The sequence below is a fragment of the Natator depressus genome, chromosome 4 (assembly GCF_965152275.1).
Source record: "Natator depressus isolate rNatDep1 chromosome 4, rNatDep2.hap1, whole genome shotgun sequence".
Lineage (NCBI taxonomy): Eukaryota > Metazoa > Chordata > Testudines > Cheloniidae > Natator > Natator depressus.
This window is the reverse complement of record NC_134237.1, coordinates 48,136,309-48,280,487: the sequence shown is the minus strand read 5'-3', so window position 1 is coordinate 48,280,487 and position 144,179 is coordinate 48,136,309.

The window sequence follows — 144,179 nt, the reverse complement described above, 5'->3', positions numbered from 1 at the left end:
TCTCAGCAGTGCCAGATTACGAAAAGCAACAGCAGCACTTCTCAATTATGGCAGCTCCCAAAATGCGCTAGGCACTCTTCAGAGATATAATCCCTGTCTCAAAGAGCTCACAGTAATCACAAATTTCAGGTCATTACCAGTTCAGATTGGATTTGAACTAAACATAAAAAGGGTCATATACCTTTATCATCTCCCATCAACCATCCAAGTCTCTCCTTTAATATATATTGACAAAACCCGTGGATTTTTTTTTATAAACTATAAAATCCTACAAAATGTGTATCAGAAATATTTTCAGTAAAAAGGAGAGATTACATTACAGTGCATGAATTAATTACTTGTTAGAGGACCAAAATATCATTGTCTTGCGACAATACAGCATCTGATTTTTTTCTTCTTCTAAATAAAATTGGTCTCCACACATCTCCTTACCAATGTAGTGCTATAATGGCATTCGTACACACACACACAATGTGATAATTAAGTAATTAGCCACCTTCTCTCTCTTCATTTCATGATCTGCTAGATGTATTAAGTGTGGTTAGCAGATTATTGCATGTCATATGCAGCTGTGCAGGGGGTTCTCACGAATAATGTTGAGTGTGTATTGCTCATGTAACTTGACATGCAGAAGGCCATGCTGTGCTAATTGTAAAGCACAATCAGGAGATAATCGCAAATAGTAAATTTTCTGCTAGTTGTAAGGCAGGCAGGCAGGCAATGTGAATAACCCTTCTTTCTTGAAGTCCCTTCAACCAGTTCAAAGCTCTAATGTTCGAGGGTTTCTCACCGGACATGATAAAAGCGTTTTTAAACAAAAGAAAGCTACAAGTGAAGTATGAATTCCTTTTCTCATGACTGCCCTAGTCAGGACAGTTATGAGAAGACATTCTGGGACTGATTTACCATTGCCTTTTACCTTATGTCATCTACACCCAGGCAAAGTGAGCACAAAATGCGAGGGTGGCTTTGAATGCATGACTCATCTGATATTGTTTTACACCCATTGTGAACAGATTTAAATAACTGCACAGCGTAATAGGGAAATCAGGCTTACAATGCCTAGAATTTGTCAGTGCTTTTCAGTGTTACCATAATAACAAGAACTTTCTATTACTGTAGCTCCCACAGCGTGTAGGTGCTCTCTAAGACACAGTTTCTGTCTACACTGCAACTGGGAGGTGTGAATACATCAAAGCTATCTTGAACAATAGCAGTGCAGCTGTGGAAGCACAGGTGGAGGCCACTCAGGCACGTGTTCAGAAGGTCAACTTATAATGCAGTAACCCTTCCCAATTGCAGGCTCACTAGACATCCTCACTTGTCTGTACGGGTAGGAAGAGTCCAGTGGTCAGAGCACTAGCCTAGGACTTGGGAGACCAAAGTTCATTTCCCTACTCAGCCATCGGCCGTCTGTGTGGCGCTGGGCAAATTGTTTAGCCTTTTTGTACCTCAGTTCCCCATTTTCCTTTCCTCACAAGGGTGTCATGAGGATAAAATCTAAAAAATTGTGAGGCATTCTGAGATTGACTGATGAAAAAGCTAGGTATTATTTCACCTGCACTTAACGTCAATCCCCGCATTTGCATGAATGTGCTGTAAATCTACGATGCTATGAGAAGTATCTAATATTAATAAAATAAAGATACTCTCCAATATATATATGATCTGGGTATATGGTAACATTCCATCAGGAGAACATCACCTAATTACCAAACATTTGAGATTCAGTCTCTCAAATTTCATAGCCAATGAACCACCATTTGTACGTATCGGAGAGAAATAAGGTTACTTGTTTTCATGGTGATCCCCATTTTTTGGCCCTGACTGTACAAGGAAAGATGCAATAGTTTAACTATTTTTGAGTTGATCAAGTTAAACTGGTGCAAACTCCTATGCTGATGCACTTCAAGCAGCATAATCCTTGTTTAAATCAGTTTAACTGAAGTCAGTAAATTACTGACTTTAAACTATTTTAAGCAAGGTTTAAAGCAGTTTTTAAATGAGCCCTGAGAGGGTTTTCACTAACTTAACTAGATCAGTCAGAGCTGAAACTAGGCCTTTTAGCACCCAGGGTGAGCTATCGTATGTGTCTCTTCTACCTTTTTATTTTTGGTAATTTTTTTCTGCCACATTCAGGGGCAGCATGCAACTGTTGATAGTGGGGTGGGTATAATTTAAAAGTTTGGGGGGAGGCATGTGACCATCCCACGGAGGTTTTCAATGTGTGGGGCATGCCCTCCTGGGTCTTGCAGAGGAATGTTCAGGGCGCAGGGTGGTGCATGGCAGGGCTTGCAAAGAGCGCCCTTTCACCTCCTGACTCACCTCAGTGGGCCTTCCAGTCTGTCTCGATTGTAGGGGGTGCAATCAAAAAAAATCGGGGGGAGGGGAGGCACATACTTTTACATATATACACACTATAGGCCAATCAAATTGTGCTTTGATCAATTTTGCACTATAATGTATAATAGAGAGCTTATATATATGATCTGGGTACACAGCTTGTACACAATGGTAGACAGACACTCTCTAACAAAATAAAAGTTTAAAAAGCTAATTCACATATGAACTTTGAGTTTTAATGTACACCATTTTCTAGAAACTGTGGATGAATATGTGAAGTACAGGTGCAGAATATATGCATCTGTTCAGTTGTCTCTGCAATTTTTCACATGGGTAATACAATACATATGTTCTGTCCATGTGTGATGATGTATCTGTGTATATACCAGCATACATACAGAAGCACACAATTACATATGCTTGTTTCTGCTAGTGTCCAATTGTGTTATTTGGACACACACACATAGGTGTACAGACATTTTTCTGTAGAGGTAAGTGGCTGTTTTAAAAACCTGAGCTTTAATAGCTGTTCAGGATATCAGCAGCAGCATTTGTTGACAATGATAAACTAGATCTTGGATAGCTTCCAGTCACTCAAAGAATTAATCAGTCAATATAAAATGAATATTTTTCATTGAAGAGTGCAGCTTTTCGATTTCATTATTTCTGATCTTGATGTTTATACAAGTTATATTTTATGCTTTGAAAGCCTACAGGTCAACATCATCATTAGCCTGATTACTAACTTCTGCACATTTAGTCAGTAACACACATTTTTGAGTCTCTGCTGTTGATATTACATAGGAATGTCACTTGCTGATCTGTCCAGAATTGCATTTCTAATTTTGCTCTGGTGAAATACCATTAATAGCTATTCAGAAATTGTCTGAATACTGATGTTACATATTTGATATCTTCATTGGGCCTAATCCTGAAAAGTGCTGAGTACCTCCTGCAAGTTGCTGAAGGTACCTCAACTCCCACAGATGTTAATGGGAATTGATGGTGATCAGCACTTTGTAGAAGGTCTCAGCAGAGGATATGTCTCCTTGTCTGGAATGGAAATATTTAAGAGTGTGTACAGCAATAAGTAAAACTAAGAGTTTATAATTCATTCAGTTCTGCTTAAGTGAATCTACACAAACAACCAATCTAGAGAAAGAAAGCTCTCCAAAGTAGCATATCCTATTACAAGCAGTTACCAGAACAAATTATTGTTGATCACAAGTGGAAGGTATGGCACTATATATAGCTATTTGTGGAAGAAGTAACCACATATAAATTGTCAGTGCTAAAGGGTGTCGGACCAGAAATAGCAAAAACTGTGTCAAAGACATAGAGAAATGCAAAGTAATCATGCCACAATGTCCATATAGAAGTGTTAATCATACTAACAATAATTTTCATTAAGCAAGTACTTTTACATTTCATTAAAATTACAAAGGCCTGGACCATTATCTTTTCTAGACCGAACCTTCACATTGTCAATACTGCTCTGTAGGACTGAAGAAAACGGGGACATGAAATGTACCTTAAAATAATAATAAAAAAAAAAAATTAAGAGGGGGCCTATGTCCCATTTTCAAAAGGATCTTAGGCACTCTGTTTAGCTTAATGAAAAGTTGGTAATTAATGCCCTGTTCCTGTAAACACCTATGTAGGTGACTACTTTATACAAGTGAACTCAGTGGGGATACACACATGTGCAAGTGGTTACAGAAAGTGAGAGGCCTGATACTGCTCTCAATGAAGTCAATAGCATCTCTCTCAGTAACTTCAGTGGTGCAGGATCCAGACCTTATGTGCTGAGCTCCTCAAGGCTCCAAACTTTGTCTTAAAAGAATGTCATCTGATTACTTTATTTGCAGGTCTTTTAATACTATTCCAATCCATATGGGCAGGCTTGTCTGGGATGGTTGGTGCCAAAGCATTTCTTCTGTTCAAACAGCTGAGCCAGAGTAATGTCAGCAAGACAACTGAACACCCATATATTTTTATTTCAAAACACGACACCTTTGTCTGGATGTTTCCAAAATTACACAACTGAAGAAGCAGAGAGAAACTGATGAAGAATCATTCGTGAGATACAGTGAACAAAATGAGACCATGTAGGTAATAGTTAACTTAATGTGCATATAACAGGATGTGTGTCAATTAGGCAAAGAAAGTGTATTTTGATTCCCAGAAGTTTGCAGTTACATTGGTGTTGATACTGTAAAAGTCTGGCTACAAGAGGTTTTTATTATTAGCAGTTGGAAGAAAGACCGAGTAAGTGATGGATTGCAAGAAAGCACACACTTCATTCACATCATCCATCTAGGTCTGTATTAGCTGCCTAGTAAAGTGTCCTCCTGACATTAAGATTCCTGCTTCTACAAACTACTCCTCTTGTGCAAAGTGCCATCAGATTCTAACACACAAGTTGTCAGAGGCAAGAAGAATCTTGGTTTACATCGCATTTGAAAGGTGCCACTATCACCAGAATAGTGATTCCTAATACTCTGCTGGGCCCCACTGCAGACTGATCCAGTTTGGTCAGCTGAAGTCTAGAGAACTAAAATATTTTTGTGAAGGGATTATCCACCTTTTCTGTAGCAAAAAGCGAACCTGTCCCACATTTAAACAGAATAATGTGGGGGGGGGGGAGAACCTCTGTAAGGAAGTCTTAAGTGGTCTCCGTGTCCTACATCCCCCCAGTCTGAGTTCTTCCTGTTGGAAGGGATGATCTGGGCTATTTTTATTTTTAACACCTTAGTTAAACCCTTATTTTGGATTTTTTAAACTGTGGCCTGAAAATGTATTCCTTCACTCTTCAACAAGAATGTAAAGAGTTGTTTTTTGTTTTTTAAATTTGCAACATCCTACTAAGTCAGGATAATTCTTGAATGAGAAAATAGGAAATACTGTAAAACAAGAACTAGAACCATCTGTCATTTTCAATCTGTGGGTTTTAGAGCATAATACTTCCTTAGCACTTCTGCAAAATAGCACAATCATGGGTTTTTAATGCATGATTCTATATTAAAATATTTTTCATATCTTTTGTTTACATTTTCTCCTTCAACATTTTTCTTATACAAAAAATTGAAAATAATTTTTTTCTTCAACTTAAAAAAAAAAAACACCCAAAAAACCAGGTTACTTCCTATAAAGTTTTTTTCTGCTTTAGTTGTATTGATTAATTTAGGAATATAGGAGAAATACATTTCTCCTAGAATTATTAGCTTGATATAGATACTTTTCCAGAAGAGAAAAGAAAGATGAAAGAGTTAATACATTTAATCATTTCAGAAATTCCATTGTGCCTGATCTTTTAATCCTTACTCACGCCAGCTGCACCATTGATGGCAATGGGATCACGGTAATTGCATGAGTAAGAACTGAATCAGTGAGTCTGCTAGCCTGCATAAGGATTACTCACAGGAGTAAGTTACATGATCATAATAAATTTGTGACATTCTTTCTGTTCACACAGAAGACACTTCTTAATTTTGTATTTGAGTTTGAAACTCCGGTGATCCAATCCTGGAAAATTGGTGCACTGGGGGATTTCCATAATCTTGTCATGCAAAGATTTGCATAACAGATTAGAATGTGGCTCAGTTTTGTTAACTGAGAAGCAATAGTCCACTCCTCTAGTCTAATTCTAAGGAACATGAGCTGGGATGCCATTAGATGGCTTTATATTATGCCTCTGTCAGACTGACATGAATGAGTTATCCTCACAAGTCTGTGTAGTTCTTGTGAATTTAAAGATTAGCTCTCTTTACCTTCACAAAACCTGTTTTACATCTCATTGGAAAGACAGCATCAGTGGCTCCTATTTTATCTTTTAACGTATCATTAGCAAAAAACACGACAGTTCCAAACTGCTAAATGTTGAAGTAGTTCCCCTTTACATGTTTCTCTTAATATAACATCTCCTCCATCCCACTTGCAGCTTCCTTTTAGCAAATGCTTCTTTTTACAGTTTTGTCAATGATTTTTTCCCTCCAAAGCGTGTGTGTGCGGAGGGGGAGGAGAAAAATCCCCACATCATGACATCACAAACAAGAGGTTAACCTGGGAGGAGATAAACCAAGTAAATCTAGCTTTCATTTGATATTTTCCCCCTAAGCTTTTGTTTAATACTAGACAAAATGACAACATTTGCTAACATCACTATAGACAGAAGCAGAGTTTCTCTAACACTACCATACAACACTCTTTGAGGGTAGTTTTGATTTAATTACACACTTTAACACTGTAAATTAACATCTAAATGCTTCCTCTGCTAGTTGCTACCAAAATAGGTGCTCAGTGAATCAATACCACGAATAAACACAACATCCATACTGAACTGATTTTCAGGTCTCTGAAAAGTTTAATCCTTACATCTCCCCCTGTGAATAGGTAAAAAAGAAGGATTCTCCCCCAGTTAAAGATGTAGAAATGAGGCAGAGAGAGTGAAGGCTAGGATCTGAGCAACTGCACTATAAGTGAGGGAGGTTTCCCTCCTAGCACACCTATACAGAGGCCAAGCATGATTATAGTCCTTGATGAATCTTGCGTGGAGGGGTTGTGTAAGGCTAGTGTTGCCAGTGACACTACACTGCCCAAAGGGCACAGGGGAGACAGTACTAATGATCTCTCCTTCTCTGTGCTGGCCTCATGGGGGTGGGGGTGAAGAGAGATAGCACATCCTAACCCTTATGTGCCTCTTGAAGGCATAGTGCCTAAAGAAGCTCCTATTGTGATGATGTCCTTCATTAATGCAATACTGCAGACTGTGTCTTAATGGTATAGTTTAGTTTTAGATGATGTTCCCAAGCCATGAAAGCTGTTGGGCCAAAATATTGAATGGCTGCCTAAATGTACACCCTTAAGCCCATATTGAGGCATTCAAGAGGCTCCAACTGTGTTCATGGGTCCAATCATAGAATATCAGGGTTGGAAGGGACCTCAGGAGGTCATCTAGTCCAACCCCCTGCTCAAAGCAGGGCCGATCCCCAATTAAATCATCCCAGACAGGGCTTTGTCAAGCCTGATCTTAAAAATTTCTAAGGAAGGAGATTCCACCACCTCCCTAGGTAACGGATTCCAGTGTTTCACCACCCTCCTAGTAAAAAAGTTTTTCCTAATATCCAACCTAAATCTCCCCCACTGCAACTTGAGACCATTACTCCTTGTTCTGTCATCTGCTACCACTGAGAACAGTCTAGAGCCATCCTCTTTGGAGCCCTCTTTCAGGTAGTTGAAAGCAGCTATCAAATAACCCCTCATTCTTCTCTTCTGCAGACTAAATATTCCCAATTCCCTCAGCCTCTCCTCATAAGTCATGTGTTCCAGTCCCCTAATCATTTTTGTTGCCCTCCGCTGGACTCTTTTCAATTTTTCCACATCCTTCTTGTAGTGTGGGGCCCAAAACTGGACACAGTACTCCAGATGAGGCCTCACCAATGTCGAATAGAGGGGAACGATCACGTCCCTCGACCTGCTGGCAATGCCCCTACTTATACATCCCAAAATGCCATTGGCCTTCTTGGCAACAAGGGCACACTGTTGACTCATATCCAGCTTCTCGTCCACTGTAACCCCTAGGTCCTTTTCTGCAGAACTGCTGCCGAGCCATTCGGTCCCTAGTCTGTAGCGGTGCATAGGATTCTTCTGTCCTAAGTGCAGGACTCTGCACTTGTCCTTGTTGAACCTCATCAGATTTCTTTTGGCCCAATCCTCCAATTTGTCTAGGTCCCTCTGTATCCTATCACTACCCTCCAGCGTACCTACGACTCACCCCAGTTTAGTGTCATCTGCAAACTTGCTGAGGGTGCAATCCACACCATCCTCCAGATCATTTATGAAGATATTGAACAAAACCGGCCCCAGGACCAACCCTTGGGGCACTTCATTTGATACCAGCTGCCAACTAGACATGGAGCCATTGATCACTACCGTTGAGCCCGACAATCTAGCCAGCTTTCTATCCACCTTATAGTCCATTCATCCAGCCTATACTTCTTTAACTTGCTGGCAAGAATACTGTGGGAGACCGTGTCAAAAGCTTTGCTAAAGTCAAGGAACAACACGTCCACTGCTTTCCCTTCATCCACAGAACCAGTAATCTCATCATAGAAGGCAATTAGATTAGTCAGGCATGACTTGCCCTTGGTGAATCCATGCTGACTGTTCCTGATCACTTTCCTCTCCTCTAAGTGCTTCAGAATTGATTCCTTGAGGAACTGCTCCATGATTTTTCCAGGGACTGAGGTGAGGCTGACTGGCCTGTAGTTCCCAGGATCCTCCTTCTTCCCTTTTTTAAAGATGGGCACTACATTAGCCTTTTTCCAGTCATCTGGGACCTCCCCCGATCGCCATGAGTTTTCAAAGATAATGGCCAATGGCTCTGCAATCACATCCGCCAACTCCTTTAGCACTCTCAGATGCAGCGCATCCGGCCCCATAGACTTGTGCTCATCTAGCTTTTCTAAATAGTTCCGAACCACTTCTTTCTCCACAGAGGGCTGGTCACCTCCTCCCCATGCTGTGCTGCCCAGTGCAGTAGTCTGGGAGCTGACCTTGTTCGTGAAGACAGAGGCAAAAAAAGCATTGAGTACACTTCCTTTTTCCACATCCTCTGTCATTAGATTGCCTCCCTCATTCAGTAAGGGGCCCACACTTTCCTTGACTTTCTTCTTGTTGCTAACATACTTGAAGAAACCCTTCTTGTTACTCTTAACATCTCTTGCTAGCTGCAACTCCAGGTGTGATTTGGCCTTTCTGATTTCACTCCTGCGTGCCCGAGCAATATTTTTTATACTCATCCCTGGTCATTTGTCCAATCTTCCACTTCTTGTAAGCTTCTTTTTTGTGTTTAAGATCAGCAAGTATTTCACTGTTAAGCCAAGATGGTTGCCTGCCATATTTACTATTCTTTCTACACATCAGGATGGTTTGTCCCTGTAACCTCAATAAGGATTCTTTAAAATACAGTCAGCTCTCCTGGACTCCTTTCCCCATCATGTTATTCTCCCAGGGGATCTTGCCCATCAGCTCCCTGAGGGAGTCAAAGTCTGCTTTTCTGAAGTCCAGGGTCTGTATTCTGCTGCTCTCCTTTCTTCCTTTTGTCAGTATCCTGACCTTGACCATCTCATAGTCACTGCCTCCCAGGTTCCCATCCACTTTTGCTTCCCCTACTATTTCTTCCCAGTTTGTGAGCAGCAGGTCAAGAAGAGCTCTGTCCCTAGTTGGTTCCTCCAGTACTTGCACCAGGAAATTGTCCCCTACATTTTCCAAAAACTTCCTGGATTGTCTGTGCACCGCTGTATTGCTCTCCCAGTGGATATCAGGTTGATTGAAGTCTCCCATGAGAACCAGGACCTGCGATCTAGTAACTTCTGTGAGTTGCCGGAAGAAAGCCTTGTCCACCTCATCCCCCTGGTCCGGTGGTCTATAGTAGACTCCCACCACAACATCACCCTTGTTGCTCACGCTTCTAATCCAGAGACACTCAGGTTTTTCTGCAATTTCATACTTGAGCTCTGAGCAGTCATATTGCTCTCTTACATACAGTGCAACTCCCCCACCTTTTCTGCCCTGCCTGTCCTTCCTGAACAGCTTATATCCATCCATGACAGTACTCCAGTCGTCATGTGAGTTATCCCACCAAGTCTCTGTTATTCCAATCACATCATAATTCCTTGACTTTGCCAGGACTTCCAGTTCTCCCTGCTTGTTTCCCAGGCTTCGTGCATTCGTATATAAGCACTTGAGATAACCCGCTGATCACCCCTCTTTCTCAGTATGAGGCAAGAGCCCTCCCCTCTCACGCACTCCTGCTTGTGCTTCCTCCTGGTATCCCACTTCCCCACTTACCTCAGGGCTTTGGTCTCCCTCCCCCGGTGAACCTAGTTTAAAGCCCTCCTCACTAGGTTAGCCAGCCTGCTTGTGAAGATGCTTTTCCCTCTCTTCGTTAGGTGGAGCCCATTTCTGCCTAGCACTCCTCCTTCTTGCAACACCATCCCATGGTCAACGAATCCAAAGTCTTGTCTCAGACACCACCTGCGTAGCCATTTGTTGACTTCCACGATTCAACGGTCTCTACCCAGGCGTTTTCCTTCCATAGGGAGGATGGACAAGAAGACCACTTGCACCTCAAACTCCTTTATCCTTCTTCCCAGAGCCATGTAGTCTACAGTGATCTGCTCAAGGTCATTCTTGGCAGTATCATTGGTGCCCACGTGGAGAAGCAGGAAGGGGTAGCGATCCGAGGGCTTGATGAGTCTCGGCAGTCTCTCCGTCACATCGCAAATCTTAGCTCCTGGCAAGCAGCAGACTTCTCGGTTTTCCCGGTCAGGGCGGCAGATAGATGACTCAGTCCCCCTGAGGAGAGAGTCCCCGACCACCACCACCCGCCTCCTTCTCTTGGGATCGGTGGTCATGGAACCCCCATCCCTAGGACAGTGCATCTCATGCCTTCCAATCGGTGGAGTCTCCTTCTGCTCCCTTCCCTCAGACGTATCATCTGGTCCACTCTCCGCAATCTTCAGAGGTGCTAAGCATCCGTGACTCCACATGAAGTCATAGAGATTTACAAGTGCACAGTGTTACTGAACAAATCTGATCTCATATGTATTTATTACTCTAACTTTAGGCACCTATTTCTGAAGAACCTGGCCACAGTGACTAAGTAGGATGTAGATTTTTAGGAGTTCTGGGCTAACAGACCACTAGAAAAAGCCTCTCAAAAAGCAGGGGTCAGAGGAAGATTATTATTAGGAGCCACATGGATAAACATTTTCACATTTCATTGAACTGTTTACATTTTGTCACAGTTTAATCAAAAGAATGGGTGGGGGGTAAAGATAGGAGACAACAGCTTCCATTCTCTCAAAAAAATGAATGAAATTAAAAAAAAAACACCCCTCCCTCCAATATTAAAGTAAATGAACAAAATATTTATTTAAACATTTCACTGGTAGATATTGTTTATTCATTATTCAGCAGTGCAAAAAAAACCCAAAACAAACATACAAAAAACCCACTTTGCATGCCAAGTTAAAATTGCCTAACCAATAACTGTATTTGCCTGCCAGGCAAAGTTACTGATGAGATCAACCATGAAATATCTGACTTTTTTCCTCTTTATAACAAATAATAAGTCAACTGATTATCAGCATAACTCACTAGGCTGCAGAAACTCATCTGTCTGCACTCAGGATGCATGACAGCAACCAATGAATCTTCCTTATCTAGTGCATACCTTGTGGATCCTGTTTAACAACTATGTTGCATTTTGATGGATGTAATGTTAGGAATTAAACTAAGTGAATTTACCTCTATTTGTAAATTATTTTTAAAAGGGGTTTTGTTCATTTTTACTTTGTCAGAGATGAAAGATGAACCACATTATATACATACCGTACAGCTAAAAATACCTGTACAGCTAATAGGCAGTTTTGGGGCCAGGCATTGACACATTGATAACCATCTTATCCTTGTATCTACACATGGAGTTATTGAGTAATAAATAAATAGCTTTTCCAGAATAACTCCATGTGGTAACACTTATTCAGGAATAAGAGTGCCTTGTTCTGGTTATACTTAATGCACAATGGATTAAGCCAGTGTCTCTCAACCTTTCCAGACTACTGTACCCATTTCAGGAGTCTGATTTGTCTTGTGTACGCCCAAGGTACATGTTAGAGAGCTTATTCCTTCACTCTCCCACTTCCCTGGTCCTTCTCGCACGAACAGAGAGCAACAATACCCGAAGGTGCAAACAATTCGATGTTTATTGGGGTGAACTTCCAGCAAGCTTAAATACAAGTTCCTTTTTCCTTATTTTTGAATCCCAACTTACTTCCTGTTTGCCCCTAATTTATATAGTAATATTCTTAGCTATACCTTAACCAATCATTCTACTGAAATTTAACTAACCAATCCTAACATATTGTAACATGATTAGCTAACCAATTATATCCCACCACCTTAATTAGATTACACCCAGCAAAATTAATTATACAGCAGACAGAAACAATCACAGAACCAGACAGAGATTATACAGACAAACAATAGCAAAGTGGGAACTCTAATGACAAAACAATACAGAAGTGAGGATTTCACATCCCAGCTATTGATAAGTGAGTTCTTGCCAGACAGGATGCTATCAAACTAAGTTTCCTTTTACATTTTCTAGGCACTTCCCTTTCTCTGGAGGTGATAGGAATTATCAGGACAGGATTGTATTCAGGACAGGATTGTATTCCTAACAGCCCAATAGCACCTTCTTTCAATGGGACTAGTTTGGAATGTGAGGATGTGACTGTTCGCTTCCTGGTTTATGGCTGCCTCTGCTGCTTAGCCAAAGGCCTTAGCCTAAGAACAGGGCCTCAAACAGTCACAGTAAGAGAGGGCCCTTACACCAGCAGACAGTGATTTTGATTCTCTCTTTTATACCTCTAGAACTAGCCAAGTGATAAGAATACCCCTAAATTCTTAAAGTACAGGCTTTTGCAGACAGGCCTGAATATCTATATCCTAACAGTACACCTCACTTAAAAACTATTTTCTTTTAAAATCAGAAACTAAAATACTATTACTGAAAAATTGATTACCATATCCTTATAAAATAAATCAATTGGAATATAAATAGTGTACTTAAATTTCAGTGTATAATATACAGAGCAGTATAAACAAGTCATTGTCCATATGAAATTTTAGTTTGTACTGACTTTGCTAGTGCTTTTTATTTAGCCTGTTGTAAAAACTAGACAAATAGTTAGATTAGTTGATATGCCCCCTGGAAGATCTCCGAGTACCCCAGGGGTACATGTACCACTGGTTGAGAACCACTGGACTAAGCTATTAAATGAACTGGAGCAAGACACTCTTATTCCAGAATAAGAGTCCATATGGAGTTATTCTGGAATACCTATTGTGGTTTAAAATTACACCCCCTACCTTAGTCTGAATTAGTGTAGTCAAGCCCTTATACCTTAATGAATAATTAAACAATACAATTTTAATTTATTCAGCATTGAAAAGTAAACCATGACTAGCAACACCACCACAAAAATAGGCATACTATTAGCGGTATTAACTATTTCTCCTTTCCTTATTGAAATAATGAAAATATGTAAATATTCATTTGAAGTCATATGAAAAAAAGTGAGCAGAGTTAGTTCTAACACAATCCTCCCACCTCTCGATGATTACTTTTCTACTAATCCAAGCAAAGATAATTACTTTATGACAAACACTATAAAATTGAGATGTGTAAATTACATTTTTCCTTGAGATTTGAGGCCTTATATTTCTAGCCAAATGCCATAAAATCAGAAACAATTTAGGTTGTTTTCTTTAAAATTTTGTTTCATTATGAACTGAAGTCATAATTAGGATTCTGAATTTATAAATAAAATGCAATATGAATAAGCATTTGGAAATAATATTGTTTAACTATTCTAATCTCCCAGGAAAGCTTTGTTAACTAGTACATTTGAAACTACTTTATATTTGTCTTTTTGGACAGAACTGTTACTTTAGAGACATGGGGCCTGATTCTAATCACATACCAGACTTCATTTATACTACAGCTGCTGAAGTTAACTAAAATTGGTGTAAAAGTAACATAAGATTTGAATCAGTTATATTCAGCTGCTTTAGTGTTATTAAAATGCACTCTCCACTGCCCCTCTCCCAAGACTAGATCAAGCTAAGCACTAGTAGATACTGCAGTGCTCAGCCCATGCTGGCAGGGTTTAGGACACATTTCTTATATATAGGTAACTTTAAAACAGCTGATTTCATTATATTTTGAGAATTTTTTTAAAAAATTCCCAGTTCAAGATTTTTGTATTCTAAGTGTTAGCCTGGTGTCACTTACAAACAAGTTATAAACTAGTAGATCAGGTGTTCAGAAAGGAAATCTAGATATAACTTTAATGGGACTGTCCAGAAAAGTAACAGAAAGAGTTGGTTATAATGCTAGGAAACTCAAATTATTGTACAAATATTTGTTCTTTAGTAGTAATAAAGCAACATGGTAGGTAATTTTATCACTTACACATGTAAATAATGACTGTCAGCATTAAACAGAAAAGTTATCCTTTAACAAAGACACATTTGCTATAAGCAGAGAGTTATATTTACTCCAAAGTAATTTACAGGTTTCTAAACAAAATGAAAGAGTTTAGATATTCTGAACTTTTTTTCCAGTTCATCATCATCACTTTAGAAAATACTTCTAAAGAGTTAACTCTTTCTTGCCCACACTCTGCCAATGCAGAATTTGGGGTAGATTGCAATATTACTAACCCTAACTTAAAAATAAAAATAATAATAATAATAATAAAAAAAAACATGTCAGGCCACCAAAAAAAAAAAAAAAAGAAAGAAAGAAAGAAAAAAGAAATTGGCTTAAAAATAATTTGTAAGTTTCTGTGGTTCTTGTTATTTGTCTTCTGGTAACCTTTAAAGATATATGTTTAAAGATTTTTCCTACATCCATGAGGCCTAGAGTGAAAATTAAATTAAATTAAAATTGAGATTTTCCTATAACTACTTTAGTCCAAGAGCTGGGGCTTTAAGTAAACACACTAAATATCAGGAGACTTGCAATAAAATTGCAAGAAATGGCAAGGCTATTACCATGCCTTGTGAGAAAACCATGTACCAAATAACGTGGGGGGCAACTTATACATTAGCATAAGCACTGTACTGTGCCCAAAATAGCTATACATAGTCACCACTGGGCAGTGACAACTGTTACATTCTTCTTAAAGAAGCAAAGAGTCCTTGTGTTCTACAACCCAACTATTAAATTGATGGTGCTCATTTACAAAATGTAAAGGATGTGTGGAATGTGTTCGAGGATAAATACATTAAAATTGCAAAGCGCTTTGAGAGCTACAGAAGAAAAAAGTGTTACATAGGAGATAGGTATTCTTATTCTTAAATTGTTGTGGTCATTTTCCATTCAAAAGCCATGCTAATGGCCTTCATCTGCTTTGTTAAACCTAAAATCTTGACGTTGATGACAAGTGAATAGAAACTCAAATCTTGTCTTTTCAGAAAATAACTATTCCAAATAAAATAAAGTCAAACTATACTTAGGGCTTATCTACACTTGAAATGCTACTGCAGCACAGCTGCAGCCCTTCAGTGTAGACCTTACCTATGCAGATGGGAAAACCCCTCTTGTTGGCGTAGATAATCACCTCCCCAAGGCACAGTAGCTAGGTTGACAGAAAAATTCTTCCATTGACCTAGCGCTGTCTAGTTGGTGACTTAGGTCAGCTTAACTACATTGCTCAGGGTTATGGATTTTTCATACTCCTGAGCGACCTAGCTAGATCTAAATTTATAATGTAGACCTGTCCTTTGTTGTACTAAGTGTGATTTTGCTAAAAAGTAACTGACAATTTCGGTTTTCAAAATATACTGTTTCCCGTCTGTGTGAACATTATTTTCCTGGTGACATTGCTAGTATTTCTTCTCATTCATAGTCATATTTGCTTTACTATTTCTATTTCTTTCTTTCCTTCCTTTCCCAGTCCACCCACCTGCCTTCTCAGTTGCTCTCAGAGTGACACCCAAGATATTAGCAGAATGCCTAATCCTTTTCTATTTATGAGGGGAGGAGAGAGAATGAAAGCAAGGCTCTGTAACACCCACCCCATAACAGCAGCACAAAAACAATGTTAGCCCACTTTAGGAAGATGCTAACTTAAATGTTAGTGACTTCTTTATTCCTGGAAAAAAATACAACCGAGTGTCATTTTACTTGACAGTTATGGGAATTTATCAATCACAAACCAAATCAAGTAAGTCATTTCATTTTCCCTTCTTTGGTTATGAAATCCGCAGCCAGACAAGAGACAGCAGTAAGCATCTCTGGCCAGGTATACTGACGATCAGTCTCCGCTGTTACTGTAGCTTGACTGGTTGTAATGCTCAGCAGGGAGCATGTGTTCCTACATGCTTTCTGAAATATTAATACACAAAATTGTACTGTGGTTTCTGATAACAGCAAATTGGCTGCTCTGCGGTTTTCTGATTAGAGGTGTATTGGTGATTCCGAGAAGCTAGTGGCGCCTAAATGAGTTAAGCCTAATCAGGTTTTGAAACCCGATAGCATAATTTAAGAGGGCTCAGAGTCACAAAGCTACAGACCTGGTTGACCCCAGCAAATTACAGTGTTTGTTAATGCTCTGTTATAGACATCTTCTAATCAACCAAAAGCAGATATATTAAGTGAAAAATTGACTTGTGGTTCACAAAGATATGCTAGCCTCCTTTCTTATTTTTGACAGATGGTCTACTCAGATGTAAAGGAAGGCATCACAGCTTCTATTTCTTCCAAAGGCTCTTGGGAATGTAAACTTCAAAAACATTCAGCTTCCTACTAAAGAAACATAATTACCATAAAAACTTGATCATTATCTTGCACAATATGTACCTCATGGGAAATCTAAAAACAATTTAAGGAATGGAAGGCAAAGGGAAAATCCCTTTTATATTGAACATAGTGATTATAATCATATAAACTTTAGACTCAGTACAACTGGAATATAAAGAAAGAGTGATTAAAAGAGCACTAAAGTTTATATTGTATTTTCAGAATCGATGTTAAATAAATCAAGAGGTGGCCAACTAATGGTGTTTTATAAATTAATCTTCTTACTAAATGTTTAATAAATTTACTTGGGAATATTCCCTGCATTCCTTTCGAGGAGGATTTTACAGAAATTCAAGAAAGTTTTGAACCAGACTGTTTTAAAGAGTCTAATAACAGAGTCGGGAGAAGGGATTTCCATAGCCAGTGAAACTAAGTTGTTGTAGAAAAATGGACAGAGGTATTTGAGGTTCATGACTCCTCTTCTGTTTATGTTTTAGGGATAGTGCTGCTTCAATTTCCCCTTCTATGATGCAGGTGACATCCCAGTGAAGGACAAGGTCATATGATAAACACTAATCTGACAACACTAAAGTCAGAAAAATTTCCTCTTTTTGGCTTAAATTGTAGAGCGGTGTCAAGTTGGACACTCATCCCTGTTATGGTGCTGTAACACTGCTTAAAAAAAAAAATCATCTTCACTGCTTGTAATCTCCAGGTTCAAAATTCAGTAGGAAAAAAAAAACTTCCTTTAATAATTAGAGAATACTTCCCCAATCTGCTGACATGTCCCTTATCAAACATTATTGGAGTTAAAATGGAGCAGTGGGAAAATAAACGACATGTTTCTCAAATGGCATTGGGAATTAAAATGAGCTCTTTTAAAAAAATTCTGGCAATTGTGTTCATTATGAAGCTAGCAGAAGGAACACGTGATCAGTTAAGACATAAGAGGTATTAAGTAGTTTTACAGCAGGTGAAAATAGCCAGTGAAGCCCCACATGCCAGCCTCATCTCCAGCATAAAGGGAGGTGAGTGGCAGGGCATGATGGAGTTTCAAGTGGGCATAAAAGGTACAGTTTCCAATATGCCTGATCCTTTAGTATAGTTCCTCAGGCTAAATGCTAGCTGAAGTTCCTGTTCCAAACACACTGAAGCTCATTTTACTTGAGGAAACAGCATTTACCCAGAGGTCAACAAGGCTATTATGTGCAGCTCACTTTATAACTGTACAAAACAATATTGCCTCCACAAATACATGTTTACCTCTTCTCAACTATTTCACAGATTTAATGGATGTGCCTAGTGTTAGAAAGAAACTGAAAGTCAGTTAGAGGGTGCTTTTTACCCCTAGCAGCTCCAGTGCTTAATGAAGGGCATGCACAAACTCCCCCAAATGCTAGGGGCCAGATCCGCAAAGGTGACCATCAGCATCCTGCAACCTGAAGGAAACAAAAAAAATAATCACAGGAACAATACTGTAATCCTATGGAGCCTGAGTTAAGCACTTACGTAATAAATGGGAAGAGACAGGTACCATATAACGTGATCCACAAAGCCAACAAGCTAGCCAATAGGCAGTGATGACCAAGGAGGATGTAAAGTAAACCCTGCCTCATCTTAGCTGCCATAAGTTGCCTATCTCTGTTTGCAATCCACAAATGAGGAAAATATAGGTATTCAGATGCTTAAGTAACATGAAGTGTAAAATGAAACCACCACCAACAGCAACCAATGCTGCCCATTTATAACTTCTAGCCTAACGTATAGGGTTCTTACCCAGATGTGGGAGGATCCTCCCTCCCCCTACATCAAGTCACCCCTTTTCATAAAGGGGAGAAACAATTTGAACAGAGATCATCTACTTCTCTTGTGTGTGCTCTAACCATCAGGTTATGCAATATTCTGATGCAAGTCTGCCTCAATGTCACCACTTTAACTATTAATTGGGCCAGAGGAAAAAAATGAAGAATGACAATAAGGGTGGTGAAACACTGGAATGTGTTACCTAGGGAGGTGGTGGAATCTCCTTCCCTAGAAGTTTTTAAGGTCAGGCTTGACAAAGCCCTGGCTGGGGATCGGTCCTGCTTTGAGCAGGGGATTGCACTAGATGACCTCCTGAGGTCTCTTCCAACCCTGATATTCTATGATTCTATGAATAAGGACTGGACCCTTGAACTGGGGGGGTCTCCCACATTCTGGTTAAGTATCCTAGCCACTAGCCTAAAGATTGTAATGGAGGTTCTCCTTTTCCCTGCTCCTCCCAGCTGTTTTGTTTCAGTCCCCACTCATGATTTAGGCAGCCACTTTGTGAGTCATTTCGGGGCTTAGGTTGAAGATACACATCCAGACACCTACAGTGAGACAGCAGTGGGTGTGTCCAGAGGCAAAAATGTAGGAGTTGAATGAGTTTAGGCATCTACAGGGTTAGGTGGCAGCCAGCCAGGAGTGTTCTGAATTTCAGTAGTGCCTAAAAATGGGACCTGCATGCCTAAGCATCTTCATGGATTGAACCCTAACTGCTTTGAAGTGGGATCCATCTCTCTGCAGCAGGGCATGCAACCTCACAGTGGGACTCCAAAGGCAATAAATTCTGCGAACAGGTTATTTTGGTAGGTACACTTTTATATCTCCATTTTTAAAAAAGGAGAATTGAATTAGAGTTGTGAAGTGAGTTGCCAGGGATCACAAATAGAGTTAGGAACTCCTGGATTCTAATTCCAGCTTATAGCCAAACTCCCAGTGCGTTGCTTGGATCTTCAGCTACACCTGTTTGAACACAGGATTTTGCTGCTTAAGGGGGTGGGGTGGGGGGGAGGATTGTAATCTACAAAAATAATCTTTTAAGGAAACTAAGATTTCTGTGGGCTTTTAACAGCTATTTGCTGTACTGAATAAGGATTGGTTTCAGTACTTGGCACAAAGACAATATGGGTGAAATCCTGACCTCATTGAAGTTGTGAGGAAATGATTTCACCCTTCAGTTTTACATATATAAAAAATAAACCAAAAAAAGAAAGCAAATGAGAATGAACATGGTCTAGCTTCCCCTGCACCTCCAAGATCTCAGTAATCCATAATTTATTTTATAGATCCCTCTTACACATAAAAGATAGGGGCTGAATGTCTGCAACCACATTTTCATAGAAATGAATTTAAGTGCTCAGAATCGTGCAAGAAGTAAAAACTGAGCATTGCAAATCAGAAGGTTTCATAATAGTTTATTTCTAAGGAAGGTAGAGAAAATAATTCTATGGAACATCATAGAACGAAATTACTGTTTTCGAATTATCCCAGTTTCCATATTGCTATGGATTTCAATGGGCAGTCCACTTCTGACAGTATAAAAACAGCAGGCAAGTATAATAATGGAAGATGAGATACATGTTGACATAGCAGTCAATGACTAGTTTGTCACTCCTCTAGGATGCAAGTGATGCAAATTATTGACTCTAAATAGTAAGGGCAAAAACTAACTGTTTTTATCTTTTTGCAGCCTTAGCTCAGCAAAATAGTCTGCCAGTAGTTTTAACAATATTTCCCCATACCACTGGTGGTTAAAATTAAAACTGCCTTGGTGGCCATAGCAGCTTAGAATTTAGCATCACTTCGATAGTCACTAAAATATACTGCATTCCCTTCAAATGAAAGATATAACTTTAAATTAAATTAAATATATGTTGTCTATTGTTAATGCTGCAAAAATATATTTAATGTGCTATAAACTGATTTATATAAACAGGTGCTTTTATGTGTTCATGTCTTATAATATGCTTTTTACTCCTGATTCACAACCACAAGAGAGACTAAGTAATACCATTACAGATCTATTCTTGTGTACCAGAATGTGGGCAGCTGTGATGACAAAAAGAAAATTAAACACTACAGAGTTTTCCCAAGAAACAGACAGGACTGTTGGAAAAACAACAACTGTCCTTTGTGATCACAAAGGGGTATCTTTCAGAGGCATACAACAGGATCACACTGTCCATCAGATTAAAAATCAAAACACTGAGTTTGGAAGTGGAATCAAAAGGAAATAATAGCTCTGAGGAGAGCACAGTTAAGTTAACTCAGCAACAAGGAAAGGATAACCAGGTGAGGTAACTGTGAACACCAAAGGTGCCACCTCTTGAATCGACACAATCTGATGCCACTGCTTTCTGAACTGGCTCAGTGGCCACAGCAGAGTTAAAATGCACACAAGCCCAAACAACAGAGCTGTGGTTTTAATGTCTGCTGTAAACATTTTGAACAAGTAAAGAAACACAACCTCTGGTTTACTGAAGCTCTAGTGATATTAAACCAAGGTATGGAGTCCTTGGCAGTAGAAAGTCAAAAAGAGACAGTTATAGCAACAAAATGGTTGCAACTGCTCTTTTAACAGAGGGCTCAGAAAGGGCCAGCACAGTATTCATAGTGATTGAGCTGTATAGGAAGGAGATATAGCCAATGTGGCAGGTAGATGTGATCAACGAGTGTATCCGCCCCTCACCAACAACCTTCACCATTAAGGAACTCCCTGAATAGAGACTAAAGTTTTTCCTCTCAGAACAGAGCTGTTAAAAACACTTTATTTCCTGAAAACAAAACAAGAAATATTCACATTTAAAAAACACAGGTGTAAAATGTCAAACAAAAAAAAAATAACTTTTCTTTGGTTTTCAAAAATTGATTTCCCTGCCCTTTTCCCCAACAGAAACCTGAATTTTTGGACCAAAAAACCCCAAATCCCCCCCCCCAATTCCATTTAATGAAAAAGCTATTTTTCATTAAAAATAATAAGTCCCGATCTCTATGCTGAAGGCAAAGGGTGGGGTGAAAACACTGCCTGATGCCCTGCAGGTTGAACCCCACAGAAAATTCAGTGGGTTCTTCTGGAGCAAAAAGGCACAATTTTAAATGCCCATCAGTACTGGATTTCATCTAGCCCAACACTGGCAATAGCATTAAATAAATTATAAAGTCACTGACTGCAACATATACAGCAAATATTTCCTAAATAGGTTGCAAAAGATAGTATGCTGTGAATCCTAATCCAAACATATAAATAGCTTTAGAAAGGATGATCAAAGTGTATGCTTGTATTGCAAATGACAATACAGATCACTATAAGGTGGCCTCCTCTGATCCCAGAAAAGAGCTGCAATTTAACTGATTGGAACTGAACTCTGAGGTTAGCTTAGTTCTCAGTTGTCTTCCCTAATATCAAACTATATTCAGTATTCACTGTGGAACCAGTGATAATGTTCCTTCAGTACAGAACACCACTTGATCAAGTCTCTGCCTGATCTCTGAATATCTGCATGCAGAGTAATACTGAAGGGGAAAGATACAAATCTAACTTTTTTTTAAAACCACCACCTTTCAACTTGAAGGAGCTGAATATTCTTCACAAAACTACATATACTAGCACTCCTGAAGAAGAAGCCACCATTGTGGTGGAGGGCAGGAGTCAAAAAGCAGACACTATGCTTCCCAATCGTTTGTATGTTGTGTAGGAAACTTTGGCCAAGGAAATTAGGGAAAAACTTTACCTTTACAAAAAAAAAGTGCAATGAGATCTTTAATCTGCATGCAGGATAGAGAAGATTTCATTTAAAGAACCTTGAGTAAAGTATGTGACATTCAATTCATCTACCTCAGAAGTATGAAAGCAACAGTCAGTATTGCTTGGATGGTAACCTGCAGTCGCAAGAAGCCTGGAGATCTGATTCAAATCTCAGTTACACAGGTGCAGTTCCACCAAGTTCAGTGGAGTTACTCCAGACATACTGGTGAGAGAAGAAGATAAGGCCCAAATGTTTGTTTTAAACCTGCTGCTTCATTCGCTAAGGGCTTGATCCCTCTCCCACTAATGTCAAAGACAGAATGCCTATTAACTTCAGTGATATAGGATCCAGCTAAGGCTACTTTGCCCTAGTACACCAAAGATAGTACTGAACGTGAAACTGTTAGAAATTTCACTGAAGCTATAGTTCAGCAGTTATATATATATATACACACATATACATAACAATGCAGTTTTTCTCAAATGTGGCTGCCAGGGCCTTTTCTTGCAGCCACAGCGTCCTGGGCAGCGATGGGAGGCAGAGGCAGGCAAAGCAGCGGCTCCTCCCCTGGCGTTGCCTGCAGGGGTTGCTCCCTATGCATCCGAGAGTGCTAAAGGAATTGGCGGCTGTGATTGCAGAGCCATTGGCCATTATCTTTGAAAACTCATGGCGAACGGGGGAAGTCCCAGATGACTGGAAAAAGGCTAATGTAGTGCCCATCTTTAAAAAAGGGAAGGAGGAGGATCCTGGGAACTACAGGCCAGTCAGCCTCACCTCAGTCCCCAGAAAAATCATGGAGCAGGTCCTCAAAGAATCAATCCTGAAGCACCTACATGAGAGGAAAGTGATCAGGAACAGTCAGCATGGATTCACCAAGGGAAGGTCATGCCTGACTAATCTAATCACCTTCTGTGATGAGATTACTGGTTCTGTGGATGAAGGGAAAGCAGTGGATGTATTGTTTCTTAACTTTAGCAAAGCTTTTGACACGGTCTCCCACAGTATTCTTGTCAGCAAGTTAAAGAAGTATGGGCTGGATGAATGCACTGTAAGGTGGGTAGAAAGTTGGCTAGATTGTCGGGCTCAACGGGTAGTGATCAATGGCTCCATGTCTAGTTGGCAGCCGGCGTCAAGTGGAGTGCCCCAGGGGTCGGTCCTGGGGCCGGTTTTGTTCAATATCTTCATAAATGATCTGGAAGATGGTGTGGATTGCACTCTCAGCAAATTTGCGGATGATACTAAACTAGGAGGAGTGGTAGATACGCTGGAGGGCAGGGATAGGATACAGAGGGACCTAGACAAATTGGAGGATTGGGCCAAAAGAAACCTGAAGAGGTTCAATAAGGATAAGTGCAGGGTCCTGCACTTAGGACGGAAGAACCCAATGCACCGCTACAGACTAGGGACCGAATGGCTAGGCAGCAGTTCTGCGGAAAAGGACCTAGGGGTGACAGTGGACAAGAAGCTGGATATGAGTCAGCAGTGTGCCCTTGTTGCCAAGAAGGCCAATGGCATTTTGGGATGTATAAGTAGGGGCATAGCGAGCAGATCGAGGGACGTGATCGTTCCCCTCTATTCGACATTGGTGAGGCCTCATCTGGAGTACTGTGTCCAGTTTTGGACCCCACACTACAAGAAGGATGTGGATAAATTGGAGAGAGTCCAGCGAAGGGCAACAAAAATGATTAGGGGTCTGGAACACATGACTTATGAGGAGAGGCTGAGGGAACTGGGATTGTTTAGTCTGCAGAAGAGAAGAGTGAGGGGGGATTTGATAGCTGCTTTCAACTACCTGAGAGGTGGTTCCAGAGAGGATGGTTCTAGACTATTCTCAGTGGTAGAAGAGGACAAGACAAGGAGTAATGGTCTCAAGTTGCAGTGGGGGAGGTTTAGGTTGGATATTAGGAAAAACTTTTTCACTAGGAGGGTGGTGAAACACTGGAATGCGTTACCTAGGGAGGTGGTAGAATCTCCTTCCTTAGAAGTTTTTAAGATCAGGCTTGACAAAGCCCTGGCTGGGATCATTTAATTGGGGATTTGTCCTGCTTTGAGCAGAGGGTTGGACTAGATGACTTCCTGAGGTCCCTTCCAACCCTGATATTCTATGATTCACCCCCCTGCCATCACTTCAACACCACTGCCTCCTCCAGACCCCCATTGTCCCTGGCCTTCCTGCCTCCTGACCCACCTCCTCATCCAGGGCTTAATTTGTCCCCCCACCATGCCAGGGCTGAGTAAGACTGCTGTGAAAATTGATATTAACAAATATCACTGGTCATCTTACCACACACACACAAATTAAAAAAAAAATCAAAACTTGCAAAGCACCTTATTTTTGTTTCTATTCGGTTTAGGTCCAGTGAAGAGAGAAAACTGTACATCATTTTTATTACAGAGTCTAAAGAAAAAGAAACCCTACATAAATAAATTACAATGATCTAGACGTGCATATTTGTTTTTCCTAAAGTCAATTAAGTATCTTAGGAAAAATTCTCAGAGCAGCCACCAGCAAGAGTTGGTGTCCGCACTCTGAGGCCACCAAAAATATGTTGAGAACTCCTGACTTAATGGAAATAGATATCTATAGAACATTGCATGATAGGGTTTTTGTCTTTTTTTTTTTTAAATCTGAAAGCCAAGAAATTCTATATTATAGTTTTAAGGGTATGCTTTTAAAAAGCCACAAACACCAGTAAATATGAAAATACAAAGATAAGGTATGCTAGATTAAGGCCTGGATCCAGCAAAGCATCTGCGTAGCCCCACCAGAAGTTACCAATGGAGAAATGAATGGATGTTTAATATGTCAGCATTAAAGTTAAGCACGTTTAAGTGTTTTTCTGTATTGGGACCTAAAACATTCCTTCTGTATTTGTATCCCTGCTCATTCTCCAGCCAAAATCATGAGATTACCACACATAAATATGAATGGTTATGCATTATTATTTTAAAAGTGATCATTGGGTATGCCAGTAATTGGAGGTAAAGAGGTGTGGGTGCGATTCCCAGATTGTGTAGACATATTCATGCTAACTCTCATCAAGCTAGTGTGCTAAAAACAGTAGTGTAGCCAGAGTAGTACAGTTAGCAGAGAACAATGGCACAAGGTAGCTATGCTGAGCATGTCCTTACGGGGGTTGACACAGGTTTGTATTCAGCATGGCTAGCCCAGGCCACCATTTGCCACTACCCATGCTACTCTGGAACTAAAAATCATATCCCCAACACAAACTGTAGACATATCCAACTGGAAAGCATTTAGGCACTGCAATACAAAAATCTTAAAAGCATATAATTACCCGATTTTTGGCTAAGCATCTTGGTAAAAAAAATAATTTCTAAGGCTTGCACAAAATACAAGTTTCATCTGAAATCAATAACTGAAAATGTTTAGATATAAAAAGTCTAATAAATATATTTTAAAAATAATATTTGCAAACCAGTTATTTCCTCCCCCAATAGATCTAGTATTAAATGTTTTGGCCAGACTACAGTATAGCCTCCCCCCTCATTTATTTACATCAGAAACAATATCCATGTAAGGATTGTATTTTAGTAAGTGATCTACAATCAGTTGGGTACAAATAATAAAATATGGACAAACATTTGCATCCACAAATCAGTGAGACACACCACAATTCCACTATCTCTTCCCATAATTGATAGTGTGTGCAAAACTGAAGTGAAAAATTAGAAGGCGGTTGATGCCCAAATTTAAAATTTGGCATGTATTCTGTTAACCATTTAGGAAATCTAAAATTTTGTACAAAAGCTTTGACATTCACCTTTAAATATAGTTAGATTGGCCACTACAAAAACTGAAGGCTGAATCAAACAATTTCCTAAATACATGAGTATTGGATTCGGCCATCTCAGTATGACCGAATGGTTTTGAACATTATTTATGCTATTTACTATAGTATTGAAACATTCATTCAACTTTGTTGTCAGATGTGCTGTGCTGACAGAATCAAACAGGAGCTGAAATCATCAATGGCTGGTTTTAGCTGCTGTTGACCATACGTTACTCTCCCAACAGTCACAAGAACTCTCCTGTTGGTATAGGGGGGCTATAGGAACGGAAAAATACTCCCAGGATACACCAGCAAAATGAGGTGACAAACTCCCTGGTACTAAAACTGGTCTCTTTTTAATGAAAACTTCTCTTTTTAATGAAAATTCAAGAGGGGGGGGGCAGAATGTGTTTTGCTTTATTAAGGCCTAAATAATTTGAAATAAAGTTTATCCTAAAAGAAAAAACTTTTTAAAAAGTGTTTTTAGAGAACACCCTATTTTTGATGAAAAGACTTTTTTTTTATTTTGGACAAGCCCCACTCTACATTCAGCTTTTGAGGGAAGATGTGGAGTGGGGGGGGGATGAAGGGAAAGAGAATGCCTAGTGACTTTTTACCCCCCTTGTAAAAGGGGGTGTCCTGTCTTCAAGCTCTCTACTCCTATCAAAACTTTGTTCCTGCTGGGTCAGTTTATCCCTGGGGTTAATCCCCCTCAAAGGAATCCAAGGGGCTAGTTGCTTTATTTATGCCTTCTTAACAATCCCTATCAAACCTTTGCAGACTGTTCCCTCAAAGTCCATGCAAGCAAAATTGTCCTTTCCCCTAATCTGTCTCACACCAGTAAAAGATTTCCTGACTCTTACCTCAGAGCTTCAGCAATAAAGGGCTCTAAACAAACCATTTTGTGATGGGTTTTTCTGTAACAGTTCCTCTCTGTAGTAGCTCCAGCAGCAGTCTATTAGGAGCACCACTCTTGACCTCTCAGCTAATTAAGTTCCAGCTCTCAGGTGTAGCAGCTGGGGCTAATCAGACAGACAGCTGCAGGCCTCTGAACCCAGAGGGACGGTATCCCTTATGCTTTTACACCCCTTCTTCCCCAATATTTGCAGAGGAAAACCAGGTGGCTTATTGAGGGCTCTACTGGTTCTGCAGTTCCCTTTCCGATCTCTCTGGTATTGTAGAAGCCTGGGCCCTCCCTACTCATGAGCTCTTGTTCATTTGAGCCTTTGTTAACAGGATAAGCCTTTGGTCCCCATGAAGGATAATCTATCCCTTCTCTTTGTGACAATTGTGGATGTAAATTTATAATGTAAATCATGTAAGCCAATGCAAACAGATAACTAAGATTGAAAGGAATATGCAGCTGGGTTCCACTTCTGCAGGACAAGACCAAAGAGACACAGATCCTCCTTACATATACATTTTTAATGTTAAATTAGTCAGCTATGTTTAGGATTCATGACAAAGAAGCATGAGGCAGATTCTGTGCAGCATAGCAGACACAGTCCACAGGGAGCAGGAACAAAGGTGACAGACAGACACTTTGTATATCCATATTCTGATCCAGCTGATGCAGCCCCCCAGCATAAATTAGAGCTTTATCACAGCTGCATCACAGCCCAAAATTTCCATAGCATTGAGCATTACAGAAAACTCCCACCTTCCTCTGCCATTACATGTGCTATGCCAAAACCACCAAGGCTAGTTCTACTTGTTAAAACTACCAATTCTCTGAGTGCTATGATTGCAAATAGGAGCTCCTTGCATCCCCAACTAGCGCTCATTGTACTCATGCTGCTCCATCAGAGCATAAAGAGGAAGAGAGGAAGCCGGGTCAAGCTACTCTTCTAATGAGCGTGGAAGTCCTGAAGCCACTTGCATTCTCCGAGGGCCTGCCTAGCCCCAGTCTGCAGAACTGCAGTCCTGTCCCTGACTTCCAAACATCAGCCTGCAGAAACCCATGTCCTAACTCCCCCCACAACCCAGCAGAATCTTGCCCACCTATTAAACCAAAATATACTGATTCCCCAACTGACTACTCCAGCCTACTACCACAGGGGATATTCTCCTCCCAGTACCAAACACCTATATTTCTGACTCAGAATTGTTCCAAAATGCACTGGACAGGGGACATCCTTGTTCTTGTAGGAGATCAGTTTCAAGGATAGCACGAGGAAGTTTCCACTGTTTGTTGCCCATTAAAACAAAAGAAATCCAATTTTGCACATTTCATAACATTGAAAAGCAATAGAAAAACAAACAAACAAACACTGATTTGTCTTAAGCTATAAAACAAAAAGAAAACATGTCCTACAGGCCTAGCTTCTGTTAGGATGTTTAGTATGAGCTTGCTAAAAACCTTCAAAGAAGCTGAAATTAATCTTGAAAATGCAACTGCAGGATCTAGATTATAAATCTCTGTCCATCTATTAATTGTGTTGCTACTTGTTCACATCTATACATTTTACATTTACCCAACTGGTGCCCAACATACAGGATTTTTAAATAATGTTGTCATTTAACTCCAATAGCTCATATATATGAAGAATCTGACTGGGATGCAAGAACAAGCAATACCGGAGAATAACACTCTACCCTGAGCACTACACCATTTTCCTAAAAAATCAATACATAGAGGGTACAACACCACTAAAGTTTTTGGAGTACTGTTCTGAATAGCTTACCACCTTATTGGAGTACAATACAGTAATAACCAGTAATATGTCAGAGCTGTGTTTTCCCAAACAATTATGCTGGGATTTTATATTAGACTACAGCCTTCTGGATAATCAATGTATATTTATAGGGACTTAATTACAGCAATGAGGTATGTTTTTTCTGCCAGGAGGTAAATTGAAAAGAAAGATATAGTTTCAATTATAGTAGCACAGCCAGCTGAGTGCGGTTATGCAAAGTTTGCCATTAGCAAGCAGTTTACTGCACTGAAACGTGATTTTCAATTAACAAAAATCAAGAGATACACAATACAGCTCAATGGGGTTTAGGAACAAAAGTTCATGAGGAATATCTAGCTTGCTGCCTCAGGTGGTCAACATCTATCTTTTGCTCAGGACTCAGCTGAGACATTGTAGAGCTGAGAAACAGCAGTAATGGTAGCATTGCAGCCTTCAAAATGTCACTGTAGGATCACTTTTGAAGTTTTCTGGGACCAAGTGCTGATCCTCAACATGTTAAAGCTCCCATAGGTTTAAATGGGAATCAAGGCATAGCTTGAGTCTAGTTTTAAGTAATAAGATGTTTAATAAATTGTCCAGCTAGACCAGAAGGACAAGCAACACTGGCTGTGGTTTAAACAGGCAGCAACTTCATCATCAACTATCTGCAGATAAAAGTGTAAAGTGTAGGTGACACCATGATTATTTCAATAATTACAAGGGGACATCCATCAGCCTCCATGTCCCTTTTCCATCCTGGTCCCCAGCCAATCCACTGCTGGGACCTTACCAGCCCTCCCTTCAAATGAGGGTTAAGGTGGGTTATAAAGGAGGAGTTGATTCCTTGCTGTGCTGGTCATAGGAGCCCAGAACACCATTTCTGCTCCTTTCAATCCTTTACCTCCATACACCTCCTTTAAATCCTTTACCAAAGTATTTATCTGATCACTGTATTGCCTCCCTTTGGAGTACCTGCACTGGACATCTTACCCCTTGCTTACAGAGTGCATGGCAACATCATAGCCTAAGTCCTATTCCATGCTCACCCAACCTAAGCCCCCGCGCACACCCAACTGTGTGAAAGTCAAAAAGCCCCACACTGCCTTGGCCAGTCTGGCAGTGAGGGAAGGTTCCTCCCAGCATCCTCCTCCAAGAAAAGAGTGGCTTGCAGAATGCCCACAGGGGACCCTGATCAAGCCTGGTATTTCACCACTTTCAGGGGCAGCTTCCGCTGCCCAGTTTGCACTTATGTACTCTTCCCCCCTCTTTGGGTCACATGTGTGTGGGAGGGGTGAGTCAGCATCCTCATGCTGACCCTCTGCATCTGCAGCAGTGACCGTGCCTGTGTCCTTAAAGAGGAATATCCAGGGGTGAAAGTAAGCTGGTATGGGCCTGTATGGCGTACCGGTAAAGAGTGGCCGCCGGTACTGGCCTGTAAGCAGCCGGTGTTATATTAAAGCCCCTTTTGCGCCCCCCATCGGTGGCCCTGCTGCTACTGCTGCAGTGGCCGGAGCCGTGGGTCCTTTAAATCGCCACTGGAGCCCCAGTGCAGCGCGGGCCAGGCAGCGCGGAGGGGACCCTGACCTCCCAGCCCCGCCTCTTCTGCCCGAGGCCCCGCCACTTCTGGGGGCCCAGAGCCGGCTCCCATAACGGTAAGCGTTGAATGTTACTTTCACCCCTGGGTATACCCCTGTGCCCAGCAATCGAGACAATGCTGCCTCCCCCTTCCTCCCCTTAAGGTGCAGTACAATCATCAGTCACAAAATCACAAGAGAAAAAAGTTAACTCAAACTTCAAATTCCATTGGTCAGGTACAGTAACTGTAATTAAGAACCCATTTTCTTATGTGAATGATCTGACTCCCACTGCTAGGAAAGGGAGTTTTCTTTAAATATGGTAATCCTGTGCCATTAGTTTCAGTTATCTACTTAGGAGTGACTAAAACAAGAGAGAGAAAGAAAATCCCTACATTTTTTAATTTTTAAATTTAGTTTTAGGGCAATCCCCTTCCTGGCATTTCTCTAAACAAGTGCCATGTAGTCCTTTCCCAACCAACCACTAATATTTTATTTCAATTAGGGCTGTCAAAAAAATTAATTGCGATTAAAAAAATTAATCACAATTAATCAGTGTTTTAATCGCACCGTTAAATTTACAAAAAGAAAAGGAGTACTTGTGGCACCTTAGAGACTAACCAATTTATTTGAGCATAAGCTTTCGTGAGCTACAGCTCAGTTCATCGGATGCATACTGTGGAAAGTGTAGAAGATCTTTTTATACACACAAAGCATGAAAAAATACCCCCCCCCACCCCACTCTCCTGCTGGTAATAGCTTATCTAAAGTGACCACTCTCCTTAAAATGTGTATGATAATCAAGGTGGGCCATTTCCAGCACAAATCCAGGGTTTAACAAGAACATCTGAGGAGGGGAGGGGGGTAGGAAAAAACAAGGGGAAATAGGTTACCTTGCATAATGACTTAGCCACTCCCAGTCTCTATTCAAGCCTAAGTTAATTGTATCCAATTTGCAAATGAATTCCAATTCAGCAGTCTCTTGCTGGAGTCTGGTTTTGAAGTTTTTCTGTTGTAATATCGCAACTTTCATGTCTTTAATCGTGTGACCAGAGAGATTGAAGTGTTCTCCGATTGGTTTATGAATAATTCTTGACATCTGATTTGTGTCCATTTATTCTTTTACGTAGAGACTGTCCAGTTTGACCAATGTACAGGCAGAGGGGCATTGCTGGCACATGATGGCATATATCACATTGGTGGATGTGCAGGTGAACGAGCCTCTGATAGTGTGGCTGATGTTATTAGGCCCTGTGATGGTGTCCCCTGAATAGATATGTGGGCACAGTTGGCAACGGGCTTTGTTGCAAGGATAGGTTCCTGGGTTAGTGGTTCTGTTGTGTGGTATGTGGTTGCTGGTGAGTATTCGCTTCAGGTTGGGGGGTTGTCTGTAGGCAAGGACTGGCCTGTCTCCCAAGATTTGTGAGAGTGTTGGGTCATCCTTCAGGATAGGTTGTAGATCCTTAATAATGCGTTGGAGGGGTTTTAGTTGGGGGCTGAAGGTGACGGCTAGTGGCGTTCTGTTATTTTCTTTGTTAGGCCTGTCCTGTAGTAGGTGACTTCTGGGAACTCTTCTGGCTCTATCAATCTGTTTCTTCACTTCCGCAGGTGGGTATTGTAGTTGTAGGAATGCTTGATAGAGATCCTGTAGGTGTTTGTCTCTGTCTGAGGGGTTGGAGCAAATGCGGTTGTATCACAGAGCTTGGCTGTAGATGATGGATCGTGTGGTGTGGTCAGGGTAAAATCTGGAGGCATGTAGGTAGGAATAGTGGTCAGTAGGTTTCCGGTATAGGGTGGTGTTTATGTGACCATCGTTTATTAGCACTGTAGTGTCCAGGAAGTGGATCTCTTGTGTGGACTGGACCAGGCTGAGGTTGATGGTGGGATGGAAATTGTTGAAATCATGGTGTAATTCCTCAAGGGCTTCTTTTCCATGGGTCCAGATGATGAAGATGTCATCAATATAGCGCAAATAGAGCAGGGGCGTTAGGGGACGAGAGCTGAGGAAGCGTTGTTCTAAGTCAGCCATAAAAATGTTGGCATACTGTGGGGCCATGGGGGTACCCATAGCAGTGCCGCTGATTTGAAGGTATACATTGTCCCCAAATGTAAAATAGTTATGGGTAAGGACAAAGTCACAAAGTTCAGCCACCAGGTTAGCCGTGACATTATCGGGGATAGTGTTCTTGATGGCTTGTAGTCCATATTTGTGTGGAATGTTGGTGTAGAGTGCTTCTACATCCATAGTGGCCAGGATAGTGTTATCAGGAAGATCACCGATGGATTGTAGTTTCCTCAGGAAGTCAGTGGTGTCTCGAAGGTAGCTGGGAGTATTGGTAGCGTAGGGCCTGAGGAGGGAGTCTACATAGCCAGACAATCCTGCTGTCAGGGTGCCAATGCCTGAGATGATAGGGCGCACAGGATTTCCAGGTTTATGGATCTTGGGTAGTAGATAGAATATCCCAGGTCGGGGTTCCAGGGGCGTGCCCACGCGGACCTGATCCCGTGCTCTTCCAGGGAGCTTCCCGAGCAAATTCTGTAGTTTCTTTTGGTAACTCTCAGTGGGATCAGAGGGTAATGGCTTGTAGAAAGTGGTGTTGGAGAGCTGCCGAGCAGCCTCTTGTTCATATTCCAACCTATTCATGATGACAACAGCACCTCCTTTGTCAGCCTTTTTGATTATGATGTCAGAGTTGTTTCTGAGGCTGTGGATGGCATTGTGTTCCGCACGGCTGAGGTTATGGGGCAAGTGATGCTGCTTTTCCACAATTTCAGCCCGTGCACGTCGGCGGAAGCACTCTATGTAGAAGTCCAGTCTGCTGTCTCGACCTTCAGGAGGAGTCCACCTAGAATCCTTCTTTTTGTAGTGTTGGTAGGGAGGTCTCTGTGGATTAGTATGTTGTTCAGAGGTATGTTGGAAATATTCCTTGAGTCAGAGACGTCGAAAATAGGATTCTAGGTCACCACAGAACTGTATCATGTTTGTGGGGGTGGAGGGGCAGAAGGAGAGGCCCCGTGATAGGACAGCTGCTTCTGCTGGGCTGAGAGTATAGTTGGATAGGTTAACAGTATTGCTGGGTGGGTTGAGGGAACCATTGCTGTGGCCCCTTGTGGCATGTAGTAGTTTAGAAAGTTTAGTGTCCTTTTTCTTTTGTAGAGAAGCAAAGTGTGTGTTGTAAATGGCTTGTCTAGTTTTAGTAAAGTCCAGCCACGAGGAAGTTTGTGTGGAAGGTTGTTTTTTTATGAGAATATCCATTTTTGAGAGCTCATTCTTTATCTTTCCCTGTTTGCTGTAGAGGATGTTGATCAGGTGGTTCCGCAGTTTCTTTGAGAGCGTGTGGCACAAGCTGTCAGCATAGTCTGTGAGGTATGTAGATTGTAATGGACTTTTTACCTTCAGTCTTTTTGGTACGATGTCCATCTGTTTGCATTTGGAAAGGAAGATGATGTCTGTCTGTATCTGTACAAGTTTTTTCATGCAGTTGATAGATTTCCACTCCATACGGCTAAATGCAGTGCCTTGCATAATGACAGGTTTCAGAGTAACAGCCATGTTAGTCTGTATTCGCAAAAAGAAAAGGAGTACTTGTGGCACCTTAGAGACTAACCAATTTATTTGTTAAATTTAAATGTTACATTTCATTTGGGATTGTTTATTAAACATTTTTGGGTGTTTTTCTACAGTTTCAAATATATTGACTTCAATTACAACACCAAATACAAAGTGCACAGTACTCACTTTATATTATTTTTGATTACAAATATTTGCACTGTAAAAATGATAAACCAAATAGTATTTTTCAGTTCACCTCATACAAGTACTGTAGTGCAATCTCTATTGTGAAAGTGCAACTTACAAATGTAGATCTTTTTTGGTACATAACTGCATGCAAAACTAACAAACAAAAAACAGTTTAAATCTTTAGACCCTACAAATCCACTCAGTCCTACTTCTTGTTCATCCAACCGCTAAGATTAACAAGTTTGTTTACATTTACAGGAGATAATGCTGCCCACTTATTTATGTCATCTGAAAGTGAGAACAGGTGTTCACATGGCCCTCTTGTGGCTAGCATTGCAAGGTATCTAGGTGCCAGATATGCTCAACATTCATATGCCCCTTCATGTTTCGGCCACCATTCCAGAGGACATGCTTCCATGCTGATGACCCTGGGTAAAAAAATAATGCATTCATTAAATTTGTGACTGAATTCCTTAGGGGGAGAATTGTATGCCTCCTGCTCTGTTTTACTCACATTCTGCCATATTGTTCATGTTATAGCAGTTTTGGATGACGACCCAGAACATATTGTTTATTTTAAGAACACTTTCACTGCAGATTTCACAAAACACAAAGAAGGTAACAATGTGAGATTTCTAAGGATAGAATCTGAAGTGCCTTCCAAAATCTGAGAGGGACGAGGAGTGGAGCATGCTTTCTGATGTCTTAAAAGAACAACACTGCAATGCAGAAACTACAGAACTCAAACCACCAAAAAAGTAAATCAATCTTCTGCTGGTGGCTTCTGACTCAGATGAAAATGAACATGCATTGGTCCACATTGTTTTGAATAGTTATTGAGCAGAACCTGTCATCAGCATGGATGCATGTCCTCTGGAACTGTGGTTGAAGCATGAAGAGACATATGAATCTTTAGTGCATCTGGCATGTAAATACCTTGCGACGCCAAACATGACAATGCCATGTGAATGCCTGTTCTCACTTTCAGATGATATTGTAAACAAGAAGCGGGCAGAATTATCTCCTGTAAATGTAAACATCTTACCTGTCTGTGCAATTGGCTGAATAAGAAATAGGACTGAGTGGACTTCTGGCTCTAAAGTTTTACATTATTTTAAATTTTTGAATGCAGGTTTTTTGTACCTAATTCTACATTTGTAAGATCAACTTTCATGATAAAGAGAGAGCACTACAGTACTTGTAATGCGGGAATTGAAAAATATGATTTCTTATGTTTTTTTACAGTGCAAATATTTATATTTATTTTTATTGCAAAGTGAGCACTGTACATTTTGTATTCTGTGTTGTAACTGAAATATATTTGATAATGTAGAAAACATCCAAAAATATTTAAATAAATGGTATTCTATCATTTAATAGCACGGTTAATTTTTTTAATCATGCAATTAATCACAACTAACTTTTTAATCGCTTGACAGCCCTAATTTCAATCACACCTAAGCATCTGATTTGACTTTAATCAGCTGCTTACATGTGAATGGAAGCAGGATTTAGTCCAATATGCTTAAGTCCAGTATATACACTTTTATATACTTTTACAGGGATTTACATCTAATGTTAGTCTATCTACAGTAACTACTTATATCATTACTATTACTATGATGAGAAAGTGTTTAGTTTGCCCTCAAATACCAGAGGTTTCATCCAGCTCAAGTTCCTTGGCAATTTTCACATGGAACATCATTCAAATTTCCAAATAAGTGCATCTGTTATATATTCTTGACACATATAATATCTCAGACTGTACAAATACATAGTTAACTACAATTAGAATTTTTTAAGTGGACATTCCTTCCCTTCTCAGAACAGAAGAATTTTTGTATTATTTGGGCCTGATCCTCCATGATATAAACTAGTATAGCTCAGCAGAACTGAAGTCAGTTGAGAAACTGGAGGCATGTCTGTATACCTCTCTCTCATTTTTTCTTAAGGACAAAAATATACATTGAATGGAGCATCTAAAAATAGGACCTTATGTAGCACTGATGACTCACTCAATGAGTCAACAGTGTGCCCTTGTTGCCAAGAAGGCCAATGGCATTTTGGGATGTATATGTAGGGGCATTGCCAGCAGATCGAGGGACATGATCGTTCCCCTCTATTCGACATAGGTGAGGCCTCACCTGGAGTACTGTGTCCAGTTTTGGACCCCACACTACAAGAAGGATGTGGAAAAATTGAAAAGAGTCCAGCGGAGGGCAACAAAAATGATTAGGGGACTGGAACACATGACTTACGAGGAGAGGCTGAGGGAACTGGGATTGTTTAGGTTGTGGAAGAGAAGAATGAGGGGGGATCTGATAGCTGCTTTCAACTACCTGAAAGGAGGTTCCAAAGAGGATGGATCTAGACTGTTCTCAGTGGTAGCTGATGACAGAACAAGGAGTAATGGTCTCAAGTTACAGTGGAGGATGTTTAGGTTGGATATTAGGAAAAACTTTTTTACTAGGAGGGTGGTGAAACACTGGAATGCGTTACCTAGGGAGGTGGTGGAATCTCCTTCCTTAGATATTTTTAAGGTCAGGCTTGACAAAGCCCTGGCTGGGATGATTTAGTTGGGGATTGGTCCTGCTTTGAGCAGGGGGTTGGACTAGATGAACTCCTGAGGTCCTTTCCAACCCTGATATTCTATGATTCTATGATGATGATCAATATAGTATTAACTAGTACATTGAAATGAGAAGGCTAATAAAACAGATTTAGTCCGAGCAGGGGAAAAATAAATCTCTAATGCAGAGATTTTGTCTTTATGTGAACTAGATTTGCTATTAAGGGGTAAGCCCCAAGCAAGTGGCAGAGCTGGGGGACACAGTTTGAAGATCAGCATACTTTAGGGGAGGTCAGGGGGAAGAGAAAGGGAATCCAAGGATCTGCACCATCCCTGCCACCCACTTTACAAAAAGAGATGCAGCCCTATTGATTTAGCTCTTCCTGCTACCTGCAATATGACTAGCTAGCTCATGGATAGTGACAATCGGGACATGCAATTTCTGTTGTAAACTTGGGCAAGGCCTAAACATATATCAAGAAGAAAAAGAAATCTTCCACATGATGCAATACATATAGTGTAGACATATTGAGGTGAGGCAATCCAAACAAATGAGTGAAATGACAAATTTCACCCAGCAAATATTAGTAATACAATGCAAAAAAGGCTATTGAATTTGAATTGTTTCATTACATATTATATTGACTAAGATGTTAAATAAGAGATGTGGCAATGGCGGACAAACTATTTTAAAATATTTTTAGGAAAATAGTATATTGCTTGAAGTTCTGTTTCCCTCCCTCGTTAGAAAATAATTTTACAAAAACAATGTTGCAAGATAGCTCAATAGAAAAATCTGAAGATCAAGGAATCCGCATGAGTCTAGAAGAATCAGAATCACTTCTGATTATTTCATTTATATATATTAAGATGTCCAGAAGAATAAGCGTGGTGAATAGGTTATGCACAGAAATAAAAAGAAGAAAACACATTTATATGCATGTTACAAATAAATAGGTCTTCAGATAATTAGATTCAAGTGAAAGCAAAAATCATTTGATCTGTTTGGCTAAATTTATATATGCATATATAAAACACTTGTTTCTTACTTATAATATAGACAGTCTAGAATCTGATGAGTTTCAAGGAGGACTATGTGTATTGTCTCCCTTCTCCTCTTTCAAGGTTCCAAATACTTCCTTCATCTCAATAGCAGCATTGGTGTTTCACAAAGGACCCTCAAACTGCTTGCATTGAGTTTGGGCATAATCTTACTCTTATCAAAAATGGACCATATTTATGTACTATTATCTATCCACAACCTAATTTAAGGTACCTAGCATCTCACTTGCTGTTTCTTTCCTGTTTATAAGACTATTGTGCTAGTTATATTGCAGACTCCTTCCTTCTGAGTATTGGAAAGTCACAGGAAACATTTCTCCCACACATTTTCAAAAAATAGTCTGTTTTGGCATGTCACTCTGGATGTAAGAGTCCTTAATGCAGTACAAAGTCTCAATTTTCTGTATGAAGTGAATATTTTACAAGTTAGCATATCTTAATACTTATCTATTAAAAACAACAAAGCTGGATTGTCCTTTCCCTTCTGTCCCCTCCCCCCACCACCATTGAAACTACAGAGATGAAAAACAGAGTTTCATCACTTACGAGAACATTTCATGTAGATTTTCCATTTTACCTGTTCTTGTCTTAAGTATCACCTACCCAAATTTCAGATCAAATTCAAATGTATCCAAACTGTGTGCATTTAACGGACACACATTTAAGTTACACAGCTATGCAAGCAAACATCCCCTCCCCTCCAAATTTGCAATAGCTTATCCAAATAAAATTTTATCTCAGTCTGAATGTGCTGTCTGAAACTTGGCTCAGTATTAATTACAACATTATGAACATATTAGAAAGAGTGTAGGCATAATGTTATACAGATTTTAAATGTGTGCTTTAGGATTAGCTTCTTTTTGATAAGATACTGCTGTAATTTCTCGGTTTAGGATCCTATGTCCTTGAAAAGGAGAGAAAGTTTGGTCCAATGGTTAGGATACTAGTCTGGGACTTGGAAGATCCAGTTTAAATTCCCATAGATGCATTACATAACCTCAGTCATTTGGTCTCTGCTTCAGTTCCCCCATCTGTAAAATAAAGATAATAACACTTCACAGGAGTGTTGTGAGGCACATATAAGACTAGCTGGGTGAATAATGGAAATGCCAGCGCTCTGAAACATCCCCCCCCAAAAAAAAATCATTGAGGGGAAATCATTTTGGATCAATCAAAACTTCAACCTGATTTTCTTTTTATTTTGAGCATTTTAAAGCACTGTAATTTTTTAAAATAAATTAAAGTTAAAATTAAGGAAGTTCCTTAAAGAAAAGTTGAATAAAAATCAAAACATTTCAAACAAAAATGTAAAAGTGAACTATTTTGATTCTTTAAAAAAGTGTTCTCCCATCCTGATTGAGACAGTTTGACAAAACTGACATGAATCAACAAAAACGTTTCGGTGTTGCCAAATCTGCATTTTACACACACATACACACACAGAGAGAGAGCGCACATCAAAAACAAAGGGTGCCCTCGAAAAAAAAAGTAATTTGGTTACAGTATTTTGGATTCTTCTCACAACTGTTTCTTCTCATGTTAGTACATTTTGCATACAATAAAATTCTACTTCTGAAAACAGTTTGTTTCCCAATGCATATTATTTTCCTCAATGCTAAAGCATGAACATGTTTTATCAAAAACTGAATTTTATTGATAATGTATATTTTGTATGAATGCTGCTTTGCTGGAGCAGTTACTCCATTTTGATTAGAGATGGCTTTATAAGGATGTCACTTGTGAATGCATTTGAAGTCCATTTAAAACAGTTTTCTTTGCAATAGCACCACAAGTTCTCAACTTGTTCTCATATTGTTTGAACAGGCAGAATTCTCACATGATTTAAAAAGATTCCTTATCAGTTAGAATCACTTTTGAACCAGTTGCAGAAACCTGGACCACTGCCATGTTGTCGCACCAGAAGCGCACCTTTTTATTAGCCAGCTCCGATTCCCAAATCACCGCTGCAACTAAAATGGGTAAAAATTCCAAGAAGGTCATGTCACGCACAACCCCACTGTGTGTCCAGATGGCGGGCCATTTTTGTGCTCACCATTTGCTTTAATAAAAATCCCCAAAATTGTGCCCTGTGCCCCATGTGCGTGGATTTTTAACCCCCTTTGTAATAACCATTCCTCCCTTCACAATACCCCATTAAAATTGACTCAGAAAACTTTCCTACACCCTCAAGTTTTTCCTTCATCTTTCTAGTGACTCGTATGTAATGGTGTAGACTGGCTATTCCTGCCCTGGGGCAACAACCCTGCAAGCAAAGTTCAGGTGCCCCATAATAGATTGCAGTTCCTGCAGCCTGAGTTTTTTTAGCCCCCAGTGCTCTCTGGAGCAACCCCAATAGCTCTGAAGCTTATCCTGAGGGAGCTGAGATACACCCTCCCTGGTGTCCAGCTCAATGCCCAGGTAGGTCAATGCAGTGGAAGGGCCTTCTGTTTTCTCCTCCACCAGGGGTAGCCCCATTTTTTAGCCAGGGCCTGAAATGTGTCCAACAGGTGAAGACACTCATCTGACCCAGCTTGCCCTGCAAACAAAACATTATCCAAATAATGCACTACTTGGTTTAATCTCGCTGACCACACCACTGCCCAGTGCAACATTGTACTGAATTTCTCAAGAGCTGCACAGGATATTGAACAGCCAATGGGCATAGCCTTGTTGAAATAAAATTGCCCCCCAAAACAGAAATCCAACAGGTCAAAGTCCAACGGGTGCATCAGCAGTAGTCAAAAGCAGACTTGATATCACATTTAGCCATTAGAGCCCCAGGGCCACCCAGCCTAATGATATGAATGGCTTCATCAATGGAGCAATAGCGTATGAAACATAGTGCCGGGTCTATCCCAGCATTAACAGAGCCACCTTGTGGGTATGATAGGTGATGAATTAACCAGTATATCCCTGGGGTCTTCTTGGGGACCAACTTCTGGGGGGGAAATCTAAAATGAGCTATAGGCAATTGATTAAATGGCCCAGCTATCCTGCCCTCCTTTAATTCTTGTGCAATCTTTTTTTTTTTTGAACAATATGTCCCATCCCAGCTACTGACTTAGAATTCATTTGATGTTAAAAAATTTAATCTCCCACAAAAGGGATCTGAAATCCTGTTGTAAACCCCTCCCATAAATATGCCCCATCTGCCCTGTTAAGGGTTCTCCTATGGGATTACCCTAACACATCCAGTCTAATGCTCTTTGGCACTCGCGCCCAATGCACCACCCCCAGCTCATTCCCCTCCCCAGTTTATGCTCTGTGTCTCAGACTCTGTTCCACCCACACCAAACCTATTTTTGATGCTTGCACCACCCCCATTCCTGTTTTCTCCCTGTGATCTTTCCTTTCTGCTCTGGCAAGAATGGGCTGAATGGGTCCCAAAACATGTCTTGCAAACGTGCCTGTATCTACAGGGTTTGCAAAAGCAACCACCATCATTAAATGTCCAGAAAATATTATTACATGCCTGGGGCTCCTCCCAAGCTTGTTGTGGGTATGAACAAACCACTGTCTGTGTCAACTCCTGGTTCCCTTGGTGTCATCCTCTCCAACCACAGTGTGTGATGAGGTATGTCACACCTTATCCCAGTTTGTGTTGCTCCCCTTAATCGAAACTGCTCATCAAAATCAAACCAGGACATGCCCCCAAACATAGTGTGCCCGCCTAATTATATCCTTAACCAAGGCAGGGCTCCTCTCTGAGTAGGCCTGTACTATAACACCCACATAGATTTTCCATGTTCTAAGCACCCTTGGCCTCTTGGGCAGTTCGTTGTTTTGCTTGCTTTGCCCATGTTTACTGTCTGTCAACACCTCCCTGTACAATAGGGATAATATATCCACGTATTCGCCTCTCAGGATTTTATCTTTAGTTGTACTGAGTAGGTGAATTCCCATTGGGTCAACCACCCTGGTATAACCATACTCAGGACGGCATGCAGGGAGTTCTGCAGAGCTCTGCTTCCCCACAGATCCCCCAGGAGTCTCTACTGTGTCCCATGAGGTTACATGCCTTGATGGCCAATGAGTCCCCATGTGCCCAGGGGCTTCATTCCCAACATGGGCTTCGCTACCCTTGCCGTGGGCCTGCCCATGTCCTGCTGCCCAAACTTGAGCCCATGTGCAGACCCCTCACACAGCCCCCTTTTTCCCCGAGCTCACCCTTCTCCATGCCCCTGGAGCCATGCTGCTTCACAATCCTGTTTGCTGGCTTCCTCGCTGCGTGGAACAAAGACTTGCCCCACCTAGGTTTTGTACCTTTATGCACATTCCTGGGGGGTGGGGGTGAATCACTGCTGCAACCGACCACCTTTTTTACAGCAGTTTCTGACATCCTTGCTCCCCCCCTCTGCGCCCACACACAAAGCAGAGCTGCCCTTCCTGGATAAGCCCAGACAAACTCTGTACCACCTTAGCTGTGGTGCAATCATTTTGCCTACTAAAATCCAGGGGGGTTGGATTTCAGGTTCTAATTCAAGCCCATCTCTAATGGTGATTATCAATATAAATGAAGAACATAAGAACAGCCACGCTGGGTCAGACCAAAGATCCATCTAGCCCACTATCCTGCCTTCCAGCAGTGGCCAACACTAGGTGCCCCAGAGGGAATGAACCGAACAGATAATCATCAAGTGACCCATCCCGTCACCCATTCTCAGCTTCTGGAAAACAGAGGCTAGAGACACCATCACTGTCCATCCTGGCTAATAGCCTTTGATGGACTTATCCTCCATGAACTTATTTAGTTTTTTGAACATAGTCTTGGGCTTCACAACATCCTCTGGCAAAGAGTTCCACAAGTTGACTGTGTGGTACGTTAAGAAATACTTCCTTTTGTTTATTTTAAACCTGCTGCCAATTAGTTTCATTTGGTGACCCCTAGAACTTGTGTTATGGAAAGGAGTAAATAACACTTCCTTATTTACTTTCTCCACACCATGATTTTACAGACCTTTATTATATCCCTGTTTGGTCATCTCTTCTAAGCTAAAAAGTCTCAGTCTTATTTCTATCGCTTCATACAGAAGCTGTTCCATACCCCTAATAATTTTTGTTGCCCTTTTCTGAACCTTTTCCAATTCCAATATCTCTTTTTTGAGATGGGGCAAACACATCTGCATGCAGTATTCAAGATGTGTACACACCATGGATTTACATACAGGCAATATGATATTTTCTGTCTTCTTATTTATCCCTATCTTATGACTCCCAGCATTCTGTTAGCATTTTGCTTCTAAGATGTATAAAAATTTTAAAAAAGTGGACACAGTAAATTTTCAGCACTCTAGGCAACACATTTCATGTTTGACTTGTTCTGGTGAAGAAAACAGGCCAGCAGTCAAATTGGCAAAATTGAGATCTAGTGCTATGCCAAATACCTGGAATGATGAGACTGCTCAGTTTTATCCAGGGGTTGAATTAAGTTGAGTTATCTGTGAAGGTCTTGAAGTATGCTAGATGCCCAGGGTATCAATATTAGTAATAAATATTTAAGTTATGACAATTCTCAAAGTCCTCAGTAAAAAATAGCTCACCATTGTAAGAGTTACGGTACAAGCATGGATAAGAGAATGCTTAGCTCAGATGGCATAAACACTAAAAGGGCACAAAAGGGATGAAGGTAAGAATGTATGACTAATATACAAACATGTGACTATGGTGAAGAATTGGCATTGGGATTGTTACTTTTTCTCCATTTTTGAATTGAGGATGAAGATAGGATGAGGAATAGCAGGAATGGATAATTTAATAAAAATAAGGGAGTCAATAAGAGCACAGGAGTAAGAAAAAAGGAAGGAGGAGGAAACAAGAACATCACCTGTCTAATAGCAAACAGCAGCTAGATTTTTGTAAGCCTCATCATTCAGGGGAGATTGAAGAAGGATTGAAAAAGGATTGAAGAAAATCTAGATCTTGTACGAATAATATCAGGGCATGTTTTCCCATCTTATTTGTATTCTTTGGGTGGTAAAGGCTGGGAGTTGGCAGGGTGAAAGTGGAGGTCAACATAATGATAATTCAATAGATCATCCTGTAGGGCGGGCTAAACTGTGAATGGTCTTAAAAGTAAAGACAGTGTGTTTGTGTTTGATACAGAATTCAAAGAGGGGGTTCGTGTAATCTCAGCAGCATTTTTTAATTAACTTGTGTGTTTACTGCAACATCTTTGACTGGTGTAGTCAAAATACAAAGTGATAAGGGACTGTCCAAGAGTTTTAGTTGGAGGAGGAGGAAAATCTGGATATTAAAGATGTTGTGTGGGAAGAAGATACAAAATTACATCATCCTGATTACCTGGGTCTAGAAAGGATCAGATCAAGGATGATGCCAAGGTTATTGGATTGTATGTTTAGGGAGGATGGTGATGATATGCAGAGTGATAGACAAAATGGGGAGAGGAAAGGGCTAACACAACAAGATCAAAAGTTCAGTTTTAGTTATCTATGTTTTATTCAAGATGATCGGACATTTATGATAGATGTAAAAATAAGGTTAAGATCCTTGATAAGATAGAGAGAAAGCTTACCAGCAGACAGGTAGATTTGAGACTCATTGGTATAGAGAAGTCAGTGTAATGCTTTTGGATTTGATCACCTAGATAAATAGTGTAGCAGGAGAAGAAGGTGAAACCAGAGATTTTGCTTTTAGTTGTTCAGAAAAACCTTGCAGCACATAGGACAGAGATATGCAGGGGAAAAAAACAGCTAGAAAGAGGGGTTTAAAACATCATAAAAGTCATCTCTCCAAGTTTGCATAACAAAGATAGTGACAGTATCATAATGTTTTAGCTTGCATAAAACAATAGTTAGTTTTAGAATTAAGGCTTTAGATAAGTAATAAATAATTTATAGGGAAAAATCCAAAATGGCCACTGCCATTGATTCTCTATTATAAAACATCAAAATGTAGGACCCAGACTAAGTTGACCAACAGCAGATAAGAAATGAGGTTGAAGTAGAGTTCAACACATGACTCAACTTCCTCTCCAAAATGCCTGAAGGGTGGAGATAGGAGGAGGACTTCCGCTAATAGCTAGGAGGAGGATCTAGACAGGACTAGGGTCCATGCTGATAAATTCAAATTGATTGGCTGAGCTGGTATAATTAGGCAGGGAGCAGCTATGCTAATTTCTGAGCTTGGCAAAGCAACCAATCAAAGAAGGCCAGACACTGAATACAAGGCTGACAGCTGGCAGGCTGATGTCAGGGGTAAGGGGTGGAACCAAGCAGAAAAGATCATCTAGCAAGGAAAAGAGAAGCAGCTACCTGAAGAAGCAGCAGCAACCAAATCTTCTGAGGCAACTAGAAACTTCTAGAAGGCAGCACCCACAGAAGCCGAAGAAGCAGTCTGAGGTGGCAACTGGAGACAGTAGCGGCAACTGGGAGCCCTACAGTCCTGTCAACCATTTTTTATTACCTTGACATAGGAGAAGGACCCCCAGAGAGGATACAGAGGGATTATAAAAGGAGTGTAAGTTTGATTTTCTGTCTATTTTGACAAGAATGACTGGGTGTGCATGTAAATAAAGCTGGATATCTGTATTTATAGAAGACCCATCCCATCCATCCTGTGACCATTTGGCCACTGCTCACAGGATGGTATTGTTAAATAGTAACTATTTTTCTTGTATTGTAATATTGTAATGCTTTCTTATACCTATGTTTAGAAGTTCTGCTTAACTACAATATTGACATAACATTGTATTAAAGCTCTGTACATGTGTATAAAAGATCTATGTACTTTAAGTATTACATTGTAACTGCAATGTATGCTACACTTCCTATGCTATCTGTGTTTCATTTTATTGTGCTGCTTTAAATGTATTCTTTCTAAAGTATGATGTATTTTCTTGCTTTATTGACTATATTGTAACTGCTTAATTCCTTGTTTTTGAAGAATTACTGCTTGGAGTCAATCCTTTGAGCAGAGGGCTGTATCCTCCCAGGGGTTAGTAGGATTAACCGGCTCTGGGGAGTCCTCTGTGGGTTGGAAACAAACACCCTGGTAAAACCCTGGTAAAACCCTGGCAATTCCTCTTGGGGTGGGCCACCACCTTATTACCCATTTGGGCAGAATAAATTAACAATTTATGGCTATAGGCAGGCCAGTATTAAAGTGTCTGAGGTCCAAATTTGGGATAACAAAGGGTCCAAGGATAAAGCCTTTGGAGAAGTGCACAGAAAGAGTGGAGACAGGATAACAATGGCCCACCAAATAAGACTGATGAAGTTATCAAAAAGGCAGTGGAAAATCATGAGAAGACACCAACAAGGCAGCCAGTAGAGAATAGATGTTCAAAAAGTAGGGAGTGGTCAACAAGATCAAAAGCCATCAAAAGGTTAAGGAGAACAAAGGTGGAGTATAGGCCCTGAGATTTTGCCAGGAAGTGCTCATTGCGGACATTGGTGAGAGCAATTTTATGGAATACCATAGCAGAAGCCAGTTTGGAGAGAGTCAGTGATGAAACTGGAGAAAAGTAACTGAAGACAGGGGTTATAGATGTCACATTTGAGAAGCTTGTAGATGAAGGGAGGAAATGATTGTTTGAGAGCGAGACAGAGCCTAGGATGAGTTTCTTTAAGAAAAGCATACTTGTACTTTGAGGTGAAGGAACCTCATGGAAAAAAAAAAGACTCTGAGGAGAAAAGTGAGGGTGAAGTTTGAGGGAAAGTATAAGAGGGAGGTTAGGTGATAAGACCATTGGGGAAATACACTTGACATCCCTGGGTCCTGTGTTGGTGATATACTGTGGGAAGGTGCAAAATTTGTGAGCTTCACTCCAGCATAGCAAAAAGCAGAGTTGCATATAGGAGTCTTAAACAGGTCCAGTTTGGAGGCAAGAAGGGGTGCTTTAGCCTATATACTGACTAGGGTACCTAACTGTGGAAGAGGGGTTCCACTCTGGTTCTTCCTAGAAAGAGGTCAAGAAAAGTGAATGATATGCTGTTTCTTGAATCAGGGCTCCAAAGCTCCCACACCCAGGAAGTTCAGCTATGGAACTGGTTCCTGGTGGCAGAGGAGGGTTCCTGTTCTGCTTTATGCTAATAGGGACAAGGGTAGGGCTCTTCTCTAGCTGTTGGAAGCAAGTTACTGGAAGTAGGAAGGTTCATATATAAAAAGAGTTCAGCAATTGTTTTTAGAAATGTTACCTATCTTGTTCTTATCTTTAAAGTACATATTGGACAACTTCTCTATCTTTTCATTTCATCATCTGATATATACCCAAATATGTTCATTCCTTATCTAATATTTAATCAGTTATTTATTTTAGCAGTACTTTGTGTTTAAGAATAGGATGATGTTCTTTAAAAGTAACTTTAGACACTAGTATAGATGTAGTTTTATATGTATAGAGAAAGCAGCCATTTTCCTCCTATGCAGATGAAACTAATAACACTGCTGCCATCCTCTGCCTTTCATTCATGTAAGCTCATCTTACACTCCAGCACATCTCTTATTGCTGCTACCCATGCATGTTTGGCAGTCACGGATTATTTTTAACTGTATTTTTTGAAATTTAAAAGCAGAGCAAAAGCTATGGCCAATATCAAATGTAATATAAATTGTCTAGAAAGCTGGTAACATTGAAGAGGGATAGAAGCTGTACAAATGGTTCCTCAAGAGGTAGGTAACATTTTAATATACGGTATGCATACTCATGGCACACATGTATGTGTATCTGACTAAATAAGTGAATGCTGACTAAATTAAAAGTGAAAATGAAATGTATGATCTAATCCAGTAGTTCTCAAGCAGGGGTATATGTACCCTTGAGAGTATGCAGATGTCTAGACCACATACATCAACTCAACTAGACATTTGCTCAGTTTTACAACAGGCTACATAAAAAGGACAAGTGAAGTCAGTACAAATTAAAATTTCATACAGTTACTTGTATATAGAGCAGTATAAACTTTCCATGAAATGTAAGTACAATATTTATTCCAATTGATTTATTGTATAAAATATGGTAAAAATGAGAAAGTAAGCAATTTTCCAGTAATAGTGTGCTGTGACACATTTGTATTTTATGTCTGATTTTGTAAGCAAGTAGTTTTTAAGTGAGGTGAAACTTGGGATACACAAGACAAATAGCAGCCTCCTGAAAGAGGTACAGTAGTCTGGAAAGGTTGACAGTCACTGGTCTAATCCAACACCTGAAGGTGTTTCTCCACATTACTAAGCCACATAATTCGGCCTGTGTGTCATACATGTTCCAGGATATTCTGGAATGGAAGCAGTTACTAATGTTCACTAGCAGTCATACATGAGTAACTTGCACAGGAGCTATCAGCACTATGCACTCCTCTATTCAGTGCTGTTAGTCCCTTATTTGCATGAGAAATAGCTGTGTGCTTGCTCTTTAACACACAAAAATGATGATATGCAATACTTTATTTTAAGAAACATGATTGAGTATATACTAAAATTTTGTATTTCTAGTACATCTTTATAAAAAGTGTAAATTGTAAGAGTCAGTGCAATTTACTGCTTGAAAAGATGCTTTTTTTTTTTTTTTTTTTTGGTGGGAGAAGCATAACTTTCTGTTTGTGCCCTGGTGTTAGTAAAAACAGATAGAAACAGTGATTGCTGATACATAGTTACTCACCTTTCCAGTAGATGGTAGTGCAGATGTGCATAAGAGAATATTGTATTGAGGACTGAAACAAACAATATGTAGACATTTTCAAATACAGATTATGGAGGCGTTTTTAGATGCTTCCGTTTTTAAAAGTCATGCGAATCTGCGGAATCTGGGATAAATGCACAATCTGACCTTTTCATTCTAGATACTAATCCTTAACAAACACCTAATTGTTCTATGTTCATAGAAAACCTCTGATGGATCACAAATAGACATGAAAGACGGGGATGTGCAGAAATCAATAGCAGCTATAATTATGTAGAACTGTAAATCTCAGTAGTGGCACATGATAGTCCCATTGAATTTTGACATCTGTGGCAGTATATTTCTTCAGACTCACTGTGTTACTATATTGGTAGTGAGGGACAAGGAACAAAATTCTTAGTTCCTACAGCTTTCCAATGCAAAATTTTCCCTTGCCGGCTTGTTATGGTTGAGGTGTAAGCTGATTTTAATAGCAGTACTTATTTTCGTGTGATAAGATATTAGAGGAAACCTCTTTATGTTCTCATTAAATGAAGGAAACCTGCATCACACCAGTGGGAAATAATTTTTCCATAGTTTTAATTTATTTCAAATTACTTAGATTTTTTTTTTAAAAAAACCCTATTTTATGTATAATATATAAAAAACTAAAACCGAAAGAAACAATAGTTTTGATACACAGGAACAAATAAAGGAAGTTAAAGAAAACTGATCACAGGACAAGCAAACCAGAATATATAGAAGCTACTTTACCTTATATGTTTTATATAAGGTAATATGCAAACAGATTATTTGAACATATTGAATTTCTAAACTTTTTGACAGGGAAAGTATTAACATACGGTCTTTGAAGATTCCCTGCAACATTTGCTTACGCACATCCATACAAAAGTTAGTGTACTCTTAAGATAATTTTGCTACAATTTCCCACCATTGCTTCCATCAGTTCAGCTGAGGTCTAGACCACATGCTACCAGATACAGCAGAGGCCACTGGCACACTGCCTACATAAGCACTCCCAACATTACTACCACCAGTGGAGCTGAACTTGTGTAAACAATGCTACAGAATGTAATACACATAGGATACCACCTCATTACTGTTATGACCTCGTTATAGGCTGACTTTAATTTAAACCTAAAAAGTGTAGTAGAATTTTTTTTTTAAACTCGTTTTTCCCTGAAGAAATTTTCTCAACTGTGTTGACTGATCCAAAATGATGAGCCCCTATGACAGCTATGGAGACTATTATGCAAAATTTATATCTCAATGAAAATTAGGTGGTACATTTCAAATGATATACATATAGCTGGCCTGGGAGCAAGGAAGGTGGCAAAAAGTTCTGTGGCAGTTTACGGGAAGCAATATGATCTGCTCCTGTGGAGACTGGCTCTGCTAATGCAAAATGAAATCTTGACAAAACTGTTGAATGGCAGTTCTGTCCAGATCTAGCAGACACAGGAACGTTGTGTTTCTGAGTCTGGACTATCCCTTTGCTATTATCAGATTGCATGTAGTGCAAGTGTGCTGCTGACAGATCCTGGTTGTCAGCAGCCAGGGTCAGTCCAGGAGCTCTGGAGCTTAATGCATGAGCCTCTACTGCCTGAGGTAAAAAAAACAGTCTCTTAGCCAAGATTGTAGCAGGCTCAACCTCTGGCTGATCTAGCTGCCACCAGAAGGGGACATCATGCCACACCAAATAGGCCTCATTTATACAAGCCAAGGGCAGAAGTGTAGAAGCTGGCATCAAACTTGTTTTTATACTCTCCTGCCCCAGTGGGTAGTTGGTGCAGGGTTGGTACCACGCTGTAAATGTTGAATGCTAATGGGCTTAAAAATGCAGCTGGGGATTGGCTCAACATTGGTACTGACCACCAAACCAAGGGCCACAAAGTCTGGATTCTATTTTCAGATAGCCCACTGAGTTGTTCTGACACACTGAAAGAGGCCATATTTACTCATGGCCAGATTCTGTTCTCATTTATGGAAGTGTAAATCTAAGCAGGGGGTTGGACTAGATGACCTCCTGAGGTCCCTTCCAACCCTGATATTCTATAATTCTATGATAAGATAATGCCATTAAAGACAGAATTTGGCTCTGAACAATTCTATGCTTTTAATAATTACGTAAAGAGAAACTTTGTAAAGCACTTTGAAATCGTTGGATGAAAATCATACAAGCGAAGAGTATCATTAGGACTTCAGACATCTCTGGCTGTGTCAGCCTGAAAGTATTTCCCATTCTATGTTAATGTTCATTTGAAGGGCAATTTGTCTTCCTCCCTTTCAGTATAGTTTTTCCGTCTAGCAAACTGTCATAAATATAAAGGGAAAGGTAAAGCCCTTTAAAATCCCTCCTGGCCAGAGGAAAAATCCTCTCACCTGTAAAGGGTTAAGAAGCTAAAGGTAACCTCACTGGCACCTGACCAAAATGACCAATGAGGAGACAAGATACTTTCAAAAGCTGGGAGGAGGGAGAAAAAACAAAGGGTCAGTGTCTGTCTGTATGCTGCTTTTGCCGGGGACAGAACAGGAATGGTGTCTTAGAACTTTTAGTAAGTAATCTAGCTAGGTATGTGTTAGATTATGATTTCTTTAAATGGCTGAGAAAAGAACTGTGCTGAATAGAATGACTATTCCTGTCTGTGTGTCTTTTATGTAACTTAAGGTTTTGCCTAGAGGGATTCTCTATGTTTTGAATCTAATTACCCTGTAAGGTATCTACCATCCTGATTTTACAGAGGTGATTCCTTTACTTCTATTAAAAGTCTTCTTGTAAGAAAACTGAATGCTTTTTCATTGTTCTAAGATCCAAGGGTTTGGGTCTGTGGTCACCTATGCAACTTGGTGAGGATTTTTACCAAACCTTCCCCAGGAAGTGGGGTGCAAAGGTTGGAGGATTTTTGGGGGAAAGACGTGTCCAAACTATGTTTCCCAGTAAACCCAGTTAAAGTTTGGTGGTGGCAGTGGAAATCCAGGGGCAAAGGATAAAATTAATTTGTACCTTGGGGAAGTTTTAACCTAAGCTGGTGAAAGTAGGCTTAGGAGGTTTTCATGCAGGTCCCTACATCTGTACCCTAGAGTTCAGAGTGGGGAAGGAACCTTGACACAAACGATGCAGGGTAAGCCATCGTTGCCTCAAGGCTGGCGTAGTTTCTTGATCTTGGCTGGCTCATTACGAGCAGCCTTCATGAAGGGGAAGGAAATCCATGGTAGTGTTTATCACTTGTAGAATTTGTATTACCATAGTGCCTACAAGCCCTAGTCATGGATGATTGTGTTCACACGGTTATTGTGGGAGGTGTTAAAAAAATCCCACAAAAGATGTACCGTACCCTAAAGAGCTTACTAGACGAGAGAGATGGATACAGATATGGGAGTACCAGAAAACAGTAAGTCATTATTGGGTAGTATGATAGGAAATGGTCTCAGCACACCAGACTAACAATTGTCAAGTTCTTCTTAGACATGACAAATGAGTTTTGTGGAGGGTTTTGAAGGACAACAATGAGTTAATATATTAACTGGTGATGTGGTAAGTCTTCCAGGAGACTTCCTACAAAAATTATGGGTGACTGAACTACTTCAAAAAAATAAGAAACCCTCCACTGATCATTCACCAATTTTTAAAAATTTACTCAACAAAACTTTTATTGGCTGGATGGTAAGTGTGCCTTGTTTTCAGTTGGGACAGAAGGTGGTTGTGCTACAAGTCTCACGAGAGCCTGTTTTAATGGTGTTTCTGCTCAAGTTTTGAGGACTCAGTCCTATATTTTAAACGGTATTGAGATATTGTGTTTACCAACAAAACACCTAAGGGATTTAGAAACCTAAATCTCATTTTCAGAAAGGATTTAGGAATATGAATCTAAATCCCATTAATAAGTCAATGGAATTTGGACTAAGTGCCCAAATCCCTTCTGAAAATGATATAGCAACACCAAAATACCTTTAAAAATCTGGGCCTAAGATTTAGACAATTTGACTAAACTCAGATAAACATCCAAGCAAACAGAATTCAAAACCTTTTGATATTCACCCCTAATTAGCAACAGCAGAGAAGTTTGGTTGTACAAAACCATTCAATCAAAATAATGCTAATAAAACATACAGGCACCCTAAAATGAACAGAATATCCTTAAAAGTTCCACAAAAAGTACTCTTGTGCAGGCTTTTAGACAGAGCCCATGAAAAGACTGGCCCCTCTCTGGAAAACTGAACTATTAGTGTAAAGTAGCTGCATGTAAAAAAAGACTAATTGCATTGGAATAAAATTAGAGCTCAGATGTTATAGCCATGTCAATTTCTTTATCATGAGGAATAACCATATGCACTAAAAACTGTTAACATAAAACTATAGGAAAAATTAATAGGATGCAAATCAATAAGGACAAATGTAAAGTACTATACTTAGGAAGGAATAATCAGTTGCATAAATACAAAATGGGTAATGATTGTTAGGAATGAGTACTGCAGAAGAGGATTGGGAGTTATAGTGGATCGCAAACAAAATAGGAGTCAACAATGTAATACTGTTGCAAAAAAGTGTACATCAATCTGGGATGTATTAGTAAGAGTGAGGTAAGCAAGACAAGTAGTAATTCTTCCACTCTACTCAGCACTGATAAGGCCTCAACTGCAGTACTGTCTCAAGTTCTAGGAACACACTTGGAAAAGATGTGGACCAACTGAAGAAAGTCTAGAGGAAAGCAACAAAAATAATTTAAAGTTTAGAACACATGACCTAAGGAAAGGAAAGATGTGGGGGGGAGAAGGGTTGTTTAGTCAGGGGAAGAGAAGACTGAGGGGGGATATAAGTCTTCAAGTATGTAAAAATGCTATTGTAAAGAGGAGGGAAATGCATTGTTATCCACTGAGGACAGGACAAGAAGTAATGGGCCTAAATTGCAGCAAGGGAGATTTAGTTTAGACATTAGGAAAAACTTCCTGACTGTAGTGGTAGTTAAGCACTGGAACAAGTAATCACTGGACGTTTTTAAGAACAGATTAGACAGACAGGTGTCAGGGATGGTCTAGAGATAATTCTTAGTCCTGCCTCAGTGCAGGAGACCAGAGTAGAAGGGGACGCTGTAAGAAGGGTCCCTTCCAGTCTGATGATTCTATAGCTGTATACTGGGGGGAAAAAAAAGAAAAAAAAAAAAAAAGAAAAGAAAAAAAATAAAAGAAAAAGCTAGTTTGTGAATCTGCTCACTGCTCCACTAATTTTTTTTTCCTAATGAAAATCATTGCCCTATGTTATTCTTTTAAACATCTTTTATTGCACATGCTTTATGGTAAGTTTCCTTTGTTTGATATCTACTTGTCATATGAAAGGCAAAACAGACATACTTCAGTGTGTGGGTCTGTATTTTTATAGTCAGAGGCTCAGTGGAGATGGAATTGATAGATCAAAGTCTTATCCCATAATAACAGATGTAGTTAATTATTTACCTTCATTCTTGTCCTCTGTAGTTAATACAGTATTTCTTAATATAAGCTGCTAAATTTCCCCCTTTTCTAGTCTATTTAAATTATGATTTGAAGATATATTAATGAAGCTGTGTAGTTAACTTTTTTTAAAAAAGCTTTCAATATTTACGTGACCAAATTCCAACTTGAATCATTACATTCTGCCTACTTAATTTCCTCATGTAGTTTCAATTAGATGAAGTATAGAAGAATAACTTATGTCCTAAAACTTCTGTAGTGTTGCTGCCACTATTAAACAACTTCTGAATTTCACCCTAGAGTGACTGTACAGATCCCTATATACAATAAGTAAAATGAACTGGGACCCCGCTAGATGAAAGTTGTTACTAGAGCTAAAGATAGGGGGGAAATCCCTCTGTTTATGTACAGTTGTGACATGGGCAGTGGCAATGAAATCTTTCCTACACTGCACCATCAACACTGATGTATCCTTTCAGGTCAGTCTCAATGAACCTTCAATCCAGTCTTTGGAGAGACCTCTACAGAGAGTACCATTCTTGCAGTGGGGACACATTGCCCAATAAGAACTTGATTGACAACCAAATTCATTGTATATAAGCTAGAGGACAGACAGACGATCTTGGTTTCTCCCCAATGGACATATTTGGACTGAAAACCTAACAAAGGTACTATTGTGCCACATTTTTAAATGTATTTAGGCACCTAATGGGATTTATGAGAGTAAATGGGTTTTTGCTCTCTAGGGAAAAAAAGGCCACTAGGCACATAACTGCATCTTTAGGGCCCTAAAAACCATTAAAAATTTGCCCCCCGTGTCCCATTTCCAAAGTCCTGACCCACCCAGTTCCACTTTATTTTAGTCTGAGGAGCAAATGGTGTCTCTACTGTATGAGAAGAGGCAACTGAACTTATGAGTTCATGTTGCTTGGGAAAGTTGGGCTGGGGAGGGGGGGGAGAGAAGATTTAGGAGTGCAGAGATGTTACCTGCACCTTTGAACTTAATTCCATGGCAGCCTCCTGCTTGCAAATGAGCAAGGGATGGGGTTTAAAGATCTGTTATACAGACGTTTGTCTTCTCTGGATAGGGGGCATGTTAAAAACAGTGGCTATGACTATCTCAGGCTAATCTGTGGGGAGAGTGTGGTGGAAACCCCAAGGCAGCTGCATAGCATTAGGTAAGCTATGTACTGGTTTGGGGAATAGGCCCTTTGTTAGTGAACTTTTTCCTCCTATCTTTTAAGACAGTTGTCAACTTTGTCAAGCCCCCACCCCACTTCTCCCCATGGACAAGTTTCCAAATAACTCAAGGAGTTACTAGTCCCCAGGCCACCAGGGAGTTGTATAAATAATTAGATTAATTCTAGGTTAATTTAAATATGAATATCCTAATTCAGAGCAGCAATAAGGTAGAAGAAGTCTCTATAAAGATCCATTAGTTTGAATATTGTTCCAGAAGTATGGAGCCCTCACAATCTCCAGGAACACCTTCCTGCAACAAGTCCCCCTTCCTGCAGGTGTATTCTTGGTAGGCAGCCCACAGGGTGCTTTTGTGGGAGAGGACACAGTCATTCTAAGGGAGGATAAGGTCTTTTCTCCTTCAGCAGTTCCTTCTCTTAAGGAAAGCTTGGTTTCTCCTATCCAAGGGGATTTTACAGAATGGAATGAAGAGGTTTTCCTCTTTTTTCTTCCCCTGATTGGGGCTTCTCCTACTGCAGATGACCATGTTTGAGGTTCCTCCCATTTTTCTACTATTGAATATCTTTCCCCCTTCTGCCCCTCTAGGCCCCCCTCCATCCAATGTTCACTCCTTTTCTATGTTCCCCTTGCAGTGTGTGCCTTCTCCTTTGCTCTCTTGTGTGATCTCCCAATCCCACCATTCAGTTTGTAAATACACCCCTCCTTAACGGTACTCCCTCATTGTTTCAGGGCAGCCTTGCAAGTGGTCCTCACCACAGTTTCCCCCTTGATTCCTCAAACTCAGTATAGCCTTTGAGTATACAGATAGGGCTTTTGCAGGGCTAATTATCAAAAGTCCCACTACCAGGAATCAGAATTGCCCTATTGCAGTCCAAACTGTACAGTCATCCCAACAGTTCATCACTAAGTATCAGTCCAGCCTCTGTCACCACACCTCCCTACATCTCTTTACGTGGGAAGTTGCCCAGCTTGGTTTCCTTCCCAAGTAGGAGCTTCAACTCTTGCCTGGAAGACAGCAATAGGCTCAGCCTTCCCCCCTACCCCTGTGCCCCATTATTCAGCTCTCTCAGGCCTTTTGTCTTCAGCTCTCCGTCCAGCTCTTAGCCCTGGTCTACACTATGAGTTTAGGTCAAATTTAGCAGTGTTAGATCGATTTAACCCTGCACCCATCCACACAATGAAGACATTTTTGTCAATTTAAAGGGATCTTAAAATCGATTTCTGTACTCCTCCCCGATGAGGGGATTAGTGCTGAAATCGACATCGCTGGGTCGAATTTGGGGTAGTGTGGACGCAATTTACCAGTATTGGCCTCCGGGAGCTATCTTAGAGTGCTCCATTATGACCGCTCTGGACAGCACTTTCAACTCAGATGCACTAGCCAGGTACACAGGAAAACCACTGGGAACTTTTGAATTTCATTTCCTGTTTGGCCAGCGTGGCGAGCTCATCAGCAGAGGTGACCATGCAGTCCCAGAATCGCAACAGAGCTCCAGCATGTACCGAACGGGAGGTACTGGATCTGATCACTGTATGGGAAGACGAATCCGTGCTATCAGAACTCCGTTCCAAAAGATGAAATGCCAATATATTTGAAAAAAATCTCCTAGGACATGATGGACAGAGACTATAACAGGGACCCGCAGCAGTGCCGCGTGAAAATTAAGGAGCTCAGGCAAGTCTACCAAAAAAACAAAGACAAACAGCCACTCCAGGTCAGAGCCCCAGACATGCCGCTTCTATGATGAGCTGTATGCAATTCTAGGGGGTGCCCCTATCATCCTGTCTGTGGACAGCTGCAAGGGGGGAGTCTCACACAACAGGGATGAGGATTTTGGGAATGAGGAAGAGGATGATGATCATGAGGAGGAGAGCACACAACAGGCAAGTGGAGAAACCGTTCTCCCTGACAGCCAGGAACTGTTTATCATCCTGGAGCCAATACCCTCTCAACCCTCCCAAGGCGGGCTCCCAGACCATGAAGCCAGAGAAGGCACCTCTGGTGTCTGTGCCTTTGTCAATATAATACATGGTTTAAAAGCAAGCATGTTTAATGATTAATTTGTCCTGAAGACTTGGGATGCATTCGTGGCCAGTACAGCTACTGGAAAAGTCTGTTAACATGTCTGGGGATGGAGCAGAAATCCTCCAGGGACATTATTAAGGGGACATTCAGAGGTGGCCGTTCCTGCTGGGCTGTTTGCCTGTGGCTGAAAAGAAATCACCCCTGCTTTTAGCCACACGGTTGTGAGGGGGCCCGTTCACGCTGAGCTGTTCGCGTTTGGCTGGAAGGGATCTTCCCTGATACTAGTCACGAAGTGGGAGGAGGGGTGAAGCGATCATCCCAGAGAATTGGGTGGGTGGGGGTTAGTTAGGTTTGTGCCTCACCTTAACCCAAAAACTGCAGCCCCTCCTTTTAAATGGCCAACCCAACAGGTGCTTGGTATGGGAAAGGCGAGCGCTGCTGTTTGAAACATTCCCACGTTATGAAGGTTGAAGAAGCCGAAAGACTGTGGCTTACCATGGCTGCCTGCAAGCCAAATTGTTTTGCCCAGCTCTATGTGTGTGATCTCTCACACCAAACCGTCAGGTCCTCAATATAAGAGGCAAAATGCGACCTTGTACCGAAAGCACATGTGCTATGTATTGTTAACAACTTGGTTCACTGTGAAAGAGTCTACCCATTGTTATCTAAAATGTGTCTTTTTAAATACTACTCTCTCTTTTTTCTTCCCGCAGCTGCAAATGTTTCAACGCTCCCCCTATCACCTCCGTCCCAGAGGCTAGCGCAGATAAGAAGATGAAAAAACTGCACTTGCGATGAAATGTTCTCTGAGCTCATGCAGTCCTCCTGCACTGAAAGAGTTCAGCAGAATGCATGGAGACAAACAATGGCAGAGTCCGAGAAAGTAGAAAATGAATGCGAGGACAGGAGGGACGAGCAAGATGAGAGGTTGTGGGAGCAAGAGGAGAGGTGTCAGCAGCGTGATGAGAGGAGGCAGGATGCAATGCTGAGGCTCCTGGGGGATCAAATTGATATGCTCCAGCGTCTGGTGGAGCTGCAGGAAAGGCAGCAGAAGCACAGATCACTGCTGAAGCCCCTGTGTAACCACCCACACTCCTCCCCAAGTTCCATAGCCTCCTCACCCAGATGCCCAAGAATGCAGGTAGTGAGGGGGCGCCTCCGGGCACCCAACCACTCCACCCCAGAGGACTGCCCAAGCAACAGAAGGCTGGCATTCAATAAGTTTTGAAATGCAGTGTGGCCTTGTCCTTCCCTCCTCCCCTCATCCACCACCCCACCCCATGCTTCTCTCCTCCCCCACCCTTCCCAGGCTACATTGGCAGTTATCCCCCTATTTGTGTGATGAATTAATAACGAATGCATGATTTTGAAACAACGACTTTATTGCCTCTGCAAGCAGTGATCAAAGTGGGGAGGGCGGTTGGCTTACAGGGAAGCAGAATGAACCAAGGGGGTGGGTTTTCATCACGGAGAAACAAATAGAACTGTCACACCGTAGCCTGGACAGTCTTGAAACTGGTTTTCAAAGCTTCTCTGATGCACAGCGCGCCCTACCGTGCTCTTCTAATCGCCCTGGTGTCTGGCTGTGCTTCATCAGCAGCCAGGCGATTTGCCTCACCCTTACTCTCACAGATATTGTGGAGCACACAACAAGCAGCAATAACAATGGGAATATTGACAGGTTTCAGAGTAGCAGCCATGTTAGTCTGTATTCGCAAAAAGAAAAGGAGTACTTGTGGCACCTTAGAGACTAACAAATTTATTTCAGCATAGCTCACGAAAGCTTATGCTCAAAAAAATTTGTTAGTCTCTAAGGTGCCACAAGTACTCCTTTTCTTAATGAGAATATTGGTTTCGCTGAGGTCTAACCAAGTCAGTAAACTGCGCCAGAGCACTTTTAAATGTCCAAACACACATTCTACCACCATTCTGCACTTGCTCAGCCTATAGTTGAACAGCTCCTGACTACTGTCCAGGGTGCCTGTGTATGGCTTCATGAACCATGGCATTAAGGGCTAGGCTGGGTCCCCAAGGATAACTATAGGCATTTCAACATCCCCAAAAGTTATTTTCTGGTCTGGGAAGTAAGTCCCTTCCTGCAGCTGTTCAAACGACCAGAGTTCCTGAAGATGCAAGCGTCATGTACCTTTCCCGGCCATGCCACGTTGATGTCGGTGAAATGTCCCTTGTGATGCACCACTGCTTGCAGCACCATTGAAAAATACCCTTTGCAGTTTGCATACTGGCTGCCAACGTGGTCCGGTCCCAAGATAGGGATATGCGTTCCGTCTATGGCCCCACCACAGTTAGGGAATCGCATTGCAGCAAAGCCATCCACTATGACCTGCACATTTCCCAGAGTCACTACCCTTGATTGCAGCAGCTCAGTGATTGTGTTGGCTACTTGGATCACAGCAGCCCCACAGTAGATTTTCCCACTCCAAATTGATTCCCGACTGACCGGTAGCTGTCTGGCGTTGCAAGCATCCACAGGGCTATCACCACTCGTGAACTGTGTGGGCTGCTCTCATCTTAGTATTCTTGTGCTTCAGGGCAGAGGAAAGCAAGTCACAAAGTTCCATGAAAGTGCCCTTACACATGCCAAAGTTTCGCAGCCACTGGGAATCATTCCAGACCTGCAACACTGTGTGGTCCCACCAGTCTGTGCTTGTTTTCTGGGCCCAGAATCAGCGTTCCACAGCATGAACCTGCCCCATTGCCACCTGGATGTCCAAATTGCCAGGAACCGTACTTTGAGAGAAGTCTGCGTCCATGTCCTCATCACTCTTGTCACCGTGCTGCAGTTGCCTCCTTGCCTGCCTTTGCAGGTTCTGGTTCTCCACATACTGCATGATAATGCACAGGTGTTTACAATGCTCATAACTGCCGCTGTGATCTGAGTGGGCTCCATGCTTGCCATAATATGGCGTCTGCAGGAGAGCAGAGCTGCAGCAGAAATGGTGGCTGACGATGGATGCCATGAGAATAGATATTTATAGACAACGACGAGAAGACGTGTGAGGTGGATTCATGAGAGCAGGAGAGCAGAGTTGCAGCGGAACCGGTGGAGGATGACGGTTAGCACCACGCACATTTCCCGAGGAAGAACACGTACCCGGGAGCCCATGACAGACAACATGGAGAAATTCACTATTGATACAGTAGCAGCAGAGCAGAGTTGCATCAGAAGTGGTGGATGATGACGGTTAGCAGTCCTACTGCACCGTCTGCTGAAAGCAGTATTGCGTCCGCATGGAAAAAAGGTGCAAAACGATTGTCTGCCATTGCTTCCATGGAGGGAGGGGCGACTGACGACATTAACCCAAAACCACCCGCGACAATGTTTTTGCCCCATCAGGCATTGGGAGCTTAACCCAGAATCCCAATGGGCGGCAGAGACTGCCAGAACTATGGGATAGCTACCCACAGTGCACTGCTCCATAAGGCAATGCTAGCCACAGTAGTGAGGATGCACTCCACTGACTTAATGCACTTAGTATGGACATATGCAATTGACTGTATAAAATTGATTTCTAAAAATTGACTTCTATAATATTGACCTAATTTCATAGGGTAGACATACCCTCAGAGCCGAACAGGCAACTCCCTCTGCAGCTTTCAGCCTTCAGCCCTTTCCAGCCCTGTGACAATTTTTAGGGTGTTAGGACAGTGAGTCCGCTTGTTACCCCTTGACTTGCTGATGCTTAACTGAGTGTCAGCTCCCTGACACCATCACTTAACCACTCAAGTACTCTTCTCTGGGCTATGGCAGCCTTTACTTTGCCTAGCAGATTAACAGTAGGTGCATCCTACTCCTTAAGCCCCTTTGAAGCATTCCCCTGTAGTACCTTGTCCCTTATTCATTGAGCACTCAGTAATACCAGGTCTGCTGTCTCCGAAAGAACAGTGTTCTCCAGCTTGGAGGATTCAGCTTAGGACCAGCTCCTCGTATACCACAGCAATGTGATATTTATAGTGAAAACAAAAAAAGTTTATCAAAGATTTAGATTTAAGTGATAGTGAGTAAGGATGATCGACACAGAAGGGTTACATATGAGACAAAACTATTCATAGGGACTAAACTTAACTTTAACAGGCTAACAATCACTCTAAAGAAGCTTATCTTATGGCAAGTGTCTTTTCACAATGAATCCCCATTCTGTTAACATACAAAGTAAGAACTGTAAGGTAACTGAGGCAGACAGGTGAATATACATTCTTTGCCTGGTAGAAACCTGCTTGTTAGTCCAGTCCTAAAGTTCAGCCTTTAGGAATGTGTTTTCATTGCATATACATAATTTATACAGTATCTGTACACACATTTCATACGAATATTAATGATTAGCATGATCCTGGCTTTCATTACTTTTTTTGGATAAATACTATGAAAGCAGCATGCTAGGTATTCATTTGTCAGGCCAATTAGGAGTCACTGTTGCAGAACAGTGAGCCATTTGTCAGTTGGCACCAGTGGGTCTGTGTCACAATCCCTCTCTGACCTGGTGAAGTTCGTAGGTGACCCTTTGCCCACCATTTCACCAGCCTGATCTGACTCCTCTGCTCAACCAGGAAGTCCCTCAGTGCTTCCTCCTTCAGGGGCATCTCCTCCCTAGCAGGAGGGACCCTGGAGCCCCAGCAGCTCTGGGCATTGGACCCTTTTCACCTCATTTTGTCAGAGATATTTTTTGTAAAAGTCATGGACAGGTCACAGGCTTTTGTGAAATTATAAACAAAAGTACACAAAAGCCCGTGACCTGTCCATGACGTTTACTAAAAATATCCCTGACAAAATCTTAGCCTTACCTACGGTGCAACACTCTCTCTGTCAATGCAAGAGCACTGACAGTGGACGCACTCCACTGACACAAGAAGCATTGTGTGGACATGCACAACCGATGTAATTAAAGTGGCATATAATTGTCAACATAACGTAAATCAACTTAACTCTGAAGTGTAGACAAGACCTAACTGTCCTTCAATACTGTCATGATTCTGGACTATGGGCTTTGAATTCATTTAAAACTCCCAAAGGCAGGCCTACCCTCCTTGTTACACCGAACTAGGCTGCACTTTGATTGGAAAAGAAAAGCTGAGTCCAATTTTGTTTAAAGGAGTTAGCTACCCAGTTACAGTCCCTCTTCCACCCCCATTTTCTTTTGGGCTGTAGCAAATGGGAGGCTATGCTGACCTGAGAAGAAAATTGAGGCACCATTTCCTCTCCTCCCTCAGCCTGGCCTACTTATGTCTGAGTGTCTGGTCAGGGAGCAGCCTCCAGCTGTTCTGCACCATATCATGTAGTGAACACAATGCAGCCTTACAAAATAAAACACAAGTGCTCAGACAGTAACTGGGGACATTGACAGGACAGCAGAATCCCTGGAACTGGGTGTAAGAAGCTGGGGAAGTTAGAGTCAAACAGGGCCAAATCATCTAAGGCACAAGTCCACATAATTGGATTTAGGCTACACATGCATCATTCAAGAGTTTAACTAAACAGTATACCTCAAGTATCAAAGATTAAAATTGGTAATAAAACTAATCAAAGCACACTAGGGTACCTCTTTTGGAACTGAAGTTGTGAGAGTGTTTCAATAGAGTATATTAACAAAACAGCAAGTGGTATCTTAGTATCTGCACTCACTGAAGGAAGAGCAGTGACTGTGCTGTGACAAAGAAGGTCTTAAAATGCAAACAGTGCTACTGCAATGAAGACTGACTTTAGTGGTTCTACATGCTTAATGTTCTAAAACTTCCAAAAATCACTGTTAAGAGTGTGAAATTCATTTTAAACCATAGTTGCCTTCTACGATTTTTTTAGTAAATCCCAGAATTTCAGACGAATGCTTGCTCAAGTTTTAGACATCTTCCTAGCAGAAAATTCCACAGTGCAGCTGTCATTCTTAAACTTTTTTGTACATAAAAAAAGAAAGCATACATCATAAAAAAGTTAACATAAAAGGATACCCATTAACTTTTATATACTGCCCACTGAGGGCTCCAACTCTTAGCACATCACCAGAACAGCAGCTGTGCAGATCAGTCAGACAATAAGTATTCTGTGGAGCCCTCTTATAGTGAAGTATTCCAATCCCCTCTCTCCCCCTGCCCTGCCACAACCTTTCAAACTAATACCTGCAATAAGACATTGGCCAAGATTTTCCAGTTTAACAACACTGAGCTAACCTTTGAAAGGCTGGCTGCTTTCTGGTGTCTCAAATTTGTTACTAAAAGTGACTTTGGAAGATTTAGCCATTACATTTGGTTTAATTACAATTTGATTTTTGAAAACCTATTTCATAGCATTTCATAATGTACATATTTCCAATTACAGGATTTATCCGGTCATAATCCAGTTTCAAACAGCAGGAAAGGCTCTGGATCTCAGGACAATGGCTCACTAACCTATTCTGAGAAAGTCCAAGCCTGTTGAAGCTATATATAGATCATATTATAAAAAGATCACAGGAGGAGGAGTAATATCCTCCTTATTTTGGAATGATTCCAGAACAAGTTATTCTTTGTTTTAATTATTTTAAAGATAAGATTTTACTCTGAAAAAAACCAGAAGTAATTCATGTATCTGTTCACATTTGACCATCTGGGTTCTCCCAACATTATATCCAAATGGCATAAAAATTGTGCCTTTTTACAATTAATATAAACACCTTGTTACACAGCTCAATTGTCATACATAGAACATAAAGCAAATAAGATAGGTTAAACTTCCATTCTTAATGGGGAAGCCTATTTGCTGCTTGAATATGTAATTTCCACATTTACAATGAATCTTGTCTTTAAAAGTCTCAGTCTTTCTGTTGCACAGAAAGTTGTTCATACACTACTAAGTTAACTGTGTAAATGTGGCCTCAGACTGATATTCCATTTGCACAAGAGTTCTACATTCACATTGGTTAATTTAACTTATTGTAACCTTAGTGTCAAACAAATCCTAGTTTGGACTCTTAGTTTCTCTTGAGCACAGTATTGCAATAATAATGCAGTAAACCACCCTAAAGGAGATTATGACCAGACTTAGAAATGTTCAGCACAGAGTTCCTCAGATCTGCCTACCCTCCCCTTATATACATCTCATCCTCAATTTATACCTCACTGCCATCTAAGCAGCCAATGGGACGGAATTTACCTTCTTAACTCTACTCTCCTAGTAGAATTTGAACTTTTATAATTTACATGTATATTTTGTTTTCATAGGGTTGACAGTAATACAGCAAGAGTATCATTTATAGCTATAAGGATCACAAACAACCCATTGTTACATATTACAAAACATATTCTATGTAAAGATCTATACAAGAGTTCTGAGCTACCATGAATTTATACTTTCATAGTACTGTAATTCATATGAGTTATTAATCCTTTTTTTCATATCTTGTCTGAAAGAAAGTGAAAGTTGTGGATTTAGATCTAACATACCCTGAAGTTTGCATGACAGTTTGATGCAGGCATTTGGTTTGTACAGCCACCTCAGAGTCGATTATAACGTAACTGCCATTTGCATGTGGCACACTATGGCAGGGTTCACTCACCACTGGGAACACTGCCTTGTGGCTAGGTTTGCAGATCAGCTGCCATCCAGTCTAGAAGCCCCTTCCATCATTCACCTCACATTCCCACTCATTCACTATGGCTCAGGATGCTCTCTCTCTTCTTGACTCAGCCCTCCAACTAGGTAACTATATAGTCTTCCCCTTCTAGGCTACCAGAGCCTCTCCAGACCAACTGTCTTTGTCACAAATAGCCCTCCATGCCAAATCCCAGTCTGTGCCACTTCCCTAGTGAGTGATAGGAAACTACAGGCCCTCCACTCACTCCAGGTTCCAGCCCAGGGACCTATCAGCAGCAGTCACCAATGTCTACACTCTCCCTCCACCTTCAGTGTTCGTTCTCTGGGCTTTTGAATACTCCATCTTATATAGGCTTTCTTCCCCACATATCCTTTGGGTAAACCTCTTCCATGAGGGACAGAATCCCAGGGCTTTTGCTCCTGGGTGTGTGCTGGTTGACATCCTCACTCCCTGTGCTCACAGAATAGCTGTTAATTCTCTCCCTAAAACTCCCCAGTAGCTTCAACTTCTTGGCTTTATACAAGCCCAGCCTGTTCCTGCCCAGTTGGACTTAATCTTCAATTAGTGCTTATCAGTCAAGCCTGACTCTCCCCAGGTGAGGCCTATAAAGTTATTTGGTTGCTTCTGAGCCACCTTAACCCCTTCAGGGCTGGTGTGGGGTGAATGTCGCATCACTTACACACAATATATTTTTCCTTTTAAATTATCTTATTTCCATCTTATTAATACTCTCGCATTACCTAGATCTGGGACAGAATTTGCTCATCTAATGTAAAGAAAAGATATTAAGACCCAAACTGTGACTAGGATTGCTTCATGCACTAAAGCCAGCTTTTGCTCCTGAAAATGGCAGGTTTTTGTATGTACTTACTTATTTTCACATGCTTGTAACACATTTGCATATTCTTATTTTGCCTAAAAGATACCTGACAACAGTTAGACAGCTGGGACTAGATGCACAAGGGGACATACACTTGGTATTGGAGTACCTAACGTTGTATAAAATACTTAAGTCCTCATTAGTGCAAGGACTTGAATGTAAATGTCCCCTAGTCCAGCTGAGTGCCCCAACCACTGAGATGTAGAGTCTCTTTCTTTACCCTCATGAATATTTAAGTATTTTATAAAAACTGCTACAGCTTCAACCGGAGAAATTGAGATTGTTATAGCTCAGTAGGCAGGGCACTCACCTGGGACGTTGAAAACTTGTGTTCAGTCCCTGTGCCACATCAGACAATCTAGGGGCTTGAACATGGGTCTCTCACATCTGGGTGAGGAATAACCACTGAACTAGCAAGTATTGGGGGAACCACTGTGTCTGTTTTTTTCAGGTAGGTTGTGAGAATACCTACTGTTTTGGGTAAGATAGGTGGGGGAAACACCTCGTTCAAGAATCCCACTGGGGACTCAGCACCATCAGGAGGTAGGTGGCTGTGCATATGCCTACCAGCAGAAATTTAGGCACCTATGAGATTTTACTGGTGGACTGGAAACATAAGCACCTAGGGAATTTAGGCACCTAGAAGGTTAGGCGGCAGCTGGATGGTGGATCTAAATTTTATATTTGGCCACCTAAAGTAGCAGTTAGGAACCTAGTAGCCTTTGTGGATCTAGCCCCTGATGTGCTGTAACCACTGCCTATCATGGTGACCAAGCTGTCTCTTTGTGCTGTCTATCTGTATCTACCTATTGTATCTTGTTTCATACTTAGATTGTAAATTCTTTTGGGGTAGAGAGCATCTCTTTGGTCCAGGGGTGCTGGAACAATTTTTATATTGGGGGTGCTGAGAGCCACTGAACCAAACTGTAAACCCGGTATATAATGGAAATGACTTCAAGCCAGGGGATGCTACCACACCCCCAGCACCCATGGTTCCAGCACCTGTGTTTTGGTCTGCATTTGTGCAGTACTTATCACAAGGGGGTTGTGATCCATGAATGGGATGCTTAGGCAATACTGAAATTTTAATAATAATTGTTATTATTAGAGATGAGTCTTATCTAACAAACTCATATCCAAGCTTCTCCAAAGTTCAGTCCTAGTGGTGTTCCAGTTCTGAACCATCATGCCTCTGTTTAAAACTTTGCTTGTAGTTCTTGTAATATTATATATGCTGTTGTGTCATCCCAGACATATACTGAGTATGGGAAAGCAGTCATTTGAATGTGTAGTGTACCTCTATCTGCTTCTGGAACCCATTTAAAATAAACAAGTTATGTCACATAGCAAAAGGTGCCAAAAGGATGAAATGGGAGGCTATGGATGCTTTAAAAGATACTACTTAGTCAACCATTTACACTTTAATACAGTATTTTTATTATTTCAAACTGATGAGCTAACAAGACAGTATATTGATAATATCTGCATATCTGATTATCAAGAATGTGGCACAATAATATAACTACATTCACATTTTTCCTAACCTTTGATTTTGAAACCTTCGACAAAAAAACCCAACAAAATATTTTTCTCCATTTTCTAAAACCCCCAGTGGGTTTTTTATCCAATTTAAATGACTCCTCGTGCATGTTTTGTATGTAATGTTTACTCAGACATTGAGCAGTGTGTATTCTTCAATGTGTGGCTGGTGTTGCAAAAAAGTGAGAATAATTATTGCTACATACTTTTTTCAATACACAGTTCAAAATTCCCATTAGTGCTAGAAAGGTTCACACACAAACACTTGATAATTTGCTGTATGAAGACAATAAGCTCCAGACCTTTCGTGCCATTCTCATGATTGAAATGATCTGGCAACTGGCTGGATCTTGCCAGCTTTGAATTCTTCCAGTATGGGAGATTCCTTAGCTGTCATACAACTGGCATAACCATCTCCTAAACCACCTATCTTCCTGGTCCTGCGATAGGTGGTGCGCCAGAGCTGGAAAAGGGGTATGGTCAGTTACTATTGCTTTCTGGGTATTCTCAGCTGGCCAATGGTTCTTTGGAGTTGTAGTAATTAGAGCAGCCTCTAACCTGGATGCAGCCAAGAATCTGAACAAATGGATTAGCTATCATATCTGACTCGCTATTACCCCCATGATCTGACTGCCTCATTCCTGGTTTTGACTCAATGTACCATCTCTGGGGATCTTGAACACTCAGCAAAGGCAAAAACTGAATAAGCATGGAGTCTAAACTGCTTTCTGACCTCTAGACGTGGACCCTCCAGGTGAGCTGTTGGAATGCAGGGCGTTCCCGTTGCCTCTGCCCCTGCTGTACCTGTGCTATAGATAAAGAGAAGACCTCAGTCTCCAGGGCTGTCAATCTATCTCCTTTTACCAGCATGAAAATTCACCCAAAAACATAGAGAGGAAAAAAAAAAAGCATCAACATTGATGTTAACCTACTGCGTGATAAAATTGTTTTGTTATTGCAGACAAGCTCATAGGTGCTAAATCACTGGTTTTGATTTTATGTATATATAAAATAATACCAAGATACTCAAATACTCATGATCAGTATTTATATGTACTTTCATAGAATCATAGAATCATAGAATATCAGGGTTGGAAGGGACCTCAGGAGGTCATCTAGTCCAACCCCCTGCTAAAAGCAGGACCAACCCCCAATTAAATCATCCCAGACAGGGCTTTGTCAAGCCTGACCTTAAAAACTTCTAAGGAAGGAGATTCTACCACCTCCCTAGGTAACGCATTCCAGTGTTTCACCACCCTCCTAGTGAAAAAGTTTTTCCTAATATCCAACCTAAATCTCCCCAACTGCAACTTGAGACCATTACTCCTTGTCCTGTCATCTTCTACCACTGAGAATAGTCTAGAACCATCCTCTCTGGAACCACCTCTCAGGTAGTTGAAAGCAGCTATCAAATCCCCCCTCATTCTTCTCTTCCGCAGACTAAACAATCCCAGTTCCCTCAGCCTCTCCTCATAAGTCATGTGTTCCAGACCCCTAATCATTTTTGTTGCCCTTCGCTGGACTCTCTCCAATTTATCCACATCCTTCTTGTAGTGTGGGGCCCAAAACTGGACACAGTACTCCAGATGAGGCCTCACCAATGTCGAATAGAGGGGAACGATCACGTCCCTCGATCTGCTCGCTATGCCCCTACTTATACATCCCAAAATGCCATTGGCCTTCTTGGCAACAAGGGCACACTGCTGACTCATATCCAGCTTCTCGTCCACTGTGACCCCTAGGTCTTTTCCGCAGAACTGCTGCCTAGCCATTCGGTCCCGAGTCTGTAGCTGTGCATTGGGTTCTTCCGTCCTAAGTGCAGGACCCTGCACTTATCCTTATTGAACCTCATCAGGTTTCTTTTGGCCCAATCCTCCAATTTGTCCAGGTCCCTCTGTATCCTATCTCTGCCCTCCAACCTATCTACCACTCCTCCCAGTTTAGTATCATCCGCAAATTTGCTAAGAGTGCAATCCACACCATCCTCCAGATCATTTATGAAGATATTGAACAAAACCGGCCCCAGGACCGACCCCTGGGGCACTCCACTTGACACCGGCTGCCAACTAGACATGGAGCCATTGATCACTACCCGTTGGGCCCGACAATCTAGCCAACTTTCTACCCACCTTATAGTACATTCATCCAGCCCATACTTCTTTAACTTGCTGACAAGAATACTGTGGGAGACTGTGTCAAAAGCTATGCTAAAGTCAAGAAACAATACATCCACTGCTTTCCCTTCATCCACAGAATCAGTAATCACATCATAGAAGGCAATTAGATTAGTCAGGCATGACCTTCCCTTGGTGAATCCATGCTGACTGTTCCTGATCACTTTACTCTCGTCTAAGTGCTTCAGGATTGATTCCTTGAGGACCTGCTCCATGATTTTTCCGGGGACTGAGGTGAGGCTGACTGGCCTGTAGTTCCCAGGATCCTCCTTCTTCCCTTTTTTAAAGATTGGCACTACATTAGCCTTTTTCCAGTCATCCGGGACTTCCCCTGTTCGCCACGAGTTTTCAAAGATAATGGCCAATGGCTCTGCAATCACATCCGCCAATTCCTTTAGCACTCTCGGATGCAACTCGTCCGGCCCCATGGACTTGTGCACGTCCAGCTTTTCTAAATAGTCCCTAACCACCTCTTTCTCCACAGAGGGCTGGCCATCTACTCCCCATGTTGAGATGCCCAGCGCAGCAGTCTGGGAGCTGTCCTTGTTAGTGAAGACAGAGGCAAAAAAGCACTGAGCACATTAGCTTTTTCCACATCCTCTGTCACTAGGTTGCCTCCCTCATTCAGTAAGGGGCCCACACTTTCCTTGGCTTTCTTCTTGTTGCCAACATACCTGAAGAAACCCTTCTTGTTACTCTTGACATCTCTTGCTAGCTGCAGCTCCAGGTGCGATTTGGCCCTCCTGATTTCATTCCTACATGCCCGAGCAATGTTTTTATACTCTTCCCTGGTCATATGTCCAACCTTCCACTTCTTGTAAGCTTCTTTTTTATGTTTAAGATCCGCTAGGATTTCACCATTAAGCCAAGCTGGTCGCCTGCCATATTTACTATTCTTTCGACTCATCGGGATGGTTTGTCCCTGTAACCTCAACAGGGATTCCTTGAAATACAGCCAGCTCTCCTGGACTCCTTTCCCCTTCATGTTAGTCCCCCAGGGGATCTTACCCATCTGCTCCCTGAGGGAGTCAAAGTCTGCTTTCCTGAAGTCCAGGGTCCGTATCCTGCTGTTTACCTTTCTTCCCTGTGTCAGGATCCTGAACTCGACCATCTCATGGTCACTGCCTCCCAGATTCCCATCCACTTTTGCTTCCCCCACTAATTCTTCCCTGTTTGTGAGCAGGAGGTCAAGAAAAGCTCCCCCCCAGTTGGCTCGTCTAGCACTTGCACCAGGAAATTGTCCCCTACGCTTTCCAAAAACTTCCTGGATTGTCTATGCACCGCTGTATTTCTCTCCCAGCAAATATCAGGAAAATTGAAGTCACCCATGAGAACCAGGGCGTGCGATCTAGTAACTTCTGCGAGTTGCCAGAAGAAAGCCTCATCCACCTCATCCCCCTGATCCGGTGGTCTATAACAGACTCCCACCACTACATCACTCTTGTTGCTCACACTTCTAAACTTAATCCAGAGACACTCAGGTTTTTCTGCAGTTTTGTACCGGAGCTCTGAGCAGTCATACTGCTCCCTTACATACAGTGCTACTCCCCCACCTTTTCTGCCCTGCCTGTCCTTCCTGAACAGTTTATAACCATCCATGACAGTACTCCAGTCATGTGAGTTATCCCAACAAGTCTCTGTTATTCCAATCACTTCATAATTCCCTGACATCACCAGGACCTCCAGTTCTCCCTGCTTGTTTCCAAGGCTTTGTGCATTCGTATATAAGCACTTAAGAGAACCTGCTGATCGCCCCTCGTTCTCAGTATGAGGCAGGAGCCCTCCCCTCACAGACGTTCCTGCCTGTGCTTCCTCCTGGTATCCCGTTTTCCCACTTACCTCAGGGCTTTGGTCTCCTTCCCCCGGTGAACCTAGTTTAAAGCCCTCCTTACTAGGTTAGCCAGCCTGCTCGCAAAGATGCTCTTCCCTCTCTTCGTAAGATGGAGCCCATCTCTGCCCAGCACTCCTCCTTCATGGAACACCATCCCGTGGTCAAAGAATCCAAAGCCTTCTCTCCGACACCACCTGCGTAGCCATTCGTTGACTTCCACGATTCGACGGTCCCTGCCCTGGCCTTTTCCATCCATGGGGAGGATGGACGAGAACACCACTTGCGCCTCAAACTCCTTTATCCTTCTTCCCAGAGCCACGTAGTCCGCAGTGATCCGCTCAAGGTCATTCTTGGCAGTATCATTGGTGCCCACGTGGAGAAGCAGGAAGGGGTAGCGATCCGAGGGCTTGATGAGTCTCGGCAGTCTCTCCGTCACATTGCGAATCTTAGCCCCTGGCAAGCAGCAGACTTCTCGGTTTTCCCGGTCAGGGCGGCAGATAGATGACTCAGTCCCCCGGAGGAGAGAGTCCCCGACCACCACCACCCGCCTCCTTCTCTTGGGAGTGGTGGTCGTGGAACCCCCAACCTCAGGACATCACATCTCATGCCTTCCAACCAGCAGAGTCTCCTTCTGCTTTCTCCCCCCAGGCGTATCGTCTGGTCCACTCTCCGCAATGGTACCTGTGGAGAGAACATGAAAGCAGTTAGTTACCTGTGTCTGCGTGGCTGGAACTCGGACATTCCCCCTTCTTCTTCTGGAGGTCACATGTTGCCAAGCTTCTTCACTGGCCTCTTGGCTCTGCAGTGCAACCTGCTCTAAATCTTTAGAGCTTTGCGCCTGTAGAAGCATATCCTGACGTTTGTCCAGAAAATCCTCAGATTCTCGTATGCAACGCAGGGTCGTTATCTGTTGCTCCAGACCTTCAATCTTCTCTTCCAATATGGAGACCAGCTTGCACTTTGTACAGACAAAGTCGCTTCTGTCCTGTGGAAGAAAGACAAACATGGCACATCCAGTGCAGGTCACAACAGCTGAACCCCCACCCCCTTCCATATCACCTTCCTACTATGAGCTTCCTCGGAGAAGTTGGCAAGTTGTAAGCCTCCCTGGGCTCACTCCAGGCGAACTCCCAGGCAAACTCCTGCTGTGTGCTGCTCTGCTGTCCCCCGCTGCTCAGCTGGTTCGCGAAGCTCTGGCTATTTTTAAACAGCCAGGCTTCCCTGAAACAAACAAGCAGACAGCCCCAAGGCCCGCCCCCTGCAGGCTACCAGCCAATCAGACACTCGCTCAGGCTCTCACACTGCCCTCCCAGCAAACACACACACGCTCGGATACTTACTCAGCAAACAAGCACTCGGATACTCACCAATACTTTGCAAACCTATATTCAAAATAAGAAGTTTAGATCTAGTGGCCTTGACAATGTCCCTTTTAATTGTTGTCCCAGGTCACTAACAGTTTTACATTGAGCCTGGCTATGTGCAGATATAATGAAGACCAACATGATGCTTATTGTTATTTATTAATAAACATTGGAGTTCCATTGTGCTTGAGTGGTCTAATCAGTAAAATGCTGGAAAGTAAAACTATTTGTGGATTGAACTTGTTTTCTTGTTGCAGTTTAAATGGAGAGCATCTGATCTCTAGTTGTTTGCAATGGATAAAAGGAAGCTGAGTGGTAAAGGATATGACATATTTGTAAAACCTGGAATTATGTCACATACCCAGCAATTGTTCAGCACATCCCCAAATTGCACATCTAATGAAAGCACATCAAAATGTTATCGTCATTGTTTCTAGTCATCTTCCATTTCCCACTGAAAACTTTTTGTCAGCTTAATACATTTCTGTTTGTTTTCAGCTCTTGCTTTATTTGTTTTTGGTCCTGGAATGAAAATCCGCTCATAACACCTTTTCTTAGCATACACAGACTTCGTCTGCCGAGCATAACTTGGTTAGTTACTCTGGTGCATGGTCCCAGAATGAGACTGATTTTTTTTAAGAGGGATCCACATAATGGGTTTTAGAAACCAGCTTTTTAGAAACCAGTTTTTTTTTGCACTAACAGATTATTAGTAAATAATTAGTCATCTAATTTATGAAAAAAATAAATCCAATGGAATCTGCATCTCTAGGATGATTTTTTGCAGATAATATTAATAATGAGATTCAGTAAAACTCCAAGAACTTTTTCCATAAGGCCATACAGGCATGAAAAAGAAAATCAATGTTTTTCAAGAGTCGGGAGGCTGAATGGCCCACCAGACTGGTAATGAGAGATGCAGCCTTTTACCTCTTGATTGACAGTCTGGAGCCAGTCCAGATTGGTAGTGACAGTATATAGCAATGCTACACAATAATTTAGAACAGGACATTTAGAAAAATAATAGAGTCTATTCTCCAGTGCCCCACAGACATTTGGTGCCTCACTGGCAACAATAAATCAGCCGTAACCCCATTTTATATAGCCCTGGGATGATTCCCTGCATAGGAAAATCTTCTTGTGGAATGGGACTGCAGTAGCTAATCCTATACAATGTTTCTTACCATTCTTCAAGCCATACTCAGGGACAAGTTGGCATGGGTCCATATGCCTTGTGATCCCTGGCTGCCAGAATGGCCCCCGGGAACAATGGCAGCCAGCTGTAACATAGAGTAGCTTTCACATTGCTATGTCTTGACTGGGCTCAAACTTGTGCAACCCAACCATACAACTGGAGAGCCACAAAGGCTTACACTAAATGCAAATCAGTTGGTTCAGAGAATCATGGTGTCCAACTGAAAGCTCATAGAGAATTTAGGCATACAGACTGTTGCTACAAGAGCAAATTTGACCAAGGGTCAACAATCTCACTCCTACAAAATGTGTCATGGGCTCTTTGAAGACAACTGGCATTTAGGTTCTCAGATTTGTATGTCATCTGAAAGACTGAATAATTCACATCTAGATTTTAGCACTTAGATTTTAGTACCTCATACAAGTGTATCCACATGCAAAATTGCATGCCTACAAATGGAAGTCAGATTTGAAAACACAACCATTTGACTGCAGTGCAATCAATCAGGTGACAGCACTACTTTTGTGAGTGTGTTTTGATGTTTGGGGATAAAAATGGGGGTTGGGGAGAGAGGAAGAAAGAAAATTAGAACTCTCAGACCTGTGAAAAGCTAAAGTCTGGATAATTTAAATTTGACTGGAAAAAAGGAAGCAAAGCTGTAGAAAAATAAACAATTATAGGATGTTACAAGTTCTTACAAGGCTACTGGACCTTCGTTTTCAGAATTTGTTGAAACACTCTATAGCAAAAATACTGTAGACAAACACTATATAAATATACTCTGGTATGATATGAAGAGTTCAGTGAGTTACATTGTGGTTAGCTCATTCACAATGGCTGATCCAACAGTGCAAGTACTTTGCAACTTCCAAGCTATAAATGAATCAGAGTTGCTTTTTCACAAGAGCCTGGAAGATCATTTAAGTCAGCTGCCAGCAAACCATTGCTAAATGACAGGAGATAATGCATCAAAAAAACAGAGGCCATGTGGTTCCGCCAAGAAAGGCGGAGGTAGATATAACGATGAGTCCTCCATCTTTGTCTTCCAAATTTTATCCCAAAAACTAAAGCATTGCTAAAGCACATCTGCCCTTTTTCAGAAAAGAAGGTAATCTGCAATGATTGATCCTGCTTTCTAGCTTCACCCACAGGAATTGACTCAAAACTCTGATCTAACGAAATTTTGGTAGTAGTATGCATAAACCAGTCTCCTATTGTTGAAATATTTTATCATATGTATATGGGGAGATGTTCTTTCCAGCTATGAAGTGCAAATTAGGCTCACAGTGTTCTTGCCTCCTTATACAGGTTATGAATACATATGCAATACTGTTCCTGGCACTTTTAGAAATGCTATTGAATGATTATTCTAGAAACATGTATGTATGAATACTTCTTCAGTATATAGAAGAGTGTTGTTCCTCCACCACCCATAGTTTACAATGACCTAAATTTATCATAGAGTATGTGGTTGCTTTACAGAAAGATGTTCATAATCCTGATTTTCACTAATCTTCTCAGTTGATAGCATCCAGTCAGTGCTCTTGCATTGCATCATAGGTGGCAATCCCACTGTGCAACTTGCCACCCTTTATCTCTGGGAGATCTGGACCATTTGTTATTATTTATAGTACTTCGGTGAGTGTCTGCTGCTGAAGACAATGAAATATGCTCTATTTTGCTGGGTCTACGTGATTCTAGTCTGGTAAAGTATCAATTTGTTACCTAAATATTCATAGGAAATTAAAATATCAGAACTGTTGTCTGTACATGTTTGATACTTGGAAAAATTGTATTGGTCAATATAGTGGTATGTAAGTTCAACAAGAAGCATGAATCACATATAAATGATGAGATGCTGTATTTTAAAAGTTTTTGCCATTTATAACAATAGTGTTAGGAGTGGCCATCTTGTTGAAAACGAAATTCATTTGCAATTCTTTCAAAGTTTCTCCTTCTCATTTGTGACTCTCAGCTAAATTAATTATTTTCCTCTTTAAATGATGCTTCCCATAATCCTGGGACTACTGTGGAATAATATTAAAAAGGTTGTAAAATACACCATTTATTATGTAAACTAGAACATGCATAAAAACATCATCAGCATGACAGCCATACTTATATATACTCATCTGCATTCTTGATCATTTTCTTCTTCTTCTTCTTCACTTTGTTGATTTCTTGTGATCCTGTCCTCCTTGGCTCTCTTCTGACCTTACTGGAATTTCTTTCATCATTTCTTCTGTTCCTCCTCTTCTGCTGCCACTCTTTCTGTTCATTTATTTTTCTGCCTGCTGCAGTTTGAGGTACTGATAATCTATAAAGCTCTAAATTGTTTGAATCTTTTCTACTTTCAAGACTGCTTTTCTCCCTCTGTGATAACACAGAAGTTAAGATCAGCTAATGGTATAAAACTCATGGTTCCCCAGTGTACCTGGGAGGGAGGTAATAGGAGGATATTTTGGATAAGGGTCAGTGACTGAAATGATACCCTCTCTTTGGAGATATAAAGTGGGAGAAGTAATATCTTTTATTAGACCAACTTCTGTAGGTGAAAGAGACTAGCTTTTGTGCTTACAGAAAGCTCCTCTTCAGGTCAGCCTCTCCTTAGTCAGACAGAGCCGTTAGTTGACCTTCAGTGCACATGGAAAGGCCTCTCTGTTCTCTTTAGCTTTTTTCAGAAGGTAGATTGAATAGACGGGATGAATTGAGCATAGTTACCAATTAATCTTTTGCATATATTTGTCAGGCACTTAGGGAAAAGGATAGCTATATTTAATAAAAGAAATAAAAACATAAATGAGACAGCAAGCTAAGCTCTGTGTGTGCATCGATATTAATTGCTCAGATTGCTTTCCATATCAGTAGCAGCCAAAGAAGTTGGGTACTCCCTTGTTTGAAAACAGACAAACGAGCCTGACTTTAGTTATATTTCTATCTCATAGGTTCTCTGCTAATTCTAACAGAATACTAATTATCTTAAGTGGATTTCACAGTTGACAGAGACCTTTGCCAGGAAGACAAGCTTGACATGGGCAATTGAAACTTAGCTAATGAAGAACACTGAAGTCACCTTTGAGGAATGTTAATAAGTGCTTTGCTTTTTGGAAAAGGTACATCTGTTACATGTAAAGTAACCATAGTAATGTCAACATTTCATTCTGAGACTCCTTGCTTAATTCTGCAGAGGATTATCAAATTACCATTAGATTTTCCCGCTCTTTAATTATATTTATTCATACAGCATTCCATCTCTGAGGCTCTGTGGGCCAACCCTGATGTTAGACTTCTGCACACATCATTTGCCTATCACAGCTTAATCAAATAAGTCTTTATCCTATCAGTTGCAATATTTTGGAAATTTTTTCTTACTTTTTTAAAATAAATTAGGTATATACAGGTTTTTGTCCAATTATTACATATTTGCTTAGGGGTAGCGATAAGGTTGTAATAACCTGTTTTGTGTAGAATGGATCTCTCTGAGTATGAAAACATCTAATAGATTCAGAGATTCCAAGGCCAGAAGGGACCACTGTGATCATCTAATCTGTACAACACAGGCCATAGAACTTGTAATTACTTGTAATTAATATAAAGGTGGCTCTCTTTTTTTAAGGTTACTGAAAATACAGATACAACTCTATAATCTCTGGTTTCCTAAATCATAGATTAACCAAATGCTTGTTGTGCAGCCCAATGTCACCTCACATAGGGTATTCCTGAGTTTATACCTGGGCTAAGCAGTAGTGGAAGGGACTGCTATAGATATATATATATATATATATATATATATATATATATATATATATATATATATATATATATTGCTCCTTTAAAATGGGAGAAAGTTCAAGGCAGTAAAGAAGGGAGAAGGGAGAGCGTATCTTTAAGAATAATACTTTCCTTGTTGTAGCAAAAGTTTCCTGTTTGGCATTAGCAGAATGTGTCTTAGTGTAGTCAGCAATCTTGGGAGAAAGGTGAAGAACCACAAACCCAACTACCTTCTACTATATGGGTGTGTCTTGTGGTTCATCTTGATTTCATGTGGACTTAAGCCTCTGGCTACTTTTTTCAGTTTATAGTGTCGTAGTCATAGAATTTAAGGCCAGAAGGGACCAACAAATCATCTAGCCTGACCTCCTGTATATCATAGGGCAGCAACATCACCCATCACTCCTCACTAAACCCAACAACAAAAATTAGACAAAAGTATTACAGCCCTCAAGAGACTAAACAATTATTTGCCAGTCAGAGAACAGGAAGGACCAAGGTACACCAGTGCCCAAGGCCCCTGCAATGGCAGAGAATTGACTAAGTGAGATTACCCACATAATACCTATACTCCATGCTGCAGAGGAAAGTTAAAACCAAAACAAGATCACTGCCAATTTGACCTATGGGAAAATTCCTTTGTGACCTCACATGATCACTTAGACACCGAGCATGTGAACAAGAATCAGACAGCCAAGCACATGAGAGAGAGAGAATGCTCAGTGCCACCTCAGGGCACTGGCACACCTCATCCAATGTCCCAACTCTAGCCATGTCCACATCTGATGCTTCATAAGTAGGTGACCAAAAACCCCAAGAATACAATATTGTGGTGGTGGAGGGGGGAGCGCTTTTCCTGTACCCTGCAGGTTACCAGCTGAAGTCCTGAAGCATGAGCTTTGGGAACATAAAGTATAAACTGGAAGGGACCCACATTATGCTAGCCCACTCATAAATTGTTCTCTCTCTGTTAAAACTAATGAAGTGTTTTGCTCTCACAGCCGCTAATGTGAGGCTGTTCCAGCACCTCACTCCTCTGATGATTGGAAACTCTGATTTCTAGCCTGAATTTGTTCCTGGCCAGTTTATATCCATTTGTTCTTGTGCCAACATTGTCCTTTAGCTTAAATAGCTCTTTACACACACCCTGATGGCTATGTAGGCAGGAATCAGATCCTCTCTCAGTCTTCTTTTTGCTAGGCTAAACAAGCCAAGCTCTTCAAGTCTGCTCTCTTAAGATAGGTTCTCCATTCCCCTTCTCACCTGAGTAGCTCTTTTCTGCACTTGTTAACCTTTCTTCAACTTGGGTGATAAGAATTGTATGCAGTATTCCAGATGAGGTCTTACTACTGTCTTGTACAACAGCTTTGACACTTCTGTGTCTACAGGAAATGCCTTACCTGATACATCTATGGGTTGCATTTGCGTTTTTCACAGCCACATCACATTGGTGGTGCATTGTCATTCTGTGGTTGACCAACACACCCAGGGGCGTCTCCTCCTCTGTCACTTCCAAGAGATGATCCCCTAGCGTGTAGCAGGAATTCTTATTATTAGACCCTAAGTGTATGACCGTGCACTTTGTACTATTGAATTTTATCTCATTTATGTTACTCCAGTCTTCATGGTCATTCAGATCTTCCTGTATATTATTCCAATCCTCCCCTGTATGGACTATGCCACCCAGTTTTTAATAACCAACAAATCTGATTAGCAACTCCTACTTTTTGTCCCAAGGTCATTAATGATAATATTGACTAACATTGGCCCCAAGACCAATCCCTGAGGAACTCTACTAGTTCTATTAAGACATACTGTACACACACTGTTTAGCTAATACAGATTTTCAAAGACTTTTTAAAGCCTGAAAATGGTGTCTCTGCTCATTATTCAGACTTTTTTTTTTCCTGAAAAGGCCAATCAGATAAGGATCCCTTTGAAGATAGCAGCAACTTTGAAATAGTCTCTCTTTCTTTTTGGATCATGTCCTACATGATAGCTTCAATTATTTACTATAGGGCAATGGTAAAAAAGTGTTAATTAGCAAAGATGAAAAAGACTGACTCGATGGGAGCTCTTGTTGCTAATGCCTGAGGTGACCAGTAATTTACAGCTTCTGATAGTTTGCATACATGGTGCACAGAATAAATTGGTCTTGGAAAAGAGTTTGTTTGTTATATCTTTATTCACTGAATAAAATGAAGATTTTTTTTAAATTTTTACTTTTTTTAATGTAGAGAATTATGTGCTCAGAAAAGGATTTGATTTGACAACCATCAAAACTGAAAAATACAAAACAGGTACAGCATGGGCAGTGGAAGTGCAAGGGCTTGTCTTCATGTACTGCACTACAGTGGCACAGCTGCAGTGCTTTAGTGAAGATGCTACTATATCTATGGAAGATCTTCTTCTGTTGCTATAGTTAATCCATCTCCCTGAGAGGTAGCAACTATGTCAACGGGAGAAGCTCTTAGTACATAGCACTGTCTACACAGGAGGTTAGTTCACTATAACTACGTTACTCAGCGGTGTGAAAAATCCACTCCCCTGAGCAACATAGTTATACCGATATAGGTCTGCAGTGTAGGCCTGGCCCAGGCTTTTGCCTACTGCTGTGCCAAGATGCCTCACCCCTGACCCAGAGAGACTAGTTCTTGAGACAATTCCATTTAATGTCCTTAAATTCTGTGGGGACTACCAACAGTGATTCCAATCAGCATCAATTGTGATGGTGGTTTCTGTTCTGTGGCCAGGTGTCCACTGTCATATTAGCTTATTTTACATACTATAGAAATTGAATAGCCACCAGATGGGAATCACTATTAGTCACTGCTGACCTCAGCTGGATTCAAACATGTGACCCAAATTCAACAGTTCCTGTACTCCACTACAAATTATCTGAGCCTTCCATTCTTTTTCATGATTTTTTTTGCTAATCACCTTCATATACATATTTGTCTAATCTTTACACATAACACTTAGTGAGTTTTGCCAATAAAAAAAAATAACAGAATAACATAAAATTGTCACATGGCTGAAATCTTTATAAATATTTTTCACAGTGTTATTTAAATAAAAGTATGTGCTAGTCTGGATTCCAAGTGCCACCTTGCAAGTGGGTATGCACTGACCTGAGACGTGTCCTTGCTCCTATCACTGAATTGCACTTTTTATATGTAACTATCACCCTTCTGTCTTGTTAAGGCAGCAGAGAGGAAAGACATGCTAATTTGTTCTTCTTCATTCCCTTCAGGTGGCTGGATACAGAACAGAATTGATATGTATTATAAAAATATGTTTTCCCCCACAAAAATGTGCTTACATGATTTTTTTCAATAAAACTTGGGAAAAAACAATTTTGGTTCGGGGGGAGGTGTCTCCTCTTTTAAAAAAAATGTGTTTGCCCTTTTTTCCCTTTCCCCTGCTTCCATTTTTCAGTGGTAACATTTTTTAAAAAAATGAAAAAAGACAGAAAAGAGGAGAGAAAGGGGGAATTGAAATTTTAAAAATGATCAGAACCAGACATTTTTGAAAGAAAACAAATAAAGAAATAAATCTTCATTTTGAAACCATAGGAATAAAAATGATTTTATTTTATTTATTTGGGTGAAAAATCTAGTTGATTTCTCTCATAGAGACCTTATTTCTTTCCCTTGACCCCTACTGACTTTGGAACAAATAAGCAGTACCTGTTCAACTATCCCAGAAGACATACTGTATGTATGAGATCATATCGTAGGTGTATGTATTGGTTTTAGATAAAAATTGTCGGTATATGGCTATATGAAAAAGTATGTTACATACAGCCCACAAGTTCCTGGGAAATTGCCAATGCATCCCTTGGTGTTGCAAAATATAGACATTCATGCTCAGCACTAGATCATGCCTGGCATCTGTGTTTAAACAATGATGGAAATAATGTGCAAGGAGATTCTGTCCCTTGGGTATCTTCATATGAGTCAGTCACAGTTGAAATCCTTGGACTTTTCTTGGTGTAAGAATTGCTTGTTGCTATGCTCCATGGGCATAGGCAACCCCAGAAGTGGCAACGAAGGGTGAAGGATCCACTGGCATGGACCCTTCCTCTATATGAACCAGCACAATGGGCAGCAATTGGAGAACGCCCAGTGCACCTCCTTAAAAGCTGTAGTCCCCTTGCCTGCTGTGGGAAGCATTGTGCTTTGCTTCACCTAAAACATCCAGTGAGGGGTTCAGCTCCACATTTACCCTGGATTGGACTGTGCCAAAAAGGCACACCTGAGGCAGTAATGAGAAATCTGCCTGACCACCCATCTCTTTCACCAATTGTATTTATTCCCCTAAGGCCAGTATATATCCTGTTGTGAGAGAAACAAGCTTTCAAGCTTACACAGATCTCCTCTTCAGGTCTGTATAAGCTCAAAAGTGTGTCTCTCTCAATAGTAAAAGTTGGTACAGTAAAAGATATTAGCTCACCCACTCTGTCTCTCGACTATCCTAGGACCAATACAGCTACACCAACTCTGCATACTACTATATATTTTCTCTCATTAACACCACAGCATGCATGAAATTTAAATAGCAGCATCAGTTGCTCATACCTACCAGTAGGTGCACTCACTTCAAGAACGCTCTCACTGCTTCCTTAATTCTTTAAGTTAAATCTTTCAAGAATTTCAGATGTCCCTCAATTAACACCTTTTCACTTAGCCTGTTTTCCTTGTTTATTTGTTCATTTTGTTGTTGTTTTCTGTATTAATGAGGTACTAATTGATAGTCTATGTGGTGTTTGTTGTGCTCCAAGCTTTTTTCATCTCCTGACTGAGCTTTGCCTAGCATGAGGCAAAACCAATGAATAAAGTCAGCATGAGAGTAAAACTAAAAAGAACTTAAAAAATAGTCAGGGACCAACAGCTACAGATGAAAGATTAACATGATGATACTGTTGTTAGGACTTCATTATCACTACTTTCCTAGTCAGAGATAATGTGTGAAAAGACAGAAGGGCTAAAAGTTTGAATGTCATTCAGAGTGAAACTATGTGTAGTGCTGGTAGCCCATCCTAAGTGACCGTGCGCTTCAGGACAATTGTGTGCTAATATTGTATTTCCTTAAGAACAGCCCTACAGGGTTAGACCAATGGTCCACATAGCCCAGTAACTTGTCTTCAACAGTGGTTGGTGCCAGATGCTTCAGATTGAATAAACAGAACAGGGCAATTATTGAGTGATCCATCCCTTCTCCTCCAGTCAGAGCTCCTGGCAGTCAGAAGGTTAGATCAGTGCTACTCAAAGTGGTGGTCCACAGACCGGTGCCAGTCTGTGAGCCATCAGCTGCCAGTCTGCGCGCACATTGGAAAAAAAATAGCCGGTCCTCCACATCAGATAGCTTGAGAAGCATTGGGTTAGAGGACACTGAGAGCATGTGGTTGCATTCCTAACTATCTTGGCTAATAGCAATTAATGGTCCTATACTCCATGAACTTGAACATCTAATTCTTTTTTGAACCTCATTATAGTTTTGGCCTCTACAACATCCCCTGGCAATGAGTTCCACAGATTGACTGTGAGTTGTGGAAGTACTTCCTTATGTTTGTTTTAAACCTTCTGCCTATACATTTCATTGGGTGACCGATAGTTGTGTTATTTACCCCTTCACATAACATTTCCTTCTTCACTTTCTCCGCACCCGTGATTGTATAGACCCCTTTAGTCATCTCTCTGCAAAGCTGAACAGTCCCAGTCTTTTTAATCTCTCCTCATATGGAAGCTGTTTCATGACCATAATCATTTTTGTTGTCCTTCTCTGTACTTTTGCAAATTCTAATTTATCTTTTTTGAGAGGGGGCAGCCAGAACTGAATAGGGTATTCAAGGTGTGGATGTACCGTAGCTGTACGTAGTGATATTATGTATATTTCTGTCTTACTATCTCTCCTTCTTCTAATGGTTCCTAAGATTCTGTTTTTGACTTCTGCTGCACGTGGAGCAGATATTTTCAAAGAACTATCTGTGATGACTCTAAGATCTCTTTTTTGAGGGGTAACAGCTAATTTAGATCCCATTATTTTGTATGTATATTGGGGATTATGTTTTCCAGTGTGCTTTGCTTGGCATTTATCAACACTGAATTTCATCTGCCATTTTGTTGCCCCATCACCCAGTTTTGTGAGCTCCTTTTGTAACTCTTTGCAGTCAGCTTTGGACTTAAGTATCTTGAGTAATTTTGTATCATCTGCAAATATGGCCACCTCACTGTTTACCCCTTTTACTAGATCATTTATGACTATGAACAGTACTGGGCCCCATACTGATCTTTAGAGGATCCTGCTATTTACCTGTCTTCACTGTGAAAACTGACCCTTTCTTACTACTTTTTGTTCCCTGTCTTTTACCCAGTTACTGATCTATGAGAGGACCTTCCCTCTTATCCCATGACCTATTTTGCTATCATAATATACTAGTTGACAGTAGTCCATTATTTAGATTGACAGGCAAACTACTGTTAGTTTCTGTAACACATCTGCTTATCCTCCACAAATGTTTTGACTTTTAATGGTGTAGCATTGTTTAGTTTTACCATTTTAATCCGAAAGAAGCCTGTGTTCAAGAAAGGGATGCTTTTAGCTTAACCTTCAATCCCTTACTCATGAATATGCAGATTTTAGCCTCCTAGTAACACTGCTTATGTTTTTTTCAATGTACACTAAAAATAGAAAGAAGCGATGATCCACCAAATTGTGGGCAGCTGCAAGCAGGACAGTAGCTGCCAGATCTTTCTGGGGAGTGGCAGAAGGCAATGATCCAGCTCATATCTCCCATCATGTTTGGATTGTTGTCGCTCAGCATCTTGTACTTGAGGACAGGAAGCTCTAGATGAGAGACATGAGTCCACTATATATCCAATGGGGAATTTCCTGCACCTGACAGTGATTGTGTCTAAAGTGCCACGACATAAGTGGGGTCTGTGTTATCTATAATGGGATAATCCTACCACCGCAAAAACTCCTCTTCCTCTTGGTGGTCTGCTGCATTTCTGTGGATTGCAAGGGGACCAGTTTAGGATACATATTGCTGGGCTGCAGGAAAAGGGATCTGAGACTAATGACATAACTGAAATTTATCATTGTTATGGGATAGTAGCAGATATAAGATTAAGTTTCTGACCTGGATCCACAAATGCATCTAGACAATTAGTGACTCTTGATACAGACTGTGACACCCTCACATGTGTAGTCCTAATGAAGTGAATAGGACTATTTCTGGGAGTTTACTTTTCACTAATGTGAGTGGGTTTAGTCTAGCCCCTTGTGATGTGAATATTTTGTCCAGCTCTCTGTGTTCTCATACACTTTATAGGCACAATCAAATCAGAATCTTTCCCCTGTATGTACATGGAGGTACTTTAAAAAATGCTTCATTAACACAAAATGTTGGGGGGAAATGTTACGAGTATGAGGTTTATAATAAGAAAAATTGCTAAACAATTCTAATACCTTCCATTTGAGGTGACAACCTTGATCCACCAAGAGATACAGAAATGTGTTGATCCATATCTAAAAGTGCATGATGTGTTTCAATGTAAAATAAAATGCAAAGCATTTCATGCAGGGGTGGGTGTGTGTGTAAGCAAGCTTTGGATTTACATAAAACTAGGACAGCCAGGTCAGTCTTATGTGATCTGAATTACTGAACTAATGATATTCTTATCCCTTGGTGTCCTCTAGGCACTACCATTGAGAAATAAAGCTTGTATAGTGAAATGTGAAGCATTGTGGGAAGCAATGCTTCCATTACTTCTTTCTCCTCTAGTAAAACTATTGTGCATCTCTCCCTTTGTAGAACAGAAAGTTGACTGCTTAAAGTGGGTGATAAAGGCAGAAATGCCTAGAGCGAAAAATGAAACAAACAAACAGGTCACTTTCTGGTACGACTCCACCTACATTTTACTTATGTGTGTAGTTAGCTGGAAGTATGCACATAGGGATTTGGTTCTGGTGCAACTTGTAGCACTGAATAAAGACCAAGGCTGCATTGCATAAAGATACTAAATGGGGTCTGATAAAGTGCTTTGCATGTAGAAAGGACTGCATATTTAATAATAGACACTTGGAGAAAAAAAAAACAGTCTCATCCAGATCCAGCCTCAAAAAGGCTTCTCTGTACACCTCCAGGTAATATTCCAGCCAGCAGACCAAATTCAGTGATGAATCCTGGTCACATGCCACCTGAGGCATATTGTGGATAAACTAACAAGAAGAAGTGGTACAAAGCAGCCTCAAAGCTAACCTATGTGGCCAGTGGGGGATTCCAATGGCACACTGGAATGCCAGAGTAGCGTATAGCAACTCTGCACTTTGGCAACCCCAATGGCTATAAGAGTACTTTGGGACCCTAGGTTACAGCAGCTCTGAGTAGCATAAAGGCACCTTTATGACCACATCAACAGCAATTCCTGCCTGGATCAGTGTTACGAGTTTCATATGAATGAATGTATGGACTTTGTTAGTTTTAAGACTAGCATTTAAACTCAGTTCTTTAAATGTATCCCTATTGACCTTTAGGACTCTCATGTGGCACATTGTGTTCCAAGAGATTATTCAGTGATCAAAATTGTGGCAAACTTTCTATGTGGCTTGTGTAGAGCTCTTACAGATATGTCCAATGATGAATTTAATCACTGGAATGTAAATTGATGGTTGGCTACAGACTAGTGATCATGACTTGGTTACATTCAATATGGGCAAACAGGGCAGTTCCAATTATATATATATATATATATGGTGCTTTCAGAAGGACTAGTTTCTCAAAGCTGTCCAAGAAAATGGGAGCAAAATTTATAAGAAGGAAAATAAACAGAAAAATGTGAATGAAGACTGGGAGCTCTGGAGGAAGAGTTTATTAGACAGTCAAAAACATGATTCCGCAGTGAAGAAAGCTTTGGCTAAAAAGCATTCTGGTTCAGTGGCAAGCTGAAGGCAGCAGTGAGAAACAAATAACTAAATGTAAAAAGGGGAAATAGATATTAGATGTTGTGACGTGTAGAAAATTGAATAGGAAACTTAAGACCTGAGGGAAAAATCCCAGGTGGGTACAGCAAAGGATGCTCAGAAGCAGTTTAAGTGTATTAGGATAAAAAGAAATCCTAGAAATGGTGTGAGCTCTTTACTTGATGGAGATGGAAAGAATAGTTAATGATTCATTAGAAGTGTTCACTAAATATTTCTCTTCTACATTTGAAAAGAAACATGATGACGTGCTTTGATCACACAAGGATGAAATACTTTCCAGGCCATTAGCAAGTAATGAGGATGATGGACAATATGTACTGGGGAAGAACATTTCTAAATCACACCTTCTTATCAACTGTCTAAATGGGCCATCTTGATTATCACTACAAAAGTTTTTTTTCTCCTGCTGATAATAGCTGATCTTAATTAATTAGCCTTTTACAGTTTGTATAGCAACTTCCACCTTCTCTGTATGTATACATATATCTTTTCTTACTATATGTTCCATTCTATGCATCCAATGAAGTGGGCTTTAACCCTCAAAAGCTTATGCTCTAATCAATTTTTTAGTCTCTAAGGTGCCACAAGTACTTCTGTTCTTTTTGCAGATACAGACTAACACGGCTGCTACTCTAAACCTAAGTTTTCTAAGTTAGCCATCCAAAAGTGGAGGCATCTAAAGTCACTAGTCACTTATGAAAACATTGGTTTCAGAGTAGCGGCCTTGTTAGTCTGTATTCGCAAAAAGAAAAGGAGTACTTGTGGCACCAAATAAATTGGTTAGTCTCTAAGGTGCCACAAGTACGCCTTTTCTTTTTATGAAAATATTGTATCTCTCCAATAGCGACTGAATCATTTGAATGTTGTCAGAAGGCGTATTGACTGTGCTTTAGCATACTGTGCAAAAAATTAAATGAAAAAGCAGTTGTCTGTGACACAGAACTTTAGGTTCTGTCCATTAATTGATTCCACTATGACATTCATACATATTATATTTTTAAAGAAACAAATCTGAAAAGTTAGCAAGTACAGATGATTGATTCATAGTCTAGGGCCAGAATGGACTGCTGCGATCATCTAGACTTACCTTCTGTATAACACAGTCTACAGAATGTCCCCAAAATAATTCCTCTTTGAATTCCTGACTGGTATTAGAAATGACAGCCCCAATTTTTGTACCCTTACTCAGGAAAAACTCCAGTGATTTCACCAGAATTCTCACTGGGGAGTTCTATCTGATTCAGGACTGCAGGTTCAGATCTGGATTTACATTTGAGCATGCCCTCTGGTATAATGAATAGGACACCAATCATGAAACCTGGTTTACCCATTTTGGCCACTAATTTACTTTTTGATCTTGACTTTTTGTTTTACCACTGTTCCCCCATCTGTAAGATTGGTATAATATGTATAGACCTTTGTAAGATGTTTTGTAAAGGACTATGAATGTATTTTATCTTATTAATATTATCTCATTTGCATTTCAGTGCAGTAACTACAAGAGGTGCAGTGGAACTCAACTTTGAAAGTCCATAAAGCAGTTACACCGTAATCACATACCCCGAAAGCATGTTCACAATGAAAAGAAATAACACCTCCTTTATGGGCTGTCTGATTTATTGGTTTCTGATCTCTTGAAAATATCAGGACAACTAGGGAGACAATGTTTCTCTTCCATGATCAGATATCAGTGCCAGGATACTACATAGCAGGTTGCTCTTTCCTAATCATCCACATCTATCACTACAGCTTTCTGAGTTCTCTGTCCTAAAGAGGGACAGCTTGTGAAATATTCCAACCTGTCAGGCTGCTGGCAGGTAGTCCTTTAAAAAAAAAATCCAGGAACATTCTGCATCTGTCATATTGCACCGTCACTCCAGAAACTCATTTTAAAATGAAAATTCTTGGGAATTGCAATATAATAGGCAGTCAGCATTAGCCAATATGTCTGCCTCTTCACAGGGTAGCGTATGTGTGATTGGAATTTACTCCAGTGTTGTAAGTTTAAATTTGTAGTGAATACTGTTTCAAATATTAGATGAAGGCTCAAGCTGCTTTGTTCTCCAGAGTGTGTCTTTGTATGCATCCATAGGAGAAAGCATTGAGATGCTCCAAACGGAAGTTATATGTTGTATGATCTAGTCTGACTCTGGGGCCTGATCCTCCTTAGATGCAAATCAGCAGGGCTCCAATGCAGTCAGAAGTCAAAACAATCTACATGAGCTGAAGATGTGGCCCTTTAAATGGGTAAGCCAGACTCCCTTAAGTTAAATTAACACAAACCAGTAAAGGGTTCCTATTACTGGAATTATCTCCCCAGAAAGTGATACTGTATATGTCACTTCTGAAAATAAACATCTGACACTGAGGAATGTAAATATCACTTGACTCTCACCAGTAAGTAAGTTATTTCATAGATACCAGTGGCTATACAATTGGGCATAAGCCCTATATGACCCACTTCTAATAATAAGAATGGTGACTATGGATTCAGTTGTGCTATGACATTGCGCTAGACATGCTTTGTGGTTTGGACACCTTTGTTGTGTGAAATCCAGGTTAAACAAAGAATTATTGAGTTTCTGTCAAGAAAATTGCTTACATGGTAATACACTTATTGACTTAATCAGAAAATGCAAAATGACTGTGCTTTATAACACTTAGTACATCATTAGACTCATTATATCCCTTCTGACATATTAACCTGGCTACAATTATGGTAATATATAAATGTCATGATTTTTTTAAGGGATGTGAAGTTGAACAACTTAAAGTCGGCTTTCAGTGGACTGCTACATTGGGTTTTGTTGGAGCTGATTTAGGAACTGTGGACAGCTTTATTTGCGTTCCAATATTTTTTTAAATGGCTGGGTTCCTCTTCATTGTTTCCCTGCCGTTTTCTCCACCTGTCTTCCTAGAAGCTCCAATTTCCATTAAGCTAAAGATTCGTAAGTATGAACTACATACCTAAAATTTCAAAGTTCCTTTAATTTCTTCTGATACCAGGTTTCTCCAAAGTCATATTAACAAATTACGTCTTTTGCCCTGAATAGACAGAATTCTGGAATTTTTTGAGATATCGTTTGCCCATAAATGTAACCCCCAGGACTTGATATTACTGTGTGTAATTTTAGACCTAATATTATTGCAGTTAGCTATTTTGTGTGTTTAATTATTGCCAGTTGAAAATTAAATACCATATAGCTAGCAATGTTAGATTTTGAGAGGCAAGGCCAAATAGCTGCATGTTTGCAGTTATGCTAATTAGAATGGGAGGATGGGATAAAGGGTTAATGTACTATTCCTAACATTGCCTCAAAATCCCAAAATACTTTAAAAAAAACCAAACAGTGTTCAGCAAGTATTCCTTATGATTGAAAATGGTTGTAATTTGCTTTTCTTGCTGAATAAAGGATTGTTTTTCTCAGATCCATGTATATTAAGCCATATTCCTCTACCCTTTAAGAGAAGATCACTGCACTTTTTACACTAGTGGAATAGTATAAGGCATTCAGAGTGCAGCCCAGGATCAAGACCATTTGTCTTTACGCTATAGACATTTACTGCCGGATTTTCAGAAATGGCATCCAATTATGCTTTCATAAATAATGTAGTGCAAATATTTGTAGGTGCACATTATTGTATTTAGACATGATTATGTGGTTTAAAATTTGGTAGATATCTAACTGCTGTAATCTGAACCCACAATGTTCTGAACTGGCAAAGTTACACCCTCAATGTTCAGGTGCAACATCAGAAGCCAACCAGAAGATCTTTGAGAAAAAAATTCAGGAACCTTCTATTTTTGACACTTGCAATTATGGATAGGAAAACGAGTTGGGATAAGATAAGAACCAACACAGCAGTCTTCTCACGAAGAAGAAATGAAAGAGTACCCCAGTGCAGATTCATTCATTCAGATTATAAAGCAACCAGGAACCATTGTCACCATCTGGTCTGACCTCATGTATAACACAGACCATATAACATCCCTGAATTTGTTCCTGTTTGAAGTAGAGAAAATATTTTAGAAAAATCGCCTGATCTTGATTTTAAAATCTCCGGTAATGGAGAATTCACTACAAACCTTGGTAAGTAGTTTACCCCATTGTTACTTTCACTGTTAAATTGTGTATTATTTCTAGTCTGAATTTGTCTAGCTCCATTTCCAGCCATTGGATCTTGTTATATCTCTGTCTGCTAGACTAAAGAGCCCTCTATTATCAAATTCCTCTTCCACATGTAGGAGCTTAAACTATGATCAGGTCACCCACTTGCCTTCTCTTATTAAACTAAACAGATTGAGCTCCTGGAGTCTATCACTATGAGGCACTTTCCCCAGCTTTTTAATCATTCTCATGGCTTTTCTCTGAACTGTCTGCAGTTTGTCAACTCTTTAAAAAGGGATGTTAACACTAGAACTGAACAGAGCATTCTAGCAGTGGTTGTATCAGGGAAAATCTACTTCTGCTTCCCCTTATATAAGGGTGATCATTTTATCTATAGAAATACCTTGTTTCAACAAGCAGGCTGGAAAAAGTAGGCATAAAACACTGTAGGTCCAACATTTCCTGGGTAGAGTAGATTATGGAAAGTTGAAACTTGAGGCCACATTCTACTTTCAGTAGCTGCTTTTTGGCACTAGTACCAAATGCAGAGGTAATGTAACCTGCCTATTTCTCAGTATTTCCCTGCTTATACATGCATAGATCAGATTAATCCTTTTGGCCACAGCATCACAGTGGGAGCTCACGTTCAGCTGATTAGGTCAGGCTAACGGACACAAATGCTTTTCTAACTCCCTGTGTCTTGACTAACAGCCTATTACTGCCTATGCCTGTTACTACACAGTGGGTCTGGGCTGAGCATTCATGGAATGGATTTCCGATTGCACTCCAGAATCAAGTCTCATCATAATACTCAACAGAACCTGAACCTGACCATAATTAAGAATTGTTCAATTAACTTGTTTTTTCCCAAAAAATTCTTTGTTTCAACTGGACAATGAAGCAAAACTACAGAAATATTGTGAGATCAGTGCTCTTGAAGTACTCTTGATAACGCAAGAAATCTCAAGAGAAAGCCAGACCCTATAAGATGTACAGGCCAAGGAAAGTTAAACAAGAACATAGTAAAAGTGAATTTGGGAATACTCTCTTAAAGCAGTAACTGATGTGTAGGTGAGAATAGTTTCTTCCCTCACACCACCCATAATAATGAGATCTTGTTTCTACCTTCAATAATCTATTTTCTACTGGGGAAATAAAGTGAAACACCATGAATGAATTAAAGATTCGCTTATGAATCTTAGCGTTTTTTTTTTCCTGTTTTTTCTCTTTTCCATTTGTTTGCCATTTTCTTTCTCTCATTCCCTCCCCTCTTTGTTGTTCCCCAAAGTTCTCTTTTCTTCACCCACTTCCATGTCTACCAAGCTGAGTCTCTATCCCCTTATCTGCAAATAACTGATAATCCATGCCAGTTGCTGCATGGGACATGAAATGCAGATCCTCAGCTTGGTGCCAGTATCCTTGCAACTACTGTCTGTACTCTGGAAAAACTTGCTTGGCATGAACTCTCCAGGCGGTAGTCTATTCCCATAACACCTGCTCTCTTGGATGGGGTCCCTAACATCTTTTTCCCCCCTGCAGCTTTCCTTTAGTAACATGGGAACTCTCGAAGTTTCTAGTGTGGGGTCTTGTTTCTTGTGATTGATGAACGTAATTCAAGAGCAGGAAGGTCTCCTAATCATTTTAGGCAAATAATATATCCCTTCCCCACTTTAGCTCACTCTTTAAGTATAATAGTTTAAATAAGATTATAATGATGGACAATTAGCACAATGGGACTAGGAATCAATAATAATTAATAACTAGCACAGTAAAGAAAGAAGCAACCATCTGAAAGTACCAATATACTCTTTAGGAAGCGAAATTCAAAAATTTTAACTCAGCATATCATAAAATAGACATAGCGCCCACTATTTAAGCCTTATGAACAACAATGCTGTACACTTAATTTCATTAAACCAAGAATAATGAAAGAAAATTAGCTGACCTTCATCTTTTGAGAATAATACAATAACTGTATTAATCTTAACATTTGTAAATGTCTACTATCAAAAAGAAAAGTAGTACTTGTGGCACCTCAGAGACTAGCAAATTTATTTGAGCATAAGCTTTCGTGAGTTTATATTAGTCTCTAAGGTGTGACAAGTCCTCCTTTTCTTTTTGCGGATACAGACTAACATGGCTGCTACTCTGAAACCTGTCTACTATCAATTCACCATGGTGATGATAATAGTATTACATCACCCCTCTTTGCACTACTTGGTCTAAAAAGTATATATGTATTTATCCATTATTAAAAAGACTTGATATTTATAACATTATATATGCATATACATTTGTAGCAAAAGTGCTAAACTTAAAATCAATACATTTTTTGATGTTGAAATAAATAACCTTGATAAGAAAGATTTTACATGAGGACATTGCAGGAGATTCTCAAAAAATCTGTATAGATTCTTTGTATTGTCTCACATGAACCAGCCCTAGAGTGGGTATGAAAGGTGCCTTCATGTCACTTTTGCATATCTGGGATTTGGGGCTGAGTCAAGGGTCTACTCAGCCCCTGGCAGAAGTTACAGTAGTCCCACAGATTGCTCTACATTCGGACAATTTATGGGCTGATCTGTGACCCTGGTTAGCTAATTTACAAGATTTGAGTACAATGTCTTTCACACCTGACACACTTTCTCACATTGTTACCCCAGAAGATGTGGTTTAGGGTGGTTATATTGGTCCTTTCCCATTCAGAGAACACTTTCCCCCAGCTCCTTCCACGACCTCCTCCCCCGGCTCGCCCAGCACACTCAGGGAGTCCAAATTCTACTGTCTTACAAAGGGCAACTTGAAAAAAGAAGGGGGCTGTTTATTTCCATTTAAAGATTTCTGCTAAGAAATCATGTATACAGAAAAGAAGATTAAAAAGCATAACTTTATGGTATATTTTAGTTGCTGTTTTAAGTGATTTTACTCATAGTTTGGTTTATGTTAATTGCCTACTTATCACATTCTAATCAGCTAATTGTGAGTAATTATTACATTTAATTGACCAACAACTAGTGTATCTTGTTTTGTTAATTAAATACTTGTTTAGAAGAAAATTTAATTTGATAACATTTTTTTTCTTGGCAAGCAAGTCAATATAGCGATTATTATTCTGTCTGTATAAAGCAGTGCACGCAAAGCTGCTAAGAAGATTATGTAGAATACCTTATATCTGCCATAAAAGGGCTCAAATGGAGCTTATGTTATTGTTAAATGGCTTGTAAAAAGAATCTGTAACACAGTTTAGGTTATGATATGTAAAGCTTTCCAGTACAGGAAAAACTCAAGGAAGCAAGATAGTTTCTACTTTAGCTAGTACGTTAGGAATCACATTTTAAGTTAGCATCCAGCTTATGCAAATCATAAATGTGAACATTACTGGAACCTAAAAAGTAGTGTCAAATAATTAAAGGCATGAATTCTTTACTCATGATGTGCCGCTAATAATCTGTTATCCGGCAACAAAGCTTTACCTTTAGGAATATCAGGGTTTTCTGGTCATTTGGAAAGATGGACTAAATCCTGAGTGACTTCATTCAAATCAGTGGGATCACTCTGTGTTCACAACATGACAAGAGAGAACAGAGTCTGTCACTATATATTCAGAGTTCTGTACAGACATCATTGTAGAAATAGTGTTTTCATCTATATTAGGAGTTCTCATGTTGGATCATATTAAAGAAGTTGTGTATTAAAATCACAAATGAGTTTGATTTCCCCATAGTTTAAATTCCAGGGTATTACTAATTAAGAGGTCTCTTGGTTTTTAGTACTGTTTCTCTCCCTCTATGTGTGAAAATTGCAAGCTGCTAATTGTGTTAGTACATTCTAAGACAGAGTCTGTTCTCAAAGCAATTCTTTGTAACAACAACCATTCACACAGAGAAAGACTCAGAGCAATACTCTGTAACAATAGAAACAGCACCCAGACACTCCCCGCCCTTTTGTTGTATTCATCTCGCTTTGTTAACAATTGTGATTAAAATAGAGATAGAGGATGTATGTGGATGGATGCTTGGTGTGGATAATAACTGAACGATCAGGGAGGTGCCAGCCTAAGAATGTAGTGTCCATTGGCTGAAGAAGGCATCAAGTGGAAATAACCAGAGAACCCCCGGAGGGCAGACTGGAATCCACCCAACAGCCTCAAGAATGGGAGAACCAAAGAATAAGATAACATATGGCAGCACAGAGCCGTCAGGAATGTGACATCTCCTGATTGATTCAGCAAACAGCATGATGAAGCAATTCCCATAGACTGGCATAGGAAGAAATTCCTATAAAAATGGACTCTAGAAAGTGAGAATGTTGGGGTCTGATTCTGCAAACCAACTTCCAGGAGCATCAGATGTGCATCTGACGAGGCCCTGCTCCCTCCTCATGTCCAGGCCACCTGGCCAGTGGCTTGGCATGAGCAACTCTAAGGCTGGTAACTATGATAACAACCTTGCAGAACCTGTGTGTGTGTATGAATGAATGTATGAATAAATATGAGATTGAATGGAATGTTATAGCTATAACTAGCTGCTTACTATGATTCTTTCTGTATTCACAATAAATGTGGTATTTTGCCTTTTCCCCTTTAATAAGATCCTGCTGATTTTTATTTTATTGGTATAACACTCAAACTGGGGTTTGGGAACCCTGAAGGGGTTACAAGGTTATTACATGGGGGGTCACGAGCTGCCAGCCTCCAACCCAGACCCCACTTCACCTCCAGCATTTATAATGGTGTTAAATATATTTAAAAAGTGTTTTTAATTTTTAATGGGGGGGGCAGGTCTCACTCAGTGGCTTGCTATGTGAAAGGGGTCACCAGTATAAAAGTGTGAGAACCACTGATCTATATGGATATATAGAAACATCTACTGAAAAATTTCACAGAAGTGGATTTATGATTCGATCTGGTTTAGCTTCATTACATTTTCACATGGGGACCTAGCGGGTTTTTTGGCCTTCCTTTGCAGCATGGGGCAGGGTTACTTGCAGGTTTAAACTAGTATAAATGGTGGATTGTCCGCCTGCAATGTGTAGGAGGTCTGCCTAGATGATCCTGATGGTCCATTCTGACCTTTAAATCTATGAGTCTAGGAATAAAAACTATGAACAACAAGACCCTACCCATATGAATGATTATTACTACCAGCACTTATGTTGTTTCACGTTTCTTACATACTAGTGGGGAGTAGAAAGAAAAATGTTGTACATTGTAAGGTTCTTTGAATCTATGTCCTTTCTATCCATAATCTGGACTATGCTATGAAACCTTGTGATTAAAATAGCAGTAAATACCAATACCAGCATTTCTTCTTTCAGTTCTGATTTTCTAAACTGTGTGAGCTGCTAGTGAATACATGACAGCTGCCCTATTTTCTTACAGACTTTGTACTGTACTTACCAATTTCATTTAATGAGATGTAGTCCTTAGAATTGTCAAAACTGTGCACTAGACATTAATCACCTCACAACACCATATTGTAATATACCTAATCACTTTATACATGGGGAAGTCAAATGATGGCCCTTTACAGTAAGACAGTGGCAGTACTGGAATTAGAACTCAGAACTTTCTGTTTCCTACCCTTTAGCACCGTGAGCTATAGGACTCATTACCTTGTTTTATGGCAATTGCTGAAGAGTGGAGGATCTATGAGCCCTTCTATTATGCAATACAATTTCCAAAAGTTTCAGCTCTCGTATATTTCCATGATCCATTTATTTTTTACAGAACATTTTCTCTACAGGGAGTCTATCCTGTTGTTACTAAGTGCATATAACACCTGTTAGCAACCATGCAGTTATGCCAATGAGCATGCATGGTAGGCCGTGGTGCACACAAAAAAAAGTAGAAGGATGGATTTACAATCCTATTCTTGTTATAACAAGTAAAATCCTGCCTTAGTTTCTTGACATTTATCTATGAAGTTAATCTTTATACTGAACAAACAAGGACATTTCTTCCTCATACAAATTTATATAAACAAATATAATACAACAGGAAATATGGAACTGGAGACATTCTGCACAAGGTTGACAAGCTTTAAGTCCTTTAATCTGTAATATAATAAAATATAGCCCCTTTCTACTCCACAACGTGAGTATCTAGGTTACATGTGGTCTTTTGAATCAGTCCAAGTTGTAGAGATTTTGTTTTTAACCTTTTGGGAAATTGGGCTATTGTTTTGAATTTATTTTATTTGTCTTGGAGATTTCTAAGATTTTTTAGTTATTGTGATCTAGTCTTATTCCTAAGGACAGAGAATCATGGAGTTGGAGGCTCTGAGGAGGGACTTAAGAAGGGCAATAAGCTCATAGGCCCTCTGTTAGCTCTGCCTCACGGCAGGTATATACTACGGGGTTAAGTTGACCTAAGTTACACAACTCCAGCTATGTGGATAATGTAGCTGGAGTTGACGTAGCTTTGTTGACTTATTGCGGTGCCTACACCAGGCTGGATCGATGGTAGAAACTCTCTCATCGACTTACCTTATACTTCTCGTTCCGGTGGAGTACTGGAGTCGACAGGAGAGCAATCTGCAGTCAATTTATAGGGTCTTCACTATACCTGCTAAATCACCCCCAGGCTAAATCAACTTACCTAAATCAAGGTAAGTGTAGACATGCCTTCAGTTTCAAAACCCATTCTAGCTGCACAGGATCGTTCATTCTTTCTAAGTCAAGAAGACAAATAGTTACCAAAGAAGTTTACTATAAAGGCCTAAAGAACACTTTAACCCCTCTGCTTTTTAGGAATTTATTTCTGAGTAATTCTTTTTTCTATCACCATTATAACAACCACCCTTCAAAAAAACTCACCTTTCCTTCTGGTGAGTAATTTCCTTAAGGATTAGTAGTGTCGATTCTTTTCTTCTAGATTGTCTATCATAAACATATTCTGTATACATGATGGACAGCAGCAAAAACCTGTAACACTGGGGTTTGGATTCTTTTCTCTGTTATATCTCACATCTTGAGCCCATTAAAGTCAATGGAAACCAAATGTCAGGCTTCATGTCAGCTTAATCCCAGGTTCTATAATCTCCCTTGTATCTCATGGTTTCTGAAATACATCAGTCCTCCATACTCCCAGAATAAATATTATTCCATCCCCAACAAAGCAAGGCAAAGGAGGCAACTGTTGCCTATGCCAGTTTTCCTAATCCATAACCTCCCAACCCCCCAGTCCAAATTTGAATTTCATTTTGATCTTTTGGATCACTGCTGCTTCCTTTCTTTCCTAAGGCTCCATCTTACTCTAAACAGCAGAAAGGGAGGTAACTTTGGAACTCAAAAGTAGAAAAGAGGAGGTAGTGAGGGAGCTTGTGTGGCAGCTAGAAGAGCTGCTACTACAATTGGAGAATAATAACTGGAGCCACTGAAAAAATATGAAAAATAGGCTGCAGGTAAATAGGAGGACCAGCAGTGTAAAGAGGGTTGTTTTCTGGCCCTATTCTCCAGTTGCATCAGCTCCAACAGTGGGAGCTTCTCTTTGGGGGCATAAGAAAGGCCACACTGGGTCAGGCCAAAGGTCCATCTAGGCCAGTATCCTGTCTTCCGACAGTGGCAAATGCCAGGTGCCCCAGAGGGAATGAACCGAACAGGTAACCATCAAGTGATCCATCCCCTGTCACCCATTCCCAGTTTTTGGAAAACAGAGGCTAGGGACACCATCCCTGCCCATCCTGGCTAGTAACCATTGATGGGCCCATCTTCCAGGAATTTATATAGTTCTTTTTTGAACCCTGTTATACTGTTGGCCTTCACAACATCCTCTGGCAAGGAGTTCCACAAGTTGACTGTGTGGTGTGTGAAAAAATACTGCCTTTTGTTTGTTTTAAACCTGCTGACTATTAATTTCATTTGGTGACCCCTAGTTCTTGTGCTATGAGAAGGAGTAAACACTTCCTTATTTACTTTCTCCACATCAGTCATTATTTTTATAGACCTCTACCATATCCCCCTTTAGTCATCTCTTTTCCAAGCTGAAAAGTCCTAGTTTTATTAATCTCTCCTCCTATGGCAGCCATTCTATAACCCTAATAATTTTTGCTGCCCGTTTCTGAACCTTTTCCAATTCTAATATATATTTTTTGAGCTTAGCACACAATATTCAAGATGTGGGCATGCTATGGATTCATATAAAGGCAATATTATATTTTCTGTCTTATTATCTATCACTTTCTTAATGATTCCCAACATTCTATTCACTTTTTTGATTGCCGCTGCACACTGAGTGGATGTTTTCAGAGAACTATACACCATGCCTCCAAGATCGATTTATTGGGCGGTAACACTAATTTAGACCCCCATCATTTTATACGTATAGTTGAGATTATATTTTCCAATGTGCATTACTTTGCATTGGTCACCATTGATGGAGGTGGGCAGAAGAACAGAAGCTTTTCTTGTTTTTGGCTGATCATCTTCACCTCCGTTACCCTGTTGCCTGGTAACCAAAATAGGTACAGTTCTTCCCCTGATGATCCTGGGCCCTTCAAAGACAAGGAGACAAAAGGACATGGATTTTGGGTTTAGTGTTCCATTTAGGGTTCAATGTTCCAGTTAGGGTTACAGGGTTCCCCCACTGGAGTGTACTCCTCCCCATGGGTTTCTTCTACCGGATTTCATAGAATCATAGAATCATAGAATATCAGGGTTGGAAGGGACCTTAGGAGGTCATCTAGTCCAACCCCCTGCTCAAAGCAGGACCAATCCCCAATTAAATCATCCCAGCCAGGGCTTTGTCAAGCCTGACCTTAAAAACTTCTAAGGAAGGAGATTCTACCACCTCCCTAGGTAACGCATTCCAGTGTTTCACCACCCTCCTAGTGAAAAAGTTTTTCCTAATATCCAACCTAAACCTCCCCCACTGCAACTTGAGACCATTACTCCTTGTCCTGTCCTCTTCTACCACTGAGAATAGTCTAGAACCATTCTCTTTGGAACCACCTCTCAGGTAGTTGAAAGCAGCTATCAAATCCCCCCTCATTCTTCTCTTCTGCAGACTAAACAATCCCAGTTCCCTCAGCCTCTCCTCATAAGTCATGTGTTCCAGACCCCTAATCATTTTTGTTGCCCTTCGCTGGACTCTCTCCAATTTATCCACATCCTTCTTGTAGTGTGGGGCCCAAAACTGGACACAGTACTCCAGATGAGGCCTCACCAATGTCGAATAGAGGGGAACGATCACGTCCCTCGATCTGCTCGCTATGCCCCTACTTATACATCCCAAAATGCCATTGGCCTTCTTGGCAACAAGGGCACACTGCTGACTCATGTCCAGCTTCTCGTCCACTGTAACCCCTAGGTCCTTTTCCGCAGAACTGCTGCCTAGCCGTTCGGTCCCTAGTCTGTAGCGGTGCATTGGGTTCTTCCGTCCTAAGTGCAGGACCCTGCAGTTATCCTTATTGAACCTCATCAGGTTTCTTTTGGCCCAATCCTCCAATTTGTCTAGGTCCCTCTGTATCCTATCCCTGCCCTCCAGCGTATCTACCACTCCTCCTAGTTTAGTATCATCTGCAAATTTGCTGAGAGTGCAATCCACACCATCCTCCAGATCATTTATGAAGATATTGAACAAAACCGGCCCCAGGACCGACCCCTGGGGCACTCCACTTGACACCGGCTGCCAACTAGACATGGAGCCATTGATCACTACCCGTTGAGCCCGACAATCTAGCCAACTTTCTACCCACCTTATAGTACATTCATCCAGCCCATACTTCTTTAACTTGCTGAGAAGAATACTGTGGGAGACCGTGTCAAAAGCTTTGCTAAAGTCAAGAAACAATACATCCACTGCTTTCCCTTCATCCACAGAATCAGTAATCTCATCATAGAAGGCGATTAAATTAGTCAAGCATGACCTTCCCTTGGTGAATCCATGCTGACTGTTCCTGATCACTTTACTCTCGTGTAAGTGCTTCAGGATTGATTCCTTGAGGACCTGCTCCATGATTTTTCCGGGGACTGAGGTGAGGCTGACTGGCCTGTAGTTCCCAGGATCCTCCTTCTTCCCTTTTTTAAAGATTGGCACTACATTAGCCTTTTTCCAGTCATCTGGGACTTCCCCCGTTCGCCACGAGTTTTCAAAGATAATGGCCAATGGCTCTGCAATCACATCCGCCAACTCCTTTAGCACTCTCGGATGCAACTCGTCCGGCCCCATGGACTTGTGCACGTCCAGCTTTTCTAAATAGTCCCTAACCACCTCTTTCTCCACAGAGGGCTGGCCATCTACTCCCCATGTTGCGATGCCCAGCGCAGCAGTCTGGGAGCTGTCCTTGTTAGTGAAGACAGAGGCAAAAAAAGCATTGAGCACATTAGCTTTTTCCACATCCTCTGTCACTAGGTTGCCTCCCTCATTCAGTAAGGGGCCCACACTTTCCTTGGCTTTCTTCTTGTTGCCAACATACCTGAAGAAACCCTTCTTGTTACTCTTGACATCTCTTGCTAGCTGCAGCTCCAGGTGCGATTTGGCCCTCCTGATTTCATTCCTACATGCCCGAGCAATATTTTTATACTCTTCCCTGGTCATATGTCCAAGCTTCCACTTCTTGTGAGCTTCTTTTTTATGTTTAAGATCCGCTAGGATTTCACCATTAAGCCAAGCTGGTCGCCTACCATATTTACTATTCTTTCGACTCATCGGGATGGTTTGTCCCTGTAACCTCAACAGGGATTCCTTGAAATACAGCCAGCTCTCCTGGACTCCTTTCCCCTTCATGTTAGTCCCTCAGGGGATCCTACCCATCCGGTCCCTGAGGGAGTCGAAGTCTGCTTTCCTGAAGTCCAGTGTCCGTATCCTGCTGCTTACCTTTCTTCCCTTTTTCTTTCTTTTCTTCTTCTCACTTCCTTCCCAGGATAACTCTAGTCTGGAGGCCTATGTGAGCTCTTTTCCCACAGCTTAATGAGAGGATCTCCACCACTGTCTCCCTTCCCCAGGGACCCTGACATTTTGCATGGGGATCTTACTGTCAACTCCAAGCCCTCATTTGGGACATGCCCTCACAGAGCTCTACTTCACCTCCTTTGGGCTCTGCAGCCGCTGCAGCACTTTTTAAAAGAGGACTCCTTTTCTCTCCTCTTCCTGCTAAGCAACTTTCCCTTTATATCGTCCTATCAATAAACTTAGCTGCTTCATTACTAAGTAGTTAAAGGGGCATCATCCGGAGTACCTTGTTGCTCCCGGGGTATCCCACAGAACCATTATGGGCCAGTTACGCCCTAATTCATGTAAAGCCCCATTAACCCCATAAGAGGGGTGTTTTCAAATCCAAATTTAAAACAGAGAGTATGTGTGAACCCACATGAACAGAAACCAAAGAAAAAATGTGTATTAACACATGAAAACGAAAATAACTGTTTGGCCTTTTTAGATAAGAGGATGGTTGCATAAGCTGTAGATCTTTGGTGGTACCTGTGTTTATTAGTGCACACTGCCTCTTTTTACATCTAGTTCAGTTATCCTTAATTTTTATTCTGCTGATATTTCTTATCTTTTCAAGACATGCATACTACTAGCTGAAACTACCTAGAAATTGATTCACAACTCTCTCCCATCTACTTAGCCAAGGATCTACAACTAAGTTAAAACTACGCCTTAACTTAGTAAGGTTTCATGCTACAGAAGTACACATTTTAAGCATAAAATGGAGTTTTATAAGTATAATAGTAGTAGTTTTTACCTCAGTAAACACCAGATTTCCCACCTGTTCAATCAAGTGGAGGAAGTCTTTTGCAACATAAGGCTGAAAAAACTGGTTAGTAATGTGGATCTGGGACTTCAAATCAACATTCATGAATATTTGCATTTAGCTCAAAAATATAAAAATGAGCTTGCTTTTCTGCTCAGGGCATCGGTATGTCTGAAGCTGCATACCATACAGAAGCAGTGCTGGAAAGCTGAGGGGGAAAATGCTTTAATGTGTGAATAGCAGCTGTTTTTTTGGATTTGCTGCAGGTATCTAAATTCAAATCAATTAGAGCCTTATTTTTAGGCAACTCTCACTTGGGAATTCACTTAATGTTATTTTTTCTTTCAAATTGCTGCAGAAAGACTGTGGAAAACATTATTTTTTTCAAAATTTCTTATACATATGGAACAGAGTAGAGAACACTGAACCTTGCCAGATCTGAGTTTCATCTGGAGTAGATCAGTATTTCTGTTTTGGTCAGATTATTGTTGTATGAGCCATCCCTCCCTAGTATGTTATGAATAATAATAATAAGCAATGCAAGTATTATCTGCTGTCCCTTCTCCAGCAATGGACAGATATCAGCATCTTAGTAAAGGAGTCACTTGATCCCAAGGTAGCAGCAAGAATTAAATGTGATCACTGTGGGATGACACCTATAAAACCAAGTAAATCTGCAGAAGAGTAGGAATAACTTATTTCTGAGTGGATTAAAAATAAATAATAAAGAAAACACTAATAACAGAGAAAGGGACTACAGACCCAGATTTAAATTATGGCTATTTCAAAATGAAACTTCCAGCATTCCAAGATAACCCATGCATAATTTGAATTTCATATAAATAGAACCTCACAGAATAACTCTGCTTCTCCCAACATCATGGGTCCCAAAACCAAATGAAAACCTAGTGCACTTGGTGCACCCACCATCTTAGCTGATACTGTGCAGAAAACCCAGGACCTTCAGCACTGTTTTTGAATCTCTACAGCATGATATAAAGAACCAGGTTCTCAACTGAGAGCTATAACAGACGAGACCAATGATTTTAGGTTATAATTCATTTATTGTGTGGTGTTATTGTTAACTAGCATGTTATGTTATATATAATCATTGTATGTTAAATAGAGTTAAATTATAGGATTATAGAACTATAAGATTGATTAATAGTTAGAAGGGATAATTATGTATTAGGTACCTAGGTAAGTAAGGCTGAAATGCAAGGCCTACAGGTGGAGGACTGTTAGATTTTAGCTTAGCCATACTAGGCCATAGATTTAAGAAATGCTTGACATAAGTGACTGAAGAATGACCCTATGTCACAAGATTACGGGAAAAGATGTACCAATGGGTGATATGTGAAAAATTAACAGTAAAAATAACTTTTTGCTCACAAGATATCCGGTAGTCAAATGTTTCTAAAATATTCCCTAATTGGAGAGTGCACTATGTGCATAAATGCTAATGAGGTATAGTCAGAATTAGATTATAAAAAAAGGATGCCCAGATTAGGAAAATTGAACTCCCTATAGGAAACTCTAGCAGGAACCCTCCCTTTACTGATGATCAATCCATGAGGGACCCATCAAACCCTAACACTATCTAGGAGGCTGTGAGTATAACCATATCTATTACTTATCCCTAGGTCTTTATAGAATTTCTATATGCTTGGGTAATCATAACTTTACCTGTAACTTTAATAAAACTTGTAAAACAGACTAGACCTTGTACTTGTAAATGTATGTGTGGTGACTATCCTTGATCTTTATGTGTTCCTAGAGACTCTAAATCTGAAGCAAGTAACAGAAGTGACTTCACTCCGTTGACCTTGAAATTTTATCCACCAGAACCGAACCCACATATAATACCACATTACTAAATTAACTTTACATAAAATAAGGGGTTACAAGATCCTTATCTTATATGTATCAAGCACAGAGGGAGACACATAACCCATACTGACCAATGATTTACAACACTGGTATTTCAAAAATGTATTCTCTCTCAAATTTTACTCCCTCTACAGGCTCTTTCTCAGATGAGGTAACACAAGGAAACTTCATGCTCTACGATTGTCCTTTTTGCTCCTGCTTCTGGTTCAACTTGTACGAGGCTAAACTTTATGCAGAAGACAGAATAGTTTGAACACATGCTTGGTAGGAAGGAGATAGACATCAAAGGAAATAAATGGATGTGACAAACAAAGTGGGATAGTTCATTTGTAAAATGGATCTCACTAAAAGTTAGGAAAATGCAGCTATTACGTGTAATTGACTTACTGGCATGTGAGATTTAGTTCTTTCTGGGGAGTGAATACATTTATTCAGGACTCAGGCATACTTAGCACAAATTCCATTATTACCCAGGCTAGCATTTAATTACTTACCATCACATTAAAGGCCAAATTTTGACCTGGGATTCATGTGAAGAGCTTTCAGTGTCTTCAATGAGAGCTACATATATGTGTCAAAGGCTGGAATTTGTCCATAAGAGAAGATTATTTTTTTTCAAGAAATGAAATAATATTTCAGTAATACAGTACTGTAAGTTATTCTTGTGCACTCTAAATAAATAGAGTAGGAGGCTGTTTTAACATATTTCTGCTATTTTTTTAAAAAGTCATTAAACTTATAATTATAATTGATGCTTAAAGGATGTTTTACTAACATAAACATATTCCTAGAAAGACAATCAGTAGGATGTGGTTGTTTTTTTTAAAGCTAAGAATGTAATGTCTTCTTTTCTTTCCGACTGGAAAAGAATCAAATTTGTCCTTTGTCCCATCTTGACATTTCTTCCACACTAAGATAGATAGATAGATAGATTTTCTATACCAAACTGCCATAGATTGGTGCATTTTGAAATGAAGCCAAATTTCAGTACCATCACACTTGCACATTTACCTAGAGGCATAATTATTCTAATACACAATTTTCCTCCTGTAATTTAAAGGCATGTCAGTGGTCTTTTTCCTTTCAGCAACCGTCATAAGATTTTTCATATGTGTATGATAAGTAAAAACCATATATTGTTCCCATGGAAATCTATAGCAAAACTTCCACTGAATTCTATTGGGGTCTAGACAATTAAGGCCTGATCCTATTTGCTTGCTAGCAGTTAATCTGAGATCAATGGAATTGCTTGTCAGACAACCACAATATGGCCCCAGTGGTTAAACGTTGCAGAGAATTGAAATGGTTGGCCAGATCTTGAGCTACAGTTTAAGAGCAGATGGCATAGCTCCAGACTCAGATGTATTAGTGGCCTCAAGCCACCATTATGTTCTCCTGACCCTGTGGTGATCTGAACTGCAAAAGTCTCCCTAGCCCAGCAAAGAACAGTTTGTTGGCTGCTTTGTGTCAGCTACATATGGACCCAAGGGGTCATTTCAGCAGCCAGGGATCACCCCAGTGTGGAGATGCCCTGGCAGAGCAGCTCAAAACTGCCCTAATGCAGCTGAGGATCTGGTATTACACATTTAAATAAGCTATTGATAGAACTGTATGAAGCTATCACTCATGTGTTAAATCAAAATTCATCAACCTGTCATACTAGGGGGGGAAGTGACTGATTATTTTCCAAACACCCATTTTGAAAGTTTTGCAAAGGATAAGCATCATATCTAGAATTACTTGTAGGATGCTGCAACAGCAAGTTTTTATTGAATAAAAGAAAATTGAATTTGTCAGATTTGCCAATAATGGAAAGGTGTGTACTTGCTGAGATTCAATGTAGTAGCAATGTTGTTGATTAGGATGGCAGATGGTGGCAGAAAAAACTAATTGAGACTCAATCAAATGAAATGACTGACTTTTCAAAGAAATGGTATTCAATTATTGATCATGTACAGTGTGGTCAGAAATTTGACAGGCAAACGTTGGCACTTACCACCTGAGGGCTATTGCAAGTTTTCAATATACTATAAGTTTTTTGCCCTCAAATAACATTTTCTACTAGTGACAGAAACTAGGATCAAGTTTTGTATCATTTTGCAGAACCCATACAAATTGCATTTCCTTCCTGCTCTGAGTTTGTGATATACTTATTCTGAACATTCTGACTGCACCAGAATTAAAATTGTGTATGCCTAGAACTCAGTTAGTTGTAATTCTCAAGATTTATGTAGCCTATTTCATCTGTATTTAAATGAATTCCTGCAGTAAGTATCTGTCTTTAAAAATATGACAACTCACATCTATGAATATCCTTTAAATTCTTCATAATCAATTTTCTGTATTTCTAAACTTTTTCTGTGCTATCAACCACATCAAAACCATCACTTCTGGGACATACGTGTAAAGAGGAAATATAACTTCCTGTAAAGGTATCTACAGTGAAGAACTAGAATATCAAACACTACACCAGACTGTTCAGTATGTAATTGGTGTAAATGAACAGTGATTTAACAGCAAGAACCTGAAAAAGAGAAGAGGGAGAAAAATCAAGTAAACAATAGTACTACACCAAAACCCACTCTTCTTTTGACTCCAAAGAGACTCTTTGGTAGTCAGTCATAGGAAAGGGAGAGTCACGGTTCCTCCTTCTAGTACTCCCTATTGGGCTCTGGCCAGATGTTCAATTCAAATGTCACATAGTGTAGTTCTTTCTCTTTTTAAAAATAGCCTGAAATACATTGCTTCTTTCTAATCCTTTGGAAGCAGCAGTGGGCAAAACCAAGCAGGGATTTGATTTTGCCAATCTTGTGGCTTTGGTTATAGACTTATAGACAATGGGCATATGGGGAAAAAATCATTCTTTTTGTAACTGCACTGAAATTCAGAAAAAAGAAAAAAGAAAAGGAGTACTTGTGGCACCTTAGAGATTAACCAGTTTATTTGAGCATGAGCTTTCGTGAGCTACAGCTCACTTCATCGGATGCATAGCATATTGTGGAAACTGCAGAAGACATTATATACACACAGAGACCATAAAACAAAACTTCCTCCCACCCCACTGTCCTGCTCGTAACAGCTTATCTAAAGTGATCATCAAGGAGGGCCATTTCCAGCACAAATCCAGGTTTTCTCACCCTTCTCCCCCCCCCCCCCCCACAGACACACATACAAACTCACTCTCCTGCTGGTAATAGCCCATCCCTCTTTGAAACCTCTCTTTATAATGCGCATGATAATCAAGGTGGGTCATTTCCAGCACTAATCCAGGTTTTCTCACCACCACCACCCCCCCCCACACACACCCCCCTCCAAAAACCACACACACAAACTCACTCTCCTGCTGGCAATAGCTCATCTTACAATGTGCACATCAATAATCCAAGTTTAACCAGAACGTCTTGGGGGGGGGGGGGGGGTTGTAGGAAAAAAACAAGGGGAGATAGGCTACCTTGCATAATGACTTAGCCACTCCCAGTCTCTATTCAAGCCCAAATTAATAGTATCCAATTTGCAAATGAATTCCAATTCAGCAGTTTCTCGCTGGAGTCTGGATTTGAAGTTTTTTTTGCTTTAAGATAGTGACCCTCATGTCTGTGATTGCGTGACCAGAGAGATTGAAGTGTTCTCCGACTGGTTTATGAATGTTATAATTCTTAACATCTGATTTGTGTCCATTTATTCTTTTACATAGAGACTGTCCAGTTTGACCAATGTACATGGCAGAGGGGCATTGCTGGCACACGATGGCATATATCACATTGGTGGATGTGCAGGTGAACGAGCCTCTGATAGTGTGGCTGATGTTGTTAGGCCCTGTGATGGTGTTCCCTGAATAGATATGTGGGCACAGTTGGCAACGGGCTTTGTTGCAAGGATAGGTTCCTGGGTTAGTGGTTCTGTTGTGTGGTATGTGGTTGTTGGTGAGTATTCGCTTCAGGTTGGGGGGCTGTCTGTAGGCAAGGACTGGCCTTTCTCCCAAGATTTGTGAGAGTGTTGGGTCATCCTTCAGGATAGGTTGTAGATCCTTAATAATGCGTTGGAGGGGTTTTAGTTGGGGGCTGAAGGTGACGGCTAGTGGCGTTCTGTTATTTTCTTTGTTAGGCCTTTACTTAAACAGTCTAAAAATCCTAACATAATTTTATTTACCTGATGTTGGGCAAAACTGGACTGAAAGTTTTGTGACCTGAATATAAACAGAAGGCTCTGTTGCTTCATATCTCTCATTCATCTCTTGATTTGGTATCTTTCATTATTTAATTTCAAAACAAACAAACCAAACTTTATTAAGTAATAGTTATAAGGTTGTTAAATGTCACTCTAAAAAACCCCAAACCATTACATATTTAATTAAAAATTTCCTCCAACGAATATTTAAACTATGGAAAATAACAACTAAGTTTAAACACAGTTGCTAATAGTTAATATACTCCATGAAGAACACCCAAACAAACTTAACTCTGCTCTGTAGCAGCACCACCCTCCAATCTTCTACTATTAGTTTCCTCCATAATTAGGTCCTGATCTTATAAACCATAACTTGAGTACTGTTGGTTTTCTAAAACCTGTATTTTGCAAATTATACTTTAAACCAGGGGTGGGCAAACTTTTTGCCCCCAGGGCCACATTGGGGAATAGAAATTGTATGGTGGGCCATGAATGGTCACAAAATTGGTGTTGGGGTGGGGAATGGGGTGCGGGCTCTGGAGTGGGGCTGGGAATGAGGAATTTGGAGTGCAGGAGGGTGCTCTGGGCTCTGACTGAGGGGTCAGAGGGCAGTAGGGGGATCAGGGCTGGGGCAGGGGTGCAGACACTTGGGTGGGGCTAGGGATGAGATGTTTGTGATGCAGGAGGATGCTCCAGGCTGGGATCGAGGGGTTTGGACATCAGGAGGGGGATCAGGGCTGGGAAACGGTGTTGGGGCATGGGGAGAGGCTCAGGGGGTGCAGGCTTCGAGCCGTGCTTACCTCAAGTGGCTCCTGGAAACAGTGGCACGTCCCTTCTCTAGCTTCTACATAGATCCACGGCCAGGCGGCTCTGCACACTGCCCCATCTGCAGGCACCGGCCCTGCAGCTCCCATTGGAGCCTGTAGGAGCCAGAGCGGGGGCATGCCACAGCTTCTGGGAGCCACGTGGTGCGACCCCAACCCTGAGCTCCCATCTGGAGTGGGGCTGAGCCGCATGATCCAGCACCCCAACCCAGCATTCAGGCTGAAGCGGGGCTGAGCCGCGTGGTGCGGCCTCCAACCCAGTGCCCCTCCCATATCTGGTCCACTATTGGGCTGGATCCGGCCCAATGGTTTGCCCACCCCGCTTTAAACTGAGCAAGCCTTCAAGGTAGTCATTAATGTTATTTGAATCAGTTTGATTATATGTACATAAAGTACATAGTATTCTCTGCAAGAACAAGATCTGTTACATGTAACAAATGAATTGGAATTGGAATGTAAAAATGAGAATATATGTACATTTATTACATGTTTTACATTGTACAATGTTTACAATATTTTTACAACTGTAAACAATACAATAAAAATGACTTGACAATTAGAGAAATAAACATGAAATATATTAATGTCCTACCAGCCTTTCAATGATGAGTGTATGGATAGTGCCAAGGATCCAGACCATAACTAAGAAAATTAATTATTTTTAAATGCACTGTCTCTGAAAAATGCCCTTATGTTTGAGTGTCTTTATATCACTACCAATATTTGCATTTTTGAGTTACAAAACTATTGTTCTGTTAAAAAAAGTACGATGAAATTTCATGATAGCCTTCCATTTAGAATGTCAGGAAAAAAATAGTTCAATTATGATTACTCAGCATATAACACACTTTAATCCTAAACTGACCAAACTACATCAATGTAAAATGTGTATATTCTTGATGTGCATCAAGTTGAGTTCATTGCAAGATCAGGACAAATTGGTTGCTCCAATACATTGTTAGAGGGAGGAAAATAGGGCATATTATGGAGAGCTGGACACAATCCTAACTATGAATAAAATAGCATTTTTCCATAATGCTATGATTAGATTGGAATGATGATATACAAAATGCATTAGTTAAAAGATGTAAACCAAGTGAGCATGAGAACCAGCTTGTGGTATGTATGGCCTGGTCTACACTACGAGTTTATGTCGGATTTAGCAGCGTTAAATCCAAATTAACCCTGCCCCCGTCCACACAACAAAGCCATTTTTTCGACATCAAGGGCTCTTCAAACCGATTTCTGTACTCCTCCCCAACGAGGGGACTAGTGCTGAAATCGAGATCGCTGTTTCGAATTAGGGTTAGTGTGGATGCAATTCGAAGGTATTGGCCTCCGGGAGCTATCCCACAGTGCACCATTGTGACCACTCTGGACAGCACTCTGAACTCTGATGCACTGGCCAGGTGTACAGGAAAAGCCCCGGGAACTTTTGAATCTCATTTCCTGTTTGGCCAGGTGAGCTCATCAGCACAGGTGACCATGCAGAGCTCATCAGCACAGGTGACCATGCAGTCCCTGAATCTAAAAAGAGCTCCAGCATGGACCGAACGGGAGGTACTGGATCTGATCGCTGTATGGGGAGAGGAATCCATACTATCACAACGACGTTCCAAAATGCCAAAACTTTTCAAAAAATCTCCGAGGCCATGAGGGACAGAGGCTACATCAGGGACGCAACACAGTGCCATGTGAAACTTAAGGAGCTCAGACAAGCGTACCAGAAAACCAAAGAATCAAACGGATGGTCCAGAACAGAACCGCAGACATGCCGCTTCTACGCTGAGCTGCATGCAATTCTAGGGGGGGCCGCCACCACTACCCTACCACTGTCCGTGAACTCCGATGATGGGGTACTCTCCGCCATGGCTGAGGATTTTGCGGACGGGGAAGATGATGATGAGGACGACGAGCTTGAGGAAAGCACACAGCACACCGTTCTCCCGACAGCCAGGATCTTTTTATCACCCCGACTGAAATACCCTCCCAACCCAACGAAGCCAGTGAAGGGACCTGTGGTGAGTATATCTTTTTAAATATAATACGTGTTATAAAAGCAAGTGTTTTTTAATGATTAAGTAGCCCTGAGGACTTGGGATGCATTCGTGGCCAGTACAGCTACTGGAAAAGTCTGTTAATGTGTCTGGGGATGGAGCGGAAATCCTCCAGGGACACCTCCATGAAGCTCTCCTAGAGGTATTCTAAAAGCCTTTGCAGAAGGTTTCTGGGGAGAGCAGCCTTATTTCATCCTCCATGGTAGGACACTTTACCATGCCATGCTAGTAGCAAGTAATCTGGTATCATTGCATGACAAAGCCTGGCAGTGTATGGTCCTGGTGTTTGCTGGCATTCAAGCAACATCCATTCTTTATCTCTCTGTGTTATCCTCAGGAAAGTGATATCGTTCATGGTAACCTGGTTGAAATAGGGTAATTTAATTAAGGGGACATTCAGAGGTGGCCATTCCTACTGGGCTGTTTGCCTGTGGCTGAAAATAAATCCTCCCCGCAGTTAGCCATGGGGGGAGGGGGGGATTTGCCACTGAGCTGTTCGTGTTTGGCTAGCAGGGATCTTCCCTGATACCAGCCAGGTGGTGGGGCGAGGGGTAAAGCGATCATCCCAGAGAATTGGATGAGGGGAGGGGGTTAGTTTAGTTTCTGCTGCTGCACATTAACAAGAAAACTGCAGCACTAAATGTCCAACTCAATGGGCTTTGCTTGGTATGGGAGAGGAGAGGGCTGCTGTTATGAAGGTTGCAGAAGCCGAAAGACTATGGCTTACCATGGCCGCCTGCAAGCCGAATTCTGTTGCCCAGCACTGTGTGTGTGATTTCTCACACCAAAGCCACAGGCACTCAATATAAGATGCAAAATGAGACCTTGTACCAAAATCACATGTGCTATTTAATGTGAATAGTGTTGTTCACCGTGAAAGAGTATAGCCATTGTTCTGTAAAATGCATCTTTTTAAATACTTCACTCCCTTTTTTTGCTCCGGCAGCTGCAAATGTTTCAAGCCTCCCTCCTCCATCCCAGAGGCTATCTCAGATAAGGTGGTGAAAAAAACGCACATGCGATGACACATTCTCTGAGCTCATGTAGTCGTCCGGCACTGACAGAGCTGTGTGGAGGGACACAATAGCAGAGTACAGGACAGTGGCCGATGAACTTGAGGAGAGGTGGTGGCAGGAAGATCAGAGGAAGCATGAGACAACGCTGGGGCTACTGTGGGATCAAACGGACATGCTCCGGCGTCTGGTAGAGGTTCATGAATGGCAACAGGATCACAGACTGCCACTGCAGCCCCTGCTTAACCGCCCTCCCTCCTCCCCAAGTTCCATAGCCTCATCACCCAGATGCCCAAGAATGCAGGGGGGGAGGCTCCGGGCACCCAACCCCTCCACCCCAGTGGGCAGCCCAAGCAACAGAAGGCTGCCATTCAAGTTTTGAAGTGGCCTTTTCTTTCCCTCCTACCCTCCTCCCACACCCCACCCAGGCTACCTTGTGAGTTATCACCCTATTTTTATAATCAATTAATAAAGAATACATGTTTTCTAAACAATAATGACTTTATTTCCTTTGCAAGCAAACTGTGATCGAAGGCGGGAGGGCGGGTGGCTTACAGGGAATTTAGAGGCAACCAAGGGGGCAGGTTTTCATCAAGGAGAAAAAAACAGATGTGTCACACGGTACCCTGGCCAGTCATGAAACTGGTTTTCAAAGCTTCTCTCATGCGCAGTACTTCCTGCTGTGCTCTTCTAATGGCCCTGGTGTCTGGCTGTGTGTATTCAGTAGCCAGACGATTTGCATCAACCTCCCACCCCGCCATAAATGTCTCCCCTTTACTCTCACAGAAAATGTAGAGCACACAGCAAGCAGCAATAACAATGGGAATATTGGTTTCGCTGAGGTCTGAGCGAGTCAGTAAACTGCGCCAGCAACCCTTTAAATGTCCAAATGTACACTCTACCACCATTCTGCACTTGCTCAGCCTATAGTTGAAGAGCTCCTTACTACTGCCCAGGGTGCCTGTGTACAGATTCATGAGCCAGAGCATTAAGGGATGGGCTGGGTCCCCAAGGATAACTATAGGCATTTCAACATCCCCAACAGTTATTTTCTGGTCTGGGAAGTAAATCCCTTCCTGCAGCCGTTTAAACAGACCAGAGTTCCTGAAGACGTGAGCATCATTTCCCGGCCATCCCACACTGATGTTGGTGAAACGTCCCTTGTGATCCACCAGTGCTTGCAGCACCATTGAAAAGTACCCCTTGAGGTTTATGTACTGGCTGCCCTGGTGGTCCGATCCCAAGATAGGGATATGCGTTCCGTCTATGGCCCCACCACAGTTAGGGAATCCCATTGCAGCAAAGCCATCTAGTATGACCTGCACATTTCCCAGAGTCACTACCTTTGATAGCAGCAGCTCAGTGATTGCGTTGGCTACTTGCATCACAGCAACCCCCACAGTAGATTTGCCCACTCCAAATTGATTACTGAAAAAGAATGTTATCCTCTGTTAGAAAGTACTTTTATGCATGTGAAAGTTTCGGAGCCACTGAGAATCATCTCAGACCTGCAACACTATGTGGTCCCACCACTCTGTGCTTGCTTCCTGAGCCAAGAATCAGCATTCCATGGCATGAACCTGCCCCATTATACCATGATCTCCAAATTACGGGGTGAATGTGGTTTTAGAGAAAAGCGTGTTTATGTCCTCATCACCGCGCTTCCGTCACCTCCTCACCTGCTTTTTCAGGTGCTGGTTCTGCATAAACTGCATGATAATGCACGAGGTGTTTACAATGGTCATAACTGCTGCGGTGAGCTGAACAGGCTCCATGCTTGCTGTGCTATGGTGCCTGCTCCTGCTCGGGCAATCCAGGAAAAAGGGCACAAAACGATTTTTTGCTGTTGCTCTGATGGAGGGAAGGGTAACTGACAACATGGCTTACAGGATTGGCTTACAGGGAATTAAAATCAACAAAGGGGGTGACTTTGCAAGAAACAGAATGGCCCCCTCAAGGATAGAACTCAAAACTGGTTTAGCAGGCCGTTGATTTCACGGAGAGAGGGAGGAGAAAATGAATACAAAACAAATCTGGTCTATTTCTTGTTTTGATCCACTTCATCTATCTTTATACATCTTGCTGGCAGCAGACTGTGCAGTAGGACCGCTAGCCATCGTCATCTCCTGGGTGCTCGGCAGAAGACGGTGCAGTATGACTGCTGGCCATCGTCTTCTGCTGGCTGCAGATTAAAAGACAGTGCACTGCTGGTAGGACTGAATCGCCATGAGACGAAACTTAAAAGGGTAATGACCTGGCTGAGTCACTCCCATGTTTGCCCATGACCTCATGAAAGTCGGTTAAAAGAGCACCCTGGACTCCGTCGACGACTGCTACCAGTCATACCGCACTGTCTGCTGCCAAAAGGCAATAAGCTGCTGCTGTTTAGCAATACAATACCACGTCTGCGAGCACCCAGGAGACATATGGTGACGGTTAGCTGAGCGGGCTCCATGCTTGCTGTGGCATGGTGTCTGCACGGGTAACCCAGGAAAAAAAGCGCGAAACAATTGTCTGCCATTGCTTTCATGGAGGGAGGGAGGGAAGGGGGGCCTGACGATATATACCCAGAACCACCCGTGACAATGTTTTAGCCCCTTCAGGCATTGGGATTTCTACCCAGAATTCAAATGGGCGGCAGAGACTGAGGAAACTGTGGGATAGCTACCCACAGTGCAATGCTCCGGAAGTCGACGGTTGCCTCGATACTGTGGACGCACTCCGACTACATGCACGTAGAGCATTTTTGTGGGGACACACACATTTGACTGTATAAAAACGCTTTCTACAAACCCGACTTCTATAAATTTGACCTAATTTCGTAGTGTAGACAAGGCCTATGTATATTTTAGAATTTCACATTTGTGGTTGTTTTGTTGACATTTACATGGTAAAAACATAAGCCAAAAATTATAAAAAACAAAGGCGTCTATGCACAAAATTGATCAATTAGTGTAAAATGAGCAAAAGAGCCAATGATGCAAATCAGAAATATATAGGTTGCACTCCTGACACTACAGAAGTCTATGGAAGTTTTGCTATTGACTTCAATGCTTACATAACTTTGTATAGTTCATATTGATTTCCCATTAATAAATTAAGCTCAGATATTTCAGAATTTTTGTATAATGTATGGTTCAAACAAAGCCAGGGTAGTATCTCAGAGGAAGGTCCCTATTGTCAAAAGCCTTGTGTTCAGAGGCTTAGCGAGATATTTGTCAACCGGACATTTTAATCAGAACATTTCAGAATAAGTGGCAAAGAAGGAAATTCAGTCCCACGGTGGTTCACAGGTAATCTGTTCATTTATTATTCATTCATTTATTTAGTGAAGATAAAGCTTGCATGCTTCTAATTTTGAAAAGTAAAGTTTTAGGAAAGAAAACATAAAAGAAGTTTCTTTCGGTTATATTTTCTTTCTGAGGAGTAGGTAAATATCAGGGATCTCTTTAATTTTGTATTCTAAAAAAGAATGTTTTATGGGAAAAGGAAATCAAATTTACCTGTAATTGGAAATTTTTGAAGATAGTTCCCCCTTTCCCTTAAGATAACACTGAAGGATCTATAATGATCCACTACAAAGCTAGGAGACTGAACCACCATTAATTAATTATTCAACTCCATTAAGAAAAAAAAAATAATGAAGAAAATTATCAGACACAGGAAATATGGAAATAACAGAAAAAATCCTCTTCTTTTCTCCGTCTTTATGTGTAAAATGCACTCAAATTTTCAAGTGGGAAAAAAAAACAATAGTCTGTTGAACTTGAATAAGAAAAAAAATATTAGAAAAGTTTGCAGTAGATGCATTTGTTTCCACTCATGAAGGAGATTTAATAACACTATGCTATTCTGTGTATTGTATGCTGTTCTTTATGTAGGGCTCAGTGATGCTGAGACCCCGTGCAAATGCTGAGGTTTAGGAAAATGAGTGCCGGGTGTTGTTCCCTTTTACTTACCTCAGGGACTGAAAACAGTGGCACCTGTTTCTTCTCCAGTCTGGTGCCACTATCATGGAAGTGTATGGAATTGGCCCTGGAGGAGGGGAGAACCCGATGAACCTTTTCCAAGCATAGTACCGCAGCCATACTGCTGTTTGCAACCTTTGATTTATGTGTTCCCAGTTAGTAGTTTAAAGATAAGGAGTAAAAATAAACCAAATTATTTAAGGTTCAAGCATCCAGGGTGGTTTCATATAGTTTAATTTAGTGGAAGACTGAATGAAACAAGGAGTAATAAAATTAAAGATATTATTTAAAATAAAATAGTTAAAGCAAACTGGCATTACAATGTAACCAGACACTTACATTCTAAGATAAAATGATTCATCCAGGGATGATCAGTCCTTGAATGGGAAGAATGGGTATAATAATTTCTCTAAGGGTACCTTGATGGTGGGTGTGTGGGCCAAATCTAAAATTAGCCTGCTACTCTTTTTCTAATGAATTATAACAACACCACTAATTAATTAGCATTAAGTTTGCTTTTACCATATCTATATTTCTGCTAACAGAATTAAAATACCTTCTACTCCCTCATTATCTATTTAATATCTAACTCATCTTTAGTTAATATCTGTATAAATGCCATACCAATAACTACCAACATAAACAGCATTTTCCAAAACATTAACATTTTATCTAAAACATTAGTCAAAAGCTGTTAGGACCCAAACATGTTTACCACATGACCTAGGGTTATTCCTTAACTTATCTCCAACTAGCCTCTGAGCTGTCTTGCTTTACTTCACTCATATTTTACCACACCTTGCTTGACTATCGTCAAGCCTACTTTTAGGAATTAGATTCTTGGGCCTGCTTACATTTCAACACATTTCTGTAGGCTCCATGTTTCTCTAGAATACTTTTACAGATTAACAAAGTTATGTAGACAACTAAAGATTCAGCAGATAAGTCCTTAACATGATTTCCACAAGTGTTTGAGTAAGTTAGGTACCTAACTCCCACTGATTTCCATCTTTAGGCACCTAAATTTGTTTGAAAATTGACTTGTAGATATTTGTGACACAATGTCTCCTGGAGTTCTGCCTGAGTTGGATTACTTCTACACAGAATCATAGATTCGTAAAGAATGGAAGGGATCTCGAATAGTCATCTACTACAGTTCCCTGCATTCATGGCAAGACTAAATATTATGTAGACCATCCCTAACAAATATTTATCTAACCTGCTCTTAAAAATTTCCAAATTAACTACCCTGATAGTTAGAAAGTTTTTTCTTAATGTCCAACCTAAACTGCCCTTGTTGTAATTTAAGCCCATTGCTTTTTGACCTATCCTCAGATGTAAAGAAGAACATTGTTTCTGCCTCTTCCTTATAACAGACCTTTAATTATTTTTATTGCTCTTCTCTGGACTTTCTCCAGTTTGTCCACATCGTTCCTGAAATGTGGCATCCAGAACTGAGACAATATTCCAGTTGAAGCTTAATCAGTGTGAAGTAGAGCGGAAGAATTATTTCTTGTGTCTTACTTACAACACTCCTGCTAATACAGCCCAGAAAGATCTTTGCTTTTTTTGCAACAGTGTTACACCATTGATTCATATTTAGCTTGTGATCCACTTTGACCCCCAGATCCCTTTCCACAGTACTCCTTCCTAGGCAGTTATTTTCTATTTTGTATGTATGCAACTGATTGTTCCTTCCTAAGTGGAGTACTTTGCATTTGTCCCTTACTGAATTTCATCCTATTTACTTCAGACCATTTCTCCAGTGTGTCCAGATCACTTTGAATGTTAATCCTATCCTCCAAAGAACTTGCAACTCCTCCCAACTTGGTATAGTCCACAAACTTCATATGTGTACTTTCTATGCCATTATCTAAATCATTGATAAAGATATTGAACAGAACTGGACCCAGAACTGATCCATGCGGGACCTGCTCGATATGCCCCTCCACCTTGACAGTGAACCACTGATAACTACTCTCTGGGACTGGTTTTCCAACCAGTTATGCACCCACCTTATAGTAGCTCCATCTAGGTTGTATTTCCCTAGTTTGTTTATGAGCAGGTCATGAGAGACAGTATCAAAAGCCCTCCTATAGTCAAGATATACCACATCTACCACTTTCCCCCATCTTTAAGACTTGTTACCCTGTCAAAGAAAGCTATTAGGTTGGTTTGACACAATTTATTCCTGACAAATCCATGCTGACTGTTATTTATCACCTTATTATCTTCAAGGTGTTCACAAATTGATTGTTTAATTATTTGCTCCATTATTTACTATATACTGATGCTGAATGCCTCAGTTGAAACCTTAGGGCCAGATTCTCACCTACTGTGAATTAGCATAGCTCCATTAAGCTCAATGGACCTAAAACGATTTGATGAGGAACTGTCCCTAGATTTTAAAGTCCATTGGGCCAACACCATGATTGTCTCTGTGTATTGTACAACACACAGCACATTGTGGGCATATAACACATAGTAAAGGGTGTCATTTTCAAACCTGAATGCTTACAAGTAAGCATTTAGATCCATATTGTAGGAATCTAAGTGCTGATTTATGACAGAGACCAAATACAGATGTAGATACCAAATTATAGGCACCCACCCAAGCTGAAACAAATTGGTCTCAATGGATACACACCAGAAAATGTAATATGCTATGGGCTAAATTGTGGCAACAGCTGGTTTGGATTTTTCAAACAAACTATTTTTCAAGTAAATATTATCAAATTGTGTCTGCTTTCCATGGAACATTTTAACTTTTTGTTGAACAGGAAACATAAAAACCAAAAAGTTTTGCCAAACTGTAAGTCTAACAGGTGTCTACTGAGCATTCGTGAAGTGAGATTTTCAGTGTCTTATAATTTAACCAAACAGGGGTAAATTTTCATGGCCAAATTTCAAATCTGTGCTCAAAGAATGGAGATACTAGACATTCTCTACACAATAGATGTAAGAATTTTTAACATGGACAAAACTATATACTGTTTATATATATATATATCAGAAATAGTTGAACTATTTTGCTGAAGCTTTTTAAAAAAAATAATGATCCTGAGGCAGACACCTGTATGGAAAGTTTTGGCCTAAATTATTCAAGTTTGGCAAAATTAGAAGCAACTGAAAATGGCGTCCTTTACTCAAAAGTGTTAGCCAGCCTTAACAATCGACATCACTACCAGAATATCTCTGTATATGTGTGTGCACAGACATGCAAGTGCACATGCACACACACACACACGCAGTGCACATTTTACCTAAGTAAGGACCTCAGGATTGAGGTCTGAGTGATTGCACAGTCTTTTTTAAAAAAATTATTGCATAACTAGCATAATGACCATAGCATGAAGAAAGAAAATAGAGATGGAAAAGAACAAAATTTTACGTATGACAATTCTGGACCTAAGCCCAGTAATTAAAAGTAATTGAGAAGGATTCTAATATCAATATGTATGCATAATCTGACTGAATAGCAATTCCTGAATGTGCACCCCACAAAGTTCTGAAGCTAAGACTGGAAACAAAACCCGTGTGGTCTGTAGTCAGAATCTGTACAAGATAAACCTAAAGGGATTTACTTATGGCTGTGTAGGCTCTATGCTGAGCTTGTCTAATATAGATATTCTCTCTTATCTTACATCTTTCTATATTTAATGCATCTGACATAATGCACCTGGGCATCTATTTGAATGCTATGTAATTTTAATTGATTATTGCACATCTCAAGAAGGTATTATGAGTCTCCTTCTTGGGATAATATGATCTATAGTTATGTAGATTTGCAGGGTTAGCTTGACTGAAAGTACCTATTAAAATCTGCCAAATAAGAACATAAGATCAATTCCTAGAAGTGATAGTTAAATCAATAGGATGTATAACCCATATTCTGTTTGATATGAGCCTTGAGAATTGTGTCAACAGAAGATTATGCTCTGAAACATAATTAAAAGAAGATAAGATCAATTAATATATGTCTTGAAAGCTGGAAAGATATTTGTAATGATTACTGAAGTGTTTCATTTATCTTCTGATAAGATCATACCGTAGGAAAATCTGATAAGGCCACTACCTTCTATTTTTCTTTTTGTTATAAAAACATGGTTTTTCATTTAAAAAGAACTGTTTATTAATATAGAATTCTCTATGAAATCACTATGAAATATATATCCGTGAAAAAATCAGAAAAATATTTTGATATAACTCTCATCCCTATTAAAATATAAAAAACATACTGTACCACACTATAAATTTTAGCCGTACATTTGAAATTGCTTGGAATTTCAATATGATCCCTAATCATAATCATTGCTATTCTTATTTTAGTTTAAAATAGTCTCATTTTAGTTTTCAAATAAAGATTGCAAGAACAAGTAGGTTTCCTATAGACTAAAGCTAAGGCTGCATGTCTGTCACAGATGTCACGAAACTCATGGATTCGGTGACCTCAGTAACTTTTGCAGCATCCAGTGCAGCTCGCTCAGGGGCTGCCCGAAGACTCTCGGGCAGCCCCTGGGCCAGCAGCAGCATTTTGGATGGGCAAGGGGGGTGCAGGGCTGGGTCGGGAGGTTGGGGTGTGGGGTGGCGCCTACCTGGGGGTTCTCCCCAGAAGCATCTAGCATGTCCCTACAGCTCCTAGGTGGAGGGATCAGGGGCCTCTGCAAACTGCTTCTGCTTGCAGGCACTGCAGCCGCAGCTCCCAAAGGCTGTGGTTCCCAACCAATGAGAGCTGTGGAGCCAAAGCTCATGGTGGGGACAGCACACGGTGCCCCTCTGGCCTTCCCTTCCCCTAGGAGCTGGAGGGACATGCTGGGTAGGGAGCCTGCCAGCCCCTCCAAACCATCCTCTCCAGCACTAGTAGGGGTCCCAGCCTGCATGCCGCTGCCCGTCTCCCCAGCACCTGTAGGGGTCCCAGGCCAGCACCCACGGTGTCCCTGGACTGCCCCTCCAGAGCACCCATGGCCATTCAGACTGCCCCCCCCCAAAGAACCCTCTCCCCCTCCCCTCAATCCAAGTTTTAGTTAGGCATATATAGTACAAGTCATGGACAGGTCACGGGCCATGAATTTTTGTTTACTGCCTGTGACCTGTCCATTACTTTTACTGAAAACAGCCGTGACTAAAACGTAGCCTTAAATATAGCACATATCCAATCTTCAGTCTTCTAGGATTCCTTAGTTGAATACCGTTCTGGAGAAGGCTCTAATACTAGGAAGGAGGGTGAGAGAGAAATAGCAGTGTAAAGGTTCGAGATGAACTGGCCATGAACAAGAGAGATTACATGGCCAGTACCGCAAGGAGAGACCAGAAGGGAAAGGCGCCTCCTCATCGTAACCTTCCCTCTCAGAAGTTCCCACTTTTTACCAGCAGAAGTAGCTATAAGCAAGATGGGAGAAACAATGGCTGAGTAACCCATGTTCCATGTACCACTGACGGGGAGTTAAACCTCTCCTAAATATTCAACTTAAAATGGGTATTTAAAAAAAAAATGTAAACCCAAATATCCCTGGGTACAATTATACCACCTTTATATTGAAATCAGTGAGGGGACAGAATCTGGTTATGAATTCTAAATCCTAAAACAAACCTACATGAAACAATACAAAAGAAAAAGTTCTCAGTTCTTTGCAGGACAAAACTAACTAGTATTTCACAGCTCTAGGTTGCTCACTGAGGAAATAGAAGAGACTTGTAAACTATTCCTTTATTGCAAAAGAATAAAGTATGCAGAAAAGTACCAAGAAATGGAAAAGTTTGTCAAAGAAAGAGACTGAATACAAACGGCTCTGTTGATTTTATAAGAAGATTTTTCAACTGGATCAATAACATAACATCAACGTAAATGAAATAAAACAAAAACAGTCCCTCCCTCCAAAAGACACTCAAAAACTTGACTCCTAGATGTAAAAACAAGTTTGATGAATTTTCAAAGATACTTTTTTTTTTTAACTTTTTTACTCAGAATTGCACTATACCTATTTATGATTTACTCTTTGAAACATCAGGATTTAGTAATGGACTTATATTAAATACAGAATACATAAGTATATGAATGCCTATTTTTATCTACTTTGTGACAGGGGAAAATGTAACTGTTCTAAATATTGTATTTCTGTTTACGAAGGAATAGATGCCTGTACAGTGGTTAACAAATACAGTGGTTAATTCTATCAAAGATCATGAACAAAGAAATCTAACCATGAGACTGCTAAAGTATAATTAATCCTTTAGTGAAAAGGTCTCAGATTGAGCACATATTGTTATGGGGAAGCAAAGAAAAGAAAATCCAGTTTTATATCTAACAGGGTATCAGGATTTCTACTAGACATGTCTGAGAAAAAACAGAAAAAATTAGTGAAGAAAAAATCTGAACTGGCAGACTCAGATTTGTCAGTAAAAGATTATCAGATTTTAAACAGAGATTTCCAACCTCACTTGCTCTTTTAAAAGATGGAAAACACTCCAAAGTGATGGCCCACACAAGGCTCTATAGCCCACCTAAGTTTGTATGTCCAAATCCTTCTTCCCTTCAAGAACAATGCAAATTTTCCACTTACTTCAGTGGGGCCAGCATTTGGCCCTTCAGTGGGGTTTAAGTGGGAGCAGTATGTCTGACAATGTTCCAGCTGGCACGCTATTGTTACCCATTATTCTGAGCTGACACCATCTAGCCCTTAGTTTAATTTCCTTCTTTGCTAAAAAGAAGGGTGGGTCAGTTTTCCAAGTATAGAAATGAGTTTCAGGATATCTGGGATTCCCAGCTGTTCCAAAGATTTACTGTGTCACCATAGGCAATATACATTACCTCTATATGACTCGGTTTTCCTATCTCTCAAGTTATAATATTAATAATACTTACTTCCATGGGTGTGTGGCATTATTTCATTAATGTATTTAAGGTACTTTGGCATCACGTGACAGACGATGCTCTACAACTGCATGTGCTCTATTAATGAATGTATTAGAGAAATTAATGTATTAATGAAAACATACTGTACCTGATTCTCCTCTCAATTACACCCTTTTATAAAAGTATAATTTCATAGATTTCCATAAAATTACTACAGATTTGCGCTCATGTAACAGAGCCGAATCAGCACTACTGTTTATAATTTTCACACAGTGTTTCCTTCCTGCATACCTTTGCTTATGGAGAAGTAAGTTTAAAAAAGATAGGAACATAATGATTGTTTGACTCTAATAATAAGGGCAGAATCATCTGGCTATAGAAGAATCAACTTTGCATAAGAAGTCTGCCCAATCTGACCTTTTCAAAGTATGTTTAAAATTGTAGTCTGGGCACTATCTATCTATCTATATATATCTCTTTCAGTGATCCACATTAGTCCTAGCCTTTCAGTTGTATCGGAGGGGTGAATAATATACATTTTGCAAGGCTGGGGGACTGAAATAGAACTAGCAAATGTCTTATAGTTTCCTGATTTCCTTCATCCATTTATTTAACACTGATAGCCAAACCTACTGGCTGAAAAATATAGAGGATCATGCACAAATTGTGGCAGGTATTCAACCTGCAAATTTCAGAGCTGTCAAGGTTGAGCGTTTCAATCAGTTTTGACATCTCTTCACATGTCTTTTCAGATTCTGCCTTCTAAAAATAATACCCTTACTTGGGTGTTATTTCTGGTACACATTTTTAACATATAGAAAGGATGGTTTTCATTTCTTACCATGTCTTTTCTCCCCCCTCTCTTATTTTCAAAACAAATGTAAACACAATTAATCTACAGTATTAAAATGATCTGTAGGTCTTAATGAGACCATTCATGCTGTATTTTAAACTGATTAATTGCTACACAAAACATTTTGTCTGAGATACTAAAGTGATATCACCTTTTCTCATTTGGGATACACTGAGAGTTTCCTTTCAGCACTGTGAAGTGGCATGTGGCGCAGCGTCACCCCAGAAAGAATGAAGTGTGACTTTGAGTTACAATTCATTCCCTGCTCTCCCTCTTACTTCTGGAGGGGTGGAGGTGGGGCGGAAGAGAGGTGTAGCTTGCATCTCTCCTTGCTCAGTTCAACTGGCCAACACATTTGGGGAGAGTGGGGGGAGTCATCCCTTTTCCTACCCTTCACCATTCCCACCCCACAGGCTTGGAGTGAGCATTAGCAGCCATGAAGAGGCTACTCCATCACCTATAGCTGAAGTCATGCTGGGCTTGCCCAGAGTGCAACAATGAAAGTATGTTGAGGGGGTGGGACATTATGCCCTTTAATCCCCTGCATGGACACATATGGTCCAGTGGCAATCTAGCCTTTAATTAGTAGATTTGAATATCTGAATATATTTGGAATTCTAAATTATAAGGGTGATAGAAAACATTGCTTCCCTTAAGTCTTTTTAACATAGTACCTCCTCCTTGTTCAAGCACACATGTCAAACTGTCCTAAGGCTTTTCAGTTTTCCTTCGAGGAATTGTCCTAATAAGGGAAATAATATTCTTCAGTCCCTCAGTGAAGGTGGAAAAATCTATGGCTTGAAATATTTCTGAAATGTTCTCTTACAGTTATGCCAAATGTTCTGCTGCAACTGAATTTTCTCTTGCTTCCCCCCCTCCCCTTTCTTTCTTTGCTTGTTCTTTTTGTTTTTTACTTTCCAGAGTGTGACTTCATAGCTGCTTTTCCATTTGATGCAGGTTGGACGTTTTGATCCAGGCTGGATAAACTGATTTAACTTTAACATAGAAATGAACTTTAAAAAAATTAAATCAGGATACAAAATGTTTTATTTTAATACAGAGAAATTTGAACTGTGAGAGAACCCGATGGCAAAAGTAATAGATTCATAAATTTTAAGCCCAAATGGGACTGTTATGACCATCTAGTCTTAATTCCTGCATAAACAGACCATAGAATTTTACATTATGATTGGTTCATCAAACCTCCAACTTTTGGTTGAAGTAGAGCATATCCATTAGAAAGAAATATTGTCTTCATTAAAAAACTTCAAATGACAGTCTACCTCACTCCTGCTTCATTCACCCATCCTGCCAGTACTGGCAGAGCGGACTTGATAGAGGTAACAGTCAATTGTGTTGTAGCAGTTCTAGCCTTGATAATTATTGCATCTGTAGCAACTTTCTCCAGCAGGTCCACATCAGCAGCCATCTTGTTCAATGACTGTGAAGCCTCTGTTCTTTTTTTTTTTTTTTTTTGACTATTTGTAGAGCTCCCACTAGACAAATCTTTGCCTGCTGACATTCCAGAGATCTTGTGGCACTTTTTTTTCTTTTTTGGGGTTGGGGTGTTGGTCAAGGGCCTGGGACTCTGGAAGGAAATGATTATTAGCAAATTGTTCTGAAGCTTAAGGGATCAGCTCCTCCATGCCACACAGAGCTGCCCGGAGTCATGATTTTGCATTTTTTAAAAACACATGTTGTCCAAGAGAGCCCAACTTACCATGTGATCCAGTAAACGCTATGGAACTAACCTGTCTAGATCAATATTTACCACTTCATTAATTTTGTGTTATCTGCAAACTTTACCAGCAATGATTTCATATTTTATTTCAGTGTGGTGGTCTGTAGAAAGTTTGACAGACCAATTAACTCTGTAGGACCAAATCTTGCTCCCATTGAGGACAATGCAAATTTTGCCATAGACCTCAGAGGGACCAGATCATTGATAAAAATACTAGATAACATTGGGCCAAGAACAGATCCTGTGGAGCTCCACTTGGAATACCTCTATTAGAAGATGATTCCCCATTTACAATTCCTTTTCCAGCTCTACTCAGTCTACACAGCAGATACTATCTATTTGGCTGAATATCAGAGGAAAAAAGAAGGTTACTTATTTCTGTATTGCCTTTGCTGAACCACAGTCCTCTCAAGGTATAGAAGAATTCAGATCAATACAATTAGCAGATGCATGGACATTAAATATGGATCCAAATAATCTAAACCATGGTGTTTCTTATCAGTTGCTCTATCTCAATATAGTATATTTAAAGAAACACAACAAAGAGGGTATGGGAAATGTGGTTCTGCAGAAAGGTCTTCTGAGAACTCCTGGTACTGCTTAGTAGAGCTGGTAGGGGGAAATTTTTTGGGGGAGTGGGGGGTGAAGAGGGGAATCTTTACATTTTTTATTGACATTGATGAAAAAATTTGACCAGCTCTAATGCTTAGCAATTTTCCTTTCTTCCTCATGAAATTGCCTGTACAGAATTTCACTAACAAGGATTAGCAACCAGAAGAAATTCTGCTGAGAGCTAGTTAAATAGAATGGAGGATATCCTGCCTTTGTGAAACAAACATCCAACCTAGAGTGGCAGACATACAAATGTAAAGAACACACTTTACAGAGACAACCATCAGGAAATACCTCTGGTACAATATTTTCTTAATTCTCCTTTTCCTGGAACACTAACCTACTCACAACAGAACTGGGTACAAAGCTTAGTCTTCTTTAACAGTCTACTTTAACAGTCTTTGAAGGTAATGGCTATTAGTAAAGCCATTGTAAGGAAAATATCATATTAATCACAGGAAGTTAATGAAAGGAAGGTTCAGAGGTTTCGTGTTTGCAGGGGTTTTGCTTTGTTTTGAAAGGGCTAGTAAGTCCAAATATCAAAGACAATGGATGAAATCTCAGTTCTATTAAAGTCAATGGGAGTTTTGCCACGGACTTTAGTGGGTCCAGAATTTCCCCCAATCCAACCAGGATTATAAGAATTATTCATGGCCTTGTCTAATTAAAGTTTCTCAGGACTTTTAGGAGAAGACAAAAGGGAAGGGAAGGCATATGTGAGGTTCTTTCCTCCGTGAAAAATAAAACACTAGTTATTGATTTTGAGTCCGTCAGGTTTTGAAAAAAAAATATTGGGTAATTGTTATGGTCTCTCTTCACAGATGAGTCTACCTCTGGTCAATGACATTTGTAGGAAACTGAGTTTGCTGCTGAGGTCTTTGGAAACTATTTGTATAGTTTTCTGTCATTCTGTCATTCTTTATGCCAGTTAGGCAGCCTACTGATGGGAACACTTCATTCTGGATACATCAATTCCATAGACTGATTGCGTTCCTCCAAAGATTTAAGTAGAAAATTACACTGTTTTAATCTGGAGTGATCTGCATTGATTTTTCCATGGTGTGTGTGTGTGTGTGTCAGATTGAGGAGGTTGTGCAGACAAGGCATCTCCTAAATTAGGATCAGCCTGAGCCTTGGCTCCCACTTGCTTGTAGCCCAGGTTGTAAAGGCTGCAAAGGCTTAATTTCTAGGGAAAGTGGTCCTCACCTAACCATTTTAGAGACTGCAATGGTATCTTGGTCTATTATTCATACATGATATTGCATAAAGCATGAGCTCTAAATCCCAAGTGCTTCTCAGTACCCATCATCGTGAAGCCTATGCGACAATTTACCAATCAACATTGCTAATAAATTCTGAACTACTATAAACTCAATGGTTCAAAAACAATTTTTGTCAAAATATTTTTAGGCAAAAAATGGCCTTTAAACCAAAGTGTAGTTTTTCCACTTACATTTGTTTTCATCATTTTTTTGAAAAAGCTGAAATCAAAAATATTTCCATAAAAATATCAGTTTTCAAATACCAAAATCAGAAAAGATTTTGGTATTGGGTTTTGGAAAACAAAATATTAACTGGTTTCTGGTTTTGGTTTTCTTCAAAAACCAAAATGTTGTCATGTGAAATTTTGAAAGCAAGTTTTTCCAGTTTTCTTTTAATTTTTCAACTCTCTCTCCTCAAAACTTAGAGCTATAAAGATTTTTTTTTAAATAGCTGCAATAGCTTTTTAGTAGTTCTTGGTTTTAGCCTAATCAAATGACAAGAAGATTAATCAAATTGCTCAAAAAATAGCTCTTTCCAGCAAGTGTGTGGTTGTGGAAATATTATATACTATATATGTATCTATATTTCTACACATATATTGACATTCAATGACAATAACCATGGACGTGTGGAATGGCTTGTCTGCTAGTCATTCCAAAATTGATGTTTCCTAGCTATCTTCAAATGTTCAGAAGAAAATTGCTGGCTGTTGGCAATTCATCTGCGTTACTGCCAGCAGTTCATCTGCTCTAGAAATTGTATATATGGCACTTTGAGAAGGTAATTTCAATATAAACCAAAGGACCCAGGGATAATTCAATGTAGTGCTCTACATGTAAGCAATATCAGTTTCGGGTATGCAGACTAACTCTTAACTATTCAAGCAATTTTAGAAATTCTACTCGTTGACTTGGGGGTATCCAAGCATAGGGTAACCCATACTTCCTCTCTAGAGATTACACACACATAATGTATCAAGAGCACATGAGGCTTCTGCCACTTCTATAATGAGTGACAATTCTGGCTCACAGTGATGCCATCTGAGGTTATCAGGCCATATTAATCCTTTGATCCTCACTTCAGTTATGAACAACGAGACTGAGAACACATGTAGATGATTGAGGTCAGCTGAAACCAGGTTTTGTATAGTCACCCTCTTGACATTTTCATAGTACCATATGTAACCCTTTTGCCCATCAGAGTTGGCAGCAACAAGGGCCGGGTTCAATATCTAGGGGATCCATTCCAATAACACAATGCAAACCGGCTCGAGTGACCTGGGACAAATATATACCCACCCAGTGACCTGGGACAAATATATACCACCCCCGCTGGGCGCCTCCAAGAGGCAATACTTCCCCTCTCGCAAGCACATAGTCTGAGTGTAGCAAAAAGCCTTTTAATAACAGAGAGAAACAATGTGGCATTATGTTGGGGAGACACCACCAACAGGATTCATAACACAACCCATGAGCAAAAAAAACCCACCCCAAGCAAATTGGGGCATGCCCCTTTCCCTCGGGTTCTTGAGTCCCAGCACCCAAACGTCTCTTGAGTCCAGCAATCCACAAACCACCCAAAGTCCAAAAAGTCCAGCCCCAGAGTTCAAAAGTTCATCTGCATAGTGTTACTCCCCAGTCTGGCTAAAATGTGCCTGTGTGTGCGGGAAAGGGGCACCTTACGTGTCCTGAAGCTGACTGCCCCACAGGGCTCTGCTCTGCTACGCTGTCTCACGAACAGCTCTGCTCCACCACGACCGGCTCCGCTCTGCACAGCTCGCCGTCTCACGAACAGCTCTGCTCAGCTCGCCGTCTCACAAACACACCGCTGTCTCACGAACGGCTCCGCTCCACCACGACCGGCTCTGCTCTGCACAGCTCGCTGTCTCACGAACAGCTCTGCTCAGCTCGATGTCTCACGAACGGCTCCGCTCTGCACAGCTCGCCGTCTCACGAACACACCACTGTCTCACGAATGGCTCCGCTCCACCACGACTGGCTCTGCTCTGCACAGCTCGCTGTCTCGCGAATGGCTCTGCTCGCCGTCTCACGAACACACCGCTGTCTCACGAACAGCTCCGCTCTGCCAGCCTATCCACGAACTGCACTCTAGATCTTCCGGCTCCCCACTACTTGACACCATAAGGCCAAAGTGAATGCAGCACAGTACCTGTAGCAAGACTCTTAATAGACCCAAAATTAGCTCTGACATTCCACAGTGGAGAGAGACAGAGGTGCAATTGGTGCTTCAGGCCCTCACAAAGGGGCCCACACCACCAGGTACTAATACCTGTCTCAAGTCTCTCTCCCTTCACAGAGTTTTGGAACCCATGTCCCTGGCCTAGCGAGTGCTACTCAGTTGATGGTGAGTCCCTCCATCATAACAAAAGGCCAAGTACAGTTCCAAGCACAGTTCCCATAATCAGGGTAATAACAATTTACTCTTCCCGCCCCAATAACAAAGACACTGGGGATCCCACAACAGCCAAAGTGACCATTTGGGCAGTTATGGCCTCATTCTAGGCGGGGTGGGTGTGCCTATGCAAATTGAGATCAGCCCCTGAAGTTCTTTTCCACTACTTGCCACACCTCACCACCAGATGTCAGGGTGGAGCCCATCCTGACTCTGCTTACACATATAAGGTTGTGTCTGCATTTTCGTCAGGCAGAGTAGTTTGCTTTGCGGAGCGGACAATGTGACTTGGCCATTTACATAGGTTTGGAAGAAGTATTTGACATATGCTCTCAGACCACATATCTGGACATTCTACACATTTTCCAAAGGAGGTGAAAATATTCATTTAGCCATTTGTAAATTGTAAAAACACCCCATACCAAACCAAAAACATTTACTCGTATAAGGATGTAGAGGGAAGAAAGGGTTGATATTTATATAATTTAAAACAGCTCTCACTTTTATTTTCTTATCAAAATAACATTTGGCAGGGGATCAGCTGTTATTATGTAGTCCCTTTGGCAGATTAGAATCAGGAGGTTTAGAAAAATAAAGGAAACATTAACAGTTTTACTTTAAAAAGTACTTGCTGAGCGCACTCACTAAGTAGTCTCCATAAGGAATTGTTATACATACTTCTTTCCTTTGTTTTTAAAAAGAATCTAATTGTGCAAGTATATGGCAGACCATAACAGCTTCAAAGGAGTAATTGCTGTCTATGGGGTAAATAATATGCATTTTAGAATTTGTATGGATATTTTTTTAATCTGAAATTGCTGTTAAGTTCCACTGGGTATATAATCAGGGAAGTGGGATGAAGTGGAATGGTGTAACAAGAAGAAGCTCGAACTGGTACGTGGCACATCCATGTTTGTATTGTTTCTCCATAAGGTGTTTGAAATAAGAAGACATTAGCTCATATTTGCTTTTTCCTTGCTGCCCTCTGCATACAGTGAGGCTGAAATAATCCAGGGAAATGATATTAAAAGCCAAATTACAGTAGGAAATCACAAACAGTTTGTTGCAGTTAAAAAATTAAATGCAAATACAAAACATTCCTCTGGGGCCCTGATTCAGTATGCTTCTTTAGTACGTACCTAATTTTAAGCAGGAGTAGTCCCACTGAAGTCAAAAGCAAAGTTAAGTATGTGTTTAACACCTTATTAGAGAGGTATGAGAGCTGTCTATTTTGTAAAGAAAAAGCTGAGACTGACCATTTCATATCACTTAGGACCTATTACAGAAGAATAATTTCATCATTTAGAATTTTAGGTGCCTAGGTGAACATGCATGTATTTAGACTCTTAGACTGTAGTCTGTCCTCCTGCTCATTGCAGGCCACAGAACCTGGTCCACCCACTCCTGTAATAGATCCATAACCTCTGGCTGAGTTACTGAAGTCCTCAAATCATGCTTTAAATACTTCAAGTTACAGAAAATCCACCATTTACACTAGTGTAAACCGTGCACCATGCTTCAGAGGAAGGTGAGAAAAACCCAGGGTCTCTGCCAATCTAATCTGGGGCAAAACTCCTTCCCAATCCTAACTATGGCAGTCAGTTGAACACTGAGATTGTCAGCAAGACATACCAGCCAGACACCTGGAAAAGGTGCACATGCCTACATATATGTGTATGCTCACATAAGCATACTTTCCCAAAGTAGGCCAAATCAAATGATACCCAAAAATATTCTAAATTCCTAATGTATTTTAATTTTCAGGACTCAGAAGAGGCAAGGCAATAAAACATCTGCTGTTTCTACGCCTCTGGGCATTTCTCAAAAATTCCTTCTCTCTCTCTCTCTTTTTTTGGGGTAGAAAGTTTAACCTAAAAAGAAGTTATATTTGCATTAAAAGTAAAATATCATTGGAAATCTCAAGAATACCATTCTAAAGTGTGGAAGAAAATAAAAATTTCATTTAATTAAAACTGAACTTTTTAACTGATTTTTTTAAAAATAACTGACAGAAATGTAGATTTTATTTATTTAATAGGATACTTAGAGACAGATACTCATTCTTTATTCCCCTGGGAAGTGTTTTATTGTTTGCTTCCTTTTTCTTGCCTGCTTGCTGTGTGTAATTTAAGACTGATGCCTCCCTGTGGGAAACAAAACTTGATCAGAGAACAGCCTGCACTGCCACCTAAACAAATTATGTTTTAGTCACTGCTGATGTTGGCTCTGTCATAATGGAAATGTATAATTAATGCCTCTTCTTCAACGGCTTTGGAAACAGAACTACCTGAAACTGATTTGAGAGAGGGAGTGTTAACACTTCACCCTCTCCCTTTCTAACCATTAACACAATGAATCACCAAGGACATCACTTACTAAAAATGAATGATTGGATCCTTGATAACTACAGCTAGTTACTCAGTCTGTAGTTGAGACACTAAATAATAGAAGCTGCTGTGCAATAGGAATTTGGCCAGGAAATGAGAGGAGGGAAAATTCACAACCACATAGGTGAAATCTTATGTTTCTCCTATTAGAGGAGCATGAAAAAGATTAAACCGTTTTCCATTAGCTTCCTGCAGAGTTGTGAGCAGTGAAAATAGACATATGTTAATTTCAGTATCGCATACTGTGATGAAGCAGCATTCTAGAGTGTCTTTTACCTGCACCATAACTCCACATATTCCCAGTTAGCAGCTTTTTTTTTGTTGTTGTTCAAAGGAGGGGCTAAACATCTCGTATTATGATGGCAAATAGAATCCATCCTCTCACCTCTGGGATATAGTGTAGCTTTAGACTATTTATACTTTCATCTAAAATTCTAAATGATTAAATTATTCTGCTGTAATAGGTCCTAAGTGACAGGAAATGGACAGTCTCAGCTTTTTCTTTACAAAATAGACAGCTCTCTCACCTCTGTTAGCCACTGCACTGCATGAAAAGCAATCCGTGCTCAGCACAATGAAAGTCAGCATGATCAGTTTATAGCACTGAAATAACCTCTGATTTCTACAAAGGCAATAATATACCACATAAAACCAAAAGCCACCCAGTAAATTTATATCTGGATGAGTTTATACGTGGTAAGTAACATACCATTCCTATTTATGTTGTGCCTTCGATATGCATGGTGCTGTACAGAAGAAAGGGGAGAAAATGGATTCTAGTCCCAAAGAGTTTGTAATCTAAAGTAGATGGTTAACATAATAATAATGGCTCAAGGGTTGCGTGGAGGGAGAAGTTTGTAGATAGGGTGAAAATTGACAAACAATAGGAAAACAGAATCAGATTTGCTCTTATAGTGAAGTCAAATTGCTTCTGTAAACTGTGGTTATGTTTTGTTTTCCTTTCTTTTGTGTTTTTCCTAACTAGATAGGGATAGATATGATACTTTCTATTTTTAATAGATGTTTCTAAGGATCTCAAAGCCTTTTCTGTACATTAATGAATTTTAACCTTACCTTGCCCCAGTGAAGTATGTGATTATTATTTCTGTTTTACAAGGGATGAAACTGAGTCACAGCATGAAAAGGTGTCTTGTTCAAGATCATGAGGGAATATCTGTGGAAGACGTAGAAAATAGAATTCAAGGGCCAGATCTCAACTGATGTAAATTGGTACTGTTCCATTGGAGGCAAGGGAGTTTTGCTGATTTACATCAGCTTTGAATCTTGCCCCAAATGTCCTGACTTGCAGTCCTGTACCTTAACCATGCAGCTATCTTGACTTTCAAACGCAAAATAGGCAGGCATAGTTACAGAAGATGGCACAGCTCATATACACTTTGACAAAACAACAAAAATCAAGTTAATATAGCATTTAACCTTGCAACAATAATTCTTGCCAAAGATCAACTGGAGAAATTGTCAAAAAATAAAATATACTTTACATGTTCAAATATAAAAACTGGACCTGAAAATTTCAGACAAAACTCATTTGCAGGCATCAGTTTAAGACAGTGGTAGGCAACCTGCAACCTTCGGGTTGCATGCGGCCCATCAAGGTAAGCTGATTGCGGGCCATGAGATGTTGTGCTGACGTTGACCGTCTGCAGGCACAGCCCTCTCTCCCCCAGCTCCCAGTGGCCATTGTTCCCAGACAACGGGAGCTGCAGGAAGCGGTGGCCAGCATGTCCCTGTGGCCCACTGCTTCCTGCAGTCTCCATTGGCCAGTAATGACAAACCACAGTCACTGGGAGCTGTGGAGGGCTGTGCGTGCGGACAGCAAAGTCAGCAAAATGTCTCGCAGCTCACAATCAGATTACCCTGATGGGCTGCATATGGCTCATGAGCTGCGTGAGGCCCGTGGGCTGCAGGTTGCCCACCACTGGTTTAAGAAGTGAGTGAATCAGCTCAGAAGAATCATAAATAAGCACAAACCTTTTTGCATTCTCGAAAATCAACCCTTTTTTTTTTTTTTTGCATTCCCACATCTAAATCCCAGGTGTTATTATCAGGATTTTAACATGGAAACTTCCTCTATTCTACTCCTTTTGTCCACTCCTATCCCACCCCCAGCTTATGCATCAGGAGCTTTTGGAGAAGCAGTACAAAGCTGGGGGAGAAAATATTTTATGCCTGCCATACACTCCTTTGAACTGGCTAAACAGCCTAGCTTGTACAGAGGCCAGAGGACAACACTAGATTCCCTCCCTCCTCCTGGTGAACAACCCCTCATCTTACACACAGTGAGGGACCTTTCAAAATCTGGCCATTAGTACCTTAAAGTATGTTCAACAATATTTATAGGATTTGGGCTGATGTGGCTTGGCAAACATCAGGTACCTCTGAACAAAGGTACTTCATAGGTTGCATGGGTAGGATGGATTTTTAGTCCATCTAGCATACCACTGAAAAGTGATATTAATTGCCATCTGAATTTTTTTTATAACCAGATACGATTAAAAAAAGTGCTTCCATTAAACAACTACCAGTATTTCTCTGCTCCCCATCTGTGCTGTTAAATTATGGCTGCTCACTGTCTTTTTTCCCCAGTGACAGCCATCTACACTGCACTTTCAGGAAGATGGGCAAAGATGCTAGAAATCCTGTATGTGCAGAAAGGGTATAAGATTCCATGTGTCCTTTTCCTGCTGCAATGAAGGAGCAGTAGAGTGGTGAGAAATAGATAGACTGCCACACACTGATGGCCTTGGAGATAATAAGAACATAAGGCATATTTAAGTACAGGAAAAGGCCACCTAGCCCATCATGCTTTCCTGTTTCAAATTCTTCCCTGCTTTTTCATATGCCAGCATAGTCATCTCCTTCTCTAGAAACATGCGGCACCAGTAAATAGACATGTAAATACAGACAAAGACAGAAGGAAAATGGCCTGCCCTGAGATAGGAATTTCTGATTGTTTGTAATGATTCCATGGCTGTGAGAGACTTCATATACACCAGCACATTGAAGATGCCTGTGTATCAAAGCAATCAGTGAGGTTAGAACTCAGATCCTTGTGCTTTTTAAAACATAGGCACTTACTACTGAGCACACTAAAAAAAACCAAAACAAAACTGAAGCAGAAATCAAAAAGAAGCTGTGAGGTGAAATGACAGGGGTGATGAGGTTTGCTCGTCACCATTAGAAAAAGTGGCAAGCATTCTAGGAGGTATATATATATATATATATATACACACCTGCCAGCTGCCAGTCAATATATATACACATTGACTGGCAGCTGTGTTAAAAGGTCATAAAGTCTCTCTCAGTATATTGAGTACTACATCGTGTAAACTACAGAAAAATATTACAGACTGGAAAGGAAAAAAAAAGGCCAAGTTTCTGTCTGAATGGTTCCAGTTATTGGTGAATGCACAATACCCGTGGGTGTCCACATTTTTCAGAAACCCTATTACTTGGAATTCTGTTTGCTAAACTAAACAGTCTGACATGGAATTTCTCACCACACATCACTGCAGGCAGACGGCATGTACAAATCCCTTTGAGGTCTTCATAATGCTGTAAACAGATCTGCCTGTATTAACCTCCCTCTCACACAGCTATTTTTATTCGTCTTTGTTTTTAGACACTGAGGGTATAATTTAATTTTAATTGTTTTATTTTCATATCTGATGGCTGCAGACTCCAAACAAGAAATATTATCAGGCCCGGGCACATCAAATGATACTGTAATGATGCAGTTCAACCTGAACATAAGCACCAACGATTTGAGCATCGTCATTTAACATGTTGATTCACTGAACATATTTAAAAGTATAATTCATGTAACATTAAACTACCTTACAGATTGTCTTGGGAGAGATCTTGAGATACTGGTCCTCTTACACAGCATACATCAAGGAAGAACACATAAAGGTAGGGAGTATTGTAATACATTTATCATTTATATAGCTTGTGAGGTTAGAGCCCCTACCTTTCTTATGATGGTCCCACTTGAGTGGTGAAATGATACATGTATTACACTATTTCTTTGACTGCACAGCTATGCACTGTTAGAACAGCTTTATACTTACTAACTTCTGGACAAAGACAGAAGCTGGAAAATGTTATAGTGAATTCTTTATATATCCAGTTCCATCCTCCTCATTGTATATGTTATGCTACTAGCTGCGCACCTACGTTATATATCATTATGTGAATTCAGGTGTTTTTGTATCTATATGCATTCCCACAAGGGGCTTTCAGAAGGTCAGATCCTCATCTCACTTTTGTCATCACAAATCAGGAGTAACTCCACTAAAGGCAATGAAATAAAAATGGTGTTAGCGACAGGATGATCAAGACCAGAGTTTTCATGTTAAGATGACACCACAGAAGCATTGTAGATTCATGGATTATTTTACTCCATTAGCAGCAGAGCAAAGGCCTGGAAAGCTAGAAGGGCAGGGCAAAAAGAAACTAAGAATCACAGCAGTTATCCCATAGGACCAATACTAACAAGAGTATCTTCCATCCTCCTACTCCTGCTGCTACTGGCAACGGGTATGCCTTTCTTGACGGTGATTTTCCACACTGGTCACAAGAGAGCTGGGAATCCTACTGTGTCTGGCAGTAACTGAGTCAGCAAAGTAGGTAAGGGATTTGCAGAAATTTTCCACTATTCTACTCCCTTAAGCATGGGAGTTCCCAATACAATATGCTTTAACAGGTAGCTTCCGAATGTGACTCATTGTGACTATCTGTTTACATGAGGGGGCTAGATTTTTAGTGTTATGCAGTGGAAAATGTGTGCAGTTCCTATTATTGTTATTCTTCTTATAATAATACTTTCCATCTATACAACATCTTACAAAAAAAACCTCTCAAGGCACTTTCACAAAATTAATACATTAAGTCTCACAGTATCCTTATAAAGATACAATGTCCATTTTGCAGATTAGTAAACATATCCATGATTTGTACATGATCATATAGGAAGCCGGAGCCAGAGAAAGAAATAGACACCAGATTCTCTGATAACAGTCTTGCAGCAAATGTGCAAGACAGGTTTCATTTAAATCTCTTATAATGCCAGCAGTGTTCCATTGGGTTGGCACTTAGGTAGATATCACATTTAAGTAGACTTTATCACACAACCCACGCAATACATTTAAAAGAAATATTTCAACTCAATTTCTAATTGTTCTTAGTGAGAAACTGGAATGCTACACTGAAATCCAGGAGAATATGCTAGAGCTGTAGCTATTTGGGTTGGCATGGAAATCAGTTCAAGTCACCTGCATGTTCAGTTCAGTCCCTTACCTAGGTACATTAGATGGATCCTGTCATATGTAGCAATTACAGCTAAGCTCCTCTGTCCTAATGGGCTTTGGCAGTGTCATCCCAGGACCACAATTATTATTTGTTTATTTATTTATTATTACAGTAGTACCCAAAGTCTTCAGTCAGATCCAGAGCCCTCTCCTAACAGGTACACCTTAAGGTCACCAGGACGCTAAACATTCTCTCATTCAGACTGGTGCTGCCCAAGAAAGAGGTGCAGGCATCAGGTACAAATGTTGCGAGAGAACTGGACTTGGCATAACCCGCAGCCATCTTGTACACTTAGCTACCACAAGCTGGAAGCGAGAACATCACAGGAAATATCTGGCTTTGTCTTAGGCAGACAGAACGAAAACATCTGCATGGCTGCAGTGTTACTAATAGGATAGATAAAGTAAAAGGACAGATTCATGAGAAGGGGATGGGGAAGTGTGAATAGTTAATATTGGTCTGGGTGCCTGTGCTTGTAAGTTTCTTGCTGAAGTTGCTTTTCTGATAAGTAGAATAATAAATTATTTGCTGTTGCTAGGAATATTGTTAGCCTATTAGGGGACATAAGAGTGATATGCTTGGTCCAGAGAAAACCTATAAAGAGTTTAGTTAGAGAGTATATGTTGGAGAAGTTTGGATTTTCTATGAGCAAGGAGACTGGCATCAAACTCCCCATTGGCTAGGAAAAAGGCTGGCCACCAGAACACCGGAGCTGAATCCCTTGACACCACCTCAGACTTTGGGTAGCTATATTTATTTTGGTGCTTGTAAGCGGACTTAGCCGGGGCTCGTCCCTCTGTGGGGTGGTGAGGCCCCACACCACCTCACTACACCCTCTCTGCTGGCTTGGGAAATACCCAGTCTATGGCCCAGACCTTCAGGCAGGGCCTCGCAAATAGTTCTAAATAAGCCCGGACCCTGGATCAGGGCAGGGCAGCAAACAAACAATCAGAAGCTCAGGCCCTCAGGCAGGGACTGAGCAAATAGGTCAACAGAAAAACCCTGGCTCCTGGCTTTGAGCAACCAGGGAGTGGGGGAGACTGCCACCTGCGAGGTGGGTGGCGGGGAGACGCAGGCCCACCCACTCCACTGCATCCCAGCCCAGGGCCCTACCAGCAGCAGAAGACCCGCTGCGTCAGTGGGGATCCTGGCCGCAACACACTGACATTGGCTCTGGTAGTGCTGCTGCCAGACTAGGGTTGTCTACCCCCAAGCAACTTCTGGACTCCCCCTCGTAGGGTACCTGGGTCAGGGTAGGGTCCTCGGAGGGTTCCAGCACCAGGGGTTCCTCCGGGTAGCTGGTGACAGGTAGGCTTGGCAGCTCCTCTGGGTAGCTGGCGATGGGTAGGCTTGGCAGGTCCTCCATGCATTGGTCATTGGCCAGTCCGGCCAGTCCTCAGGTGGGCCACGCATTCCCGGGGTCTCCCAAGCCGAAGCCAGGCCACAAGCATCTGGCATCTCTGGCAGCTGCGGTCCAAGTGAGCTCTGGGGTTGGGCTTTTATACTTCCTGTCCTGCACCTTGACCTCTGGGGGGGCGGGCACAGGATCCACTGGCTCCGCCCACTTTGGTGTCCGGGGAGGTTCTTCCCTCTGCGGGGTGGTGGGGCACCATACCGCCTCGCTACAGTGCTCTAGACTATTGGTAATTTTGATGTGTTCTTTGTACTCAATAAAAACAAGGATTTTTGAATGGAAGCACTCTTGTGTGTACTAATCATTTATCAGATGAAAATGCTGTGTGCCCCACTGATTTATTTCCTTACGTCGCCTGGAAAACAGAGACTAGATACCGTAGCTTTGGGTTCAGATAATCCAGGGTAACACAAGAGAGCAGAAAGTCAATTTTGAAATATATGCCCTGATGTCACTACAGTCCAGTGCCAGAACCTACCCTACCCCTGTACGCAACTATTCCCCTTTCAATACCTCCCAGTCAATCTCCCAGTACCACAGATTCTGGAACTGCTGACATTATAGGGGCTCTTCTGACTGTGAAGATGCCACTTTTAGGTGCTGCCAGTGTTGTCTTTCCTCAAAGACCTGTCTCTTTGAGGGATACTGATGAGGTTCAACTAGACCTCTTCCCTCCTTTCCAGGCAGGTTATCCAATATTCTTCCTGTGTCCCACATTCCTGCCTGAGTTTATCCCATATGATCAAGAAAGTAAATGCAACTCAGCAGAAGCCATTATCATTTGCTGTCTTTGAAAGTGAGTTTGAATTTTAATTGAGAGCTCTAATACCAACTGGAAAAGTCAGGGGAAAAAATATTATAGCCTAAATTCTGCCTCTGTCTAGTTCTGGCAGTGGCCTAATATCTTAATAACTTCTGTGGTTTCTCCAGTTATTGATACTTAGCCATTATTTTATATTTTGGATAATATGCTCATTTTAAAAGGAAAATCTTTAGTGATTTTACCTTTGATTTTCACTGGTGTGAGACAAGAAGCAGACTTTATATAAGCCGTACAAAAACATTGACTCTGATACTTCCACTGTACACACCAGGGAAAATCAGTCATAACTTTGTGGTATTTAATGCAGCTGCATAGGTGAAAAATCAGTGTAATTAATTGCAGAGTCATGCCCACAGCGTGGAGATATTATTATTGTTGTTTTTAAACAGAACAGTTTCTAAACTGGTATCTATTTAAGAGGACTCTGCTTGTTTAATAAATTAATTTGTTTCTGAAATAACAATTGTGCCCATAGGAATAGCGATATGCAAGATGACACAACCTACATCAAAGATCTATGACTGGGAATTGGGTAAGGTGAGATGGTTTGGTTATATGAAGTCTGACAGGGTAGCTCAGAATATTTGTATTCACAAGATTCCCAATTAAGGGAAACAAATTAATTACTGGTGAAGCACGATATAAGTCAATGGAGTGGGACTAGAAATGAATAGGTCCAGTGTCCTTGGTCAGTTTGGCTAAGGGTCAGACAGAAATCCAAGCTTTTAGACAGGTATTCAGAGTGACCTGAACCTCTGAACCCTTTGAGGTTTATTTATGACTATTTAGGGGGTATTTGTATACACTAACTTGAGGATGAATGAGTCTCTAAAGAAAAAGACACTCATGGAAGTATTTATTTCTAATCTAGTCAAACTGGAAAGGCTGTAAGTGGCACATTTTTCTGTAGATGTAGGAATCACCATTGATATCAGTGATACAAGACAGAAAAATGGAAATAACAAGGAACAACTCTGACAAATATGTATTTATTATGATTCAGCGTCTCCTTTTAGCTTCTACCCGATTAGCAGGTCGGGACCAACCAGAACTGCACAGAGTGAAATGGCAGATCCTGGGCAGGGAGCACTCATGGGTCTTGGAACTGCCACCCTTTATACATCTAATACATTTGTACTTTAAACAGAAGAATGTCACATGCTCCTTTTGTCTAATGTAGATAAAAATCAGAATTCTCCAGCTTCCGTTTTTGATAGTATAATTGGAAACTCTGACAGTAAATGACAGTGATGCAAGTTTAACAGCAAGTAGGAAAGGAGGAGAGGGAATAAGAAAAAATAGAAGACAAAAAAAGATGAGTATCTGTCCCATATTAGCTATTTAGACAATTCCACCAAGACAGAGCTTTGGCATATTGTTAGGAAATAAATATAAAGGGTTAACATAGTTTAAGCAGACCCAGCAGGGCTCTAATGTACACAACATATTGAAACTGGTATACTCCATGTTGTTGCATGTATATTGATGAATCATTTCAAATTTTCTATCTATTAAAATATAAAAAGTATATTGTATAGCTGAAGGATTTTGTTAAAAATTTATGTATTGGAATGCCTTTAGCAGAGGACTTCTCTTCTTTCTCTGTCTCCCACTGAGAACTTCCTTGGGCCCTCCCAAGGACCCATATCACAGTGACCTTTCTTGGTGAGTTCTTTCAGATCACACCAATGTTGCTCCCAGGCTAGCTCAGCAACAAAGATGCAATGAGTAGTGACAGGAGGTACTCCCCTAGGAAGTGAATATGCTGCTTCAGTGGCACTCTCAGCTTGTGCTGACCCTGAGTAGTGAGAGTCTAGCCTGGAGCACTGGCTGGCTTGTGTAGTAATTTTCAGTACTATAAGGAAATGAAAAAAGGGACTACAAATAAATAAATATTTGCTGAGACAGAGGGCTGAACCCTGCCCTGTGTTTACTCCCCTTTGTACTACTCAACTGCACTAGCAACTTAAACTGTTTTTTTTTCTTGCCTTCCTCTGCAATATGGGGTGTGGATCACTTGCTAGGATGTGGTCTCCTGAGGACTAAAATGCTTTGGTTCAACTGAAGTTGTTGAGCTCAGTGTATGGGGCACTGGGTGGAATTTGATGGCCTGTTATATGCAGGAGGTCAGACAAGGTGATGTAATGGTTTCTTCTGGCCTTAAGCTCTGTTGTGGGGGGAGGGGGGGAAGAAGAGGGAACCATCCAAGGACTGAGACCTCTCAGGATTCCCCCAGCATGGAGCTTTATGCCACCTACTCCTCTTCCAGGACAAAGAGGGTGTCTGGGGGGTAACAGGGGTGGGCCTGAGTGTACAGCTGATCCAAAGCTCGAGGAATGGCTATAGATAGCTGTTCCTGCTAGTAGAAATAAGAGCAGATCTGAGGCTGCTCTACTTCAAGCCAGAAGCCAAACCAGCCACTAGATTGTATGGGGCAGAAAGTAAGTATACCATGACCTACCTCTGCCTCCCCCACTAATCAGGTAAACTGAGCTCAGCTGGACATGAGAATTGAGCTACAAATGAGTACCATTGCCTAGTTCTGTTTTCATTTACAGAAGTGAATTTCTGATTGAGTTCAATTGGAGATGATCCATGTACCTTAATTGAATTGGCTCGTTAGCACTGACCAAGCACTGACCACTTTGTAAGGCAACTCCCATCTTTTCACATGCTGGGTATTTATACCTCCCTACCATATTTTCCACTCCATGTATCTGATGAAATGGGTTTTAGCCCATGAAATCTTAATCCAAATAAATGTGTTAGTCTCTGAGGTGCCACAAGGACTCCTTGTTGTTTTTGCTGATACAGACTAACACGGCTACCACTTGGAAACTCCTCACCTAACATCATCCCAGTTAACGTGGTTTCATTGTTACATTACTGATCAATTAGAGAACATGCTCATTTAAAGTTGTGCAATGCTCCCTTATAATGTTGTTTGGCAGTCGCATTGCACAAGTCAACTGCTTGCAGAAAGAGCAGTCCGTTTGAGCTAGTTGGTGGGGGCTTGAAACCAGGGTGGACTGGCAGCCCCCCTATAAGATCCTCTAAGTTCCCTGTGTGGCAGCTGGCCAGCAGGCTATCTATTGCCAGGCAGTTCAGCTGTCCCTCCCCCCAATGCCATGTGCTGCTCCTGCCCTCTGCCTTAGAGCTGCTGTGTAGAAGGGGAGGGGAAAGAGGGGTGCTAATGTCAGGGTGCCCCCCTCCTCCTGCTGCCCCGTACCTCATCTGCACAGAGCAGAGGGGGACACGACAGGGCTCAGGACAGAGGGAGATTGCTGGCAGCAGCTGCTGTCTCAGTTTGCTGATCTACTTAAAAAGGCAATGGGGTCAGCTACTTACATGCCCGTCTCTCTCACACACACAGGGTGTGTGTGTCTGTCTCTCCCTCTCTCTCACACACACTCACTGAATCACACACACACACGGTGTGTGTCTCTGTCTCTCTCCCTCTCACACACTCACACACACACACAGCGTGTGTCTCTGTCTCTGTCTCTCTCCGCCATGCTGTGTTGCCTCCCTCCATTGCTTTGTGAGGCTACATTAACAACAATGCGTTAATGCTTGAGGGCTCAGCCGAGTGCGAGTTCATCATTTAGTAGTAAGGCATTCCCTGGGAAATATCCCACCCTCTGACTCCACCACCTCAACCAAGCTTCACAATCATCATCACTGTGTACTGGTATTAAATTGTTTGTTTAAAACTTATACTGTATGTGTGTGTAGACATAGTCTTTTTCTGGCAAAAATTGTTTCCCTGGAACCTACCCCCCCCAATTTACATTAATTCTTATGGGGAAATTGGATTCGCTTAACATCGTTTCACTTTCACAAAGTAGCATTTTTCAGGAACATAACTACAATGTTAAGCAAGGAGTTACTGTAACTGAAGGTGGAATTTGGCACCATCATTTCAGTGTGAGAGAGGATGCAAATCTCTCTGAAGGTGGTACTACTTTAGAGAATGATTGTGCTTCTCCTCTGTGAAAATCAATTCTGCTCAGAATTAGGAAACAGACAATTATGCCACTGTCTGACTTTCCTGACTTAGTTTAAGTCTATCTGTATGAGAATAAATTAAAACTATTGAGAACTGTTGTTTAATACAAAAGCAGGCTCAGAATTACAAAAGAGAGGGTTTGATACATGTTTGCTGCAGCTTAGACAGGACTCCAGGAACAATTTAAAAGCTAGGAATTGTTTTTTGAAGTGAACAAGCACAGGTGCTTGATTTTAAAATCAGGCTGATGCAGACATTGGCATGTGTTGTGCCTTCATACTTGGATTCTGGCATTTCCAAATGAATCATAGGTAGTAAGATATCATGTCATAATATATTTTCTAATTTTGCATAGAATGAGGATTTCACACATAGGTGACACAGCCACCTGAGTAAGGTGCACCTGCCAACATTCTGAAACACAAACAAATTTC